General features: G+C 25.2%; 2 protein-coding genes and 1 long non-coding RNA gene across 6 annotated transcripts; 2 read left to right on the forward strand and 1 right to left on the reverse strand.

Moving 5' to 3' along the window:
- Positions 1-32,404: 32,404 nt before the first annotated feature.
- LOC145849891 (uncharacterized) lies at positions 32,405-49,510 on the reverse strand. 2 transcript variants are annotated; one of them, XM_082954989.1, is made up of 10 exons: positions 49,312-49,510; positions 48,119-48,299; positions 47,471-47,560; positions 44,880-45,137; positions 42,976-43,038; positions 40,352-40,414; positions 37,554-37,682; positions 36,888-36,968; positions 36,366-36,635; positions 32,405-34,432 (listed from the first exon to the last, which is right to left on the reverse strand). In XM_082954989.1, the coding sequence occupies exons 1-10, from the start codon at positions 49,480-49,482 to the stop codon at positions 34,095-34,097; spliced, it is 1,644 nt and encodes a 547-aa protein (XP_082811115.1). In that variant the 5' UTR covers positions 49,483-49,510; the 3' UTR covers positions 32,405-34,094. The 2 variants fall into 2 exon arrangements, with proteins under 2 accessions (XP_082811115.1, XP_082811116.1); XM_082954990.1 differs by lacking the exon at positions 40,352-40,414.
- A 9,002-nt stretch (positions 49,511-58,512) lies between these two features.
- On the forward strand, positions 58,513-63,132 carry LOC145829751 (uncharacterized). Of its 3 annotated transcripts, none has more exons than XR_014369577.1 (4): positions 58,513-58,762; positions 60,271-60,356; positions 62,125-62,188; positions 62,514-63,132. It is a non-coding gene; the product is annotated as an uncharacterized LOC145829751 (long non-coding RNA). The 3 variants fall into 3 exon arrangements; XR_014369576.1 differs by lacking the exon at positions 58,513-58,762 and adding an exon at positions 59,020-59,099; XR_014369575.1 differs by lacking the exon at positions 58,513-58,762 and having other exon boundaries at positions 60,236-60,356.
- Positions 63,133-76,362: 13,230 nt separating this feature from the next.
- On the forward strand, positions 76,363-98,049 carry LOC145828592 (uncharacterized). The gene is made up of 9 exons (XM_082936347.1): positions 76,363-76,563; positions 87,223-87,364; positions 90,175-90,219; positions 93,769-93,908; positions 94,132-94,215; positions 96,616-96,652; positions 96,713-96,787; positions 97,506-97,569; positions 97,994-98,049. Exons 1-8 carry the CDS (start codon positions 76,363-76,365, stop codon positions 97,508-97,510), a joined length of 729 nt encoding a protein of 242 aa, XP_082792473.1. The 3' UTR covers positions 97,511-97,569; positions 97,994-98,049.
- Positions 98,050-130,912: the final 32,863 nt, after the last annotated feature.

Here is a 130,912-nt window from a genome sequence, read left to right on the forward strand (position 1 = left end):
TCCCTCAAATTTAACTCTTTAATTTGTAAATTTGCATTTTCAGTATCCAATTCAAGTTGAGTAAGATTTTTATTGTAGTTCTCTATTTCAACTTGTATTTCTAAAATTTTGTAATGTTAATGTACAAAATGTAAATGTACAATTTGTAGTAGTTTTCTTAAAAAAATATAATTGCAAACTACATAACTGTTTAACTCAACAGTTGGGTTATGCAGGGTTGCCAAATACATTTGGCAAATTTTCTCTGGGTTTTCAAAATTTCATCCAGGTTTTTAAAATTACACGTTTTAGGGTCTATTTTTAATTTAAAATTAAGTTTAAGGTATAAAAATGTGTTCAATAACATAACAACATTGAAAAGATATCTTAAAGCTTCTTTAAATGTGATCACCACAAAAATTTTTTATCTATGTTATAAATTTTTTGTGTTTAATCAAAATTTTACTACTAAACATGTAAAAATTATTCAAAATTCCAGGTTTTTTATAGACTTTTGTTCAAAATTCCAGGTTTTTTCAGTCTAAATTGTCAAATTTCAGGTTTTTTGGCAACCCTTCTATGGAACCTTTTTTTTTTATTTCAATATTTATAATGACTGTTTTAATTACAAATAGGTTTCAATGGACATTTAACTAAAAAATATATTACAAACAATTATTTTTAAGGTCTATAAGGAATTAAATTTTAAACATATAAGTATGCTAAGCATAAGCTTTGACAATTCAATTAGATAAAAATATTATGACAAGGTTGCTTTTTTTAATAAAACTGTCTAAGTATACATAAGCTAGCTTAAGTTGCTTTGATATAATCAGTATTTCAATAATTGTTATGCTTATTGCAAAAAATTTATTTGTCTTTAGATATTACATTATAAATCTTTTTCATAATAAGTTATAATAGGATTAATACCTTAATATTTTATTTGGCAAGAAACTTACAAAAAAAATCTTATAAATCAAAAACCTTAGTGGCAGTCGTTAGTTAAACACTAACAAGGCCAAGTTTTCAAAATTAAAACCAAAAAAGTGTGGGAAAATTCTAAAGCTCAAAAACTCAAGCAAGTATTCACCAACTCTACAACTGTATAAAGTACTTCAACAATCAACTTGTGCTTTCACTATTGTAATTTAAATTTTTAAAACTAGCTCAGGTAGTCTAATAGAGATTAGTGTCTCTTTGAGCTTCATTTTCTAACTCGCCAAAATATAAGTTAACTATAAGCTAGTATCATTTTACATCTAATAAAATCAATTCTATATACAATCAATTAAAACTTTGTATACATGTTTTTCGATGTAAAATCATAATGTTTCTTTACTTTAGAATTATATTTTTTGTACTTAAAAATTTATAAATGTTTAAATTTTATTATAAAATAACAAATATAATTTTCTTGAACATTACCTACTACATTTGACATCTAATAACAAAAATGTTTTATATAAACAACTAAAATTTTGCATATACGATGTTAAATGCACAATCAAAATAAGAATATTTTAATATGTTTTTGTCATAAGTATTAAAAAAACATTATGATTCAAACTGCACCTTAAAATTACATTTATAGTGGTATTTCAAAATAAAAGCTACTATTATTTGACTTCAAAGCATTAGCCACTGGATTTTTAGAATTTTTTCTAGGTTTTTGAAAGAAAAAGTTTTTTAGATTTTTTATTATAGAATCAAGTTTTAAGTTAAAAACTGTAGTTAACTATGTATAACTACTGAAAAGATACTGTATTCCAAATATAAATGTGTTTTAAATTAATTTTAATTCTAAATCTTTTTTTGTGTTTATTAGTTATTTCTTATCTAATCACAATTTCATAAATTTTCATTATAAAAATTTAAATTCCATGTTTTTCCAAGTTATATCTGACTAAATTCTAAAACTCCAGTTCATTTCAGGTATTTCTAGAATGATAAGTTAAAAGGCCAGTCTGTTCTAAAAAAAGTTCTTGATAGTCAACTAAAACCTTGCAGACAATTCGATCAACTTATAATTATAATGGTACTACTTTATTTTGATTTTACTTAATGTAATTTTTTATTGAAAAACATTTAAACTTTACCTTACAAAAGCTGGTTGTATTTTACATTATTTTAAAGCTTAGAAAAATAGAGCCAAAGAGACATTAATTTTACTGAGATGCAATTCTACTACTGCTATTATATTTTCTTAGATCTTTAATAAGTAGTTAAGAAGCTAGTGACAGTAAATAGTCCTGGACAAGACATTAAATGGTATCCGTGGATCATGACTTGATAAAAAAGACTGTTTGTAATTCAGGTCCTTAATCCAAACTTTTTGAAGGTTTTTTTTTTATTTAAATTAATAATTTTTAAAGATAATATTTTTTAATGGAAAAATAAAGTATTAAATATTAAACTTTAATACTACTATTTAATAAGTACAAAAATATATCACTAATATCTTACTCTTGATGTAATCTTTTTTTCTGATTATTTCTTTATGAACTTTGTTACTGTGGGTTTGAAGATTTATTAGAGACTTATTGAGGTTTTCTGATAAAACAGTAGGGTCCATTTACAAAAGCTAAACTTATTTAGTGTTTAAAAAGATATTTTTCCACAAGATATGATATGTGTAAGGATATGCTGCTTTTGTTTTAATTAGAAAACATGTTGTTTTAACAAAGGGGAAGATAGTGTTTTCTACAATAAATTTTAAATTTAAGTATTTATAGCTGGCAAAAACCTCGTAATTACTTTGATGTTTAAAACAGTGAAGTTAAATAGGTATTTACTTCATAACAAAATGCGCCAATCGTTTCTTTCATGTTTTAAAAATTATTAAATATTTAATTTTTTTTATATACGGTTTTTTTTATATACGAAAAAATTAATACTTAATTTGTATAAATTAAAAAGATTAAAAGATATTTTTTCCTTTAGTACAAGTATCTCTCAATTAAAGATTATCATACACTTAAATTGTTAACTAGTTATCAAAAAAAGCTGAAGCAACGTTACCAAAAGCTAAATTTTAGTAATTAAAAAAACAAAAATGTAAAGTACTTTAGTTACATAGTATAATACTATGTACGATATACCAGGGTTATCAGATATTTTTAATTCTCACATATATAACAGTCATATTAAAGGCTCAAACAGTGTTTCAACTTATATTTTATACTTGAGTATTTGTGTGGTTAACTGCTCAAAGTCAAACGCTGTACAAAACAAACTACACGTTTAAAGATTATGTTAATTGTATTAAAATTGTATTATAAAGATATCTAAGATGCAACCAAAATATTGAATTTTATTAATTACAAAGGCATTTTCTTATAATTAATTAAATATGTGTACTTTACAACTTTTAAATTTGACCTATATCATGTTTAAAATTTATTCATTTTTATATTAAATTACTGTATTATGTAAATACACAATTGAAGAATTCTTATGTTCAATACTCAACAAAATTTTTAAGCACATTAAAGTTTTGAGCACTACCGAGAATTTAATTGTCGCTTTAAATAAACTTGGATAAGCGACAAACCAAATTTCTAAAACTAAAGCATATTTTTGCAAGACTACTTTATTAAAAGAAAACATAAAAATTGACGAAGTAATTCAAAATTTAAATAACTAACTAACTATACATGTAGAAATTTGTTAGTTTTGTTTCTTAAACGACAAAAAAAACGCTCAAAAAGTTAGGTCCAAGGATCTGGTGTACGAGAAAACCTTTTAGTTATCGAGTCGTATACCAGAACAGTTTAATTTTATACCCAGGACAGTTATTGAAAGTAAATGATAGTTTTTTACTTAAAAAGTGATCTAAACAAATAATAAATTAAGAAATTTATTTTTCCAAAACAAACTTAAAAATAAACGCTACCTTAGTAACAAAATAGTTTCATAAAAACGTTTGGTCTTGACTTTAATGGTCACTATTATCGATAAAAAATTATTCTAATTTTTTTTTAATACATATGTAATAACCTGTACTAATAAGTAACTATTTGTTGAAATCTTTTCATCTTTAAGTTGTAATATTATCGATAAAACAGAGATAAAAACTTTTTTGAAGCGTAAACTAAAGTAAAAAACATCTCAACTAAAAATTATCTGTTGTAAACTATTAGTCACAAAAAATTAATACTATCTAATAAAAATGTAACGTTAAAAGGCGTTAAATCCTGGAGATCCTGATAAGCTAAGCTTATCGGAATATATACCACAGATTTTCTTGTGTTAAAAACTTTATTTCAACTAACGGCGTTTCACTGCTCTCAAATAAATTTAAGAACAGATCTAAGGAGTCTCAAAAAGCTCTAAGAATACCTATTCTTAATATATATATATAGGTTAAAAACCAGAACTATCTAATAAAAACTATTCATTTTGAATTTTGTATTACAGTTATAATATTATCTATAATATTGTAACTTGTTTCAAATTAAACAATTTAAAGTTCTCGAGTCTCGACTTAAGTGTCTTTAAGGAGATTTTTATCTAATATTTATTTTAATAGTTTATTACTAACAAAACAATGTTTCACTTCTGTATTTGCATATAGGAGATCCTCAGTTGTTGTAAACAAATCTGAAAAAATATATAAACTTTTTCCAAAAAAAAATTCAAATCATCACAATAAAAGTTGTTTGTTGTTAAAATTTGCTTTTAAGTAAAGTTATCATCAATAAAAAAGTAGTGTTGTTTTAATTAAGTTTGCTTGTAATAATAAATTATATTTTTATCTTTGTAATCCAAGTCCGTATAATTTTTTTTTATATCTTTAAATATAATTAAGTATGCTGTTTTTAAGTTATTGATCGTAGTTAGTTTGTTGGGACAATGTAGTTAAAGTGCAGCAAGATCGTTTGTTTCGCTAGTGTGGTCATATTTTTTTCTTATCTGTTATGCCTGTGAGTACTTGATCTTTGTTTAAAAATGTCTGTCCAATATAGCGCTTATCACGTTCATTACACTTTAAGGCGTAAACTAAAAAGTTTTTGACATTGTTTTTTATATAAAGTTTTTTTTTTGAATATTCGACCAGGGGCGTGTTTTGACTGGTTTCCTGTTTCCTGTGAACCCACTGAAAAAAAAGAAAAAAAAAAGTTCTTAGAATATTACTAAAAACGTTGTTTATTGACTTTGTTTTGGTTATTTGATAAACTTTGAATAATGAATGTTGAATTTATTGCACTGAAAGATTAAAAAGTTTCCTTAACAAAAAATGCTCGGTTTTTCCCAGCTGAAATAGATTTTAAATAAAATTTTAATTGTGACGTCATAATAGGTAAAAGTTTTATAGTAGCATTTTTTTCTAGGAAACTTTTTACTAAGATGCTCTTAGTTCCCACTATAAATTGTTACTTAGTGTAAATAACTTTTGATACAGTATTGTTTTTGAACTAGTAAGTACAATTATATTTAAAAAATGTCCAATATAATCACTAAAGTTTTATTTTACCAAGTTAGTTGTATATAATAATGTTGTGTAAAGCTTTTGTACTTTAAAATTTATATTTTTTGTTTATGTGTCAACCAACTGGGTTTAAACCTCGAAAAGTTTAGTTTAGAGAGTTTTCAAAATTATCTTTAGATCACTACACCACTTGGCAATTTGTTCTTTTATCATTTAATGGTATTTTGATATTTTTTTATTTAAGTTGTTTTATTTTTGTATATCTGTTAGCCACAAAGTTGATTTTTTCAAATTTTTGAGAGATTTCAAAATCATTATTAGAATTCCTGCACCATCAGACAAACATTTATTTATAATTTAAAGATATTTTAATTTTGTTGTAAAAGTCTAAACATTTTTTGGTAATTACCTAGGATGATGTCGACCAATATCAAGCTGAAACTATATTGTGTTTAATATCTTTTTGAACCATAACTTTAGATATGATTGATCTAAAATTATTCTTCATTTTAAACAAGCTATATAAATACATAGTTAGAATTAAATTCATTTGTTATAAACTAAAATACTTAATTTATTTTATTTTACAGTATAGGAATGTATATAAGTTATTGTATCATTTGCTTTATTTTGAAAATAAAAGCAATTAAATATATAAGTTTTATTGGTTTATGATAAGTAAGTTTTATTTTTGTATTTATAAAATATATTTTTAAAGCCTATATTTATGGTAAAAAACAACAATGAATCTAATATAATTTCAGCTTGATATTGGTGCGACATCATCCTAGATAATTACCCATTTTTGAGTGAAATTTAAATTTTTATCGATTAAATTAGTTGAAAAAATGTTTTTATTATAAATATAACTTTTTTCGGCTCTTTTAGTTTTAATTTATCAAAATTTAATACAGTATAATAAATAAAAATATATAATATTTTTCCATTACTACTTATATGTTTTTTTTTATTTCTAAGTAGAAAAAAGCATTTTAAACACAAAGTTTTTCGGCTAAATATTGCGTACTTAACTGGCAGTGCATACCTAAGAAATGCGTACTTAAGCGGGTAATTAAGAACAAAAAAAATTGTGAACCCCCTTTGAAAAAAGTCTAGACACGCCCCTGTATTCGACCTTCTTCTACTCAGCTGCATACTGCATAATACGCATTTGCTACAACATTTTGTAACAATTAAATGTGAATAACTTTTTAATACGCTATGTTTATGGGCTATGATCTTATAAATGGTTAATAACGTTGTGGATGTTTATATACTACTACCACTTTTAGGCTTAGATGTCTTTGTTTGTTAGCTCTTTTTTTTTTTGAAAAGTTTGTCGTCCAAACACTAGTATTCTCGTCAACTTCTCTTGATTTTTTTTATCTGGTGGTTCGTACCAATATTTCAATTCTGTTCTATGCTGTAACTTTAATTTTAAGAGTTTCAGTTAATCAAACTGTTTAAAACCATAAAATAATTTTAATTATTGAATAAATAAAAGGAGATACTTAAACCCATAAAAATAGCATGTTTTTGCTTGTATAACTTTCTAATTAGTGTTTTTTTTTTACTTTTTTGCCTTAATAGCTTATTTTAAAGTTACCAAACCTAAAATACGTACTTTTACTTTTTTATATTACTTGTGATTTTCATCACTTTTGTATTTATAACATTTTCTAAATACGACGGCTTCATATTTTATTCGAAGAAAAGTATTAGTTAATTAAACATTTTTTCAAAATTTTATGCAATTTTATATTTAAAAAGTTTTGTTCTCCTTTTTCAATTTATTGATTCTCATTTTAGTTTGAACAAACTGATAACAGTAAAAAGATTCAGTAAAAAGCAACAAATATATACATATTAAAAAAGAACACAAATATTAAAAGATATGCAAAACTATAAGTTATGTTCATTTTTATTCAGTACAAACTAAACAAAACAGAAAAAAAAATTTTAACAGATTAATTAGCATTTTTTTCTGTGTTTATGTAGCCTTTAAAGTATAGTTTGTCGTAAATGATTTAAATGGTTTACAACATATCTCGATCATGACGAACTCAAGTTTAGAAAGTCATACAAAGTTTATATAACCAAAAACAATGAACAGTGTAATTGAAATTAAAGTGAATTGAGTTTCAAGTAGCCACAATGAACACATTTAAACAAAATAAGTAAACTTATAATATTAATAAAACTGTTAAACTCTCTTTCTTCAGTCCTTTACTACGGGTGCACGACTACTCAAATTCGGACAATTCAAATTCCGACAATTCAAATTCTTACTAAAACATTGGAACGACTAAAAATAAAAAAGTAATGTGTATTTGACTTAAATAAAAAATGCATATGTGAATCATATTAATATCTACAGGCAATTTTTTTCTTTTTTTAAAACATTAAACATTTTTTGAGATATAGCTTATATAAAGTAAAAAAACATAGTTATCGTTAGTAATTTTAAAATATCTTGAAAAGTATTTTAGATTTTGAAAAAAAGAAAAAAGTGGCTTTAGATATTACTAATATCTACATATGTATTTTTTATTTTTTTCAAATTTATATTACTTATTGAGATATAGTCCTTTTAAATTTTTTTTTAAGAATTTGAATTGTCGGAATTTGAGTTGTCCGAATTTGAATAGTCATGTAACCCTTTACTACTAACAATGACTATGAAAATCACAGTTTACTATGAACACCACAAAGAGCACTACATCTTTATATGCTTAACTGTTGTGTTTTCTACCAAGACACCAGTGTAAAAATTGCTAAACATAATAAGTAAGCAAAATAAAAAAATTATAACCCTAAACTTGCTGTTTTGAATAAACAAAATTAAATAAAAGCATGATAGATGTTTTAGTAAATCTTTACTTAATTAAAATTAGTAATTCATTGTACTTACTATGTAAATTTTAAAGGTACAGGAAAATACAAGATAGACAAAAAAGCTTTGTGGGTTGATTATAAAAGTACTTCCATAATAAAATACAACTGAATACATATCTTAGACAAGTATTCATAACTTCTTATATACTTTCAAAAAATATACTTTGTGTTTATGATAAAAGTTTTGTTTTTGGGGATTATGGTTTAAGAATCATTTGTAAACTTTAAAGGCTTTTAACATGTCTGTTTTAGGCTTAATGAAGATATTAAAGAAAAAAATTCCTATGTACGCACTGCAGGTTGGGTACTTACTTTTGCGCTGTGCTCAAAGTGCGTAGCTAGTTGGCAGGTTACTGTATGTTTTTTTAAGGCTAGAACCTCTTGGGTGTGCAGTGGAGTATGTAACTTTTGGGCTATGTTCAAAGTACATAATTAAGCAGGTGGTTACTGTATTTACTTATATATAAAAGACGTTAGTCATATATAAGAAATTAGTTGATATCAAAAGGTTTTTACTACACTTGTGATTGTAAAAAAAAATAAAAAATATTTTGCAAACTAACTTTATTTCGTGAACTGAAGAGCTCTTTAAGCGAAATTTTTAGTTTGCAAAGTGTATTTTTGAAATAATAAAAGTATATTAAAAGGTTTATATATAGATAATACTTTTTATAGATGCTTCGTAACTTCAAATTCAGTAACATAAATAATACTTTAAATGTATTTTAATTTAATCAAAAATTTTACTGTTTAAAAATTATATTTACTTTCAAATATCTAATAATTTATTACTTTACTTTGATTGTATGTAAAAAACAAAGCTCATAATTTTAAACAATGTAATTTCGTTAACTGTTTTAAACATAAATACTGTTTAACTTCCAAGTTTTCTTTACTAAGAATCAAAGCAAAATGTTTATTAAACACAATAATAATATTGTGTTTAATAAAGGTTAGGGTTAGGGTTAATTTTAAACACAATAATAAAGCTCAAATATTTTGGTCAAAGTACTTGGTGTAAAGAAAGACCTTTTGGTCATCGAGCTACATACCAACTAATCACTTTATCTATTTTGTGTCATAAAAGAAACAGAAAAAAAGTATCATATAACATTAGGAATTGGTAATTTTACAAAAATAAAATACATATCAAGAATAAAAAGGACAGTAAAAGAAAGACAAAAAACACAATATAATATTTTACTTAGAATAACTTACAATGAAAATCATAATTACAGTATATAAATGGTAATTAAGCTATACAATAACTTAAGCCTATTGACTTGTTTTAAGTTTTCTATAATTGTAAATATATACTTTTACCTATACATTTATCTATAACAGGATAAACCAGGTAAAAAAACAGCAAAAGTAATCTTATATTATAATATATCTTATTTTTACAAGAAAAAAAAAAGTGATGAAATTTTCTAACTTTTATTTTAAGTCGGCTAGTAAATTAACTTTTTTACATTTTTAAGGCAGTTGTATCAAAGACTATGTAAACGTAATTATGTATAAAAAACATAAACTAATTAAAAAAAACTTTAGTAGAAGTCCAAGTATAGTTGAAATATAACAGTACATTAGAACTAAATTTACATACTTAGTAGGGACTATCTCCAAGTGTAGTATTTATCAGTATAATCCTAATACATATGTATATAATATACAATAAAAAACTGATATTAATTATTTAACTGGCTATAAATATATATATTTTTTGATAACAATATAATTTAGACAATAACCAAAATTGTTCTAGTTTTTAAATCTTGGGTAACTTAAATTATAACTGCTAACGTTCTAAAGATGAAAGTTGTGTTTAAGAAATGTATACGCATTAGTAAGAATACATATAAAACTTCCAATTGTTTGCAAGTTAAATATTAACTTTCTATTCAAAATAAAACTTTTTTTCATTGTTATGTTTTGAACTTTGATAAAACTTTTGTTAAACTCTTGTAGGTCATGTATAACTTCAACAAAAGTCTTTAAATAGATTAGAATTAAAAACAAATTAACCGTTATATAAAGGTAGTTTCAAGAACAAAATATGAAAACTTAGTTTTATGATCTGTTTTAAAAGATGTTCTATATTGTTTTGCTTTAACTTTTGTTTGCTCCTCGTGATAGTTAAATCAGATAAATTATGTTAGTTTTAATTTTAACTAGTTTTATTTTCAAACTCGTTTAAAAAAACTATTTAATGTTGTTAAGACTATAACAACTTAAAAACAAAACACTTGTAGTTTTTACTAAAACAATAGATTATAGAATACATTAACTTTTTTTTAATACTATTTAAAAACAGCTACAAAAACTACAAAAATTAATAGAGAGAAAACAATAAGCTTTTTAACATAAGTTTGATTAGATTTAAAAAAATCAGTATTTATTGAAAAGTACTATTAATTGAATTTTATTTTTGGTATTTACAAAATGTTGTATTAGAATTAGAAGAATTGTAAAACTGCTTAGTGTTAGAAAAATAATTTAACGCTTAATTATAAATTTAAACTTTATTTAAACACCAAAATATTTAATTTTACATAAATATTCAATTGATACCTTTGATTTTTTAAAGTTTTTGTATAGGTTCATATTTTGTTTAGTTTTTATTGTATTTTTGAAAAGTACATTAAAGTAATTTAAAGTAATACTAATTACATGAAAATTAAGTAAATATTTTTGTAACAATTTGTGAATAACTAAAAACTATATACCTTGTTTTATAATGTAAATACTTAATCTAAGCATCTAAAACTACATTCAGGTCCACCAAAATCAATTAGCTGGAAAATAACAGATTTGAAAATTACAATAGAAATAGAAAGTAGTAGCAATTGGACCACAGTGCCTGATGAGTATGAAGTTTTTACAAAGTAAAAAAAAAAAAGATTATTTTAACTGTGTAGTTTTAAACTGAGCACGTATAGTCACTAAAACCAAGAAAAAATCTAAATTTTTTAAGATTTATATATTCATCAAAAAAACGTTAATTTAATACTTACATGAAGTCCTTAAAAAATTGCAGCAACATCAAAACAAAGGATAATTTTGAACAGTTTTTTTATTTTTGATATCAAGTATAAAAGCAAATGAGACTTATAAAAGTATAAGCTAAAGAAAAATAGTTTGATGAGATTTGCAAATTATTTTTTTAAGTGAACTCTTTATTTTTTTAATTTAAGGTATAAATATAATGCCTCAACAAAAAAAAAACAATAAAAAAGATATATTTTTGTACAGCATAGTACAAATGCTACAATTATAATGGTTTTTAAATTAAAACAAATATTTAAGTAAATTTTAAAGATCCTGTTTTATGTAAAAAAAAATAAATTTATTGTACTTTTTACCTAAAAAAAATATCGATCAATGTATGGCAGTTGAATTACGCTTAGTGAGTAACTTAAAATAAATAAGTAGATATAGACTTAACAAACTACAAATTACTTAATAAAGAGTTAACAAGCAAAGGTTAAAAAAACCGTAATAAAAATTTGTGTGAATTTATATCATAAACACGTTTTTTACAAATTTTACGATTGCTCTACTAAAATCCGGTATGCGTTTCTGAATTACATATTTACACTGAATGTCATTATAATTTTCGGAACAAATATATTTATTAGTTTATTGTTTGGTATACTTATTATTTTTAGGTATTGGCTAGACATAAAAACATACAATTTCAGTATTTTCATTACATGTTGTGCACGTCTAGTTTGAAACTATTAAGTTATTCTATCTTAAAAAAACTTAATTGCAGTGAGAAGTTTTGTGTAATTAAAATTACATAGTTGTTGTGGATGTACTTTTGATTATTTTACTTGTTAGTATTCTTTTACTGTACACAATTAGTGATAAGAGACCATTACATGTTTGTGGCTTGTGATGGCCTGTGATGTCTGCTTAACTATCACTGTAGAGTTTTTACTTTAACAAGAACGCAAAAATATACCGACAATGGCCTGAATCAAATAAAGTTCAGCTATTTGATTTTTTTAAAGTTGTTTTCATAGAATTTTATTCTGGTATACTTGAACAATCAAAAAACTTAAAATCTCAATTAAGTTTAAAAAAAGCTTTTTGTTATACTATTTCAGAAATTTTTTACTTGTTTTAGGTTATTTAAAGTTTTTAACTTTTAGCAAGTTTGTAGATAGTCTATAAAATCTAAAATAGACCACTTAAAAAAATATATACTTAAAATTTGTCTAAAAAACTCAAAAATAAGTCCTGTATGTTGAAATCTGATCTAAGAATGGCCGTAATAACAAATCTAAAACGTAAACAGATTGGACCATGATAAACTAGTAATAACCAAAACACTTCGTAATAAAATAGTATCCTTTTTTTGTCTTTAATAGTCTATACAACTTAAAATGCTGAAAACACATACGTCAAATTTTCTATTAACTTATTGTGATGTATTACCTTTACTTTGAATGCTGCATTTAATTAGTGTGATCGCATTTATTGTTTTCTACTAGTATTAAAACTTTTGTTTGTCACTAACAACTACTGTCAATGTATATCATTATAATCAAACTTATTGTAAAAAAATATTACTTTGTATATAAGCTTTACATAATATTAATTATTGATTGTTTTTCAAAAGTTTTGAAGTTTCATTGTAGTACTTTTCACGCATTAGTCTGACCAAGCTGTTTACTTCAAAGGGAAAAAATCAATTAGCTTAATGTTACAAAGTTCAAGTATAATTTTTTATGATTGATATGTGTCGTTGTGATTGACTTCAATAAACTTTAAACAGAGAAGTGTTAGTTTAAGTTTGCACTTATTAACCCTTTACTCTTCTCAGTAGAATTGATAAATCATCGTGACGTTAAAAACTTTAAAATTCTCGCTATAGAAGATGGGCTAAATTTCTGCCTCGATTCCTCAACTCGATATGGGATAAAAAAAAAGCTTAACAAATCTGACTGTCTAAACGGAAGTTTTAAATGTTTCCTGTGACTTTTGATAGTCTTCATATAAAATTTGATGAGTAGTAAAAGTAATTTCTAAAAAAAAAAAAATGTTTCTTAGCTTATTTTCAAAAGTTAATGTCATCAACATACTTCGCGTAAAAATCAGGTTTTTGATCTGAAATTGATATTAATAGTGAGTTTTCTTTTAATGCAACAAACCAATTTGCTATTATTAGGACCAATTAACTACCAATTGCAACGCCTTTTTATTAGTTTATAGATTTTTCAGTTATAGAGAAAGATAATTCGTTAGCAGATATTTGAGACATTACAATAAAATTCATTTGTGGCATCAGAAAAAAACTCACTGTTACATTACTCAAAGTTATCTCACTGCTTTTTTATACTGATCTACAGAGATCTAAAAATATGTTTAGGTAATTTAGAAAAACCTTATGGCTTTTAAATGTGACCAACAAGTTTTAGTTCTAAAAAAATCATTACAGTCATATATAGTTACGATACATAAATAATTTTATCTTATATAAAAGATATTAATTAAAATTTAAAATAAAATAAATAGCTATGATTTTTTCTAATTTTGTTTTTTATATAATTTAAACACATAAACTCTTTCAATAACACAAGGTCTTTTGATCAAAGTTTTAGAATATTGGTTGTTTTTATAGAGTTCGTTAAACTGTTGTTAAACTTATATCTTAATGCTTTAGATTGGACAAAAAACAATGGAAGCTGCACAAGTCTTATAAAGTTATTAAAAACTATCAGACAAAATTTTTTGGAAGACTTGAATTACTTTTAATAAAAAAACCAAGTAAGATACTTTGAAAGTATTTGTTATACGTAAGACAAGTATGTTAAATTGATTTTTGCTTATTTTTAGCTAAAACAAAAGTTTTTCTGTTAAGAAATTGTAAGCTACACCTAAAAAACGTTTGAAAATTTTACTAAAACTATTATAAGCTATATTAACGTTAACATTTTTATCAATTCCAAGAATTGTATCTATTTTTATTTATTTACTTCAATAAATTTTGAGAAGTACTAGTTTAATGATAAAACGTTTAACCAAACTACGTATTAAATTTTAGTAATAGAATAAACAGTCCAATAAATAATAGTAAGTACTTTTGCATACAAAAAAATCTACTTTATCTTATTATTAATTTCATTAAACTGTAATACTTGTCCTAATGAGGCTTTTGTAACTTTTTACAATTTTTCCTTGCGCATTGAATTTTAACTTCAAATAAGATACTTAGCTTGTTATGTTTCAGAAATCAGAACTTAGAAGACGCGCTTTTTAAAAATTTTTAAGCGTAAAAAGATTCTGGCTTTATTAGTTTTAATATGCTTTTCTCCTTAGTTTATAACTAAGACTAAAAGAAAATTTTTAAATGTAAATATGTTTACTTTACTACGTAGAACTATAAATGTACTTAGGTTATAACAAATAAATTTCTTTAGAAAAATATGATATAAAATCTATGTGCCTAATAATTTAGATAAATTTTAAACATGTTAATTAAAAAAGTTTAATACAGTCTAAAAATATTATAAAACAAAAGAATAAGAGTTTTAAAAAAACAGGAAAATTGTTTTATTGTTTACTATCTTATTCATTGACCAGAAGTTTTAAAAACTGTATTTTTATTATTTTGTTTATGGTTTGTTAACTGCTATGAAAAAAATTAAACAAAAAATAGGATACAAGACGTTAATTGTTAATTATGAAAGTTCACACAAAGTTGTTGATCATACGAGACGTTTTAAATGTTTTGAAAATTGTTTTATTTAAAATGTTTTAAAAAACATTTAGCCAAACAAAGTTTTGAAAAAATAAATAGTTTACATATAAGAATACTTAAACTGTTAAGATTTTGTTCTCGTTTTCAAACAAAGTATATTGCATTTTAAACTAATTGATTAGCTAAAGTTAAGTTTTTTAAGTTGGTAAAAATGGAATCAACTGCCTAAAAATTAAGTGTCTATTTTTTATTATACTTAAAATGTTTAGTCTTTGGACTTGGTGTACGAAGAACCTTACGATTATCGAGCCGCACACCACGGATACCTTTTAATGTCTTGTCCAGGACAGATTATAAACTCATTGTTTACCAACAGTTTTTTGAATAATTATAGCTTAGATATAGAAGGAACTTTTTAATATTTACAGTAGTCTAAGTAAGATGAAAAAAAATAAATACTTTTAGATTTCAAATTAATTACTTATTTTTAGCTCGTCAACTTCCCACAATACCTATAAATAACAAATTATTTTTCAGTTCGCATCAAAGCGAGAGGAAAATGGTTCAGAGTTCATAAAAATAACTTTACTGAAGTCATTTATTCAGAGTTTGTCAATAATCACATAAAGTTAAACAGTAAAACAAAAAGTCAGTAAGTATAATAATAAGTTTGTTGAAAACATACGAAAAAAACACATTAAGCATTGAATATTGAATTGTACTAACTAAAAACTTATCAAAGAGTCTAGTTATAGTAGTATTAAGATAACTTATCAATACATATTTTAATAATATTTCTGTTAAATGGTAGTTAACATAATTGGTTTGAAATGAAAACTAAAAGTAATATTTAGATATTTTAAATTTTAAGCTATTTTGAAAGAGTTTTTATAGAAAAGTTAGTTTCTTAAACGATTTTTTTCAATGTAAACTGTTTAAAATATATATTGATTATTACTTATTTTTAATTTTTACTTTTTCATTAAATAAACTTTAGTTCAAGGTTACATAATTTTAGGTGATCTCACTTTTCTTTCTATTGTTGTTCATGAAGTAAAAGAATCTTTCATGCAGTTCACTTTTATCATTCCGTCAGAAATTATTTGTCTGTATAACAAATATCCATTCGACTTTTTCTACTACATAGTTAAACAAAAAAGTAAACTAATAAACACTTTTTAAGTTAAATTGAATAATGTTATTTTAATAATAGTTATAAAACAGTAACGTTTTTAGCAAAATATTATTTTTTTTAAATCTGATGTATTTATGAATTTTTTAAATATAATTAATTCTTGTTAAAATTTATGTTAGTTAAATTTGAGTTTCTCAAGCTTAAAGTTTAAAACAAACTTGTATGTATGACTAAAAAAAGAAATTTGATTTATAACAACAGTTTTAAGTTTTTAGTATTTCTTTTAACTCAATAGTTTTAAATTTTATAAAGGCAAAAAAATAATTAATTTTTTACTAAAAGTATTTTTATCGTATTAAATCTAGTATAGTACATTTTATTATAAATGTTTGAATTAAATGAGATATATTGATTTACCTTTGAAATTTTTGAAACTTCCGTATACGTAAAATTAAATATATAAAATAAAAGAAATAGATAAATAAAATAAACAAATAAAAAATATTTGATAGCTTTGGAATAATGATCAACTTATTTTATAAGTGGTTTTATTTTTTTAATATACTAGTTTTATCTAATTTATAAATTTACAAGTAAATTCATTATCCAAAGAAAAATATGATTTTTTTTATCTACTTATAGTTTTTGTAGAGAAATGACTACACCGTGGACTCAATCTTATTTTAACTGGAATTAAGGCATAAAATTTCGTAGAAAATACTACTTGTAAATGTTTTCAAATATTAAACTTTAATGTAGTTTAAGATTATATCTACTGTTTTTTTAAACTAAACAAATAAATTTCTATTAGAGCATAACAAAAAATCAACCAAAGAATTCTTGTTTTTAAAAATCTAAAAACTTGTTAAGCAACTTTTTGCTAAATAAAATTGCAAATTCTATTAAATAAAAAACTTTCGGTTTATCTTATGAAAGTTTGAAAAAAAATAACAAGCATTTTGACTGTTTTCTGGACATATTTAAAAATAATTATATTTAATTTAAAAGCTTGTCTAAAAACATTAAAGTAGCCAGAATTTAAGTAGTAGTGTAACTAAATTTATATATTTTGTAGTTATTTAAATTACCGCCAGAAAATATAGATGATTTTTTATCAAATCACTTTATAAAAACTAAACAATGTATGTTTTTGTGCTCAGTTTAACCACCAGTGTGCAAAAAGCACATAGCATTTTACGAATATGCTTCTATGATTTTAAAAGAACTGTATTACTATCAACATTTATTAAAACATCTAAGAATCTGTTTAATTCAACCAATAAGAGTCTTAAGAAATTTTTATAAGAACCGCGTTTTGTAAAGTTTTGTGTTATTAGTTGTGTTTTTTTTTCGAATTTTTATTCACTGATAGATTGCTTTTCACTTGAATAAGTTCATTTCAAATAATTAAAAATTTTAAGTTAATTATTAAGTTTATTAAGTATATAGTTATCTTTATTAGTAAAAAAAGTAAAAAGGTAACAAAATTCCTTATTTAGTCATACATCAGGCTTAAAGGGGTCCCGGCGCTTAACCGAAAAGAAAGAGACTGTTAGGTCTAGCTCACTACCTGGGAGCTTTAACACATTGCCAAGTAGCTCTCATATAATACCTACTAACTCACTACTCACTAACACAGACGCGCAAACCCTTATAGATACTAACAGTAGCTCCTACACCAGGCCCTTTAGGACTACTCTCTTAACTGTTTTTGTTTTATGCTTTTATTATTTTAAATAGAACGTTTATTTCAAAATTATAGCTAAGCAAGTTACAATCAAGTTTTGATAATTTTTAATTTGTAAAAGCATTCAAATTTTTAGTAGTATTAGTATTGTTTATTGAACGACAAAAAATACGCTCAAAAATTTTGGTCCAAGGATCTGGTGTTCAAAAAAACCTTTTGTTATCGAGTCGTACTCAAGAAGAAATTTTATTTTAACAACTCTTTACTATACCAAACTGAACACCCTCTCCTTGTGTAAATGACCTTAAGAACTTATTAGGGTTGTTTTTAATAATATAATTGTGTTGAACAAATATGACAATGTCCTTATCGTCACGATGGACAAAACTATAACCCTTACAAAATTTAACCACACCACTCGGCCAGTTACTCCGTATGCTATTATTTTTCTGGCGACTGGAGCTTTAGGTTAAACTGTTTGTGACGTTGTCTTCTAGTACTTTGGAAGTATTTTAGTTTTGATGATGATCAATAACATTATGCTTGTTGTCTTTGATGTTGTATTTATAGTGGTCTCTACCATTACTTGTGCAGTGATTGTTTTCCAGCTTATAGTACTCTTGATTGGGCTGGTTACAACTATTGTTATTATATAACACATTTTGGTTTTTTTGCCAACCTACATTATTGTGTCTTTTACCTTTATATCTACTATAGTATGATTTGTGAGATTCATATGAAAAATTTTGGCTTGCTCAATAACACTCTGTTCTTCTACCTCACATATTGACTCTGCGAGCCTTAAAATTTCTTCATACCTTAGCACAAAATTTTTCTTAATTTTCCTTATCAATTTATCAGGGGCATGCACATACATAATATACTTAATTCTATCTTCCTCTTTTTTTCCCCATATTTTTACTGACAAGTACAAATTCTGAAACTTTACTGGCCCCTTTCATAATAGTGGGCTCCTAAGAGTTTTGGAAATTTACTTCCTTTACTTTCTAAAAATTTATAAATATTGTAGTGAGTTCTCTCCTCTTCATGTGCTTCAACAGAGTCTAATATCTGTTCGCGGCCAGATTCTCTGGAAAACTTCAAACTTTTTATTATCATTGGTAATGCCGTACGCACTACACCTTTCCTCGAAAAATCTTAGTTCTGTAATAAGGTCCCGTACAGTATCAGTCTGAGAAAAGAGTTGACAGTTTTTTAATGTCTTTTACTTCTAACTACTACTATATAAGACACCATTACAGCTATATGTATATTTAAGACAGTGTGAGAAATATTACCTAAATGACTAGCTTCAGCTACCAATTTTTTAAATTCCAAAATCTCAAAGTCTTCTTCCAATAATGTACTCTTATAATCTAAAGACTGATACTATTTGTAGCTCTCTTGTACAAATTTATGTTATTTTGATTAAGCGGTACCCCTTAGATATTTTGTCTAATATTACCTTCTGCAACCTGTTAGTATACAAAAGAAGTGTCTGGAATATTTTTACTGTGAAAGGTGTGCAGCTTATTAAACATTTGAATGGTATGTAGCTTGTTTTCATGGATGGTGTATAGCTTATTGTTTTCTATATTGTACTATTTAACTGCTTCTTGAAAAATTGGTTGTCCTCACCTTTAAAGGACGTCATGTAAGATATGGATGTTGTTACACTTAACTTATTGGTACTAGTCATCAGTACTAGTGTATGTTATGTAAAAAGTTTTGATAATAAAACAGGGTTTTTAAATCGCCTCGTGCCAACTGGAATAATTTTTATTGCGAACGGAGTTTTCTAGTTTATTTTGAAGCTCTAATTTCGCTAAAATCTTGACCTTCTAGTCACAAAATCTGGAATTTGGAACAAAAATCACTTAAATTCCTGGAATTCTAAACAAATTTTACATTTTAAGTAGTAGAATTTCGATTTGACACAAAGTGTCTATCATATAAATAAAAAAATTTTGTCATCATCAAAAATTTTTTTATCAAAAAACACATTTAAAGTAGCTTTACTGTATCTTTTCAATGTTGTAATACTACTTAAGACAGTTTTTTTTTCCTTAAACTTAAATTTGAACTGTAAGTAGATCTAAAAACGTGTACTTTTAAAAGCCCGGAAGAAATTTTAAAAGCCTGGAGAAAATTTGCCAAAAACCAGTGGCAGCTCTGGTAGCAGGTCCACTGTGAACTTAAAAGTTTTAAAGCACTTAAAGTTTAACAAAGTAAGTAACGAGCCAGATAATATTTTTTGTTTAATCTTTAAAAAACAATGTTTATACTAAAAACGTAGGTATTTAATGCAATAAAAAAATTTAAAATAAATTTTTACAGATGACAGTGTGAAATGTCTACAAGGGAATACGATAAATGGAGAAAAATTAGAAATAAGTAAATTTGTCAAAATTTATTACACTAAGCAAAATGTGAGTTGTTTTTATCGTTTTAGTTTAATAAGAAGTTTCATAGAGAACAAATCCGGCCTTTAAAAACTATACATTAATTGATTATTTGTTAAAGCTGAAAAGAATAAATAAAGTATCACGATATAATTTAAAATTAACAAACGTTTGTATAAACAAATTATATAAAAATCAGCGCAATTGTAAATTTTGTTTCTGACTCAAATATTTATTTTACAATACTTCATTAACAATTGTCGTACTTTGTGTCAATTTTAAATGTATATTGTAAGTTTATATTATAGATATCTTAATAATTTCATTAAAAAATATTGTAGAACTATTGTAACAACGAAGTTAAATATGAACGTATTGATGTAAAAAATCTTACGGAAGACACAGTGTACAATCTTTTTACTTTTTACAAAATAAATAAAGGAAAACCTCAACAAAGCTTAGTGTCCTGCACGTACTTTAAAACTAATACGAGTGAGTTTTTATATAGATACGTAAAAGTTATAGTCGTCAAACGCACTAGAATGCACTACAAAACCACCAGTAACTATTCCCGACACAATCTGCGTCTGGTTATGTCCTACTTAGGGCTCAACAGATAGACGAATTTGTGGAAAATCGCTATTTTAGAATAGTCAAGCCGGGTAGTATACATTAGTACTGAGTAATATACATTAGTACTGTGACTAAAGTCAAAAAAAAAAAGACATAAATATATCGTTTACAACTCAATGTCTAAAACATCAAAAGTTTCAATGTAAGATTGTAGTTTACACTCATTTGATCAATTAACTAGTAATAATATTCTGGCAATCTCCAGTAAAGCTTAGATGTTTTAGCTTTCATAAAGTAAGCATTAGACAACACTGCAAGATCACCGCTTGTTTAAACTTAAACAGTGGTTTTCTATCACCAGAATTAGGAAACACCCGGTTAACTTAGTCTAAGAAACTTTTGTTGATGGTCATGCAGCGCAGTTTAGTGCTTATTGTATGTTGGAAAAAAATTCTTAGCTTTGCTAAAGATAGACGAAATATTGCTACAAGCAATATTTTTTTATCAAGTAATTAATCATTTGTACTTATGAATTGTAAACAAAGTTTTTTTATTGGTTTAGTGTAGTTTTTTCTAATTAAATGTGTAATACTTGATTAAAACAAATTTAAAGATAAAAGCATCTTAAAAAGGTAGGTTATTATATTTTAATTAATCACATTACTTTTTTTATTTGACTACGAGTAAATATTTATTCGTAACTTTTTTTTACAGAAAGCTCAAAAAAACAAATTATTGTTATTTTAGTCTCATCATGTACATTTCTAGTTTGTCTAGTTGTATCATTAAAATGCTTTTTGAAAAATTCATATGGAATTCTTCATAAAAAATGTAAAGCTAAGGTTAGTTTTTGTCAAAAATATGTAAAGTTATTTGAAAAATTTTCAAACATAGAACATTAATTGTTATACTTAAATTTTTTTACCTCAAGTTTATTACTATAAATCTAATCTTATCTACAATAAGTAACTTATATAATTAAGAATAAAACATGTTTTTATTTATTGAAAAATATATCATTAGTTATACCTAACAAAACTTTAAAAAAAAAAAATTACAGGAAAATGTATACAGCAAATATAGTGAGATGCTTTTAAAGTGAGTTTTAAAATTAGTTTACTAGTAAAAATAAAGTATGTTATCAGTTTAAAATTGAAGGCTGAAAAACTTACTAAACTAAGTACAAAAATAGTGCATTATTCATTTGATAATATATTACTTAATAAAAAACAAAAAATCTAATTTGTTCACAAATTTTTTTTAGATTAGCAATTATAAAAGTAAAACAAAGTAAAATTTTTGATAAGTAAACGTTATTTTTAATTAAAAAAAATCTGATAACTTCAGACCAGAAAAGTACTTAAACTATTGGACACTTAGTGCAGAGAAGTTTTCAAAAATACATCTTTCAAGCTCATATCCAGGTTTGAAAAGAAAATCTAGAAATATAAAATAAGTATTTTAAACATAACCAGTTAATTAAACGTAAATTAAAAATTATTAGATATAAAGTGTAATTTTTTACAGGAAATATTTAAAAAAAAAGTTGTTTTAGTTAAATTTTAGTTTTATGTTTTAGTAGTTACTATAAAAAAGTTGTCTGTATTTTATCATTTCCTAAATTGTTTTGAATAATAATTAATGAACTTTACAACAAGATCAAAAACAATATGTTATTTCAATGTTAAAAGCTATGCTAAGATAATATTTTCTATACAACTTAAATATAAATAAAAGATAAGTTAATAAAAGCTTCTAATTAAGTTTTAGACAGAAAAATTCAACAAGTTACACAAAATTAACTAAAAAATAGTAAATAACTTAAAATAAGTTTAGACTTTAGATAAGACAGTAGTCAACTTATAAGAGATATTTGTTAATGTGTACGCATTGAAAAGTGGAATTTTATTTTCCATTATTACAGTTTAAAAAATGCATATTTACAAATATGACAATACTTATTTAGATTTGTAGTCACTACTCCTAATATGAACAAAGTTATTTAAACTACAAATAAAACTAGTTTAGTTAAAAACATAAATTAGGTTTTATAAAACAAACTTGAAATACAATGTATATTTTGATTAAGCAGCAAAGTACTTTTAATTAAATATACTGTATTCTTGTATATTAAGTAAGTTTTTTTTTCTATATATTTTCATCTGCATCGTATTACACAAAGAAAATTGTCAAAAATATATATTTTTTTAAATCTATGTTCTGTTTGTTTTGAACAAGGATTGATAAATTTTGTAACAGAAATACATATTGATAGTCATTTTATAATAGATGTTGTTTAAAAAGATTCACACAAAGTAATCTGTGTGCACCTAAAGTTTAGTGATAATGTAGTAAGTTTATTTTGTGTAAGCTTTGTTTTATAGCTTGAAACCAATCGTCTTAGACTTTATGTGTAAATTATTTATATTTAAAAGGATAAAATGGGACACGTTCAAAATCCACCTGCGTTCAAAATCCATCCGATCAAAATCCACCCAGTCAAGTTCGAGAACCGCTTACCGATCGAGGGTAAGGGTTAGGGGTAACAGAGATAGTGAAAAATAAATAAGAAATGCAAAAACTATATAAAATTAACTGATAAATAAATTGAAAAAATAACTTGGGTGGATTTTGATCGAGTGGATTTGAACGAGGGTGGATTTTGATAGTATACCGGATAAAATACAGGCTAATTTTTATGCAGATAGTTGCTAGAAACTTTGTTATTGATTTTTTTCAATAATAATTTTTATTAGTTCCTTGTGCTTTTACTAGTCCTAGACAAGACATTAAAAAGTATCCGTGGTGTGCAACTAACAACCGAAATTATGATAACCAAAAGGTTCTTTGTGCACTAGGTCCTGAGACTAAATATTTTGAGCGCTTTCTTTGTCGTTCAATAAACAATGAATAATTGTTTCTATAATGTATAGTCGTTCAATAAACAATGTATAGAAGAGTAGTTTCTTGATTTTCATAGCTTTGTGAAGTGTGTTAAACCATCAACTTACAGAAACATTTGTTAGTTTAATAAAGAAAGAATACTGTTTAATTTGTTGTTATTATATATCCTTTTAGATTTAACTGGAAGGTAATTAAATTTGATCATAGTATATACTTAACCAAGCCTTACACTTTTCACAAAACTAAAAATGACAAAAGGTATAAATTGCTAACTAATAATAGGTTTGTTTGATAAAAGACAAAAAGTGCTTTAAGCAATGAAGATTCCTTGCAAATATTATATATAAGTATTTATACTTATTGATAAAAGCTAAATTAATATAATAATATATATATTGTTTATTGAAAGACAAATAAAAGGGCTCAAAACGTTTGGTCTTAAGACCTGGTGCACGAAAAAACATTTTGATTGTCGAGTCGCACGCTTTGTCTAGGACAAAAACATTTTAAAGAATATTAATTAAATGTTATAAAATAGTTTTGTATACATAATTTCTTAATAGTCCTTGTTTAAACAATTAGTCTGTAGAGAAAGTGATTTTATAATTGACAATAACATTTTAATTGTAGATCAAAACAAAATGATGATTCTACTAAAAAAAAAGAGAAACATTTCTACTCAAAAATTTGAACCCTCATTTAGCGAAAGTGTCCAATCAACTAAAATATTTGGCGAAGCTAATAACTTACTTGACTATTCAGAAAAATTTAAGTCAAGCGATAGTTTAATGGAAATAAGTAATAATCTAAATGAAGATTTTACGTTAAAAAGCTATGAAACAAACGATACGAAAAAGCTTAAACTGAGTCAAAATTATATATCCAAAACATCGTTTAAAATCGATTTTGAAAGTTAATAAAAGTAGTAAGCTAATTTACACTGTAAAATATAAAGACTTTTCAAAATTTATTTCATTTTATTGACTTGAAAATTCGAACGCAAACTTTTTACTGTAGACACATACATATAATTAGTTTTATAAATATTTTTGAAAAAAATAATTTTTTTATAAGCATTACCTAAGTTTTACAGTTATTTTACATTTTTAAAAACAACAAAAATATTATTATTTTGGAAAGGCAATTCCTTTTTTCCTCGTATGGTAATAATTTTTAATAATTCCTAACTATCCATATTTGCTTTCAATTTTGTTTAGAGATCCAAATTACTTTGAAAAAGCTTCGGTCAACTATTTTTTTACACAACCTTTGACTATACCTTTTTTTGTGCAGATGATAAATGAATAAAATAACTAAAAAAATACAGTTTGCAATTTTAAATTATAAAATAGACTAGGGAAAATCTTAAAAATCATGACAAAAATAACTGTAAATTAAACAAATAACTTCAAAATAAGTAATTAAAGTTAGTGTTTGATATTGGAAACCAAAAGTAAAATGCAGTATTCTATTTTCATCAGTGATATTTTTTTTTTATCTAATTTCTTTATCCTCTGTTTAAAGTCAGTATTATAGCTTTTTTTTCTTGATTATGTGCAATTTATTTATTTATTCGTTTTTATTTGTACAACAACTATAACCTTTTTGAAATTCAAATATGCTCAATTTTGTTACTTATACAAAAAGATATTGATCACAATAGCTTTTTACTGGATATTTTTAGCCTGATGTAATATGTAGCTTTTTATTCAGAATTAGCCTTTTTTATAGATACTGGTTTAGTCGCTAACATAAACATGCTAGTGTTATATAATGTATATAAAGATACAAAGGTGAAGTTAAAAAGCTTAAATTTAAAGTAGTAATCCACCAGACTAAACAAGTTTGGATTTGGTCGAACCTGAGTCTTTTTTCAAATTAATATCCAGATAGTCTATTTTTTATTTACTTAACGATGATTATTTACACTTTAATTTTTTTTTGTTTGTCTGTTACTTAAAAAATGGAAGAATTAATTTTTAGCCGACGTAAAAGATTTAGCAGAAACGCCTTTCGTGGGTCCGATACATAAAAAAAATAGGGAACGGGTCAAATATGCACGAGAGGTCAAATATGCACGATAGGACACCTTTGCACGAAGGGACATTTTGCACGAAGACGCTTTTACACGGAGGGTCACTTTTGCACGGAGGGTCATTTTTGCACGAGAATAAAAAAAAAATATAAATAAAGTAAAAAAAGACGGACCGAGGGCAAGGGTTAGGGTTAACATTGATAGAATTTTTTTTTAAATACCTAATAAAAACTAATAATAAGATAAAAAACAAGAAAATTAAAAAACTTAATAAAAATAACTACAAAAAAACTAATATATATATATATGTATATAATATACGGATTGGGTGTAACGGTTAAGGTGTTAGTGATAGTAAAAAACTAACTATAAAAAATTAAGTTAAAAAAAATGTTTTTCAACCCGTGCAAATTTGACCCTTCGTGCAAAAGTGTATTTGTATAAAATTGACCCTCGTGCAAAATTGACGCCGTGCAAAAGCGTCTTCGTGCATAACAAACTACTATCCAAAAAAGTAATATCAGCGTGTTTTTGACAAACCATACTGTAAATTTATACTTAAAATCTTTAAACACAAAGTCATATTGAAAAATTCACGACTGTACACGGAAAGTAACAATTTTAACTCATTTGAAAGAATCGTGATAAAACATCTCTAACTTAGTTTTTTTGCACAATTAATTTCAAGTTATAGTTACATATATTACACAAGATACTTCTGATGGGCAGACCATACATTGGCAACCTCTAACCTACGATTGTGTTCTATCTAGATAATACTTAACCAAACAAGATTAAAAAACAGGTTTATCAATTTTGAATTAAATATTTTTCGTTTGACAAGGGTGGACAACATATTGCCTACTGGTAGGATCTAGCCGCAACTATTTTTCTAACTAAGATAATTTTGTAGTAAACAAAGAAATTTAAAAAGTGTTTAGATAACAATTTATAAATAGAATATAAACAAAATTAGGAATAAGCTGTAGTGCTAGTTTTATTGTTATCGGTTAGTTCAAAAAAACTTTGTTTGAATCACAAGTTAAGTATTTACAAAAGTAAAGAGACCTACGAATATTTATACTAAAACACCTGGCTACTAAATACTAGTTTGTGTTACTATTTAAATAAACTTGAAAACACTTTAATTCTCAAATGAAAAGCTTAGGTTTATTTTTTAATCCAAGTTTTTTGTTCTGTCGAGCAGAAAATTATGAAACTTCGTAAAAAATTACATAAAAAATTATTTTATAAACATTAATTTTATATTGATTAAAAGTTTACTATTTTCTAGCAATGAATTTTTATTTTCAGTGTTAAAATGGGTGAATTATAAGGTTCTTCGTGCACAAGTTCTTAAAACAAAAAAATGAGCGTAAGTTTTTTGTCGTTCATTAAACTCTATATTTGAAAATAGCTTCTTTTAGTGTTAAATAATAATGTCAGATCAGTTGTTTCATTATTAAAAATATAATATTGATTAATTATGTAAGATAAAAAGACGATAACATTTTTAAACGAAATTCTACGAGTAACCAACACTTTTCCAAGTAACCAAGATAAATAGCATCTAGTACTTCTAAACTTATACAAAAATTTAGGACTTTCTGTTTACTGTAATTAGTTTGCCTTGTGTATGTAAGATATATTAGATAATGTAAAACTGTTCGTTGGTAAACTTTATTGATATATTTTTAACAAAAATATAACATTAGTTGATCAACTAGTAGTGTTTTTTTATTAAAATAATGTTATGGTTATCAAGTTTTTATCTTACTAAAGTGGTGTAAGGTAAAAATCTTAAACAAAAGTATTTGTAATTGGTAATGTTACAGAGACCCAAGTATAGTAAGTATTTCTGAATTCTTAAATTTCAATATATTCATATAAGTGTTATAAATATCAACGCATGTAAAAGACTATTTGAAATCATTTAAACTTAAACAATCGAGTGCATATTTAACTGAAAAAACTATAACCCATGCTTGTTTAATTGTTCAACTTTTTTATTTAGTCGTGTAAAGCGATTAAGCTTTAAAAATTAAATTACGATTTATAACATCATAATAACAAATTTAAACAGTACTCTTTCTTTTTTACACTAACACCTGTTTCTATGTGTTTCTTCAACGGAGCTCTGTATAAAATTAATACTGTAAGGAAAGAATAGAAGCTAAAGTAGGTATATGTGTGTGTTTATTAATAATAAAAACTATAGATTAGTTAATAGTAGATACAAAATATAATGTTAAATCCGACTGTTATAAAACTATATAACATTTGTAATTAGTAAGTGTAAATTATAATTAAGTATAGTAAAATACAATAAAATAAGAAATCATGACAGGGTTGCCACTCTTTGAGCCAAAAATTCTTCCCTGAGTAACCAAAAATTTCCCTGAGTAACCTTAAATTTCCCTGAGTATTTTTCAAATCTTAAAAAAAAAAAATTCTCTTCTAACACAAATTATTAATACCTCATTCTCATTTTTCTTCTTTAATAATAAAAGGAAGGTTGTATGTGTATGCTTCTGTATTACATTTATGAAAAAAACTGTTTTCAAAAACTGAATCTTAAAAGGTTTAAACCAATTAAAAATTGAAAACTAAATTTTTGCACAACTTTGTGTAAACTTGTTAGTTAACTTTCTACATAAAAGAATAAAGTTTAATTTGTTTGACATTTTAATTGACAAAATTTAATTATACTATAATAATAATTAAATTACTCACTTAAATGCATACATAATAACTTCATTATGACTTGTATGTCTTTCCTAGCAACTGTTCTGAATGCAGTAAATAAAACTTAAAATTAAAATAGAACTTGAATTTCGGTCAATAGGGCTTTTTTTAAATTATCTGCAGTACAGTGACCTAAAAATGCTGAAGTAAAATATTGACAGTGTACTTTTTTTTTCTTCATGCATCTCACCACCAAATCTAGTTGAGTTTTTTGCAAGACTTTATTGAAACACTCATCAAATGAAATGGAATAAAAAGACAAGCACAAAACTGTTTTTTTTAAGACATCTTATCTTTAAAAAAAGGGGCTATACCAAAGTCTGTTATATATGAATATTTGGTTCTATTCATGCAGAACTTTTTTGCAATTTCACTATCAGGAAACATGGTAGTGAATAAAGTCTCATTATTATCGCAAGAGTTTCCTGGCCAGTTTTCTTTGGTACACTTGAGAGCCCAATAAATTTCAGCAGCTGTTGAAGAAGTTGCAGCTGATATACTAGTAGAACTATTAGCGCCACCAAAATAAGAAGTAATTGCATTATTTTTACTCTTAGAGGCTTTCAATTTAAGATGTTTTTTCGACATACTGTGCGATTTCAATGCCCTTATACCCATGTTGGATAAGGCCATTGGTGTATCATCACCACACCACTTACATTTAAACTTCTCTTTGTCTACATCCTCAAGTAACCAATCTTTGAAGTCTTCATGGTTAAGCCAACTTTTTTTAAACAAGGTTTTAAACTGTACTTTACTCATAATACTTAAAAAAGCTTTTAAATTAAATCTGCAAAAAAGTTGTAAAGTATATTAAAACATTCACACTAAAAAATTAATTACCATTACTGCTACTACTTTTGAAATTATTATTTATAAACAAAAATTTAACCTCTATTTTTTTAACAAAAGTAATACAACACTAATCTGTATTCATTTTAATTTTTTTTCTGAAAAGAAGTAGTTGTAAACAAATAAGAAATAACTTTATTATTTAAAAAATAAGAACTAATAGTACAACATAGTGTTTTTTAAACTACATAAGTAACTAAAAATAATAAGTTTATTAGAACTTTTCAATGAATAGTTAACAACAACTTTTATTTCTCTAAACTGTTTGATTTTACTTAAGTAAATATAAATTTAAAACTTAAAAAACTACAATGTTAATATTAAGAATATTGAAGAACTAGCCGCAAGGCTAAAAAAATTCTAAATAACCACTTAAATAATAAAAATTACTACTTTTGAACAAAATATTGAAACTGGATTAACTAAACCTCATTCTAGATCTAGAAAAAAATTTCCCTGAGATTTTTAAAAACTTCCCTGAAATTTAGAGAAAAAATCAAAACTTCCCTGAGTCAAAAGAAAAATGCCAAAATTCCCTGAGTTTCCCTGAGATTTTCTACAGTTTGAAAATTCCCTGAGATTCCCTGAGTGTGTGGCAACCCTGTCATGATACAAAGCACTCACATAAAACTTCAAGAAACTACTTACTCATAAGATTAAATCGTTGTTAACCAATCAAAAAAATATAATAATTACGTCACGATATTACATCCTAATAATGTTAACATCAAAACAAGTTATTTACCTTGCATTACAAACTAGATATTTTATTCTTAATGTTTGAAAAAAGCAATGAGGTACTTGAATTAAAATAAAGAAATACATTTATTCTACTTACATAATAAGTAATCTATTGTAAATAAAAAAAAGTAAAAAAACAAATATTAATTACTGAATTAATAATTTAATTAGTAGTTTAAAGTAATTAAAGCTATTGAAACTTAGGGTAATATATGTTTATAAATTGTTTATAGTGGTTAAATCTGAATTATATCATAACATAAATAAAGTTAGATACATGTTAAAATAAGAAATTACAATTTAAACCACTTACAAGCAAACCCGAAAGACACCAGGCCCCAAAACTAAAATTGATATTAAGTATCTAAAGCCCTGACCAATAACTAAATTACAGCACCGTACATAAAAACACCACAACTTAAAGTGCATATACATTAAATTTTAATTAAGATAATTATTTGTCATTTTAGAAAAAAAACAGTCGGGTTTTTAAATTAAACAGATCTTATACAGATGTTTTAAATATATAATAAATTATGACCTCGTGTATAATTAGAATGTAAAATAACAAGGTGGTTATGTGCTAAGTATTAACCTGCAGTAAAAAATCCTCTTGCCAATCTATTGGGCGTAGTAGGTTAAAAAGCACGGTTTACCTGTGATTTAAATACAGGCTTGCAATTGAACTTGAAATAATTTAACACATAAAGGAAAACGAAAAATGTATAGTAGAGTAAGAGGCAAAAACTATGCTGGAAAATGAAAAGTGACATGTAAAAATAATAAAAATTATGTATTAACTTAAGATACACAAATTTATTAATATATATGAAATGAGTGTTGTGTATTTTTATGTAAAAATAATTAAAAAGGTGAGAAAACATCAAAATGTTATTTAAAGAAGAACCGTCGGTTTAATTTATAACATCGTGATGTTAAAATACATATATGGTAAATTTACATTATAATAGTTTTTTTTTTTCTGCAACAAATATTAAAAAAATACATGTTTAATAGTTGATGATAAGCTTACTGATTGTGAAACAGTATACACGAAGTATTTCTAACAATACGTTAATAAATAATAAGTGATAAAACCTGGGTGTATCTACTTATTTGGTACGTGAAAGAAAAGGAATATTTTAAAAGTTTAATGTATAAAAAATATTTTTCATGTACGCATCAATAGTTATATTATATTTTCAACCTTGAAAATGTAATTTGTACTTATATATAAGTATTCTGACGCTAACATAGACTTAGTAACTAAATAAATATTTTTGTTTCGCTGAAGTTCCTAAAAAGCAGACTGGTCAGTTATGAAAACAATAAATAGTAGAAAATAACTTACCGAAACGGTAACTAAGGGCGTCGCGTGGAAAAAATGCTTATTAAAATTTTACAAAACTGCTACAAAATTATTTTCTAATAAATTTTTGTTTACAAATTTGAAATAACTTTGAAATTTAATATAAAAAAACTAGTTTTAAAAAAAGTTAAGCGGTTTTTTAAACACTTTTTAAGTTTTTGCACCCCTTTACAAAAATACCACACGTCGCAACTAGCGGTAATTGTTTTTAAGTATGAAGAAAAAGTTAGGTACGAAATAGCAAGCAAAAATTGTCAATTTTCAAATAAACTAAAATTTAAAATACATCGTTAAACTTAAATCTATGTGATATATAGAAAAGTATTAATTAGGAGTAAAACCTTCAGCTCTAAATACTAACATTGTGTATGTTTGATATGTTAGTCGGATCAGGGTTACTTGTTAGTATGTGCTTGCTAGCATCCAAAATTTTTTCAGCGGTAACTAACCTCGATCGGTCATAGGCTAACAAAGGTATGAATTTCTTGCTGCTAGCACTCATACTCATATATCAGTGATTAGCGCTACCAATCGTGTAAAGGAAAGTATGTTACTAATAAACCTACTCTATAAGAGGCCTAATATAATCTAGCCTATAAATAGGTGCTATAAATATGACTTATCAGAACAACTAGGTTAAATTCTAGTTAGTAAACAAATGCGAATGAGTCCTGGACAAGACGTTAAAAGGTATCCGTGTTGTGCGACTCGATAACTGAAAGGTTCTTTGTGCACCAGGTCCTTAGACCAAATATTTTGAGCGTCTTTTTTATCGTTCAATAAACTATAATTAACATTCAATATTTATTTTACAATACAACAATCTACGATCTTAGAAAAGAAACTCACTAATAAAAATCAGTGATGTTGTCAAGAATATAAACCAATGCCAAATAACAAATAATTCTTAACAAGCGACTCAAAAATACGTCTCAAACATAATCAAAAACAGTGCAGGAAAACTAAGCATATATGTCAACACACGCTTGACCTTACGAATACACACTTCTCTCGCGGTGTTCGGCTTTTTATATCATTTCCGCGTTTTTGCGTGTTTTAAAACTCATTTCATAACGAAACATCAGATATGCTTACAGGAGTAAATTTAGAAAATCTCTTCATAAGAAAAAATCGAATTCTACCATTTTGACAAAATGTGATTTCTTTGTAAATGTTAAGAACAATGAGTTATTTAAATGTTTAATTTTATAGTCTTGTTTTAAATAGTTTAGTTTATATTTCTACTTGTTTTTATGAAAATGTTCAAACTAATAAAACACTAGTTCAAAGTTCCCTTTATAAAATAAACTATTTATTACCCTTATCACTTAATAAATTCTTTTGCACCTAAACAAGAAATATACGTAATTTAAAACTATAGAATAACATTCAAAAAAATATCACTCGTCATTTAGATTGTTGTAACGCTATTTTACAAAAACTAACTTGACGAGTAAGGAATTTTAGTTATAACTATAAAATTTTTCTAGAAAACGTGAGTTTTTATTTAATTAAAAGTGTGTAATATGATGGGAACGGTTCAAGTATGCACGAAGGGACACCTTTGCCCGAAGACACTTTTGCAAGTAGTATGAAAAAAATATATATATTTAAAATAATTGTCGCTATCCAGTGCTTCCACTTATACACTATTATTGGCCTTATTTATTAATTATAATTATACTTATACATTAAACGTAGTTCAAATCTATAATAATGATTATATTTACAATGGAATAGCGAAACGAAAAGATGATAAAATACTGCACAACATAATACTAATAAATCGAAATATCAATTCTTTTAAAACACGAAAATACTTGAATTAAAGAAGCTAAAAAACTAAACGTTTAAACCAAACTCAAAAAGTGTTCTAAAATCGAAATAAACTCGACAAACAAGATTGAAACCATTAAAACTTAAGTGCAGCGAAAAGCTGCATTGACTTCAGTTTGCTGCAACGCAGTAGAAACTAAAAGCCAAAATTACGCGCGATTTTTGAATTTATACTGCGCTTAAAGGAAAAAGAAGAAAGTAAATTAGAGACAATTACCACGAGAGTGGCACACAATAGAAAACAAAAAAGAAGAAGAAATAAGTTACCGACCAAGGGTAAGGGGTTACAATAATGGTAAAAATAAAATTAACTAATAAAAATTATTAACAAAAAAATTATAAATAAAGTTTAAATTGGTAAAAAAACAAAAAAGAAGAAAAATAGTTACCGACCGAGGGTGAGGGGCAACAGTGATAGTAAAGTATAAAAACAACTAATAAATATTACTAATAAAAAAAAACAAGAAAATAAAACCATATACTAAAAAAATTACTAAAAAAACAAAAAAACAATATACCGACCGAGGGTAAGGGGTAACAGTGATAGTAGAAATAATATTAATTAAAAAAATTAACAACCTGTGTATTCGTGCAAAACTGACGCGTGCAAAAATATCTTTCTGCAAAAGTGTCCCTTCGTGCATATTTGACATCTAACCAATAGGAATAGTAAAAGTCATATTAAAAATAATCATATTAATAGTTGATCAAAAAAGTGCATATCGATATATAGGTATTTGAGTTAAATTTAATACATAATTAAGTGCTGATCTAACTAAACAAGTATGCGAAGCAATAAAATCAACAAAGCCTCAATTTCTGAATTTCCTTATCAATGGTGTTAGGACAATCAATATTAATTGAGGGAGTTTCAGAAGCAGAACTTCTCGCTTGAGACTGAATCAACCATGTCGCCACTTTAGGCCTTATTTTTAGTCTCAGAGGCTTGCTGTGATGCGGCTTCGTTCCAAGAACAAGTTCGCTGTACAAATGCGAGCTTCTCTTCCGATCTCTCCAGTTTTGCACAGCAGCTGCGTAGTCAAATATGACACATGGCTTGCCTCGTTGTAGATCGATTGGCCGGTCGGAGCTGCAGTAGTAGACACCACTCATGCATTTACGAGTGCAAATGACTACACCTATAATTTTGTATGAAAAACGTTACGCTTAAAGTTTAAATTAAGAAGAGCCTGAAAATATATTTTTATTATGATATGGTTTAGCGAACTTTAACAAAAATTTTAACTATGAACAATATATATTTTTCTTTTTTGAATATGCTTAGAAAGAAAATCAACAGTAACCAATGTTTTAAGGTTTAAAAGAAAAGACTAACATAGTTTTAACAATGTTGCTGTGAGAAATATTTAGCTTTTTCGTCTTTCAAATATAATCAGACTTGTAATATATTTTTTAATTTTATCACAATAAATTTTAAACATGATTTTTTTTTATATAACCGCTTTTTAAGTTAAAAAGTAAACGATTAATAACTGTAATAAGTGTTAAAAAAACCAAAGGGAAGTATTTTGTATAAAAAAATCATAGAGTCAAAAATTTATCGTACAAAACGTAGAATTTAATTGGTGCAGTACTATATTAAAAGAATTACTATTCAAAACTTTAAGTTTAACGTTTGCTAATAGAGTTTCTAGCGAAGCAAGTTCACTGGAATATATAAGAACAAATTTACACATTACTCTTTTTTTACTAAACTAACACATGTTTCTTTGTCTTAAAAAGTAAACACACTTCAACGGAGCTCTGTAAAAAAAAAAGAAATACTGTAAGGAAAGAATAGAAGCTAAAGTACGCGTATATATGTCTTTATTAAAATAAGAACAATTACTATAGATTAATTGTTAATAGTAGATAAAATATAAAATGTTAAATCCGACTGTTGTAAAACTGTATAACATTTGTAATTATTAAGTCTAAATTATAATAAAGTGAAGTAAAATAAAAATAAAACAAGTTAAAATACAAACTACTTACATAAAAGTTGAAGAGATACTAATTCATCAGACTAAATGGTTGTTAAGTATACAAAAAAAAAATTAAGTAATAATTAATATTATGTTCTAAAACATTATCATTTTAAAATGTCTTTACCTTGCATTGTAGGATAGATAATACATTCTTTATGTCTGGAAAAAAACAGCCGGGCACTTTAATTAAACATATTTTTTCACACTTATTTTGAATACAAAATAAGTTAAGAAGAAATATTATTAAATCTATATTTCTAAATAAAAAGAAGTAAAACAACGAACATTAATTACTGAATTAATAAATTATGATAAATCTTACAATGCAAGGTAAAGGCATTCTTAAATGTTAATGTTTCAGAACATAATATTGGACGTAATTATTAGTTTATTCTTTTTGTATACTTAACAGCCATTTAGTCTTATGAATTAGTATTTCTTAAACTTTTATGTAAGAAGTTTGTATTTTAATTTTTTTTTTGTATTTTACTATACTTTATTATAATTTAGATTTATATTTACAAATATTATATAGTTTTACAATACTCGGATTTGACATTATATATTGTATCTATTATTAACCATTTATCAATAGTAATTATTCTTATTTTTAGCAAACAAATATATACTTGTAATTTAGCTTCTATTCTTTCCTGTGTAAATGTGTTAGTCTAATAAAAATATATATAGTATATAAAAAACACTCCTTTAAGCCTAAATTTTCATAAGCAAATACTTGTTATATTAATATATTAAAAAATTTCAATATAAAGGTTAAACTAAAATAAAAAAAGTTGGTTGTAAAACAGTTAATATACAATAGAATCCAAATTAAAAACACACTTGCTAAGTTTTTATTATGTTGTCAAGACGATTTTGAGTAAAGTTTTTTTTTGTTAACTTTTATCATTTTTTTATTATTTTTATAATATTTTTGCTGTGACCAAGTTTACTTTAGTTGTTATTTTGATGGAAAGCGTACGTTATGAAATTCTATAAAAACATTTATTCGACAATTTTTACACCATATTGGCATCTTAATTAAATTTCTATTACTGTAGGAGTTCTAATTAAGTTCACTTACCTTTGTATTTGTTGTACTCAAACATTAAGCCCTGTTGGACATTATCAAGAATTTTATTGACCGTATCACTGGTGGGGTGTTTTGGTAGGGCAACTGGAGTGTATTGAAGCATGTCCAGTTTGTTGCGTTGTCGAAAGACTTCTGCTTGCTGCTTTATGTCGCCATACATTAAACGAAATCCTTTTGCATGTTGATGGAAATTTAAAAAGATTTCCTTACGAGGGGCGTTTTCATATATTATTTCCAAAACAAACTCGCTGAAGTTTGAGTCTAAAAAAAGTATATAAGTTAATTGGTACAATTTAAAATTAAACTGTGGCTTTGAAAATTAGATATAAGTTATTTAGAAAAATTTAAAACTTATAGTAAACTAAACTTCATTTACGACACAATGAAAAATCGTTTAACAAAACAAACTATTTGTATCATTTAGAAGTCTAAAACTTTCAGAACACACTGCAAGAGTTTATTTAACAAGCATTTCGCATAAAACAGGTATATTTAGTTACGATTAAAACAAACCAAGTTCAATTTTAGGGTTTCTCATGAGAATGTAATTGATAAGGCTGTGAGTTTCATATGATGCCATGCGTGAATGTGAACCTTCACAATAAGTAATAGCTTTGTTTGGTGTACAATATAATAAATTGTGCTGACAAAACTTAAGTTTTCAGATTTTTAATTTGAATTTTACTGTACTAAGAAATGTTAAAAGTTTATTCTTTCTTAAATTACATTGATTTAAGCTACCTTAATTTCAGATTTTGCTATTAAAAAAAAATTTAACACTGATTTTGAGTTAAAAAACATACAATGGGACTTTAAATGACAAATAATCTTAACTAGTTTACAAATACAAATATAAAAACAGGTAACTTCAAAAACTTTTAGAACATATAATCAAAACTGTGTTATATTCTTAAATGTTAACATGCATAACGAAAAACAACTTAAATTTTAATTCCCTTTAATTATCAGCTATGATTTTGTTCGAAATACAGTTATTTCACTATAAGTGTAGATTTATTTAAAAAAAATTATTAAAACACAACATCTTATTAAAAAAAAATTCCATAATTATATAACGTATTTTAAAATTATCAGTTAGAAACTTTAGACATAAGTTTATACTCTTTAGTTTATAATATTTGTCAAAATAAGGTCAACAGTGTTATTAGAACTATTAACTTGTATTGTAGTTAGAGTTAAGTAGTGATGTGTATGACGATGAGCAAGCTAAACTGTACAAATGATCTTCATCCGTAACCATCTCATAACATGGTGATAGTTGTGTTGAAGGTGAGTATTTTGAACTTTCTAGAAAATTAAACTTTAATTAAACTCATACAGCAATTTTCCGCTGGAACACGCATTTTGGGCACAGAGCAAAGGGAACGGGTCAGAAAAGTACAGCGTCACTTTAGCATGGAGTGACACTTTAGCACGAAGTAAAAATTTAGCACGGAAAGACATTTAAGCACGGAGTGACACTTTAGCACAGAAGTTAATTTGCACGATTCTTTTTTTATACTTATTTTTTTTAATGTACTAGAAGGGTATATAAACTTAATTGTACATTTTTATCCATCTGTTTAGCTTTTTTATTATTTTTTATGTTCTTAAACTTTAAGAAACAGCTTAATTTAAAGTCCTATTAGATAAAATTGTAATTAGAATTTTTAAGACGACACATTTAAAAGTGCTCGAACTAATTTTTGCATTTCTTAGTTTTTAGCTTAATAATTATCAAATAAATGAACATCGTTAAAATGTACATTATAAAAGACATAATATTTTAAAATTAACGATCGTTCAAAAAAAAATTCTAGACACAAAAAGAAAAACAAACACACTTTCATATTAACAGTTTATATCACATTATTTATTTGTTATAGTTTTAAACATAAATAATTTTGGTAAGTATTCTTCCCCTTGAGTCAACACTTTAAAGTGCCTAAAGGGCGTACTTAACAAGGTGCTAACTGTTTTTAGTTCGATTTTAAACATTTAATTCAATATAACCTTAATCATTATTTTATTTTTTAACTAAAAAGTATCAGTCGTGCATAAGTGAAGTTACATGTAGAAATTACTTTCTGTACTAAAGTGTCACCCTGTGCTAAAGTGTCACTCCATGCTAAAGTGACGATCCGTGCTAAAGTGAAGCTGTGCTTTTCTGACACCTACCCCAGAGCAAAATAGCCTACTCAATCGGAAGTTCTACTAAAAAAAAATGCTACATTGCAAAGAATTACTGCAGTTTTTCAGCAACTTCAAACTTTTTAAAGCAGGTGTATTAATCTTTACAAAAACATTATAGTTTTTTAAAATTTGGTGTTTTTATACGTTATACCACATTTATAGTAGTATATATTATTATTATGGCTGTGTGAAGCTGATTATTTTATAAAAAATTGAACTATGTTTAAAAAAAATGCACTGCAAGTTTATATTTGAGAGGTTTAAAATCAAATACCAGTTTATAAAATTAAAAAGATAATAATGTTTATTTAGCTAAAAAAAAAGTATTAAATTCCTGTTTTTTCGTTAACTTGTTACAGAAATAAGTAAAAACATCTCTTTCAATACTGAATTTAATGTTTTTTTCTTAAACCTAATGACATAGAGGGGTGTACACTGTACACCTTGTTTTCAACAAACAGATCTTATTTTGTAGTTATTGTCTAAAACAGGCGAGACTTCTACACCCAAATATTAATACTTTTTTCCCCGCTCGGGCTCCCAAAGCGCGGATCAAAGGCAGTGAGAAAAGCAGTAACTTTAAGATACAACCATCCAATTTGGTGACTTGAATATTGGTTTCTTACAGAAGGTACAAACTAAAATGGCGATAAAGACTACTTGACTAAAACTTTTAGTTCTTTTTATAACTGCTAGTACGAAACTAATGTTCAATATTTTTTTTTTGAAAAACAGCTAGCTTTTTTTTTTAAACAATTCTTTTGTGTTTTTATATAAAACTTAAATTTTCTTTATTTTATAAATTTCCAGTGGTCATTTCTTTTATACCAGGATTTCCCAAACTCATTTTAATAAACGCCCCCCATGTATTAGATAACGCACCTTTACTAATTAATTACCCATTTATTTTTGCGCCGTCTTACTAATTAACGCCCCCTAATAGCTAATGTCGACGCTAAAGGGAAATATTGCCATCTTTTGGAAACGTTGTTTTAAACTATTGATCGACTGCTTTCTAATTTTTTTTAAATCTACAGCAGAAAAAAAAAGTTTGTAATGATTTATTAAGTATCCAAGAAAACTGACAATAAAAAAATTGCAAATCATACATTTTTATTGGGATATTTTTAGAAAAATTACTATATCTCAAGTTTTAATTAGATTTTTTATACTTTAAGAAAATAAGTTATAGTTTATACTTTAAGCTTTCATATAAGAGCAACTTTTAATTAAAAAAAAAAGTTTCAAGTCCTTACCCCCTATGCCCTTAATATTCCAAAATGTAATTCGTTTTAAAACTTTACTCTAAAGTATGAATAGATATTGAACAATTATTCCCTTTTGTAAAACTACAATAAAAAACTAAACAACTAATTTTATTTTTTCCTAAGTAGTAAGTATAACTTTACGAATTTTGTATGCTTTCACAGAAAATGTAGCAAACATAATGTAATAAAGTAATATATGGAAAATTTATATGATAATAAAGCGGTCAAATGTCAATGAAAGCAGACAAAAGAATAATATTGCTAAAATATAAGTTATGCAACTTGTTTGTAGTTCTAAATAATCGTAAAAAGGGAAGAATCGAGTTTTGCTAATGTGAAAATATTTGATATACGATATTTTTCCAAAATTAAAGATTTTTTTTTCTCGTTTTAATGTTTTAGCTTGTTTTTAAGTTGTCGCGATATTTAAACAATTTTCAGGTTGAAAAATTTAAAGTACATCTAACATGTTTGCTGGAGTAAGTTTTAATTTCTGAAAAACAAATTTTTTCTAACCATTTTTCATGTCAAAATCATCTGCTTCCTGAACAAATGCTTTCTTTAAATGTTCTAAAGACTCTGTTATAATACAAAAAATAATTAACATTTGCACAAGTAGTTTATTGATTTAGTATTTAAAAAACATAGTGAATTAAAAAAAAAAGTATGGTGATGTTTAAATGAATTTTTTTAAGAGAGTATTTCTTTTTAATACTTATAATTAACGCCTTTTTGTGTACACTTGAATAAAATTTTAATGTTTTGTCATTTTGAAGCTATTTAAAGTTTTATTCTACTAACTTATTAAACTTAGTACAATTTTAATTACCTAGTCAACTGGGAATATATATGTAAAAGTTATCAAAATAGAATTTAAGGGAGTTAGTGAATTAATTCTAAATACTATTCAGGAAAAAGTTTTAATCTAAAAACAGACATTTTGTTGAAACAGTGATTATATAAATAATTCTACTGAAGAAAAGGTCACTTAATTTTGAATAAAATAAAAGATTGCTTTTGAAACTATCCAAAAGTTTATATACTTCAGAAAGAAATAACTTTTTACCAAAAAAATCTAATAAAATAAAACTGTCGATCGCACTGCTAGCATTTTACACATTTCAATACCTCAATAGTATACTTAATCGCTACTTTACAAGTTATCAATGTACTATTGCAAAAAAAATATTTTTACAACGGGTAGCTAGCTACTAACGAGGTAAAAGTTTATAGTAGCATTTGAAATACTATTTGTAAACTTATCATTGTATAAGTTTAAGTCAACTGAAAATACCACACACCAGGATTACAAAAATGTAAACTTAGAAAAGGGATGATCTGATTTTAAAATAAAAAATTTATTTTTAAGAAAAATAAATTAGCTTTTACATAAAAGCTACAAGTATAAACTATATAACACTTATTATATAGTATAAAAAACATTTTATTTTTAAGAAACGGTCGATTTTGCGAAAAGTTTTAAGCAGAAACGTATAGATCACAGTTTTTTCATTGTCAATTTTCTTAGAAATTTAAAAATGTATGAACATATGCCCTTTTTTCTTGAGCTTTACCAAATTTTTAGCAAACAATCGTTATATATTTTTAAAGCTTTCGTCTATAAGAGTTTTAAAACAGAATTTAGAAAGTAAAAATTTAAGTAAAAAAAAAGGTTTAATAAGAAATAGTTTTATAACTAAAAATTGACTTGCAGGTGAATGATTTAGTATTAGTAATGAATTTACTGTAAAACTTTGAAAAATAGCAGTTGATAATTGAACAAGATAGATTTTAAATAGAGTATTTTTGTCGTCTTTTTAGCTTACTAGCTTAAAAGGAACCTAGTAAACTCATCAATAATATTGATAGCGTATATTTCAAAAAATAAATTAAATTTTGCAAAGAGGAAAAAATTATTGACAACTAAGATAAAAGTCTACATAACTAGATTAAAACAACGTGTACCCCTCCTATTATTGTTATCAGGGTTCGTACGCAAAATTTGAAATTTTAGACTGACGTTCTTCGATTTAGACCGAATTTCATGACACTTTCCCCACCTTTGTTGGTTAGTGCCCATTTTATCTAACCAGATGAAACAAATTAACTTATTAGAAAAGTTGTAACTGTGTAGCCTACTAATAAAATTACTTTTTAATTCATATTTTATTTATAAACTTCTTATTCGGCCCCTAGAAAATATCATAAAAATTTTAGTTTTTTGAACTTAAATTGTTATTTGACTGCTATATACATAATTAGAGTTCTACTGACAGGGTGTTAGCTCACTTTTTTTTAATTTCTAAAATAACCTTGATTACATCAACACTGATACACTCACATTATGATATTCTCTCTTACTAATAAAAATACTAACCTTTTTGCAAATAATCCTTGGAGGCACCAATTGGAAAGAACGTTACTAGTAAGAAAATTAATAATAATTACTCATAACAATAAACTCTCAATTTCAATTTTATATTTAGAAGTTTTCAAACATTCATGCTTTACATTTTGCCTAAAAAACCAAACGCTTATTGAAAAAATTTATAATCCACTCAAAAAAAAAAAACTATCAAATTTGTTTTTTAAAATTTTCAAGCATTTCAACTGAAAAAAACTAACACTTTCCAATATTAAGGAAAACTAGTCTATACTTACCGAATGCTTATTAAGAAACAAATTTGCAACTTAGTAATCTCTTCAAAACTAATATAATTTCTCAAACATTTTTTAAAATTTTAAAGCATTTAAACTGACAAAAAATGACACATTGGCAATTTTTTTCAATAAAATGATTTTGCCTGATTTGGCCAGAAACGTATGAACTCTGTTATTTACTTTTATTTCTAAGGCAATTTAAAAAATACTTGATCAAATTCAGTTAAAAAATTCAGTCTTTTTAAACTTTAAATGCTGATCTACATTTTTTAAGTAAATTTTAAAATAAATAAGAATATATAGAAAATGTATTAATTTATAAGTTTTAAAGCGAATAAAGATTAGTCATGAATTTTAAAAACAGTTGGTAATTTTTATTGTGTGTAAGTGTCATTGTTTAAATAGATGATTTTTCTATTCTTCTTTGGTTAGGTTGACGTAATTAATTTTAAATAAATTTTTTGTTAAGTGACATTTACCTGGGTCTTTCTGTAACAAATGGTTGTCATCTATGCCAAATCTGTGTGAAACTGAGAAAGAACCTGTTGTAATAATTCAGTTAAAATATACTTTATTTAAAATCACTATTTTTATTTAAATATTAGATAACATAAATTATAACTGATGTTATAATAAAAACCACTAAATAAGTTATTGTATAAGAAGAAAAAAAAGTTATCTAACAATATAAAAGAAAAAATTTATATATCGAATATAACGCTCAAATCTGTCCAGGACACAGTCAATGCTGCTTTGTGATTTTTTTACGGCATCAAGTTGTAACCGTCCTCAATAGTACGTTTGATTGGTTGGGTTTTGTTAGGTTAAAGCTGCTCTTAAATAAGATTACAAGAAACGGTTATTTAAAGTATTACAGACGTTCAGATGGAACGCCGGCTTGATTTTATAGACTATACATACTATAAAATGATGCTACAAATCTATTATTAGTGCACGCACTTTATATACAACATTAATAAACACATTGTGAAATCAATGATATAAAAAAATACAATTAAATAATATACTAGTGACTTCTAAAGAGCCCAGTAGGCACATATACTAACTACTAGAAATTTTCGTGATATGGACAGAAAACAGACTCGACCTATCTTAATAAGAAACTGTTTATTGAAAAAAAAAATTCAATTCATCGATTCATCTATTCAAGTATTATCGATGAATTAAAAATAACTTTTTTGAAACACAGCTTAAATTTAATTAAAGTAAAGCCTTCAAGTAAACTATTGGTCATTAAGTAATATTATTATTAAACAAATTAACAATTAAAAACTTTTTTTTTTAATTCTGTTACAGAAAAGTTTTTAATCATTTGGTTATTTGATAATAATAAAACTTAATAGAAATAGTTTACGAAATAATCAAACGATTAAAAACTTTTCTGTAACAAAATTATTAAAAAAAATATCTTAATTAAAAATAGTTTTTTTACTGTTAATTTTTTGATAATAATATTATTTTATAATCAATAGTTTACAAAAAATGGTTTTTTGTTGAAACAATTTAAGTATTTTTTTTTTAAGCTTTGTTTCGAAGAATTTTTTTTCTTATTAATTAATTAAAATTGAAGGCCATGAAAATTGTACTAAGATTTTTTAAATGTTTTAAAATCAAAAATGCCTTAAAACCAATCTTAAGGAAGAACTACGGTCAGAGTTGTAAAAGGTAATAAATTTGTCTTTAAATAGTATAATAACATTGAAAATATACTGTAAAGCTACTATAGTGTATTTAAAAAAAATAATGATGCATTTTGTTTTATCTTTATAACGGATTTTTTGCATCAAGTCGAAATTTAGTTACTTCACATGTAGAAACAGTTCAAAATTCCATGTTTTTAATGAATTTGGTTCAAAATTTCAGGTTTTTTCAAAATTTCACAAAATCTAAGTTTTTCCAGTTATTTTTTACCTCAATTGTCAAATTCCATGTTTTTCAAAAATTCCACGATACAGGTTTTGGCAACCCTGTATTGTGTTCTAAAATTATAACTAAAATATAATTCATAGCTATAATTCAAATGAAAATCTCTATAAAAAATGCTTTCTTGCATAAGTCATTTTCAAGCTACATAATATGTCATGAGCTAGATGTTATTGTTGGATGCGCCTAATCTAACCCGCAGGTTGTATGTTGCCCTCCTCTAGAATAAATTCTACAATAGTATAGTAAATTTTCATACTACAACATCAATAAAACTTAATAAAATTGAAACAATAATAATTTTTTTAAGTACTATAGTGTATTATAGTGAAGAAAAATATTTAAAACTTTTAGAGTAAGTTAGTTTTCAAAATTAATAAAGTAAAAAATCTAATAACTTTTTTGTAATAAGAATATTAACAAGTAAAAAACAAACTACCTTTATTTGAAACTGTTGTGGAGGTGTTGCTTGCATCTATTAACATAGGACTACTGACACCCTGTGGTTGATTAAACGGACTGTTAACTAGCATTGATTGGTTAAACGGACTATTAGCCTGCCTGGTGTGATTAAATGGATTGTTCATAGGCGCCTGACTGAAGGAAGGCCAAATTAAATTGCCTTGCAGGTCAGGAGGGCAGACTGATATTGGTGTTTGTGGGTTTGTGAAACAAGAGCGAGGTGTAGAAACAGACTCTGTTACATGAACAAAACATTTATAAGTTATTAAATTAGGGGTCAGAACAAAAGCTAATTTATTACTATTTCAGACAGTAAAGCAGTTTTAAATTCAATCAGAAAGGGTATATAGCTTATAATTAACTGTCAAATGATTTATAAACCAAACTATTTATTTATAAAGCTTTAATCATTAATTTGAAATTATCAGTGTAATAAACGGCTATTAAAAACAGAAACAAAAATAAAAATAGAAATTTTAAAAACATAGGCAAAACTACAAAATATACAAAAATTTTATAAATTAAGCTTTACTTATCAACACAAATTAAAAAAAAATTCTTTACTAAACAACAAAACATTTCACTTAATTTGATACTTAAAATAAATTTAAATACAACTTCAAGAAAATCAAAAATTTAAGCTTATAAATATTAATAAAAGTACTAATGTACATACAATAAAATTTATATACATGAAAAACTTAAAAAAATGCATCATCTCACTAAGATGTACTTTTATTATTATTCCCTTCTATAAAACACTGTGTTGAGTTTTAGCTAAGTTCTATAATCTAGATTCTTAAAACTTGGTTGTTCCAAAAAAGCAACTTCATATGCGTCACTAATGTTAAGGCTCTCTAGATTTTTCTTATGATTAAAATGATAGTGTCTGTATAATAATTCACATTCATCTGATATATCATATGGATTAAATTTTTATTTTGATCTATTCCAATTAAATCTATGGGCTGTCCATCTATTACTAAAGCTATTTTTTGTTTGTCCTGCGTAATTACTATCACATATTGTGCATACAGCTACGTAAATACCAAAACTCTTTCAGTTCAGATTTGGTCTCAGTTATACTGTTTTAACCTGAATGGTTAAAAACTCTTTATCCAACACCATGTTTTTATGTTAGCCATGATTTCCACAAAGTGCACATTTTTTACTCTTTATGCTGGAAACAGTCTTTGTTTGTTTTTGTTTGGCAATTTGACTATAATTGTTCAGAAGTTTTCTTAGATTTGCTGGTTTTGTAAATCTTTTAACTAAATATTAATATAAATAGCACTATTTTCATATAAATTAAATTTTTTATTTTTTAATGTGTTTTTACACCACGCTGTGTTGCTGTTTTGGCTTTCAAATTTCAATAACCAAGAAAATAAATGTAATTTACAGGGATTTCCACATATTTTTCAATTATTTCTAAGAATTTCTAGGGATTTTTCAGAATATTCTAAATTATAGGGATTTATAGGGAAGTGGGAACCCTGTATACAAAAACTCTAAAAAGAATAGATAAATAACAGTCATGTAAAAAAGTATTTAAACAATTATAAAAAAACAAACAAATGTTTACTTTAAAAACAAAACAAATTTAATTTTAATTATGAGTTGAGTTTATGGTAAAGTCTAAACTTTAGTTAAGTTTCAAAATAAAAATAATAATAATAATAATAATAATAAATAATAATAATAATAAGCACCGAGATGAAGGCTTCTTTTTCTCTTCTAGTTAGTTTTCATTGTTAAAATAAAAATATAGTTATTAGTAGTAAACGAGCTTTAAGTGATATACATTCTAATGTATCTAATTTCAATTGTGACGTAGCTATCGAAAACTAAAAGAAATATATGCTTGTAATAACTATGAAAATTTTAAATTTTGCTTGACCTTTTTATAAAAACTTTGTTTCCAGAAAATAGTAGCTACATAAAAAAAATTTAAGAGCATGCATAAAACCAGTATTACGGACAACTTAAGACTTAAGTATACAAGTGTAGTTTTTCGAAGCAGGGGTAGGAATAAAAGAGTTCGTATCATTTTTGTTACCCAAACATTAAAAAATATATTGAAAAAGCAAGCTTTAATAATTAAAATTTTAAATAACATGATCAATATTTTGTTATTCTTAGTCTTGTTTCAATATATGCAATTTAGTTGCATGTTTTTCAATGCACCCTTTTAAACTAACTTTTATTATATTTTTTCTTTGTTCTATTAAACATTTTAAAAAGTTCAAGTCATTTTTTGAATAACTTTTTCTAATTGATAAAAATAGTACCCATTTGATTTGTTTAAAAATTATGCAAATTTCAAAAAGTTTTGAAGTAAAAAGTTTCAATCTATTAGTTGTGAAGTATAAAGTAATTATGATTAAAAACGAAATGACTTTATACTAATAGTCCATTTAGAAAAAAAACATTAGTATGTATACACTTAAGAAAAAATCAAAAAAAATAAAACTTATTTTTTTTATTTTTGTATAGTTTCTCGACTAAGTGGCAACCATGTCTAATACTTTTTGTTTTAAAAAATTTTCTAATAAAATAAAAACATACCAAAAGAGGCTGATAATTGTCGTTTAGCTGGTGCCTTTAATGAGGTATCTTCACTAGATCTTTTAGGTTTTTTTTCTTTGTTTTGTTTTCCTAGAATTATATTCTCTAATGTGTTAATAGTTTTATTTCATTTGCTTTAACTTTACAAGAGATCTTTAAAAATATATTTCAGAATTACTATTCTTTGAAGCAAAAAAAGGCAGCATGAAAGTATTTAAACTAGCCTGAGTAACATTAAACTAGATTTAATCAGTTTTATTTTATGAGATAGTTTAAAAACCAGATAAAAGGAAAAAACTGAAAATGTTTTCTAAAATTCAAGTTTTAAAACTTAAAGATTCTGATCTTAACAATGTAACTCACATTTAGAATAAAATACATTATTAAAAAACGATCTTAAAGTTTTACAATTTAGCCTGAGAAGTACAAAAAAATCCAAACTACAATTGCAAGGTTGAATCAGCCAGCTTTTTAAAACCTGTTTTTTTAAACCATTCTGAGTTAGTCTAATTGCCCAATTGTGTGGCAATCCTGAAATTTCATTACACATATTGTTCTTTAAAAGTAAAGAGTAATCAAAAATAAAAATTATTATTCACTTACTAATTTTAATTGTTATTTTTTTTATATATTTTATTTTAAACTCACTTTTTTCCACTTCTTCTTTTGTCAACAATCTATACAATTTAAAATTCCCTCTCTGTAAAGTTTTTTCATTTTCTACTTCTTCAAAGTCATTTGATTTTCTCATTGCACAACGAAAATTTCCTTTTAACTTTTTATAGTTAGGTGGATTTTCAATTTCATGATCCTTATGCTTTGCCCATGCCTTGTAAATTATTATTATACTAAGAAAATTATACATAAAAACCGTCAAAACAAGGAAGTTATCAAATAAAATCATATACACAGTTACAAACTAAAAGAATTTGAAAGTTTTATGAAGAATAAAAAATTCTCCTAAAAATATAAACAAATTTTATATAAATTGTATTATAAATAAATTTATATGTACTTTTAAGTATGTCTAGCACTTTGCAAAATACTATGCATATTGAATTCCAAGAAAATAAACAAAAATTTTCAGTGTCTTCCATGAAAATCAAGTGGTTTTTGTTGTAAAATTGCAACATTCAGGAAAAAAAAGATGAAAATAAGAGAACATGTTAACTTATATGTAATTAGAACTTGGTCAAGCACTTAAAAAGAAAATAATGTCTAGGAACATTCAGTGGTTTTATGATTTTTTTAATTAAAAAAATAATCAGTGTTTCAAGTAATACAGGATTGTCACTCTTTGAGTTGAAAAAAATTGTTTTTAGTCATCAAAAACTGTCTTGAGTCAAACTGATTTTGTTATGATCCTTAAGATTTTTTTTTGAAATCAATAAAAACCAACTTCTTCAACAAAACTGGTTATAAAATAACAAAGTATTGCAACTAAATCAAATAAATTTCATTCAAAATCAACAAAAAATTATCCTGTGATTAAAAAAAAATATTCTGAGTCAGTCTGAGTTTAAAAAGTACCAAAACGTCCTGAGCTGTTCTGATTCATCCTGAGATTTTCATAAGATTCAAAAAATCTTTAGTTATCTTGAGTATCCTAAAAGTGTGGCAACCTTGTTGATAAAAAAATAAACCTATTAGTTGTAATAGATTTTTATTTTTTAACATTCCAGTATAACTTAGATTATGATTAAAAGTAAATTATAAAACTTTTTTAGCTAAAATTGTTTACTTAAATTTTGACAAAAAAAAAGTTCTTTAAAACAATTTTTGTAACATTATTACAGTATAAAAATACTAAATAAGTTTTTTTGATACTAGAAAAAACTTACAACAAAAAGTTCATAACTCCTTTGCCAATCAGGGTGGTGCTGCTGGATCCATGGAATCTTAATACATTGTTGACCTTTAGTGTTCATAGCCCACTCAAGTCCATGAAACCTTTTTGCATCTGTTTGTTTAACCAGCCAATGTCTTAATGGAAGCTTGTATTCCTCAACCATAATTTATAAAAACAAATAACCTCAAATAACAACATACATCTTATAAAAGATAGTGAGTTGTTTTAACAACTTGATAGATCTCAACAAGTAGGATACTAATAATAAAAACTACTTAAAGTTTATTTTGCAACACTGTTTTAACCAGTGAACGTATTACAAAGCAATAAACTTTTACAAAAGACTCTCATTGTACTACAGAAAGAGTTTATTGTTTGATAATACCTTTATTGGTTAAAACAGGTTTACAAAATAAACTTTTATATTATAAATTGTGATGATTTAAATCTATTTGTATTATTCAGATTAAGTACCAAAAATTAAAATACTTTTATGAAATAATTTAGTTTAAATTCAATTAGTTGATTAAAACTCTTAAAAGGAATAAATAATTAGGGCTTATATTTTTCGTCTGTTGTTAGGGAATTTTTTGTTATTCAGGTTCCTTTATTTAAATGATGTACTAGTTGAGTCTATGTAACTCTTTGATGTGTTGTCTTTTTTGTTAAGTTTTTATAAATAATTTTGTTTACCAAGCAATGTATTTAAATATAGCTTTATGTAGTTCTGCATTAAGTATTGTATATTTGCTTGGAGCAGTACTGCTGACTGTAATTTAAACATAACTGTCTGTATGCAAAAAGATTTGTTAGATAAAATATCTTGGGCCTACTCTGATTTTAAGTTTTAGAAAAGTTATAGTTTTTATCTTATCTACATGGGACTTATTTATAAATTTTATTTATTTTTGTGTATGGTTATTTCTTTAGTATACTTTTAGGTTTAGTAGTAAGTTAATAGCCTTAACATTTTTTCGTTTCTGTCTATTTTAAGTGTAAGATTTTGTTTAATCTTAATTATTTAGATATTGGTCAAAGAGCTAACCAATAAGAGTTTTAGTATTTAATTAATTATAGACATATTAGTCAACAGTTGTAGGCTTAATTGAATAAAACACTTCACTTTAAAAAAATTAGACTTCTACTAAACATCTTGTTTACAGATTAATAACTAATTATCTCTCTCTTATTAGTAACAAAAAATATGCTTTATTTTTTTATGACTTTTGTTGTAGAAAGGGCAACAGAAAACTGTGAAAATAAATGACCACAAAGGACTAAAACATAAGTGGGAAATGGTGTGGTGCCTATGGTAGACAATAGCAATATATTCAACAGTAATGGTCTAATAAAGAAAAGGGTTATGCTTACGAATCGGGGCACACGCTTTTCAACATTATTTGAAGGAACTTTTTCCTAATTTTAAAGATATTCAACATACTTTTGCTAACAGGTCCAAATTTCAAAAAGTAAAGACGTCGTAAGGTAAGAACTTTGAGAGGTACGCACCCGCGTAAGGTACGCACCCGCGTAAGGTACGCAAATTAGAAATTATCTTTTTATAGTTGGTTTTTAAAACTAAACATTTAAAAATTTTTTACAGGTATTATCAGAGACGAAGACAAGCTCTTTAAAGCAAAGTTAGAAAACTGTAACAGTAACTACCAGTGACATTTCAACTACGTTTGACAATTTTACTATTTCAAAACTTTATCGTCAAATAAATGAAAATTTTATTTTTGTGAAACTTGTATTTGACTAAAACGAAATAAAATTAAAAAAAAAGTTTAGTAATATATTTAGTTAAACCAAAGTTTAGTCAAACTTGTACTAGAACTGTTTTAAAAAGAAAATTAATTATTATTATCAGTAGATAGAAATAAGAATGCAACTCTTCAAAAGAAATTAAACTCTAAAATTTATCAATATTTTTAAGTTTTAACTAACTAAGTTTAAATAACTTTTTAAGTTTAAACCACAGACCATTTTTTAAATAAATATAAAAACAACTTAAACATTGTTTTCAAAACTAATTAAGTATAACAAATATACTGTATTTTTAAAGTAAAGATACTACTCAAAGATTTTGTTTAACTTCGTTTCTTTTTTCGTTTGCTTTGTTTGCTGAAAATTAAATTAAAAAAATATTAGATCGTTTTTATACAGCATGATCTGAACATCATCTAAGTTGACAGCACAGCAGAAGTATTAAAATAGTTTCAAGTCAAATTAGTTCTAAAATATTTGAACAATTGTCAAAAGCTGAACCTGGAAATTTCGAAATTATTTTCTTATATATGATTATTTAACTAAAATAATTCTATAAAAATAAGTTTCATGGCAATTAAGAGGCGACTGCTACGCTCTTTTTATTTTTTTTTAATATAAGAAACAAAAGTAAAACATTGATGTTAACAATATTAAAAACGTATGTTAAAAAAACCACTAAAGACATTGCTATTTTTTGCTAAATATAAGAATAAAATTAGATTAACTTGTTTTATTTTCGCTAAAAGTGTATGCACGCGTAAATTTTCTTGTTTATTTAAACTAAAACTTCGTTAAATAGCTTAATTATATTAAAAAACTATTGCACACACTATGTATGTGCTTGATAAAACGATAAAACTTTCAATACTTTTTTATTTTTTTAATAAGTATCTGCACAATATGTAAATTTTTCTTTATTCAACAATAAAAATTTGTTATAATAGTATTATTTAAACTATAGACTGTTGCACGCATAACTATAACAATGCAAAGTTGTAAAAAATATTTAATGAAAGCGTTTAAGATATCATTAACTTACTAATCAGGTAAGCATTTTAAAAGAAAACAAAGTTTGAAGTTATTTAGTTAAAATATACTTTATTTAATTGAATTTTTTTCTTATTTTCGTTAAATTTTAATTTTTAGATTTTAGAATTCAGTCTTAAATTTGATAAACATGACCAAAATAATGTTTTAAAGTCATGCCAATACTAATTAATTTTGTTAAAAATCATAAAACTACTACTTATTAAAAAATAATTACAATTAGTACTTTATAAAACTCGCCTCAACAAGCTGTTTTAAATCTATTTTTAATAACTTGTTTGAAACACGTTAAAGTTGTGACAATGGTAACATAAAAACTAGTAATAAACAAACATTGCAAATCATATTGTCATAAAATTACCAAAATGTCTATCATCTACGGAGCTGATGTAGAATTTAAAGAATGTGGAGTCTGTCCCTTGGAAAAGGACTTGATAAAAATTTCGCTAATTCTAGAGGTACTGACTTTTATAAAAACTTAATATGTCCTTTATTAATTTATCACTTTTAGTTAATTTTAGTTAATATTTATCATGTTTAAAGTTAATAAACGTTTTGTATATAATAAAGTAAAAGTATTTAATCATTTCAATAATTTTTATAAAAATTTAATACAGAGCGCTCAAATTGGACGAGAAAGCTACTATCGCGACTTGTTAATTAGGCACAACATCCTTCCAAAAGGCAGAAGATGCAAAAAATGCAACAACCCTTGCAGGTTTGTATGTATAGTTAATTAAATGTGATAAAAACATCTATGTTTCTTAACTATGTTTAATTATTTTCTAGAAAACATAAACATGTTCAAAAATTGATCAAGTAAAATGTTGGTTGATAACCTTGAGCAAAAAAAAAAGTACAAACTATATTTTTCATTATTACTTGAAAGTTCAAATTTGAACTAAACAAAATTCTAAACAAAAATTAAAGGGCCACTCCATAAGTAATATATAACTAAAAAATTTAATGAAAAACGCTTGTACGTCTAATTAACAACATTATTATAAAAAAATATTGAAATAAATTTCTATTGCAAGATAGATAATTTCTATTGCAAGTTTCAATATTCTTCTTTTTTATTTTGTATACAGTTCTTTTTTATTAGTGATAAACATACAGATAACTAATGTATATAACATATATGATCTAATATTTATAATATAAAAAGTAAAAAATGTTATGAAAAATATAAAATTTATTTATTTGTCGGCTAAAATGTGCGTACCATACCGACAGTTCGTTAGGTAATTGTATTCAATAATTAAGCTCATATACTAACTTTATTGGCTATTTACATGACTATACAAATTAAGGCCATAGGGGGGGATCCAACATTTTTTTTTACAAAAATTAACTTAGGCTTTTATATGAAAGCTTTAAGTACAAACTACAAACCAGTTTTTATAGAATTCAAAAATATTATTTAACTTTTGAGATATTTAATTTTTTGTAAAAATTTTTCAATATAAACGTATGGACCACAAATTTTTCGGGGTCAATTTTCTCGGAAATTTTAAAACGCACTAAAAACCTATCTCCTCCTTCATTTTTTGACCTAGAGACTTCAAATTTTCAGGAAATGTTCCTTTTAATATTTTGAAGAATCTGAATGTTGGAATTTTTGAAATTTTGAAAAATAAAAATTTTATCCACAAAAAACTAAAAAAAAAGGGTAGTTTTTTGACAATAATTTTTTTTTTACTCAAAATGAAAAAAATTCCTACAATAGATCCTTTTAAAGTTTAATGATACACATTCTGTAAAAATTTGAGAAAGATTACTCAAAAAATGAAGGAGGAGATAGATTTTTAGTGAAATAGTCTTTTTTCGCATTTTTAGTTTTCGCCTTCCATAAGGAACCTATTGAATGCCCTTTCTTTGATCGCTTATATCTCAAAAGTTACTTTGAGTTTTTTTAAGCGGTTAAAAGTGTCTGATAGCTTAGATTAAATTCTACAAAATAAGATCAAGTTGTAAAAAACAAAGTGGACCCCCCCCCCTATGGCCTTAAAAGATATTAAATTATTAATGTTATTTAACCAAATATAAAAATATATTTTGTATTAAAAAAAGACCTCACGTAGGTGTAATTAACATGAACACAATCAATAGAAAAATATTATATATGAAAATTTCAACATTAATTCATAAATTTTAGTTTTGTCAATTTTCCTCTACTACTACAATGTATTGCAATACTAACACTAAAAAATTAAATATGGTTCATAATTTTAAGGTCTGCAAGGAAGCAATCGAAGACCAACAAACAATAGGAGGGGTAGGTGTGGTCGTCGAAATTGACGAAACCCACCTTACCTCTAAAGCTAAGTACCATGTTGGCAGAGATGTAGTGAGGGAGCACATGTGGGCGTTCGGGGGAATCGAGAGACACACGGGCCGAAGGTTTTGTGTGCCTCTCGGGCTTGGCGGTAGCCGAAACATGCCAAACCTCGAGCCCCTCATAAAAAAACATATAAGGAGAGGGTCAATTATAATGAGTGACAGCTGGCCCGCCTACAACAACATAGGTAATCTTGTCGACGCCAACGGGGCGTCGATGGATTACTGTCACTATAAAGTGAATCACAGCGTAAGTTTCGTCAACCCGTCCAACCGTTGGGTTCATACCCAAACGGTTGAACGGTTTTGGGGCGATCTGAAGGACCACATAAGTGGTCGTGGCAAGGGGTTAAAAATTGAACAAAATGTATATAGATACTTGTTTTTGAAACAGAACAAAATCAACAAGTTTCATTATTTGTTACTCGAGTGCGGGAAGTCATTCCCGTACGAAGTAGAGGAAGACTAATTTTTGTAATATGTTTGTAGTACTTAAAAGGTTTTCGTTTATTATTCGTGTTTTAGTTACATTGGTAGTTGAGTGCAGGAGGTCACTCCTGTACGAACAGAATCATCGTTTTAGTAGTTAATTAAAAGTAAATAGTTAAAAGTATTAAAGATTTTCGTTATTATTCATTTAAAGAAATTTCTTTATAGTTAAGCTGTTAGTATTATTGAAATAGTTTTTGTAAATAATAAAAAGCGTTGATACAACAGCAGCATAATTAGTTTTATGTTTATATATGTTTAATCAATAAAAAAGTAGATTTCTGTATAAGAGTTTATGCAATAATTTAAGTTTTATAGCTACTTTTAGTTTTTTAACTACTTTAGAATAAATATTATGTTTTACTAAGGTCAAGTCAGTCAAAAAGATATTTAAAAGATATTCTTAAGTTTATAAAACAAGTATTTATGGGTAGAAGTTGTTTTTAAACAAAACAGGTTGAAGTTAAAGTATTTTTGAGGCTAAGTTTCCGATACAAATAATAGTTATTTTTGAAATAAATAAAGATTTATATTTAATATTGTTTGTTAGTTTTTTATTTAGCTTAGAAATTCGGCTAAAGCTTATACTTTTGATATTGTTTACCTAACGATATAAAACGCTTAAAAAAATTGGTCTAAATACCTGGTGTAAGATCAAACTTTTTGGTTATCGAGTCGTACACAACATGCTTACGTTTTTCAATCAACGTGCCGGATCCGAAAAAAAAACAGCTTTTTGCGGACCGGAGCATTTCAAACTAGTGGTTTACCGGATCCAGTATCCGTATCCAGCCGAATAATGGCCCGGGTTGTAATTTAAATAAAAGTTTTGAAACCGGCCGAAATCTAATTTTATGGAAACAGTTGATCGCTTTTTTAAATCCTTCAACTTCACAAAATTTATCAAGTCTGAGAATTTTAGATGTAGATTGAGACATGTCAGATGTTTAAATAGTGTCTACAAAATAGAACTGACATTATAATTGACAAAGGTACGTATGTAAAAAATTGTCCTAAAAAAAAACTTTGCTTGGGGTAGTTTAACAAAAAGATATTCAAACTAAGTTTAAACAACAAAATACATTAGACTTAGTGGTGTAACTATTAGTACACATTAATTTATAAAGTAATTTTTTAGCATGTTTTTAATATCAGATTCTTATAGTTTTGTTTTGTAAAAATATGATACATATTTTTATAAAAAAAAATGTTGTATTGTCCCTTTTCGGGCCTGTCACTTTGCTCGTAAGTCGTATACTTATACTGATACTGTTATAGTCCCTAATATAGTAGGTGTAAAAACAAATAACAACTACTAAACTCATTTTATGTTAATTTTTAAAATACTTATGTTAAATAAACTTGTGTTTATATATTAGATTAGTTGTTGTATTATAGTTAATTAGTTAAACTTGAACCGCTTTAATCAAGGTTTTTTCTGACAAAAATTTTGAATCAAATTTGAAAATTAAATTCAAGTTGATTATTTAATAAAATGGTCTGTAGTTTAAACTTAAAAAGTTATTAGATTTTATTATTTATATAAACGATGTAGCCTTAGAGGTTATATCGCTAGGTTATATCCTTAGTTGATTCTAAAAGCAACATTAAGCTTTTTGCAGACGACACAAAAATATTTAGCCAATCTAACTTAGTTTTACAATAATCTTTAAATAAAATCTACCATTGATTAAAAGAAAGGAGATTAAACCTAAATCCCAGCAATGTCATGTTTTGAATATTCAGAAAAGTACACCTATTCCAACGTTTGATTTTAAAATAAACAATGCAATCTTACATAAAACTGAAGTATTTAAAGACCTTGGAATTTTTATTTCAGATAATTTAAAATGAACCCATCACATTAACTATATTTACCGTACTGCATCAATTTTATCTCTTAAGCACTAAAAAGCTTTATATCTACGGATTTGGTAATTCTTAAAAAACTGTACCTAGTTTACATCCGTCCTAAGATGGAATACAACACACCTTTATGGTCTCCATATTCTATAAAAGACATCAACCAAATAGAATCTATACAAAGAAAATTTACGAGATTAATCTTTAATCGGTGCAACATTTCATATACGTCATACATAGACAGACTAAAAAAGCTTAATATAAAAACTTTAGAGTACAGAAGACTTGAATTTGATCTCATTACTTTTTTTAAACTGATTAACAATGAAACTACTATTGATTCTCAAACTTTCTTTAAACCTTATGAAAATAATTACTCACTCAGAGGTAATAGTAGAAAATATACATGCAAATATCATTTCTACTATGTTGGTTGGCACAAATCTTTTTTCTATCGTTCGGTAAAAATGTAGATCAAACTTCTAAATGAACTAGTATCGTGCAAAAATCTTAAACATTTTCGATTAAACTTAAAAAAATTTGATTTAAATAAAATATTTACCAGTAAAATTTATAAGTGATTAGTTTTGTTCATCTCTTTAGCCATTGATTTGGTGTGTGGTATGTAGTTTATTGGTAGTTTAATCTGTAAGCTACACCTTCCCCTTATAGATTTTAGGTACTTTTTCAACTTTGATATTTTGGAAGGGCTATTGTTAGTGTGCTTTAGGCTTTAGATTTTAAAATTATTGGATACTCAGTTGATTCCTAAGCTAAATTTGTGAACTGTTGCTGCCACATTTTTGAAGTGATTTTTGACTGAATTTGACGTGGTGAAACTTTAAAACATAACGAGTGGCAAATAGTAGCTGAGATCAATGTTCTGCAAGATGAAGACAGGTTCTGAAGAATTTTGACAGGAGTTGCTTGTTACAGGGATTTGTTGCTTTGGAACGTATAATTGGAGATTGGTGACTTTGGAATCGTTGAATATTTGTTTGTTAAAGTTTTAGTTTATTCAGTGTGTGCCTTGTATAAGTTTTATGTTTATTTAATCACTGTAATTTGTTTTCTTTTTCTTTTTATTTTAGTGTCTTTCAGTTTAAGTGGCTTAAGTTTTAATGCCTAGGTCCTTCGTTGGACAATAAACTTAATAATAATTTAATTTTTAATTATTTCTAATTTAATTTTTATCTACTGATAAATATAATAAATATCTTATCTTAAACTAATATGAACTAATTATTAATTTTTTTTTGAACTTATTTGGTTTTAATAAAATAAATGTGTCACAAAATTAAAATTTTCATTTATTTGACGATAAAGTTTTGATATAGTAAAAATGTCAAACGTAGTTGAAATGTCACTGGTAGTTACTGTTACAGTTTTCTAACTTTGCTTTAAAGAGCTTGTCTTCGTCTCTGATAATACCTGTAAAAAATTTTTAAATGTTTAGTTTTAAATAAGTATCTCAAACCAACTATAAAAAGATAATTTCTAATTTGCGTACCTTACGCGGGTGCGTACCTCTCAAAGTTCTTACCTTACGACGTCTTTACTTTTTGAAATTTGGACTTGTTAGCAAAAGTATGTTGAATATCTTTAAAATTAGGAAAAAGTTCCTTCAAATAATGTTGAAAAGCGTGTGCCCCGATTCGTAAGCATAACCAAGAAAAGTATAACAATTCATTTAAGCTTAAATTAAATTACTGTTTTTAACTATAAAAAATAAAACACATTAAAACAGTGTTTAAAAACTTAACAGTGTGTGTTTTTATTTTTGCTTTGTAGCTAGTATTGTTTAGCTTGATGACCAAAAGGTCCTTCTCTACATTGAAAAGCTGTGACTGTGAACACTCACACTTTTCTTTCTATCAAAGTATTATACGCATTGGAAATAGAGGCTTACACTGCTAGCAAACTATATAGACTGAGTAAGTATGATTTGCTACATTTATTCTAATGGTTTGCATAGTTTTCAAGCTACCCACATACAAAAGGCATAACTGTACTTCACATCTAGGGAAGCTCCCTTAGATAAGAGTAATTTACAAAATTTGTTACTTTAGTCAGGATCAGACATGGTAACAAGCGCCGCCTTTTAATTATATCTAAAACAAATTTTTGGAAATCCCCGGTAGTAGGATTTAAATTTATTATGAAAGAAAATGTTTTATATAATAAGTCATGAAGAAAACACAATTTTTGTAAACATAATTTAGATTAAGAATAAAAAAACAAATTATTTTTAAAAGTATGAATGCCTCTAATGTTAGTTTATGTTTTTTTTTTCTAATAAGGTTAATTTTTAGACATCTAATGACTAGATTAATCATAACTAAATTGTTAACTGTTAGTTGTAAGTAATGATGGAATAGTAAATTTGAGAAAAAAGTATCTTCCACTATTAGATAGTAAACTTGACTAAAAACTTAATAGTATTGAATATAAATAATGTTAAGGATTGTTTAAGTTTTTTGATTTTTACATCTTTAAGATTTTATTTTTCTCAACTTTGATGAAATAGACAAAACTGATGATTTTTAGCTAAACATCTTTTTTCAAATCTACTTTTATTTTCACTAATATATCAAGTAATTTTCATTTCTAAACGTAAATATAAAATTAGAATTTTTCACTTGGTGTACGTTTTTCAAAAATTATTTCTTTAAGAAATACAATCACTATATATTCATTTTTTTACAACTTTATAATTTTATTTACAACCTTTAAACTATCCTTTATTTAGATGAATTATAACTTTTTTTTTTTAATTTTTAAGGTGGTAAATCAATTGGATCTATTTTATTTTATAAAAACCTTGTACATTACTGTATGATCTACATTGTGTTATTAAAAATTATAGTACACAATTTAAGTTTTTTATAACTAGTTTAGTAAATTAAGAGTGGCTAACAGGTATAATAAAGTGCTTTTTATTCTTAAACTCAATATGTTTTGCTTATTTTTTTATTAATTCAATCCCTTAAAACCTTTTTTTTTGTCTTATGAGTTGTACACACGCAGGAAAACTCATGTTTGTTAAAAAATTATGAGAGTCTCATGCTAACTTAAGTTATTTTTGACACTTGTTGAGTCTTATGCTAGTCATTAGAACTTTTTCTTGAATTAAAATTATTTAATTGCCTTAATTTTATAAACTTGCTGTTTTAATGTATATATTGTCAGTTGGTAGTAGTTGTATCTTTGACTTATATGAAATATATGTAAATGCTTATATAAGTTGAGGGTATCCCTGTTATCAAAGTTTAATAACCATGTATCTTGTTTGCAGTAAATACTTGAGAAATTTTTTAATTTTTTAAGCTCTTTAAGTTTCAGTTAATAGTTTAGGAAAGTATCTAATGACTTAACTATTTTTTTTAATGTACTAATAATATTTAAGTTACAGACTAAATACAATATTTTTAAAACTCACCAGACTCAGAAGATAAACCACCTTTAGATGTTTAACCACTGAAAAATAGAGATATCTGAAATCTTGGAAATCAGTTGATGACTTTAAAGGTTTTTTTTATAGGTAACAATTAAAAGTAATTTAAAACACAAACTTTAGTATTTATACTTTGAAATCAACTACACAATTTTTTTTTATGGAAAAACTTAGCTTTTTTTACTGAATTTTTTAAAGCAAAGGTTTTTAAAGCAGATTTAAGATTTTCATTTCTGTTTTTTATAAAAAATGTTTTTTTAGTTACTTTTTAAAGTACAATTTGTAATTTGAGTTTAATATTGCACAAATAATCATTTATCATGTAAAGTCTAAAATCCTATTTCACTTATTATTTGAAAATTGATATTTTTTTAACAATTTTGTAAGTATTGTTATTCAACAGTTAGCAATGCAATTTTCAATATTTTCCATAAACTTAGACTATAAATTTAAAATGGTTATAAACAGATTTTGCAAATATTTAAATAACATCTTTGAGTTCAAAACAAAATTTGCTTTTTATTATTAAATAAATTAAATGGTTTAATGGAGTCATAGGGATGAAGGGAGGCAAATAACTTGTTAATAAGATTTAGTTTTATTTTTACTCAATTAACTACGATATCGGTTGTTTTTTTATGAAGTATAAAATAAACAAATAGCTTTACTTAAAACTTTGGTCATAACATGCTTTGTACTGTAGTATTATAATTTTCTTACTTTTATTTTAAACTTTGATTTTTCAAGCAAAAAATTATAAATGAATTTTAATGTTGTGAAATCAATTATTTATATGCAATGTCAAAATACCTTTTTATTTTATTACTTTAAAATTCATTAATATTTTTCAATTATTGTTTCCATAAATTATTAAATACTGTTATCAAGCACTATTTAATAGTTTAGTTAAAAATTTATTTTATGTTATTACTATACTTAGACTTAAATCTTTTGATGTTTTTTTTTTGTTTTTGCAAAACTTGGTTTTGTAATTCTATTAATTAGATCATTTGGTTAATTGAGGCCATAGGGAGGGGGGAAATCTGTTTACAGCATTTAGTTTTAATTTTTCCTTATTAATTTGACATAAAAATTTTTCAAAAAAAAAAGGAACTTAATTTTTTATATAGTTCATAACATATTATAATTTAAATTTTAATAAATCTTTTTATGACAAGTGGTTTGTAATAATATCAAGATCTCTTTCTGAGAGTTTGAAGTAAATTGTTTTAAAGTTGAAAGAGGTGGTAGACTTTTAGTTTTTTCTATTAATGCCAAAAAAATTGACTTAGGCAGATTTTCATACTTTACAGTTGACTGGATTTAATAAAAAAAAGTTTATATAACAAAAAATAATTAATTTTTTCTAAAGAAAGTATGTTCTAGCAAATTATTTTTAAATATAGCCAATGTTTTTTTTTTTATAATTTCGATCCCTTATGGCATTAACAAGTTGTACACACCTTGTATATAACATGTTACAAGCTTCTTAAGTTGTTTTATTCATAGAAGCCTTATGCTTTTTACCATTTTTTAATGGTTAATTGTTATGTTTTTTGGTATAAACAATAAATTTTTTATATGTTACAATGTTGTCATAATTATATACCTACATTTTTAAATTATATTTTAACCAAAGGTGTTACTAATAGAGTGAAAAAAATTTTCTAACAAAAGTCGTGACTAAATAATCTTAAAATTATAAAAAAGTATTTAAAGCATGGCTAAACTTAAATATAAATCATGACTAAATTTTTACTGTTTATTTATTAATTCATTTTATTTGACAAATAGAATATGTTAATATTCTTCTTCAAAAAAATAACGATCGAACCTTTTCAGGTTAGATCTGCAATAAACATACTTAAACAGAATCTGAAAGACTTCATTTACACGCCAAATTCAAGTAAGCTAAGTTTTGATAACAAAGAAAATATAACTTGTTTTTTAATTTAAGCTTTTATTAAATAAATATGGTATAACATTAGTTTTTAATTATTTTCTCAAAAATAAACATCTTTATTTATTTATAAACGCCTAAAAATGTACTACTACTTTCTTACAACCGAAAATTACTAACATTAAATTAAAGATTTAGTCTAATCATTTTTTGGTTAAATTTAACAACAGTGAAATTAATAAATGTTATTTATTTTCTAATGATTTAAATAGTTTTTATTTTTCCATATAAATGAATTTTTTAAATATAAAATTTTTCAATTTTTTTATAGGTCCTTTTGTGGAAGAACCTAACTTTCATTTTGAAGTCAACGAGATGTATTAAAATATCACATTTAGTTAAAAGGCACAGGTAAAACCACTCAAAATCCATGTTGTATAGTGATAGTCAATTGTGTTTATTAACAACTAAACTAAATAGCTTAAATTTTGTTTTAAAGAGAATGTATCTAACAAGAATTAATAAATTTCTGATTTTGTTTTTACTTTACTATTAAAAAATTTCAGTCAAAACACAAGTTACTAAAATATTTATGTTTCATTTAAAATAATTATTTTTACTTCCTACTTAGTAAGTTGTCATACTTTCTGTAATTGCATTTCAATCAAAAGTATAAATTATTATAAATGCTTTATTTTAAACGCCAATTAAAATACGTAAAGAATGTTTTAAAACTTTCTTATATTTTACTAAATTTTTTCTTCGTATTTTTTTTGTAAAAGTAATTATATTTCTGCTTTTCTTATTTACTTTCACAACATAAATATGTGTGTTATTAAAAAATTGTTCTTAATATTGAGTGTTAGACGAAAATAAATTCTTTTATGGACAGAGTACATTTCTAACCTAATTTTAATATTCCTATAATTTCAAACGTTTTATAATTATTTGTTTAATACAGGTCAAAAATATTTTTACAAGTTTTGTGCAAGCGCTTATAATACTTATGCTCATTGAAAATGACAATCACAAATTTTAACAAAGTCATGCTTTTCTTAAAAAGACAAAATACTTCTCATATAAACCTATGAAAAAATTGAGAAACTTCACTTAAGTTTAAAGTATTTTTACTTGAGTTATTGTCTAGGCTTTCTACTGTTTTCAGTTATGCTGATCATGTTTTTATTCGAAATTCTTTAATATATTTATTTACAAAATTTTATATGTAAAATGCACAAATTTCTTAAAACAAGAGTTTATTTTTGCATTTTTGTAGTAACTATAATAAGTGCAATGATGACTGAACTGTTAATTTTTTTGTAAAATAAAAGTTTTGACTTAAAGTTTTTTTTGTCTATTAAACTTTGAAAATTCTTATTTTTGTAGTTTTTATCATGTATTTTTTAAAATTTGTATTATATCTAAAATATCATATAAATCCTATGTGTTCCTTAAAGAAAATTTTACCAAACTAGTTTTAGCTCAAATCCTTTTTTTTTTGAATTTTCAACAGCTTTTTTGTTTTATTTCTGAAATTTAAACTTAAACAAGAAATTAAACTATAAAAATTAAATGTTTTTGTAAAATTGCGACAACTCCCAATTATAACAATAAAAAAAGTTTAAATTATAGTTTTGTAAAATTTTTTTATGTCGTGCACTTGTTCATTAATAAACATATTTAATAAGCTCGTTATCTATACATCAGAAAAATATTTATATTATTTAGCTGTTAATAATAAAACTTACTGTTGTGTTGAAGGTTTATATAATGTTTTTATTTACAATATCTCCCAGTTTGCCTTTTTTCACAAACTTTGAAGCTTCAATTGAATAAATAAATCTTAAAGCACATCAGTAATTAAAAATAATGTTACATAAATAAAATAACGTACAAAACACCATAAAATTTTTTTTTAAACTTAAAGCTAAGTAAAGTAAGTTATAGATAGTTATCTCTAAAATTAAATTTTCTATTCAAGTTTTACTCATTAAACACATTAAAGTTGTTTGAAATAAAGTAAAGTTCCTTTAAAATTTGAATCTTTGCTTTATATTATAGCCACTAATATTCAAAGAAAGAGATACTAACTAATTTAAAACTTTTAGATGCGAATTCTTTTAATATCATAAACTTTAGTAACATAAGTTTGTAATAAATTGTATAAGCAGAATATTTTTTTAAATTTAGTGTTAAATAATGTTTGTTAATATAAGCATGATAATTAAAATTATCATTAGTTGATATTTTAATAAAGTTGTTACAACAACAAAAATAATTAAGAAACTATAAAATTTAAGAAACTGTAAAACAAGAGGTGAAAGTTAGCTATAAATTGAAAAATTTACAAGCTATTATGAAGAAATATGAGAATAGTTTAAGCGTACCATTTGTTTTACTCACTAGTTTCTTTTTTTAGTTCTCTCTCTCTCTTGCGCTTTAAGCGTGTGTAATTTTGAAAAGTTTTAAAATAAAGAGAATAACTCGAGCGCGCTCACGCGTACCACTTATTTTTCACTTTAGTTTCTTTTATTTCTCTAGGTTTCTCTCAATTTACTATAAAACTTTAAACACGTGTAAACAGATAAAACAGCTATAATTAGTGACTTTAAAATTTTACCATGTCTGGTCAGGATCTAAACTAACCCGAAAACAGTACGATTTTAGTTTTAGTAGGTTAATCAAAAACACAATAAAATTAGCTATCTTACATGACAATTCAAAATCGGACAGTATAGGTTTCAACAATTCAAATTCTTAAAAGAAAAATTCTTATGAGAACATATTTCAAAAATCAACAAAAATTTTAAGTTGAAAAAATGGTTGTAAATTTAACTAACAAGATTATGGTAACAAAAAATAAACCAAAAAACAATTATTGAAAGACAATTTTCAAAATTACTCAAAGTTATTATATTTCTAAACTAATTTCAACCATATCTCAAATAAAACTTGAAGTATTTTAAAAAAATGGTCAGTAGGTATTAATTATATCTACAATATATACTTTTTTTTTCTAATAAATTTTAGTTTTTGGTTTTTTCGTTTATGTTTTTTTTTAATTTGAATTTTCCGAATTTTAATTGTCGTGAAACTGCTGAAATCGACTGTCCTTTGTAAGCTCAAAAATATTTAAAATTTACACAATGGTGTACTACTCGATAAGCGAAAGGTTTTTTAGTACATTATGTCCTTAGACCAAAGTTTTTGAACGCTTTTCTTCTGTTGTTAAATAAACAAAAAATGATACTAGAAAACACTTAAAATAACTTAAAAATACTGATACAAAAAACTAATGAACAAAGTTAATAAATCATAATCCATTTTGTTTTTTATTTCTTCGTCTGCTTTGGTTTTTCAAAGTGTTGTTTTATCTCGCTTTTTTTTTCTATATAGAAAATCGATCATTATAAAGGTCCTTCTACTCATCAATGTTGACAATAAAGCTCTTTAGATCGCGTTTGCGAACGTCCTTAAAATGTAGTATTGGACGACTGCGGTTGTGTCTGCAACGACTATTTCGCTGTATTAGTATTAGTATTAGACTATATTTGCTCGCCACCAATCCTCAAAGCAAAACTAAGCTAGCATAAATTTCGCTGGTTAAGAGTCCAGTACGTCTTAACACTTCTTCGTAGGTTATCTTTTGTTACCACACAATTCTAAGAATGCCACGAAGCCATTTTAGGTTGAAGGTGTTGATTTTATTTTCTTGCATTCTAGACAACGCCCACGTTAACACTTTAATGTTCTTGATTAAAAGCACAACAAACTTTCTTTGGCATAGAACTGAAGTTTTTTTTAAGGTTATTGGTAAGGCCGAAATCTAAGCATGATTACGAAAACTGATTTAGCAATTTTAGATAAACTTAGGGAGAAGGTGTTAGGTTCGCAGATCCATCAGCAAAGAGAAGGTAACAATGTGTTATTTTTTTTTTAGCTTTTGCTTACATTTCAGACGAGCAGAGTCTGAAATGTAACCTTCAGTTCATCTATGGAACTTTAGTTTTAAAGCCAATAATCCCAAAAGCTAGCTTTAACTACATTGAAAATAAAATTCAAAAATGTGTTGGAGCAAGTACCCAACTTGCTTAAACACATTTTTTTTAAGTTTTAGATGAATCTGAACCACTACCATCTTGTTTGGTGGTTGCCTTTTTGTTTTTAAGAAATAAGAATTAAGACATATATTGGTATATTTTGATTAAAACTAAAATATTTTTTTTAATTTATGTCAAAGCTTTTTTTTCTATATTGCATTGTTTTTTAATAATTTTAATACTTTTACTTTTAAGTTTTTGAAATAAAACTATTTAATAAAGCTAGCAATAAATACAAGCTCTAAGATTATTAAAACATTTTTCAAATGCTGTAACTAATTCTAATAAGACTAAATTTCAAGCGTAAGTTATAAATAAAAAGTTAGAAATACAAAAACTAAAAACTTTCTTATTTCATTTTAAGCCTATAGTAAAATATTTTTTCATACTTTTTTTAAGAGGATATTTTTAAAGTGTTAGAACTAATTTTCACAATTATTTGTTTGTTAAGTTAATTATTTTAGATAGTTAAACATTATTTAAATAAAAAATTTAATTTTTTTCAAATTATTACGTGCAAAAATATCACTCCGTGCTAAAGTGACGCCGTGCTAAAGTGTCACTCTGTGCTAAAGTGAAGCCGTGCTAAAGTGTCACTCCGTGCTAAAGTGTCACCCCGTGCTAAAGTGACGCCGTGCTAAAGTGACACTCCGTGCTAAAGTGTCACTCTATGCTAAAGTGACGCCGTGCTAAAGTGACGCTGTACTTTTTTGACTTAAACCCCAACAGTGAGTACTAAAGAAGACCTGAAATTTATTATATTGAATTTAAATACAATCCTGAAAAACAAATTCAATTAAACTTTACTGATGATTATTAGATAAAACCCCGAAAAACTTAATCAAACATTACAGTATAATTACAATTTAGTTTATATAAACCTTGCAATCTTTTTACCTAAAGTTTAATCTTTTTTTTTAAAGCAACAATTGTGGTGAACGACTCGACAACCGAAAGATTCCTTCGTACACCAGATCCTTAGACCAAGTTTTTTACCGTTTTTCTTTAACCGTTCAATAAACAATACTATCAAAAACATTTTTCAAAAGAAAATCAACGTTTGAAAATTATTTAGTTAAAATCATAAAACAACAAATGTTGTTTAAATAACATCATTTATTTGTTAACTATAACATAGTTATAGATGGCAACGTAGACCTGCAAACAGGAAACTTCTGACTCGCGACTTATTTTTAGTTTGAAAACAACTGTGAGAAACAACTAAAGTTGAGTTTTTAAAAATCTTTTATAAATTTTACTTTCAGTACACAATACAATAATGTGTATTAAATGTTTATCTTACTTTAATTTTACTTTAAAAGATTAGGGAAAAATAATAGTTTTCTTATTAACGTGGCTGGCAAAAATCTATATTTTGATATATTCGGCCTGTAACTTATTTATTTTTGTGAATCAATTTTGCGAACGACAAAAATTTAAATTTTGTTAAAAAACGAATATTTATTATGTTCCAAATGTTATTTAGCAAAAAACGATTTTTAAATTTTAAACTTTTTTGATCCGGGTCTTGGCTTTAAAAAATAACCGGACCTGATCGGATCTCGGTTTAAAAAATAATTTAGATCAAATTGAGCACAAGTCTAGATTGGTACCCCCATATGTTAGAACTCGTTTACTTAAAATTTCTATCTTTAGTGCAGATTAGAACCTTTCTACTACTTTCTTTGTTGTAGACACTACTCCAGAAAACTTTAAGGCACTTCACAGGAAAATTGCTGTTAGGCAAAAACGGGCTGAAGTAGCATTGAACTGCAAATTTGAAATACGTATTAATAATTTAACTAACAATTTCTTATAAAATTAATGTTTTTTTTTTTAACATAATTTTTTTATTGTAATTAAATGATATGTCAACTGATTTTTTTTAAACCAAATGAAGAACAAAAGTCATTTGTCTTAAAGTAATAGGTTTCTCAAAGTTATTGCTTTATACTTTTTTAATATCAAAAATTATATTTTTGAAACTTTTAAATAAAGCAAGTTAAACTTATTCTTTTGTATTTTAAAAGCTTGTAAATGTTAAAAATGTATTATTTATAAAATTTTTATAGAAAAAAGATCACTTCCTACTAGATTTTTCAATAAAAATTAAAAAAATAAGTTGTTAAGGCTATTTTTCAAGATATGTCGGCTGTAACTGTCTAATAAAAATTCCATGTGTTTTTATAATTTGCATATCTTAGCGTTGTTCTTTTAAAAAAATTTTTAATTAAAAGTTATTTTAATATACACATATAAACTATTGAGAATGCGTAACTCATCTAAATTGTTTAACGTCTACCAGCTTAACGACAAAAGTTGCAAAACATAACTAAAAAAAGTAAATATATTATATGGAATAAGTTACCACAGGATGTAGTATTGTGTGAGAGGGTGGAACATTTTCGCTTAAAACTAAAAAGATTTAATTTACATACTATAAAGATCAGTAAAATTCTATAACATTCCATTATAAACAAAATATAAAAATAAATAATAAAATTTATATAATGTTTATCTAATCAAAATTAATAACTAACTATTCATTTGTCTATTTGTAATATTAGTTATTCTTATTTCCATACGCCTCCCCCTATGAGACTAACAACTTACTTTTTTAATTTTATACAAATGTATTATGTGCTATGAACAATGCTTCAGGTCATTTATTTGATTGTACTTTCTTATGGAGGTGCATTTACTATTTCTTTTTTGTATGTACGAAGTTATCGCCTTTTATATTAAACAAACAAGTTCAAACTTTATTAAAATATGGTTTTTAAGTGTTTTTTTTACTTTAAAAGACTAATTTATGTATTAAAGAAAATCTATATGCACTATCAAAATTTGATATAAGCTAAAATTCTTGCATTAACTGGCAAAACCTTTGTTGTAGACCCTTTGTTTAAGCTAGGTTTTAAAGTCTAAGTGTACTAGAATTTTTACTTTCTTTCCATAAATTTTGAAATAAAAGTTGAAAACTGTGGGTTAATTTTATTAATTCTTATGTGGAGCATAAACAAAACAAGCGATCTCGGAGTTATTGCAGCTGTTAAAAAAGATAATTTTGTTTTTGAAAAACATACTGTCATTACATGAGCTAGACGATAAAATTTGCCAATTACTAAAATAAAAAGGTTCAAATCAAAAAAGGATTTGTTAATGTTAGCTATGGAAGGTCTGCAACTTTGCTAGAATAAGAGAAAGAGGCAGTGGACAAAGCTAAATGAAATACACTAAAATACGAAACACAAAACGAGGATAACACTCAGTAAACTTATGCTTTTAAATAAAATAATTAAGTTTGTTTTGTTTAAATGTAATTGCATTTTCAAACTTAGTTTATTTTCTTAATAAAAAGTTTAAATGATATCCATTCATGCTGAATTATTTATTGATAACATTTGAATGTTATTTTAAGCTTCTACTTTTAAATGTAAATTACTCCAGTCTTTATATTACTTAGAGATTAGCAATTAAAATACTAAATTATTTTATACTTGATAAAGCTTGGAGTTGTGGGAACTTTATAATATTTTGATACTTTATTGTTTATTTTATTCAAACGTAACCTAACATTTTTTGATTTATTAAAATAACTTTTTATGTATGCAGAAAGAGCTAAATAAAATGTGCACATCCTCTATAAATTAAATTAGATCGAATAAATTGGTTGCTACGTTTTATATTAAAAATAAGCGGATAGTATAGTATTTTGAAATATTTTGTTTTGTTTTGTTATTTTGTAAATATAGTATTGTTTAAAGTTTTGCGAAGTTTTCTAAAAACGAAAATGTTATTTATAATTATAAAATAAATTAGTTTGAAAGACAGTTTGTATAGAAAAAAATTACAAACATATTAAGTGCTTTTGTTCAAAATTAGTATTTTAATTCAAGTTTCAAATGCTTTCTACAGAAAATAAGTTATTTGATCTTTAATTTTCGTTTATTTTTGTTAAAATTTTATAGCCTGTGTTAAATATAGTAATCTTTGGTTAGTTCTTCTTGAGTTCTAAAAGCTGACTACAGTAAATAAACAAATTTTGTACACTTTAAGTCGGTGGTCGGTAAACTGTGACCCGCGGGCCAAATGCCGCCCATGACTGGTAAAAGTGCGGCCCACGAGCATGTTTTTAATTTCAATATGATTCAGCTTATGAAAGATATAACCTGCGGCCCGTGACATGTAAATGTTGTCTACGACTATATAACCGAAAGGTGTTTTGTACACCATGTTCATAGACGAAACTTTTTGAACGCTTTTTATTGTCGTACAGAAAAACAAAGTAGCCCACTAATTGCTTTTTTTTATCTACACAAGATATTTAGGTTTGAAGTTAAACGCAAAAAAAAATCTTTAGGTAAAGTTTATGAGAAATTCGAAACTTACACAAGGTATTTTTTGTCTGTTATAAATAGTTACGACTACGGCTTATTTCTAGATTTAATTTCAACAACTAAGTGTCTGCTGACTTCGCTTTAGATAAATACGTAAAAACTTTAATACAAAAACTACTAACAATGGTTTTTAATTTTTATACAGTAATCTAGAACTGCTTCTATCGTTAATAGCTATAAGTAAATATATTTTTCTGTGGCTGTAACTTTGAAAATCTTTATAAGGTTATAAACTTCATGGAAGCAAAATTTTTCACAGAGTGTGCCATTTCAAGAATTAAGATGGCCTAAAGCTGCAAAGGAGCCAAAGGGGGGACGTGAGTAGTAAAGGAGCCATGAGAGCATAATTTGAAACTAACACTAGATATTCAGTAGTTAATGGTTAAGAGCGAAAATGGTCTTAAACGTATTCAAGAAAGTTTTGAAACTTATACTAGATATTAGGGAAATTTTTAGAATTTTAGGGGCCTGTAAGCTGTAAAAAGGGAGGGGGCACGAGTCCATAATTAAACTTACACTAGGTCTTCTAGAGTTTAATATGAAGAGTAAAAAAAGGTCTTAAAAGTACATAAGAGTAGGTTTTTTGAGAAATTTTGTCGGAGGAGGCCATAGCCTTTTTAGTTTCTTCGAAAGGGTCTTTATAAAAAATAAGTTTGGGAGGCTGTTTTCTTAAAGAACTTATTTAGACTAATTCTCTATTCTGCTCATATGAAATAATTTTTGATAGTATCATATACCAAACTCTATTAATCAAAGTTAATGTTGTTTTTTTTTAAGTTCTACCTATAACCTAACTTTTTGAAAAAATTACTTTTTGTTTTTTTAGAAGTTCATTAAGTATTCTTGAGAAATGCTAAATGTTGTTAGACCTCTTACAATATAAGAAAAATTTAATATCTTTTCAAATTTACATTAGCATACTCTTTTTTTAATATTAGATTAAGTTTTAAATTTATAACATTAAAGGTTAACAGATTGTTTAGTTTATTTTACCATTTCAAATATTTTTCTGTTTTTTTATACAGTAGTATATGTGTTATAAAGCATAGCAAACATTTTTAACTTTATCCTATAAGACCAGATTAATTTAAACTATGTGCATTTTTTTCTTATTAAATTTTAGTTGATTAGTTTACATATAAGTTATGTTTGTAAAATTCCTTAACATATATTTTTATGCACAATAGAATCTTAACAATATAACAACTTATAGACCATTTTACATAAACAATAAAAAAAATTGTACAAAACTAAATCTAAGATGGTTTTAGGATTTTATCTAATTAAATACTTTTATAACATTAACTTTAATAAATTTGTGTAGCTAAAATAAATACGATATTTCTATTTATTAATTTTTATTTTCAGAAAATGATTATGTATTTATAATTGATACTAAAATATATCGTTAGTTTGTACTTTTGTATTTAAAATATAATTAGTAACGAAATAAAATTGTATTTAGTGTACAAGTAATTTTTTCCCTAATTAAATGAATTTTAAAACTATGGTAAACAAATAGTTAGATTTAAAAAAATTATAAATAAGTATAAATTTTTATAAGTGACTAAAAATATTAGTCGTTATTGTTACTTCTTGTTTCTTAAAGTTTAAATATAACACGTTTTTTTACTATACATCCACAACAACTTGTTAGCGTTATATTAAAATTAAATGTCTAGTTCATGGCAAACAAAATTATACTATGACTTTTATGAAAACATTACATTTGACCACTGAAAAAAAAAGCTTTAAAATAAAAGCGGATAAACTTTTAAATTGTTCTTTTGATTAAAAATGTCATAGTTTCTAAATGTAAACTAGTTACGGTTAAACTTAATAGTTAATTTATAAAAATAAAAGTAGCTTCAAAATAGTAAACTTTAAAAGTATTAGTTATTTTACTATGATAATAAATATCAAATTTTTTAGTTTTAAAGAATAAAAAATTCATTGTCAAAGTCAACCGCTGAAAAATAGACTATTTTTTTTTTTTTTATTTACCAAGTTTATATAGTTTTTAATACTTTTATAATTTTAGAAAAGTGCACTTTACTAAAGTTTTTTACAAAACTTAGCAATGTTTTAAATTTAAATGAGGAGCAAAGTAGATGCAGAAATTTAGATCATAAAAAAATATAATGCATATATTTTTTTAAAACTGTTCGGTATCAACTTGAGATTTTGTCATTCTATTGAAAAAATATATATTTATAACAATTGAGAATCTCAATAATGTTAGTAATTAATTGCGTGAACTATTAATTTATAATCCGGTTTACAAAGCAATAAACCTGTCTTTATCATTCTTGAATTTTCTAATTTGTACAGTTAATGCTTTTACATAAAAGTTTCATTGGTGGGAAAGTAAGTTTCCCACCAAAAATTATTTTAAATCAAATAAAACTGTTAAAAAGAGGCAGCTTCAAAATAAATTAAGTGTAGCAAATCACTTGCATATTTGATGAGTCAAGAAATTTAAAAAAAAATTGTTTTATATTTTTTATTCATTTATACCCTTATCCTTAACCCATCTTACCAAAACATAATATAAATAAATCAAAAAGTAAGGTGATCACATGATTGAATTGTTGGTGTGATTTTTTGTTGTAGGCCAGTGAACACTTACTTGGGGATTTGAGCTTCATAATTTTCCTAGACTTTGTGGTTTTTAGTGTTGAGATTTTAGCCTTGTGAGTGTTGTCCAAATGGCGTGTCACCAAGGGTTTTTTTATTTGTGTAAAACATAGTTTATTTTATTTTTGGATAGTTAAAGTTAAGTATTAATTGGGCATGTAAAATTACACATGATGTAACACACTCACTCTTCCCCAGAAAGCGTTTATTGTTGCAAGGGGTAGTGTTTGAGACTGATGTTTTTTTACCATAAAATTTTTTTTAATAATTAAAATTTAAAATTATATGAAAATAAGCTTAAATTTATTTTTATGACTTAAAAATATGCCAATGATTTACCACATTATACTGATTATATGCACAATTCTTAAGCTACCAGTTAATAAGAGGATAGATAGATCTGGAGGGAATACTTAATATTATAACTGTAGGCAGCATTTATTAAGAAAATTGTGACAATATTTTTATTGCAGATTGCTAAGTATTCTTAGTTGTATAACAATTTAAATTTCCACATTTGAAATTCTTTATTTTACAGAGCACGACTCAAATTTTCTGATCAACTGAATCTTGTTACTGACTTTCATGAGTGTTTGCACTACTTTCCAATTTAAATGTAGAATAGAACAACAAAAAATTTCTTGGAACATCATTTGTAGGTATCTAAGCTTTAGGTTTATTAGGTGGTACTAGTGGAACTTGATCACTTTGACCAGTATCACAACAACTATGATTTTTTACTTGTGATTTCAGTAGCCTTACAACCTTCTGTTTAAGATTTGCAGGAAAAAGTCCAGTCAATACCGTAGATCAACAGCTGTTGTGAGTAAAAACAAGTTGTTATCATGAAGGTTTATTTTTGTGCTGTTATTAGTAGTATAAAACCTTCTTTCAAAACTCTCTTCTTTATTTTCTGAAAGGTGCCAAGTTTGTAGAACTACTATGATCTAGACCTGGTGGACTATTAGCTTTGTGATCAGGAAATCTTCTTAGTACCGCTGCATGCTGCACTTGACACCAATGCATTGTTTTTACTACTATTGCATTGTTTGGATAGAATAAAGACAATAGGACTGGAAAAATGTGTAGTTACTTTAAAAATTCCATTTATTAATAAAAGCTCAGAGAATTTAGAAAAGATAATTAGACAATTAGTTAGAAATACTTATTATGTAGCAAACTCTAGAATTGTTTTTACCTCTAAGCCACTAATAACACCAGGTGGTAAGGATCTAGTATCAAAATTAAATAAAATTATGGTAATCTACCAGTACAGTTGCTGTTGTACACCAAGTTATATTGGATTAACAACCAGACATATAAAGAAGAGAATAAAAGAACTCATACCAAAATGTGTAGAGAATTTTTGCCTGTCAGATAAGAAAGATGATATACTGGTAAAGGTTTTAAACGCATCTAAACGTTCATCTATTTCAGAACATTTAGTTAATAATCCAACTTGTGCGGACAATTATAATATAGATAGATTTAAAATTATTAAAAGTTGTAGTAATGATTTCGATTTGATTAAATTAGAAGCCATTTGTATTTTGTTAAGGAAACCTGTTTTATGTAAGCAAAAAGATTTTGACTATACTGTTTATTTATTTTTGTAACATTTTGTAAGTTTTTTTTTCATTTTATTTATGTTTAGTTTTACTGTAGATCAATTATAACATAAACGGAATTACTTAATTTTAACTGTTACTAATTGCTTTTGTCTTTTATTAATCTCTTGATTACTTTATGATTACTTGGTTACTATATAAGTGTGTAAAATACTATTATTTGTTAGCATTGTACTCTACTGAAGAGAATTGATCTAAATATATTTAGTGTTTTTGAAATTGTGTGTCTTGTGTAACTTATTGTATAAGTTTGGATACAAAGTGTATTTGAAATTTAAGCTTCTAAATACAGAGTTAAAACATCAAAACAAACTAATTTTAATAAAAGCTTACAGTTAGGATCTTAGTTAGAAAATTACTTACTACTAATGCTCTACCACTGCTTATTTTGTCACATTTTTAGTTTGAAATAGTATTTTTATGTTGATTTCTACAAATGTTCTCACATAAATGTTGCCAACATAAGATGTTTCCTAGGAAAATTGGCCCGCAACTTATAAAAGGCTGCCAACCCATAATGTAGAAAAAGTAATGGTATTAATGTAATGAATTGAAGTGCATTGAATTTTGAACAATTTTATACTTAAAATAAAAAAATTTAGACTAGGTCTGAAATAATCATTATATGAAATTTTTTTATACTTTTAAAGTTCTGTTTATTATAAAACATATTCAAAATAGTAATACAGTATCTTTTAAAGTAATTTGATACTCCTGTTAACATTTTTTACCTCACAATAATTACAAAATGAAACATGAAAATAAGAAATTCTTGAAGAAATTTTAAAAACAACAGTTGCTACCTACACAATTCATTCTATTAAATTATTCTATCACGTTTGTTGAATAATGCAAAAGTATGAATTGATAGTTTAAAAATTTAATAAGGCTAGCTTTTAGAATTCTATAGAACTAAAATCAGTTCTTTATTAATATTAGTTTACAATGAGTTTTAACTTATTAAGGGGTGAAAAAAATTGTTTTACAATTTTTTTTACAATAAAAAAACTAATGCAAATTATAAGCAACAAACCATGTATTTTTAGAAAATATATAAAATTTTGTTAGAAGAAAACAAAAAAAAAGTAAGTTAAGTATAATCTAATAATTTTAAATTAAAGTTATAGTAGCTAATGAAAGTCTATAAGTTGATACGTCGCCAGTAATATTTTTTAAGTATTTTGGTAGTTTAAAATAAGTTGTAAGAAAAGTTGTAGATTAAAAAATAGTTGTTTAAGAATTGTTTTATTTTTAAGTTTATTTATAAATATTGAACAACCTCTAAATATGATACAGTGAGTAACAACACTCTAAATATATTGTATTTTCAAATATGTTTAGATAAAGTTCTTACAATAAATAGGTTTGTAATACTGATCTTTGCATAAAAACTATAAACTTTAATTCTTCTTTAAATGTCTTCTTCTGATGATAGAATGGATAAAAAATGTATAGAGTGGAGTGATAAACAATCTACTGATCCTCATTCAAAAGAGTTTAATGCTCTCCTTGCAATTTATAAAGATGAGGAAAGTGAAAGCAATCGTAATGTTGAATCATTTGATAATTTTGCCAGTCTTGAAAGTTATCTAGTTGGAAAAAAGAATACAAATAATGTAAGTTTATTTTTGTTATTATTATTATTGAAGTTTATTGTCAAACGAAGACAATTTTTTAAGACATGTTATTTCTTAAAATATATATATTTAGAAATTAAAAAAAATACAAAACTTGACCGTTTATTTTGCTGCCTGTAGAAGACTTCCTTTTTTTTTGATTTAAAGCTTATCAATGTATATGAGAAACAGCACTAGTACAGCATTACAGTAATAATATTAAAACTCTTATCTTTATCTAATTTTATTCATAACAAAAAATACTCTTATTCCTAACCTACCTTACCCAAGCACATAAAAAAAAGCAATATAATTAATTGAAATTAATTAGAGACTAAATTAACATGAGGAAATATTGGGTAAGTTATTTTTTTATTCTTATGTTTCGCCTAAGTTTTAAGCTACCAATTGCTTTTAATGTATGTTAAAACATAAAATAGCTTTTGAGGTATATATAAAACTAACAGGGCTGCCACGAGGTCAGGAAAAGTCAAAAAAATATAGACTTCTTTTAAATAGTCAGAAAGTTTGACAAAATTTGAAATAACATCAGAAATTGTCAGTTAAAGTTAACAAAATTCCTTATTTTCCAAAGTCTTCAAATGGTAAAATATTAAGTCAGACTAAAATTGCAAAATTTTCCAAGAAATTTCCATAATTACTTCATTTCAATGCCTTAATTTGGTAAAATTTAATAAAATATCCTTTATAAAACTGCAAAATTTTTCTATTAACATATTGAATAACTACCCTACTTGAACGAGCAGTTTTTGTATGCTTTTTGCTATTGATGATCTGTGGCAAGGACAATTCCATAGTGAAACTGTGATATATACACAAAAGTTTATCTTGCAGAATTTTAAAATCAAAATGTTTGTTAAGTAAATAATTTAGTTCTATATAATTAAGCAGTAAATTATTATTTTATGTTAAAGTTTATAAGTATCTTTACCTCTTAATAATTTATTCAAAGTTCTTTAAATTTGAAAAATAAGTTATAAGAGAGTTATATGCCATGGTTAAGTTTACTTATTTCAAATTTTTTGTTGAATAACTTCAGTTTTTAAAATAGATAAGAGTAAATTTATTTGTTACAAATTTTATACTAAATGATAAGAGGAGATATTTTATGTAACAGATATATAAAGTACTTTTTTATGTATTTTTTAACACTTACAAAGATATTATTTTCTAATTGATTTTTAATTTAAGGATTTTATGTTAATTGGTTCAAGTTGTATTATATTAAACTAAGTGAACAATTCAAAGAATTATTACATTTTTTAGATAGATATTTTTATTTAGATATTATTATGTTCTAGGTTGTTTTACAACTTATTTATGCTAAGTCTGACTATATTTTCAGGGTTGCCACTTGGTCAGGAAAAGTCAGGAAAAATTTAAAAAAATGACAAAAGTCAGGAAAAGTTAGGAAAAAATGGGGGGTTCTGAAAAAAAGTCAGGAAAAGTCAGGAAATTTGATAAAATTTAAAAAAAAGTCAGATTTTGTCAATTTAAATTTACAAAATTTCTTGTTTTGCAAAGCCTTCAAATGGTAAAAATTAATTAAAAGTCCTTTAAAGTCAGAAAAAAATTCTAAAATTTTCCTAGAAATATTAAATTTTATTTCCAATGCCATCATCTGGTATAAATTAGTTAAATATCCTTTACAAAACTTCAAGAAATTTCTATTAACATATTGAACAAGTACCCTACTTGAACAAGCAGATTTTGTAAGCTTTTTAGTATTGATGATCTGTAGCAACGACACTTCCAAAGTGAAACTGATATATACACAAAAATTTATCTAGCATAGTTTTAGAATCAAAGTGTTTTTGTTTAAGTAAATAATCGAGTTCTTTATAACTAAGAAGTTAGTTAAGTATTTTATGTAACAACTTAATGTCTATACTTTACCTCTTTATAATTTGTTCAAAGTTGTTTAAATTGATAAAATAAGTTATAAGAGAGGTATATGCCAAGATTAGTTTTTAAAGTAAATATGAATATATTTATTTGTTACAAATTTTATACTAAATGATAAGAGGAAATATTTTATAAATAAAAGTAAAAATAAATGAGTGCCAAAAGAAATGAAGCCCACAAGTTGTGGCTTGATTTAGAGAAAAGATTCTCTTCAACAAGTGTAGGGGCAGCAAATGAGAGCGATTTAAATAAAATGAGGCATATGATTTTAACTGCCAAGAAAATGAAGCGGAATGCAGTTCAGATGAAGGAAACCATATCTTCATTAGATGAAGAGGTTAAAGTGCTAATAAAAAAAAAAAAGAAAATAAATTTTAGTACATAAATTTAAAAAAAACAGTATTTGATTAAGTTTTTTATTTTTTTAATGTTTTAATTGTAAAAGTTTGTTATTGTTTTAAGGTTTGAGTTGTGAAAGCTCCTTATTGATTTAAGGTTTTAATTGTAAAAGTTCCTTATATGTCATTTCGTTTATTTAGATACATTTATGCTAGGAAATTCTAAAAAATTGTGTTCTTTATTGTTTTAAGGTTTCAATTGTAAATTTTTTTTATTGTTTTAAGATTTTAATTGTAAAAGTTCGTTATTAGTTCAAGGTTTTAATTGTAAGAGTTCCTTATATGTCGTTTGTTTATCTAGATAACTTATGCTAGGAAATGCTAAAAAATTGTATCTTTCTTCAGACAAGCTGTGTTTATAAGGTAATAATACAAGTATTTTGCTGATAGAGCTGTTAAATACAAACATCAATCATACACAGATGTTTTAAGTGACGTACTGGAAGTTTTAGTATAGAAATCAGCAATAAACTGTTGTTTTTAACCTGTATTAAAACTAGATTGAAAGCTTTATATAGTTTCAAGTGCTAGAGTATGTATTTTAAAACAAGTTTATTTTAAGATTTTGATTTTGAAAAGTCAGGAAAATTTTGGTAAAAAGTCAGGAAAAGTCAGGAAATTTTTCTCAGCTTGATCAGTGGCAACCAAATAATTTTGCTAATAGAGCTGTTTATTGCAAAAACATCAATCATACACAGATGGTTCAAGTGATGTATTTGGAAATAAGATAATTGAATTCTGAAAAAAAATGTTTTTTTAACATGTATTAAAATTAGATTTAAAGCTTTATATAGTTTCAAGTGTTTGATTATGTATTTTAAAATAAGTTTAATTTAAGAGTTAGATTTAGAAAATATTCAGAAATGTTTTTCTCAGCTTGATCCAGGGTTGCCACTCGGTCAGGAAAAGTCAGGAAATCAGGAAAAGTCAGGAAAAATTTGAAAAAATTGCAAAAGTCAGGAAAAGTCAGGAAAAAATGGGGGGTTTTGAAAAAAAGTCAGGAAAAGTCAGGAAATTTGATAAAATTAAAATCAAAAGTCATATTTTGTCAGTTTAAATTTACAAAATTCCTTGTTTTCCAAAGCATTCAGGTGGTAAAAATTAATTAAAAGTCCTTTAAAGTCAGAAAAAATTCCAAAATTTTCCTAGAATTTTACAAAAAAATTTAATTTTATTTCCAATGCCTTCAAGCTGGTATAAATTAGTAAAATATCCTTTATTAAACTGCAAAAATTTTTTATTAACATACTGAACAAGTACCCTACTTGAACAAGCAGATTTTTAAAGCTTTTTAGTTTTGATGATCTGTAGCAAGGACACTTCCATAGTGAAACTGTGATAAATACACAAAAGTTTATCTAGCATAACTTTAGAATCAAAGAGTTTTTTGTTTAAGTAAACAATTGAGTTCTTTATAACTAGCAGTTAGTTTAGTATTTTATGTAACAAGTTAATGTGTATACTTTACCTCTATAATTTTTCCAAATTTGTTTAAATTTATAAAATAAGTTATAAGAGAGGTATATGCAAATATTAAGTTTACTTATTATTTGTATTTTTTGTAGAGTAACTCAAGTTTTTTAAGTAAATAAGAGTATATCTATTTGTTACAAATTTTATACTAATTTAGTATTAGATGAAGAGGTTGAAGTGCTAATAAAAAAACTAAGAAAATAAATTTTAGTATAAACATATAAAAAAAGAGTATTTGATTAAGTTCTTAATTGTTTTAATGTTTTAACTGTAAAAGTTCATTATTGTTTTAAGGTTTGAGTTGTGAAAGTTCCTTATTGATCTAAGATTTTAATTGTAAAAGTTCCTTATATGTCGTTTCATTTATTAACATACATTTATACTAGGAACTGGTAAAAAATTGTGTTCTTTATTGTTTTAAGGTTTCAACTGTAAAAATTTGTTATTGTTTTACGATTTTAATTATGAAAGTTCGTTATTAATTCAAGGTTTTAACTGTAAAAGTTCCTTATATGTCGTTTGTTTATCTAGATACATTTATGCTAGGGTTTGCTAAAAAAATGTTTCTTTTTTCAGACAAGCTGTGTCTATAAGGTAATAATACAAGTATTTTGCTGATAGAGCTGTTTATTACAAACATCAATCATACACAGATGTTTTAAGTGATGTACTGGAAGTTTGATGATAGAATTCAGCAAAAAACTATTGTTTTTAACCTGTATTAAAATTAGATTGAAAGCTTTATATAGTTTAAAGTGTTAGATTATGTATTTTAGAATAAGTTTAATATAAGAGTTTGATTTAGAAAAGTCAGGAAAATTTTGGTAAAAAGTCAGGAAAAGTCAGGAATTTTTTCTCAGCTTGATGAGTGGCAACCATGTTGATCTGTGGCAACCCTGAACATAGCAATTTTGATAATTGAAAATACTTAAACAGGGTTGCCACTCGGTCAGGAAATCAGGAAAAATTTAAAAAAATGACAAAAGTCAGGAAAAGTCAGGAAAAAATGGGGGGTTTTGAAAAAAAGTCAGGAAAAGTCAGGAAATTTGATAAAATTTAAAAAAAAAGTCAGATTTTGTCTGTTTAAATTTACAAAATTCCTTGTTTTCCAAAGCCTTCAAATGGTAAAAATTAATTAAAAGTCCTTTAAAGTCAGACTAAAATTTCAAAATTTTCCTAGAAATTTACAAAAATGTTTAATTTTGTTTCCAATGCCTTCATCTGGTATAAATTAGTAAAATATCTTTTATAAAACTGCAAATATTTTCAATTAACATATTGAACAAGTACCCTACTTAAACAAGCAGATTTTGTAAGATTTTTAGTATTGATGATCTGTAGCAAGGACACTTCCATAGTGAAACTGTGATATATACACAAACGTTTATCTAGCGTAACTTAATAATCAAAGTCTTTTTTGTTTAAGTAAATAATTGAGTTCTCTATAACTAAGCAGTTAGTTTAGTATTTTATGTAACAAGTTAATGTGTACACTGAAGCGGAATGCAGACCATATGAAGGAAACCATATCTTCATTAGATGAAGAGGTTGAAGTGCTAATAAAAAAACAGAGAAAATAAATTTTATTTCATACATTTAAAAAAACAGTATTTGATTAAGTTCTTTATTGTTTTAATGTTTAACTGTAAAAGTTCGTTATTGTTTTAAGGTTTGTGTTTTAAAATTTCCTTATTATTTCAAGGTTTTAATTGTAAAAGTTCCTTACATGTCGTTTGTATATCTAGATACATTTATGCTAGGAAATGCTAAAAAATTGTGTCTTTTATCAGACTAGCTGTGTTTATAAGGTAATAATACAAGTATTTTGCTGGTAGAGCTTTTTATTACAAACATCAATCATACACAGATGTTTTAAGTGACGTACTGGAAGTTAGATGATAGAATTCAGCAAATAAACTGTTGTTTTTAACCTGTATTAAAATTAGAATGAAAGCTTTATATAGTTTTAAGTGTTAGATTATGTATTTTAGAATAAGTTTAATTTAAGAGTTGATTTAGAAAAGTCAGGAAAATTTTGGTAAAAAGTCAGGAAAAGTCAGGAAATTTTTCTCAGCTTGATCAGTGGCAACCATGCATAAAGACTAATTAAATTTGAGGGCATAGGGAATAAACAACTTTTTTAGTTTTAATTTTTTACATAAGTTTTAAGCTACCAATTGCTTGTACTGTTTGTTAAAACCTAAAGTAGCTTTAAAAAAACCTTTTTTTTTCAAGGAAGAAATTAGTTTTCAATCAAAGTATGAGATTTCATAGAATTTTAGGAAAGGTGAAAACTAAAAAAAAAGAAAACTGTTAATTTTCACTAAAAATGTGTATTTTTATTTAACTTGAAGCATTATTTTAAGAAAAATCCAGTTTAATTTTCTTTAAAATTCTGCCAAAAAATAAAAGTAAATTTTGATCAATTTTTTAGTCTAAAGTAAACAAAAAATAAGCTATTGGAAGCTATTTAATGGTTAACATCCTAGGTTTTCAGGAATTCATTTGTTGTTTTAGACTTAAATTTGTGCCAACTTTCACTTAATATTTCCTCAGATACTCAAAAAATGGTAATTGAATATATTCTAAAGAGAGTAAAAAATTATAACTAACTTAATACTTTATATAACTCCACAACAACAACAACAGCAAGAATCTTTTAAATCATAAAAGAGTGAAGTATATTATAAAAAAGAAATCAATGAGAAAACACTTAATCTATTATCAACTGACTTTGAAACAGGGTTGACACTTTACCTGGAAACCTGGAAAAACCTGGAATTTGAGAAAATTTGAAAAAAAAAACCTGGAAATTTGATCAAAAAACCTGGAATTTTTAATAACTTTAACATTTTCAGTTCTAGAATTTTGATTTGACACAAAAGATCTATCATATAATTAAGATCTTTTGTCATTATCAAAAATTTTTTCATATTAAAAAACACTTTTAAAGTAACTTTACAGTATCTTTTCAATGCTTTTATTCTATTTAACACAGTTTCTTTAATAGAAATTAACTTAAAACTAAAAATAGACCCAAAAATGTGTACTTTTAAAAACCTGGAAGAAATTTGGAAAACCTGGAAAAAAGTTTGAAAAAATGAGTGGCAACCCTATTTGAAAACTAATAACAAACAAAACAAAATTTATTAAGTTCAATGCTACTGACTTTCATCCCTGTATTTCTAGCAAAATACTGCTTTTTTGTTAGAAGAGTAAAATAGCTTGTTACAGCTCTGCTTTAAACATACCTATTAAAACTTTCTAATAAGGGGGACTGTTGATATAATCTCAAATTATCACTTGCATATCGGCTTGTTTACTTGCTATGGATAAAGTTAATGATCTCAAATAATGACCTACATAAGATACCCTCAGTTTTAAGGACTTATTTCCGATTTAATGGCTTTTACACTTTCAAGAATTAGATCTTTTATGCTACTTCATGTAGCTTGTCACATTCTGCTGTTTACTATGATATAATTGTAAGTTTTTTCTCAATTTTATTCTGAGTTATTAAGCATTCTGTAATGTTTATCATGGTATGGTGCATGCTCATAACAGGTTTGCTACACACTCAGGTTACTCTGGGAAACTCAGGATCTTTTAAAGTTCTAGAAAATTTCAGGGAGACTCGATATTTTCTTTTTTAGTTATAAACACAGGATAAATCAGGCAATTTTTAATTTTTGTAAAATATCCAGATAGTTTTGGAATTTTTTTATCTCTCAGGGTAGATTTTTTTCTAGATATAGAGTGTGATTTAGTTAATCCAGTTTCAATTTTTTTATTTATATATCCAATTTTGTTTAAGAACAGGAGTTTTATTGATTTCAAAATGGTTATTAAGCTTTTTTTCAGCCTTGCGGCTAGACTTAACTGTTCTTAGAAATAATATTGTATTTTTCGTTTTAAATCTGAAACTTATGTTTATCATGAATAGTAATCATAAACAGTTTACAGATATAAAAGTTTAACTATGCAACAAAAAGTTTCAATATACTTTATTGTTTAAATTACTTATATAGTCTAGCAAAATTGTAGTGTTTCATACGTCCTTAATTCATAAATAAAGTTGTTTGTTATAACTTATAAATACTTGTTTTCAGTAAAAAAGAAAACTATAGACTAATGCTGACAAATTTTCGAAAACAATATTTCTCATAAGTTTAGTGAACATCAAATGCAGAAGCATACACATACAACCTTCCTTTTTCATTCCTTAGAAGAGAAATGAACCTGAGGTATCAGTAGTTTGTGCCAGAGGCAAAGTTTTTTTTTAAGGACTTAAAAAACTCAGGATGACTCAGGGCAGTTTTTTATCACTGAGAACAGGTTTTGACTAAAGAGTGGCAACCCTGTTATAAACTTTTCTAGACTAATTAAAACTATAATTACAACAACTAACTCCAATAATTTTATTACTTTGTTCTTAAACTTTAGCATTAGTTGCGGATCATTACCAATTTTGTGATTAATTCGCTAGTACTGTTCACAATTTCATACATTTATAATGTTAGTAAAACATCCCATCTTATAATAAATGTTAGTCACACCTCTTAATTGAATCTTTTTCAAACTTAAGTCAAACTAGCTGAAGGGCGTTTTTAACATATGCGTATTTAACTACAAAATATTTGGATAAAATAATTTGATTTATCCAACGATACTTACAATCTTGAATTGAACACTAAATGACAAATAACCATGTTACCTTTAAAGATTGTGTTTAAAGAATAGCTTCTTGTTACAATAACTCTGTGTTATTGATAAAAAATAAACAGTCCATTCAAAGCATAATTGTTTTTTTAATAATAAATACTTAATATAACTCTATAAATTCCTCAGTTTTTTTTAAAACATTAAGTAGTTACTTTTCATACTACTACTACTACTTGAGTTCAATACATTTTTATTATTAACTTAAAATAGTTGACTATTTGTACAGCATATATTTCATTTTTGCCCTACCTTTGTGGCCAAATAAAACTTGTTTACAAAGAAGAGCCATTATAAACGAAGCTTCCATAAGTTTTGTTCTAATTTTTTTACTATTTTGATTTAGATTCTTAATAATACATGCATACAGTTTAAGTTTAGAAAACCTTTAGTATATATAATACAAAGCTAAATTAACAAAAAACTCAAATCGTTGCAGTTCTGCTGAACTGTCACCTATTATTTTTTATTACTGTGAAAATTAGTAGATTTTCTAAAGAAACCTTCTCATAACAAATAAACACATCTCCTTTTTTACTGTTTTACAAGCGGATACTTTAAGGCTTAAATACTAGCCATTTGCTGAGACTGATACAGTAGTCTATTTTGACCATGCTTTCCTGATAATTTCTAAGTTACACAAAGTTAGGAATATTGTGACATAGTAATAATTAAGGTTTTTGTTAAGAATCTACCGGATACTCTATTAAAGATCCGCCTAATTCCGGATCTTTTATCTAATTTAAGATCCGGCGGTTCCGAGTCTTTTTTTTTTAGTTTAAGATCCGGTTGGATCCGGTTTTGGATCTATTTTTTGAACTTAAGATCTGGCTAATTCCGGTTCCAGAACCAGATCCTAAATGTTTTAAGTTTTATGTAGTTTCAATTGAGATCAAATCTATAAAATTTAATTATTGAAATACCATTAGCAAAATATTTTGTTAAAAAACAACAATGTTGTTGTCTAAATGTTTTATTTGAAACTAAGAAAATGAATACTGTAAAAAAACAAAAAAATTACCTATACAAAGTCTCAGTTTAAATGTTAAATTTCAAGCTACTTATATGAATAATTTTTATTTTTTTCTTGTATGACGCAAAAAAAAATAAAATAATAATTTATAATGCTATGTATAAATAATAAAGAACTTTTTTTTATGATAGGCTTTTATGAAAGCAACTGTTTACAAATACATAAGTAAGTCATTAGTAAATAACATTTACTTATATCAACGCCATTAAGCTACAAAGAACCTATTCTTGTTTTTCTAAGTTGTGATGAAGAAATAAGTTTTTTGCCGATTTTTGGAAGCAATCGATTTGCTTTTGTTCGTACAAATTATCAGCTTCAGAAAATAATAACCGTTCAGAATAAACAGAAGATGGTAGTGCCGAAAAATACCTTCTTGCAAACCTTGCAAGATGTGTGCATTTTTTCTCGTTTAAGTTCCACCAAGACAAGACTTCAGCTACTTCAACTTCTTCAGCAGATAAATTTTCTTGCACTTCCTTCCGATTTAAAAATAGAATAGAACAACAAAAAATTTCTTGGAACATCATTTTTACCTAGTTGAGCTTAAGGTTTATTAGGCGGTACTAGAGGAACTTGACTACTTTGACCAGTCTCACAACAACTATGATTTTTTACTTGTGATTTCAGTAGCCTTACAACCTTCTGTTTAAGATTTGCAGGAAAAAGTCCAGTCAATACCGTAGATCAACAGCTGTTGTGAGTAAAAACAAGTTGTTATCATGAAGGTTTATTTGTGTGCTTTTATTAGTTTAGATTGATATTTTTTGTTTGACTAATTTTATATATATTAAATATTCAAAATACAAAAAATAATAATAATCTGAGTATATAAAACTGAAAGAAGCTGATTGCGGAAAACAAAGTTTTTCCAAACCAACTGGATCCGGTAGATCACTATTTATAGTAGTAGTAACTTAAAACATAAATCAAATTGTACATGAAATCCTATAATTCGTTGTGGAGAGCCTCTCTATTATAGCATTTACATAACAATAGAAGAATACATATATTTTAAGTTTTTTTTCTATTGTTTAGCAATCAAAAATTAAAATTACCTCATTTTAAAACGCAAGTTTAGGTTACAAACTAAATATAAAACAAAATGTTTAGGAATCAGGAAGATCTAATAAACATAAAAGTTTTAATAAAAACAAAGCTAAAGAAAGAACTTTGTTAAATCGAGACACAAGTAGGTTAAAAAATGAATTGAGAAAAAAGTACAACAGTGACCAAGAAGCTGGCCTTAAAAGATGTTAGTTTTGTCGTTCTGTAAATAGCAAAAAATCTTAATTCTTAAAGTCTTTTAAGGTCAACGTTTTTAGGTTATTTTAGATACTCAAAAATACTCAAGCCATCTTACACCAAGTTAAAAATTTTAAAAACTCAGGTTCATCCAGCCTGATAAATATTTTGACAAGTACTAGCTTGATAGTATTTTTAAAACATGATCATTTTCTTTTGTATAAGTTTAAATGAAGGGCAATCAGTTTTGTTAATTTTCTAAATATTTTATATTAATTTATATTTATTGTTGTATTAGAAATATGTATATATGTTTAAGATTTCTGCAAGTAACACCACTATTTATTTTTATAGTTTATAATAACTAATAGATAATTAATTATTAAATTGTTAAACCAGTTGACTGAAGTAAATATAAGCTACAGTTAGTGACTCTTAGCTAATAAAGAGATTGTATCAAATTTAGAAAAAGTGTGATATAAACTTATCAAAAATCTGTTATTAAATTGTAGTTGTGCTATATAAAGGTGAAACATACTCTGTTTAAGGTCATAGGGGCGGTCCAACACTTTTTTTTACAAAAAATTAACTTTGATTTTTATATGAAATATTTAAGTACAAACTACAAGCCAGTTTTTATAGTATTCACAAACCTTATTTAACTTTTGAGATATTTTATTTTTTGTCAACAGTTTCCGATACAAGCGTATGGACAGCAAATTTTTCAGAGTCAATTTTCTCGGAAATTTTAAAAATTACTAAAAATCTATCACCTCCTTCATTTTTAGAGCAATCTTCTTCAAATTTTCAGGACATGTTCCTTATATAAAAAAAGCTATACTTATGAATTTTTATATCTTAATAAAATAAAAATTTTATGACAAAATTTAAAAAAAAAGTATTTTTTTCAAAAAAATAGATAAATAGCTTTAAATAATATAGCTGTTCAAACATATAGGTTTAATCGTTTAACAAAAGATCCTAGTGAAGTAACTTCACTGGAATATAAATAAAAACAAATTGTACAGTAATCTTCCTTTATTGTACCAACATATGTTTCTGTGTGTTAACGAATCAACACACTTCAACTGGGTTCTGTAAAAAAATAATTACTGTAATGAAAGAATGGAAGCATAGAATAAAGTAGGTGTATACATGTTTCATTAAAATAAAATATTTTCTACAGATAATAGTTAATAATAGGTAAAATACTTAATATTAAATCCGACTGTTATAAAACTATATAGTATTTGTGATTATTAAGTCTAAAATAAGTAAAGTAAACTAAAATACACAACAAACAAATCATAATATAAACAAACAACTCACGTTAATGGAAAGAAAAACTGATTCAAATTTTACTGTTGTTAATGAATGAACAAAATACATTCATTACATCTAACAATTACGTCACAATATAAATGAGGTTATTTCAACTATTTAATTAGTATTGCAAAGTATGTTAATTTAGTTTTTATGTTTGTAATTTATTTTGAACAAAATAAAACATTAACCATTAGTTAGTGTATCAATAAAATTTAATAAAACTTAACAACGGTGAAGACAATAAAAGTCACAGAAACTCGATGTAACATTTATATTATATATTAAATGGTTGTAATGATTAAATCAAAGTTATATAGAATTAGGAAGCAGATTTAGTTCAAATGTAAAAATCAAAAATGATAAAATTTAAAATTTAAGAAAACAAAACACAAAAAAAATTAAACTTGTAATTGAGCTTATTGACCGATAATTAAGTTACAGCGACATACATAAAATCACAATGACTTAAATTTAATATATATTGTATTTAATAATTATTAAAATAATTGATTGATAAAGTAGCAGTCAGGTGTTTAAATTAAAAATCCTATACATATATGTTAAATATTTAATAAGTAAACTGTGTTATATATGAAAGTTAAAATGTAAAACAACGAGGTGGTCATATGTTAAGTATAAACCTGCAGTAGAAAACCTACTAGCTCTCTTGGGCGTAGTAGGTACAAAAGCACGGTTTATCTGTGATTTGAATACAGGCTTCCAATTAAACTTGGAACTTAACACATAAAGGTGTGAAGAATTATAGTCCGAGGGTAGAGTGAATATGAAATTTCGGAGAATAGAAAGTGACTTGTGTGAAATCATATATCTATTATGATTATTACTATTTAATGAAACATGTATACACCTACTTCATTCTATGCTTCCATTCTTTCATTACAGTAATTATTTTTTTACAGAACCCAGTTGAAGTGTGTTGATTTGTTAATACACAGAAACATATGTTGGTACAATAAAGGAAGATTACTGTACAATTTGTTTTTATTTAAATAATATAGTCTTTTTTTACTGTTTTAGTTTTCCCTTCCCATACAGAACCTTTTATGCGGCCCGACTGTAACTCGTCATATGTCAAAAAGTATTTCGAATTTTTTTAAACGGTAAAAATAATTTTGAAGCTTAGAAAAAAATCTATAAAATAAGATCATCTTGTAAAAAATATGGCTTACCCCCTCCCTATGGCCATCATTAATGGTAAAACGCAAAATAAGTAGTGAGGTACTTCATAGAAAAAATTATAAGAAATACAAATTCGTTATAAAAATTTGGTTGATATTTACCCATCAATATTTAGATCAGTAATACTTGAAAAAAAATTATTAATAATAACAACTTTTTAAGGAAAAGTATCTATTCTTTTTAAAGTTCAAATTGCAATCCAAGTTAAGTAATCTAGGATAATTTCAAATTATATAAGCATTTTTTTATCTGTGTTTTTTTATTGTGTTACTACAATACAACTAAAATTTCCAGCATCTCCAGCTAGACGATTTCAAAATGTCTTCTCGAGTATGATAGGTAAATTTTTACTATTATTGATTATTTGTTAAGTTTCTATTTATAGTTATAAACACAGCACATTAGTTTTATTAAAAACTTTTGCAAAGTATGTGTTTTACTTATTTATTAATAGTTCGTTTTTACTAATTAAATTAATGTTTTTTATGTTTGCAGAATGATTTTTACATACACAGCTATTTTAGCTTAAGTAATAAAGTAATATGTTAATTAGTTAAAGTCAAAGATTATAATTGTTTTTTGTTTTAGAAACTACTACTATTATATTATTGGTACCAAAATGACTCACTTAATTATTAAACAGATTTTTTGTCTTGTGTATATAAATTTCAAATAAAAAAAGCCTTAAAGAATTTAAAACTCATTAGTTTGCATTATATCACTACTTAAAATGATTAAATCAATTTAATTTTTTGGTAAGTATTAAAATGCACTTATAAGCTCTTATGATCTTAAAATACTATTACTTCAAAGTATGTAATATATTTGCTAGAATAACTTTTTTCTACTCTGAAGCTTGAGCTTTCCTTATAAAATAAGATCTCTGGAGAGAAAAAACAAGGGTTATGATTGCCAACAGAAATCTCTGGCCTCCAGCGTTTTTTATCCTAAAAATAACTTTTGCAAAACAAAAAAGTTAAGTTTTTTCTAACAAACATTTTGAAATGTGCTCCTGATTTTATTTTCATTGCAACTTGATGGTTATTCAATGATTGCTTTATGGTTATTTTTCAAAAGTGTTTTTAAGGTTTAGAGGTGTTTAAAGGTTTTTAAGTTTTTAAAAGGAGAACCAACAGTCTGTTTTAATGGCTATATAACGAATTAGTTTGATTAGGCCGAGGATTTACGGTCTTCCAAAACTGCCAAAACAACAAATTCCTTTTAGACCTATTCTGTCGATGATGTCACTACAACACAAACTAGCCAGATTTCTGAATTTTTTAGTAGAGCCGGTTTTAACTTGATACTCACAATTTGCTGTAAAAGACTCTTTTGAGCTAATTGAAAAGATCAGAAACACTAAATAAACTATCAGAGTTTTAACATCATTTGATGTAAAGCAGCTTTTTACCAATGTACCATTAGAAGAATCAACTAAGGTAAGTGTTGATAAATTATATAAAATAAGAAAACCAAACTTAGAGAAAAATAATTTCATAAAACTGATAGAAATAACAACTAGTTATGTACAGTTTCATCACCGTTGGGCCCGACACTTGCTAACATTTTTATTGGATATTTAGAATCCAAAATTGCTGAAGATCTGTTGTCACAGGTTGTCTACATTACATACGTTCACGATAGTTTAGTTTTATCCAAAACAGAAAATGGAAAAGAAGCTATATTTTGAAAATAAAATTCTATACATAAAAATTTCTTTTACCAGAGAAGTGGAAGAGAACAACCAACTGCTATTTTTAGATATATTGATAACATAAGATAAATCAAGTTTCCTAACGAATGTCTATAGGAAAACAACTTTCACAGTGCAGTACTTACACTACCAATCTTTTTGTAGTAAGAAACGAAAAATAAACTTAATAAAAACACTATACCATAGAGCCTACAAGATTTGTTCTAAAGAACTCCTTCATTCTGAGGTGGAGAGAATAAAATAAATTTTAATAAAAATGGTCACCCACTAGATTTGATTAAGAGGTATACAAATCCTATGACAATAGCTTAATAAACCTGAGGTAAGCGGATTAGAGAACTTCCCAGCAGTTTTGAAACTACCATATATTGGAGAAACATCACGTGTATCTGAGAATAAAATAAAAGATTAAACAAAAACAACTTACAATCAAATTAGTCAAAGAATTATTTTTCTCTCAAAACCTTTATTAAATGTTCAGTTGAAGGATCCGATACCAGAACTAAACAAAAGTTGTGTAGTATACAAATTTAATTGAATTACAACAAATTTAATAATTAATTGCTTCTGCAAAAAAAGCTATATCGGTCAAACTTCGAGGCATTTTAAAATCAGGATAAAGGAACATATTCCTGCTTACGTTTTGAAATTTATTGAAAAATAACCTGAAATTAAAACAACGGCAACCAAAATCGCAACTATAAGATCTTCAGTTGTAGAACATTTAATAAATAATAGAGATTGTGCTAGGAAATTTGAGATATCTAGATTTGAAATAATTCATTATTGTAATAGTGTATTTCAGGCACGTGGCTTGGTACGTTTCTGCAAATCTACAGAAACGTATACTTATGTGCGAAAAAACTTGCTTTTATTTCAGCTTGAAAATACTCTGCTGTCTTAGCTTTTAGTATTCATTTATGCTTAGTTATGCACTCCTGAGAGATAATTTTGACATATATGTTTTATAATGTTGAAGTACGAGTGATAACTGTATACAAGGCAATTTATTTTGCTCCACACCCCATATGTACTCTTTAGCACTTTTAGAGTCGTAAAAAAATTTAACGAATTAAATACATCCAAATTGTAACATTTAGGGCGTTAAAGCTTTATTTTGTCAAAAAGCTGCAATGCAAAATTGATTCTAAAGGAAGCTGAAGCTTCAAAAATCAAAATCATACAATTTTGTGTTACAAAAATTTGCATAACTTGTTGTTACTATTGACTACGTTAAATGTTTGATTTTATACGTTTAAATGTTTGAATGATTACAATATTAATGTTTTTGAGTTAAATTGGGATTTTTTTTAATGAATGTTTTCTGGGTTTACACAAGTGGCATGACATAAAGAGTCATATGGGGTGTGGAGCAAAATAAATTGCCTTGTATACAGTTTTCACTCGTACTTCAACATTCAATTTTTGATGTATTAACATAACTGCATATTTTCAGATTAAATTCAATAATATTAGAGGTAGTTTAAATTGCTGTGTTCCCGCTAGGAAGTGTTATTTCAGATATTTTAGTTTTTGCAGATTCGTAACTTTTTTGAGCTAGCTACGTCCCTGGTGTATTTGATCTCGTTACGTTAGAGACTATCTCTATATTTTTAGAGAAACCTGAATTGTTTAAACAAAAAGAATTTGATTACAAATTGTCTTTGTTTAGTTAAATTATCCATTTTGTTTCCGTTAATAGTATTTTAGTTAAATTAATGATTGCTTTACACTAATTATTTATTGTGCTAATTACTTTGTTAGTTTTAACTTTTTTTGTTTTTAGAAATAAAATAACTACTGATAGTTTTTTGTTCTGTTCTACTGTAAGTTTCTGATGAAAAGTATAGAAATGCGTATTAAGCTATCACAAAAAAAAACTTTAGACAGTGTTTTACTCTTGTTATGTATTTAGTTAAAAACTAATAATGTTTGAAGTTTTAAGTGTTTATTTTTGATTTTATAGTTAAACTTTTCAAAATTATGATGATTGCTGGTATATTTGTTTCATGTCTTGCAAGCAAAATACCTTTTTGGTATGCTTTGCCCGCAAATTAGAAACATTTCCCAGCCCTAGTTTAAAGTATATTGCAACCCTGTTGTTTTAAAAATGTAGAATATTTTAAGAAGCATTAGTATTTGTATTAAAAACTATATTTTGTTTTTGTCATAAGACTTGTGCAACGGACCAATGGAAGTGCTTCAAAAAGCTAGAAGTAAAAATCAACTGTGTTGTATATATACCCGACATATATGTGGTTTGAAGTCTATAATTGTTGGAAATGTACAAATGTTTGATAGATATATGAATATTGTGAGTTTTGAAAATTTTGTAAAAGTATTGATTTAAAATGCACATTTAGATATTCTGTGTATTGTTAATCTATGCTTTTTTATTAAAGTTTCTATCCTGGTTTTATCTTTTTGAAGAGAAAAAAACTTAACAGTAATAATTAGATTTTTTACAATAATTTTTATTTTAAAAGATCGTTACGAGTCTAATTTTTTTTTTTGCTATAACATATTTTTTCTATAAGGTTTTGAAAAATGCTCATGAAGTATTCAGTCAAACTCCATTAGGAGAAGTGAAAAATCATCAAAAAAGACTTTGTGTTTCTTCAGTTAGTAGTTTTAATTTTACAGAAATCTGTTTTTGAAATGATTTGGAATATTTTTGTAATTTTTATACAGTCTAATTTTTTAGTAATTAATTCTTATGACTAATAACGTTTAGTAGGGTTAGTTTTAACGAATGTTAAGTTTTAAAAATCTAACTAATATAAATATCTGCAGCTTTACAATTTACATAAACACACAAACACTTGAGTTAATTATATCTTATTTATATTTTATAACATGCTTTTTAGCCTAAATAAGATTGGTTTTATTTCTTTAATCAGGACTACCAGACACTCAGACCAGCTCACGCTAGTTTTTGAAAATTTATGTTGGTTTATTTGAAAAATTCACGCTTGGTTGAAGTTTAAGCAAAACTCATGGTATTTAAGTTTTTATCTAAATCTCAGATTAGTTTTTATGAACTACAATCAACCTTTTTTCCTACAAGCTATATTTTTCTTCTAGATACTAAGCTTTTATTCAGTTATTGTGTTTTATAAGTATCCAAGCTTGGTCATTGATTTTTTGATTAATTGAGGCTAGTTTTTTGTCACTCAGACTGGCTTTTTTTTGCTTCAAAACGTGGCAACCTTGGTAAGTATTGATTATATTTACCAATAAGTACATGTTTTAATGCCATAGGGAGTAATGCACTTTTTGAAATGCTGATCTTGTTTATAGATCATTAACCTAGCTAGCAGTTGCTTTTTACTGTTTTGTAAAATTAAAAATCGTTTTTGAGATATGATGTCCCAAAGTTGGGGAGCTCAATAGGTTCCTTATAGATTGACCAAAGTATAAAGTCCGAAAAAAACTATTTAATAAAATATATTTTCTACAGTGTTTAAGCAATCGCTCTAAAAGTTTACTAGTTTAATCTTTTACATATAATAAACTTTTATATTAAAGGATTTATATTTATTCTGTATAAATATATTTAAAAATAAAACTATGTTTTTTTTTTAATTTTGATCATTAAGTTCTTTTTTTTTGATTATTAAAATAGTACTTTTTCTATTAATGCAAGTTAAATTATCTGAACTTGAGGTTAATTGACCGAAAAGTTAAGGAAAAGATATATTTTTAAAAGATTTTTCAGAGTTTTTGAGAAAATTGGTAATAATAAATTTTTCCTCCATACGCTTGTATCTGAAACTTTTTACACAACTGACGATATCTCAAAACTATATTTTTATTTTGTACAAAGTTCTTAATTTTGATCATTAAGTTCTTTTTTTTTGATTATTAAAATAGTACTTTTTCTATTAATGCAAGTTAAATTATCTGAACTTGAGGTTAATTTTTTTTTAATTTTGATCATTAAGTTCTTTTTTTTTGATTATTAAAATAGTACTTTTTCTATTAATGCAAGTTAAATTATCTGAACTTGAGGTTAATTGACCGAAAAGTTAAGGAAAAGATATATTTTTAAAAGATTTTTCAGAGTTTTTGAGAAAATTGGTAATAATAAATTTTTCCTCCATACGCTTGTATCTGAAACTTTTTACACAACTGACGATATCTCAAAACTATATTTTTATTTTGTACAAAGTTCTTATAGTATACAATTATAGCTTTCATACATGATCTTATTTTAATATCTGTAAATAAGATGTTGGATCCTCTACAGTCTTAAAATTTAAACAAGTATGTTAAAAACTATCTTAAAATGACTTCATCTTTACTATGTTTTTTAAAATTGTTATAAGCTTATTATAGAACTATTATAGAAAAATTAATTTTTTTACAAATTAGAAAATAACTATATGTTTTTTAAGATGTTACAATTTTTAAATCAACTAAATGTACAATTTGAATTTTTTTCTTTTAAATTTCAGAATTTAATTACGTTGTATAGCACAAGTTATTTATGCAATATAATTTTTGTAAATACTGATAGTTATTTTCTTATTTATTGTTTTATTAATATTGTTCATACAATTTTTCTATGTACCAATTAATATCTTGTATACTTAAACACTACTTTTTCTTATATACATTTATACACTTAAAAGGTGATCTTTCGTTTATAGAGATGTTTTTAACCCATATTCAAATAAAATTCAATTAGAATAAAAATTAAAAATATTTTAATTACGAAAGATCACTTTCTATGTGTTTTGTTACAAGAATTGGGACAATTTTTTTAAATGGTTTTGTAACCAAAACTGTATGATCTTATAAGTACAGTTATTAAAAATTCATATTAAAAACCATTACTGTACAAATGTATAGTTGCAACTATACATAAGGGCTTCGAAGGTAAAAAAATCTGATAGTTTAACTTAATGCAAAATATTCAACTTAAAAAATCAAGCTCTAAGATTTTGTGTTGTTTTAAAGATGAGACAATATTTTTAATGGTTTTATAACTAAAGTTATATTATTAAAACTATCACAAGCTCTCTGATTCTTCTCTAAAAGAAGGCAGACTACCAGGTTATTCTTCATCTTTATATTTATGAGTATAATGTTGTAACACTTAATAGTGTTTTGCAGACGAAAGTGGCTTTCTTTCTTTCGTTTCTCTCAAATTATTCAAGCCACTTAAGTTTAATCAGAGCGCTGGTTTTGGTGAGTTAGTCGCCGAGCTTTTTTGTCGCTTACGTTTTGAGTTGTTGTAGCTTGGCACTAACGACATTTTGTTATAAAGAGTGATGTTTTTCACTTTTGCTTTTGAGCCAAAGTAATTTTTTTTTGGTGTCATTTTTTAGCAGTTTGTTGTATTTTGTTTGTCGTATTTTTATTAAATTGTAAATACACATTTCGTTTCTTAGCCTCGATTTCTTTATACTATTAGTTTAAGCATTCCAATAATTTTACTACTTAATTAGGTAAAGTTTAAATGGTAGTATAAGTTTAAGTTGCGTTCGATTAATCGACTTAGCTAAGTTATTTAGCTAAGTTAATCATAAACAATAGCTTAAGTAACCGTCAACGATGTTGTTATAACGCGTTAAGTCAGTTAATTGCCAGGCCCGCGTAAACTTAAGTAACAACATCCGCTGAACGGTTCAATGTGTTATAAATCTTCAAAAAATATATTTTAATAAGTTTTAATTAAAAATCCTTAAGTTTTACGTTATTTTAAGTTAATACTACAAGAACAAAAAAGTTTATTAACATTATAGACTATCATTTTAGTCTGAGTATATAGAAATTTACTATTGAAGTTATAAAACATTAATAATGGTATTGTCTTTTTAGTCAAATAAGCTTATTTTTTAATCGTTATAAATTAGATGAATTTTTTAAATGCCTTCAAAATTCTGACTTAAAAAAAAATTTTTAGCTTGATGAAGCATTTCGAAAAACAAAGGCTTACGAAGAATTAAAGAAAAATTCAAAGAAAAAAAGTAGTTTTTCTTTTTAAGTATTTTGAGTTAGAAATATTCATGCATCAAATTTTATAAGCTCTTTTTATTTTTTAATGTTGAAATTACTAAACTCGTGATGTAGAATATTTTCACTCATGTTATAAAACTTACAATCAGACTGTTTAACTATCACATAAGAATGAAAGTCTTAATTTAAAGTTTGTCTTTTTTTTTGAGTTTTTTATTTATAATTGAAAATAAGTAATTGCTTCCAAAATTATGTAATAATTACTTTATAATTTTCAAACTAATTTACCTAACAATAATCTGAGAATCGTTCATTACTACAGTTTTACAAATTATTTTTTTTCTTTGCTGTTTTTTATAAATCAGAATTTCTATAAAAAATTAACAGTAAAATTTATCCACAAATCTATTTTTTAAATTCTATCTTATTTGATAGGTACAAATTCTTTGTCTGAAGAAAATTTGTCGGAAAACCAAGTAGAAAATTTGTTTAGTATCAAGAAACCTAAAGACTGTGGAAATTTAAAATTCCCTCAGTTAGTGAAGTTTAAAGGAGGTTTTCCTAGACTATTTTATCGTCGGTTAGACTGTGTGTACGTAAGAGGCGATACAGTTTGTATTGTTCGTTTGTTTGACCATTTATAACACTATTTAGTTTTTCATCCATTTTCTTTAGTATCGACTTGAAATTTTATTATTTTTTATATATTTTACTTACTACTTTTTACAGTTTTTCTAATTTTGCTGCAAAATGTTAAAATTAACTTGTTTTTTTTATTATTAAAATAATTAAAACTTTGCTTTGTTTTTTACGGTTAGAATTTTGCATATACTTATTCTTTTAGCTATAAATTTAAGATGTTTCCTAAATGAATACTTACAGTTTTAAAAATATATATCTATTATCTATTAAACACTAACAAAAGTAAGTTTTGTACATTACGAATTGTTTTACATTCAAGGTACAACCCTAAGCACAATATAACATAAATTTGAAATTCAACAACGTTTGAGCTGTATAAAGAAAAATACTTTTATGGGCTATAACTTTTTCTAAATTCCAATTCAAAAATTTTAAAGATTATTAAAACTGTCCTAATAAGTCAGACGCTTAACTTAAAGAATTATATTTAAATCAGGGTTGCCACTTTACCTGGAATCCTGGAAAAACCTGGAATTTGACAATTTAGACGAAAAACTTGGAATTTAGGAAATAAAAAAAAAAACTAGAAAAACCTAGAGCTTTGAACAAAAATCATTAAAAAAACCTGGAATTTTAACATTTTTCACATTTTCAGTAGTGAAATTTCAATTTAACTACTAAAATCTATCATATAAATAAAAAAAAATTATCATTATCAAAATTGTTTTTATTAAAAAAAATATTTAAAGTAGCTTTACAGTATCTTTTCAATATTTATATACTATATAAAACAGTTTCTTACCTAAATTTAACTTTAAACTAAAAATAGACCCAAAAATGTGTACTTTTAAAAACCTGGATAAAATTTTGAAAAAAACAAGTGGCAATCCTGTTAAATTGAAAATCTTACAATTTTTGTTTAAATCTTTCTTTAAATATAATTTAATAGTGTGTTTAGGTTTTTCAAAATCAGTACTGACACTGTTCTTAAAGACATTTTAAAACTATTATAAAATTTTTTTTTTTTTTTATTACGACTTCGAAATTGAACTTGAGTTAAATGGGCATTAATGCTTCCTTTAGAGTCAAACAAAAATATAAGTTAATAAATAAAACAATTACAAAGCCATTCTTAAATTTATACCAAGTATTAGCTTAAAATTTCAGTAACCTTTTAAAACAGAGGTCGGCATTTTTTGTTATAATTTAATAGAAAGTATTGCTCGCTGGCCACACTGTTTAGAAAAAATCTTCCTTGGGACGTAGCTATATCGAACAATGGTATGTCAATAAAAAATACTAATTTATGCCAAAATTTATGATAAAATATGTAAAAGTAATTAATTCGGTTAGAGTTGATAGAATACTAATGATCGCGCTATGTTACAACTTCAGCATTCCTATACTGGCAAAAGTATTTAGTTTTATTTTATTTCAGCTAATTATATGTATCAAAAAATTAAGTTAATAAAAATATATTTACAAACATTTATTTAAGTTTGAAATAAACTTTATATTTAGAGTTTTTGTTTGTGTAACGTTTTATTTTTATAACTAATGGTTTAAAATATAATTTGCATTGTTTTTCCAGAATAATTATACTCTTTTTTCCATTCTTTTAATTGAATTTATTGTGTCTTGTAGTACTTCTGCTATTTGATCTGTTTCAAATATTTTTCAAGTACGTGTAAAATGTATAGTGTCGAAGTATTTTGTGTATCTTATATTTTTAGTGCCTTTGTTTTTTTTAATAAGTTATGAATTTTAAAAGATATCAAAAGTCAGTAAGTAAATTCTTAATATTTAAGTAATAAGTGTTTAGTTTTTAATTTATTAATTGTAATTTAGTATAAACACCTAGTGATTTTTTTGTAGCTGAATTCAGAGTTGTCACTTTATTTAAATAACTCTGTCGAAGTTTCTATTAATTTCATAAGCAAAAATAAAGCTCAATCAGGCTAGTTTTTGTTTTAAATACTATTTATTTACTTCTTAGTATAAAGTAACTTGATTTTTTAGAATAATTATAGTTATATCATTAGTTTTTGAACATTTTAAGTATTGAATCGTTGTAAATTGTTAAAAAATAAGGCTACCGCTACTTAGTAAATAAGTTAAATAAAAATATTGTAAAATAAAAGTGCTGAAAGTAAACAATATGGTTAGCTAAACTAACCTCAGCTTTGATAAGCTGCATTCATTGGTCTTTAAATTAGCTCAGTAAATTCATTAAGTTTAAGCATTAAAACAGTTAATTTTATAAATGTGATAAATAACATATCTAACAACACACTGTATATCATAATAATTTTTGTTTATTTATTGTATAAACAAAAAAAAGAGTTTACCACCATTTGTATAATAAAAGACAATATTGCTTTTAACAACTGTATTTTATTTGGTTTTAAAAACAGATTATTTGATTAATTCTTTTTTAAATAGCTGAATAAAAGTAATTTATTTAAGATCTTGCAAAATTCGTTTTAGGTTTTGATACAAATTCAGATTTTTGTATCAAAAAAAGTGGTAGTCCTATTGTTTAAGTATATATTTTTAAATCTATTTTTTTACTAATTAACCTTGGAGAAGCTTACTACTGTTGCATATTACAGCTTCTTTAAATTCTTTTTTTGCAGCACTGACGTAGCAGTTTCTGTTAAAATAATCAATTATAATAATACTATTTCTACTACATAAAATAGAAAATTGTTTTATATTTATTAAAACTCACTTCAGACTAGATTGCTGCAAAAGTTGTTTTAGTTAGTTTTTAATATATATTTAGTAGTAGAATGCCCAACAAAAAACTATAAATTTTATACATTAAACTTAGACTTGTATTATTTTTCTTTGTTATATAAAGCTAATTTAAACAAACTACCTCTAAGTTTAACTTTTTGTTTTCTCGTTTAAGATTTTCAATCAATATGTTTTTTCTTTTTAACTTCTCATTGTAAGCATCAAAAATAATTGGGTTTAAACGATAAGTTGTCTGAAAATAATAATCGTAATAACAATGTTTTTGTCATTATATGTACATCTTTAAATTTTGGTCTTGTAAAATAACTATATAAAAAATTAATAATAATAAGTTAAACAGTACTCTTTATTACACTGACACATGTTTCTGTGTGTTAACGGGTTAACACACTTCCACGGAGCTGTGTAAAAAAAAAAGTATTTGTAAGGAAAGAATAGAAGCTAAAGTAGGTATATATATATGTGTTTATTAAAAACAAATAAATACTACAGATTAATAATAGATACAATACATATTGTTAAATCTGACTGTTATAAAACTGTAATAATTGTAATTATTAAGTTTAACTAAAGTAAAATAACAAATCATAATATAAAGCGACTTACATGAAAATCAAGAAACTTCATTTACGATAGATTACTTATTATTTCAAAATAACTGCATTTTTTTTCAATTAAAATACCTTACTACATTTCCAAACATAAAGAATAAAATATCCAGTTTGCAGTGTAAGTTAACCGGCTTGTTGTTAGTATATAAAAGTGTAATATTGTGACGTATTGTATGTTTTTTTCAATGATTAATAAAGTTTAAATACTTTGAATCAGTAGTTTATTGATTTTCATGTAAGTGGTTTCATATTATAGATTGTTATTTTGTATTTTACTTTACCTTATTTAGACTTAATAATTACAAATATTGTATATTTTTATAACAGCCGGATTTAACATTATGTATTGTATCTGTTATTAACTATTAATCTACAATAATCTATAGTATTTATTTTTAATAAAAACATATATTTATATATATAAAACGTTTATTTCAAGATGTAAAACTCAAAGGACTCGAGTTTATTATTAATAAAGCCCTTAAGGTGGGCTCAGTGTGAAAGATTTGATTTATCAAGTTAAATAACTTGATTATATATATATAGAACTAAAATACACAAAATAAACTTTTGCTTGGGACAGCTGTTTCTGCGTTTAAAACGCGTCTTCAGCCAAGTTTTTTCAATGAAAAGCAAACTTGTAAGTACAGCAATAAAATTATACAAAATTAGGTATTACGTAATTATGGAATAGTTAGTTGATTTTACACAAAATTATCAACAGAGTTTTTAGATAAATTGTTTTCGATAATGTATGCAGCCAGTTTGTAATTCGTTTCTTTTGTTTAGAGATTCAGATTTTTTTACTTTTAAAATTAATTTTTTCCGCATTCCACAATTTACATCCGTTTTTTAAACTATATTTATTTTTCGTTCTTGTTGATATTCCCCACTGAATTTTTAAATTAACTTTGTTATTTTTTAGTTTCCAAATGTACTGCGATAAAGTTGTCGTATTTCTTTATTTTTGTGTTTGAAGCTGTACTTGTGCTTTGTGTAGCGATATATATATGTATAAAATTTATTGAAATGACGATTTTAAAAATACTGGAACATATGTTTCAAAAAGACAAAAAAGATTGTCTCTTATCTTCAGCCAGTTCAAATTTAAAATAAAAAGCACTTTGGTAAACAACGATGCAAAAGTTTACAAAAAAACAAAAACAATATGACGTAAGAATTGAACATTGTACATTACAAATATTCGGTACAAAAATCGATCTACCATCTAACTAATCAAACAACTAAAATTAACGAAAATAACAGTTAATTGACTATAAAATACTTCTAAATTTGTTGTATTTTAAGAGGAGATTTTTCATATGTCGACAAGACGATATGAATTCACTCCTCTTATTTATTTAACCTTCCTTTTTTAACGCATACATAACGGCTGTTGATTCTTTTAAGCACAGCCTACAAACAGGGTTATTACCATCTGTTATTGGCTGTGCTCTTTTTATTACCTCCCAAGTTAATTTAAAATCAATGTTTTTGCGCTTTAGGCCGCAAACATACTTTGAAAGCTCAGTCTCATTTTCGTATACCCCACCTTAAAAATATTTTTTATGGTTAGCATACCGAAATCTGAACTGAGTTGAGCATAAGCCGATGTAAAACTTCTTTTCAAGGGAAGAGTTAGTGTTGCCTTGTAAATAATGTTCTCTGAACGGCATTATTGTTTTATGTTGCTCAGTATAAAGGCAGAATACTTGTTTTTCATAACATATATAACAGTTTTTAAAACCTAAAAAGCAGTTTGTGTTAATTTTTTAAATATACACATGGACTTTCTTACTGTGCACAGAAATATTGTTTCAAATTAAGAAACAATTAACTACAGTTTCCATATTAGTATTCAATGTTAGTTCAACGCCTCTACTTTGTTGTTTGGTTAAAGTAAGTTAAAACAATTTTTTTATATAAAATTATTACCAAACTTCTTTTATTATTCTTTAACGATCTACTGTGCATAGTTTTTAATAGTTAGAAAATAATATAGTTTTTACAGTTATTTGTCATCTTAAACAATAAAGCTTTTGGTATATTCAATATGAAGCTGAGTGCCTTAATTTAAAAGTAAGCAGATCAGTATAGTAGTATGTTACTTATAACTGTTATAGCGATAATATAATACTTATCAATATTTTTTTATTACTTGTAGTTTTTTTTTTTTGCCTAGTTTGCACATAACTTTCAGTTTCAAATAAATTTGTAGCAGTTACTAATAATTGTAAAAAATATGAATGAATATTTTTTTATTAATGTTTAAATAAGATATAAAGCACATGTTTAAACAACAGTTCCTATTTATAATATGTCAGTCTTGGACATGACATTAAACTGTTCAGGTGTACGAATCGATAACTAAAAGGTTTTTTTGTACACCCAGGTCCTTGGACCAAACTTTTTGAGCGTATTTTTTGTCGTTCAATAAACAATACTAATATGCATCTTTTGGTTTCAATCTTATTGCTAATGAGTTTTTAAACCTCTGTGAAGTACTTTTAGTAAAATGAAAGTTACTAACTGGTAGATCCAATTCAATTTCAAAGTAGTCTCGCATGTTATTGACTTTTTTAATTATTTCCTCATCTATTCCATATTTGATATGATACAACTTTAATTCGAAAGTAGTCTTTTCGAGTTCTTTTATTAAATTTTTCAACTTTTGATCAACTATATCATGATTGCTTTCAACTTCAGCTTTATTAAAAATCTTTCTATCTCGAGTATGTTTAGTATCTTCTACTAAAGCTTTTATAGTTATTTGCCTTAACTAAAAAAGAATGCTCAATTTACTGAGATGTAAAGAGCTTATTTAAATAGATCTATGCAAATTGTATATTTTATTCGCGACCGGTTTCGGTGGCAAGAGATTGCGACCTTTTTAAGCAAAAAATAAAATATGAAACTGCATATAACAATGATAGTTATTTATACTGTTATTTAAAAACTTATTCATGCGTGAAGAATATAAACAAAAATGTTGTGTATTCGAAAATTTAAGCATATCAGAGTATATTTAAGTAAAATTGGTATTGCAAATACCCCACATTGAAAATCAGTAAAAACAAACATAGGTAAAAAGTTTCTAAAAATAATAAACAAGCACTTTGGAGAAAATAGTAAGTTAAAAAATTTTTTAAACAAAAACAACATAAAATTAAGCTACAGCTGCATGTCAAACATTGAAACATTAATAAAAAACCACAACAAAAAAGTAATAAACAACAATAAAGTAAACAAAGATGAATCATGCAACTGCAGAAAGAAAGAAACTTGCCCCCTTGAAGGAGGAGAATGTAGGGCAGAAAATGTAATCTACCAGGCAACAATAGAAACAGATAATTTAACCAAAATATACATTGGACTAAGTGCTAATCAACTAAAAAAAATGTTTATCTACACACAACACAACAATTAAAAGCAATCCAAATGACAAAAACTACCTCCAGTATAAACAAGCAACTGAACTCTCAAAATTAGCCCATAAATTAAAAAATGAAAATAAAAAATACAAAATAAGTTGGAAAATATTACAAAGGGAGAAAAAATCTAAACCAGGAATTGTGACATGCGTATTGTGCTTAAAAGAAACTTTATTAATACTCGAATCTGGTACAAATTGCATCAACAAAAGAACGGAATTAATGAACTCATGCAGACACAGAAACAATTTTTTATTAATAAACTGGAAAGCAGACAAAACTTAAACCAAATCATAATTAAAGTACAAAATAGGTTATTTTCTTGGTTTTTTTCATTGAGTTTCTTGGTTATTTTCTTGATTTTTTCATTGAGTTTTTGTTGACATTTGGCTTAAAAGAAAAAAAATCTTAATTTAACTTAGATAAATTTTTAGAATTTTTATTTTAGATAGTCCTTAAATCCGTTTAAATTTTGACTATTATGTTAACTTAACACAAATAAGATTTTGAAACCTTCAGCGACTTTGAGTTTTATTAATGTTTTGTCGACTCTTGGCTTAAAATCACAATTTTAGACAATTCTTAATTTCATTTAGATAAATTTCAAGGTATAAACATTTTATTATTATTTTTTTTTAAAGCTCTGAATTCAGTTTTTTTCTTTGACTCTTTATATTAATATTAATTCAATTCGTTTTTTTTAAACTAGTACCAATTTTACCTAAATATACTCTGATATGCTTAAATTTTCGAATACACAACATTTTTATTTATATTTTTCACGCATGAATAAGTTTTAAAATAACAGTATAAATAACTATCATTGTTATAACTGTTCAAAATATAGTTTTAATCGTTTGTTAACAAAAGATCCTAGTGAGGTAACTTCACTGGAATATAAATAAAAACAAATTATACAGTAATCTTCCTTTATTCTACCAACACATGTTTCTGTGTGTTAACAAATCAACACACTTCAACTTGTTTCTGTAAAAAAAATAATTACTGTAATGAGAGAATAGAAGCATAGAATAGAATATGTGTATACATGTTTTCATTAAAATAAGATATTTTCTACAGATAATAGTTATTAATAGGTAAAGTACTTAATATTAAATCCGACTGTTATAAAACTTTATAATATTTATGATTAATAAGTCTAAAATAAGTAAAGTAAGCTAAATTAAACAACAAAACAACAAATTATAATATAAACAAACAACTCACGTTAATGGGAAAGATAACTGATTCAAAATTTATTGTCGTTAACTAATGAAAAATATATTCATTGCAACTAATAATTACGTCACAATGTAAACGAGGTTATTTAAACTATTTAATTTGTATTGCAAAGATCATTAATTTAGTTTTTATGTAATCATTTTAAACAAAAATAAAACATTAACCATTAGATAGTTGATCAATAAAATTTAGATAGTTGATCAATAAAATTTAGATAGTTGATCAATAAAATTTAATAAAACTTAACGACGGTAAAGGCAATAAGACTCACAGAAACTCGATGTAACATGTATATTATATATTGAATGTTTGTAATGATTGAATCAAAGTTATATAGAATTAGGAAGCAGATTTAGTTCAAATGTAAAAATCAAAATGAAAAAATTAAGCTTTAAGAAAAAACCAAAACACAAAAAACCAAATTGTTATTAGGCTTACGATGTACTGACCGATAATTAATTTACAGCGACATACATAAAATCATAATGGACTAAATTTAATATATATTTTGTTTTATAATTAATAAAATAACTATTTGGTAAAGTAGGAGTCGGCTGTTTAATTTAAAATATCAATATTACAATAATATAGCTGTAATAATATTACAGACATTTTAAATAATTAATAAGTAAGTTGTGTTATATATGAAAGTTAAAATGTAAAACAACAAGGTAGTCATATGCTAAGTATAAACCTGCAGTAAAAAACCTACTAGCTCTCTTGGGCGTAGTAGGTAAAAAAGCACGGTTTATCTGTGATTTGAATACAGGCTTCCAATTAAACTTGGAACTTAACATATAAAGGTGTGAAGAATTATGGTCGGAGGGTAAAGTGAATATATGAAATATCGGAGAATAGAAAGTGACTTGTGTGAAATAGATATAAATTATAAATGAATAAAACTATATGTTACTTAGGATATATAATTATATTAATACATGTTAAGTGAATGTGTGTATGTTAACCACGCCAACAATAACATCAGTAGCGCAAGCAAGATCTGCCAAATATGCAACCTTGAACGAATGGCAATTTTAGCAGAAGATAGTAAACAATTACTAAATAAAAGACGTGATATTTTAAACAACTGTGCGCACAACCGACGGTTTTTCTTCAAATAACACCTGGCGCCTTCTCACCTTCCATACTTTTCATTCACCTTCCACATACACACACACATTCACTTAACATGTATTAATATAATTACATATCCTACGTAACATATAGTTTTATTCATTTATAGTTTATATCTATTTCACACAAGTCACTTTCTATTCTCCGAAATTTCATATATTCACTTTACCCTCCGACCATAATTCTTCACACCTTTATATGTTAAGTTCCAAGTTTAATTGGAAGCCTGTATTCAAATCACAGATAAACCGTGCTTTTTTACCTACTACGCCCAAGAGAGCTAGTAGGTTTTTTACTGCAGGTTTATACTTAGCATATGACTACCTTGTTGTTTTACATTTTAACTTTCATATATAACACAACTTACTTATTAATTATTTAAAATATCTGTAATATTATTACAGCTATATTATTGTAATATTGATATTTTAAATTAAACAGCCGACTCCTACTTTACCAAATAGTTATTTTATTAATTTTAAAATAAAATATATAACAAATTTAGTTCATTATGATTTTATGTATGTCGCTGTAAATTAATTATCGGTCAGTACATCGTAAGCCTAATAACAATTTGGTTTTTTGTGTTTTGGTTTTTTCTTAAAGTTTAATTTTTTCATTTTGATTTTTACATTTGAACTAAATCTGCTTCCTAATTCTATATAACTTTGATTCAATCATTACAAACATTCAATATATAATATACATGTTACATCGAGTTTCTGTGACTCTTATTGCCTTCACCGTCGTTAAGTTTTATTAAATTTTATTGATCAACTATCTAAATTTTATTGATCAACTATCTAATGGTTAATGTTTTATTTCTGTTCAAAATGATTACATAAAAACTAAATTAATGATCTTTGCAATACAAATTAAATAGTTTAAATAACCTCGTTTACATTGTGACGTAATTATTAGTTGCAATGAATATATTTTTCATTAGTTAACGACAATAAATTTTGAATCAGTTATCTTTCCCATTAACGTGAGTTGTTTGTTTATATTATAATTTGTTGTTTTGTTGTTTAATTTAGCTTACTTTACTTATTTTAGACTTATTAATAATAAATATTATATAGTTTTATAACAGTCGGATTTAATATTAAGTATTTTACCTATTAATAACTATTATCTGTAGAAAATATCTTATTTTAATGAAAACATGTATACACATATTCTATTCTATGCTTCTATTCTCTCATTACAGTAATTATTTTTTTTACAGAAACAAGTTGAAGTGTGTTGATTCGTTGACACACAGAAACATATGTTGGTAGAATAAAGGAAGATTACTGTATAATTTGTTTTTATCATTGTTATATGCAGTTTCATATTTTATTTTTTGCTTGAAAAGGTCGCAATCTCTTGCCACCGAAACCAGTCGCGAATAAAATATACAATTTGCATAGATCTACTAAAGCTTTTAAAAATAAAATGTACCAAAAATCTTAAATCATAGTAGTCAAACGTATAATTTATGTTCGACACTTCTTTAAAAAAAATTATAACTAGTGATCTACCGGCCCGGATTTTTTTAAATTAAGATCCAAGCGCATTACAATCTAGTTAATTAACATTTTTCAAAAGTTTTAATGAAATGTTAATCTTAAAACATTCTTTACTCGTAAACTACCAATAATAATAAAAATAATTTTCCAGTCGATGGACAAGATTAATCAAACAGGTTTTTGCCGACTGGGAATATTAGAAAATAAGTCTTAAGGATGTCACGTATTTTTTAAAAATGCACAATATATATTTTTTAAACGCTAAACTAAATCTAAATAGTCATTCTTATGTACTACTGTTAAGGAAAAACTAACTAATAGCAGATTTTTAACAACAAAGCTACTGTTGGTTATTTTGTACATATCGTTTTCGAGCTAAAATAAATCGAACAACATTCTTAGTGGACCAGGTCAAACGGCCCACCTACAGCCTACAATATGTTCTACGTAACATACAAAAAAGTAAAAAAACTTATGATGTAGTGGGTTTCATACGTGCGTCAATAATATTAGTGGGAACGGGTCAAAGTTGCACGAAGATAAAGTTGCACGAGGGGACTAAATTGCACAAAGATAAAATTTCACGAAGACTAAATTGCACGAAGGGTCAACTTTGCACGAAGACAAATTTGCACGAGGGGGCAAAATTGCACGAAGACTATTTTGCGCCAAGGGTCAATTTTGAACGAGTTACAATTTTGCACGGAAGGTCATTTTTGCACGAGAGTAAAAAAAACAGAAAAAAAAAAAATGTTACTGACCGAGGGTAAGGGTTAGGGCTAACAGTGATAAAAAAAAAAAATAAATTAATTAAAAATAAACAAAAAAATTCAACCCGTGCAAAAATGTCTCCATGCAAAATTTTCCCTCGTGCAAAAGTGTCTTCGTTCAATTAAATCCCTTCGTCCTATTTTGTTCGCTCGTGCAAATTTGACACCTACCCAATTTTAATAGTAATTCTGTCAAAGATTTTTTTTGAATCGGCCAGTTATCTACTAGTTTTAAGAATTGTTTGACTTTAGCGGTTTTAAGATTTTTCAGATAAAAATTTAAACATCTTACCATTTGATTAAAAACTATTTAATGTTATTATTAAAAAATAATTACGTTGTTAGTTTAAGAAAAAAAATGGGAGTACATTGGTACACTCTAAAACTGAGTTTTGTTATTAATCAATGATCATTCATACTTTCAGGTCTAAATAAACGTTTATTACTAAAATCTATGAAATAACATAATAGTTTTTAGTAGCTACATTGAAAAAAAAAAATTGTTATCAGTTATTATAGCTGTCATATATTTTTTGTTAAGCTGATCAAAATTGATAAAAACGAGCTATTTGTATGTTTTTTCCAAACAGTTTTAATTAGTACCTAACAAACTATTTCTAGCAAAAATAAAATATTTTGCAAAAATCCTATGAAAGCTTTTTTTTTATACATTAGTAACTTATTTATTAAAAGCTTATTGTACCGTTGAAAATAGTAAGTTGTTGAAAACAAGCTAACCGTTATGCAATACAACATTAAATGTATAATCTCTTTCTTTGTATTTCTGCGTAGAACGATCTCTACTATTTTTCGATGTTTTTTTATGGGATTCACAATCAAAATTAGTTTTCGGTCTTATAACAATCTCTAAAAAAAAATTTTAACTTATAGTTTCTCAAAAAAAGTCTCTTGTTAACCTTTTTTAAGTTACCTGTACTTTCCAGGTTTTTTGCAGCTGATTTTTCTTTAGGACAATTATATAATTTGCGTAAAATATCTGTTAGAGTTATTAAAATCAAGTTTACCATTTTAGTTATCTTAAATTTGTAAAACTAAATATGTTTATATATTTTTATAACCCTTCTTTATCTACGGTCTATTAGTATACTTAAAACTAAATTCCTTATTTAATTAGTTTTAGTTTGCTACATGTACTTCAAAAACAAAGTTAATACTTTTAATCGTGAAAAAATATAATATTATTGAAGTCAGTTTAATTTTTTAACTACGAGTTTTACTCTTTTTGCAGCATTAGTTAAAATTCTGACCAATTAATACTCTCTTATATATTGATAACAATTTTTTTAATATAACTTTAGCTCATTGAGTTGAATGTTATTTTCTTAGTTTTACTATGAAACATACTTTGTACGTCTAAGTTGTATAAAGTTAATTAAATGTCTTTGGCTTGTTGTATTTGAAACAGCTTAAGTATGGTCATTTAATATTAACTTATATTAAGTTTTTTAAGCCCAACATGGTATTTTATTTATGTTTTAAGTTTCTTACTTTTTTCATTTACTTTAATTTCTTCCAATTGTTTTAAAACCTGTGAAACAAATATTCAACTAATTTTTATAACTTTAGAATACATGTGTAAAACATTTTGTATAGAAAAAAAATTGTATAAATTTCTTTAATACTAGTAACACTAATAAAAAGATAAATCATAAATTACATTTTTAGTATCGAAATTTATAATAGAGTGAAAAGAAATTAATAGCTTACATTTTAGGTTTTGATAAGTGTTTCAAAGTTTTTTCAAATAACTTGAACTTACAATAACTACTATGTTTCTAACATACCTCTTTCAAATCATTTATTGATGCTTTTTGTTTTTCTGTTTTTTCAGAGATTTTAAGATCGTTAACAATCTCGACTGGCACAGTAATTGATTTTGGTTGCGAACTAACTAAACTGTCTGATTTATCATTGATAAACTTTATGCTTTTCTCAGATTCTGAAAGTTTTAAATATAATAATGTGATAAGTACTAAAAAACCATCAAAAATGTATTACTGTGCAGAGTTTTTAATAAATACTTAAATAAAGAACTTTACTAACTTTATAAACTGTAAAAGATTGGTGTTATACAACAAGTCACATAAAAAAACAATAAATAATGTCTTGAAGTGTTTTTATAAAATTTTTAGTTTGTACGAAGTTAGAAAATGTAAAATAAACATTGTTGTTTTAAACTTATGAAAAACAATGTTTAACGCAAGTTCTTATTAAATATGACATTCAAAATAAATATAAAATAGAAGAGTAAGTAAAATTTTTTGAACAAAACAAAAAACGAAGATGCTCAAAAAGTTAGGTCGAGCGACCTGGGTGTAAGAAAAACTTTTCAGTTATCAAGTCATACACCACGGAATCAGTTTAATGTCTTGTCCAGGAAGTATTAAAGTATCAGTTTTCTAGGAAAGTAACAAAAGAAAATACTTAAATATTCTACAAGTAAATTATGCTTTACTCACTTTGAAAAGCCGAGAAATACCCCTGACATTTAATAGATCAGAAATTTTTACTTTTTTTCACGACTAATTTAAGGCTTATTTTCAACTTAAGATTAATTTACTCTCTACGATTTTTTTTAACCATGACTATATTTAAAATTTTCGTCGTTCTGGAATACAAAACTTAGATATATTGTAATAATAAAACACATAGACAACAATGTGTTTTATTTCTAAGTTTTGTTAAAAGACGAACATTTTCACTAAAACGGTTAAAACATATTTTTTCTATAAAAGATTAATTTTGATTTTCTTAAAAATTAAAAAAAAATTGTTTTGTTTATGTAAGCCAGCCATAGTATTACTTAGCCATCTTAGTAAAAATAACTCAATCAATGTTACTTATTACATTTAAAGATTTTATACAATTAAAACATTTTTAGTTAGTATTAAATTTCTATATTTCTCAAAAATTAAATAATTTACTAGATTAAAATGGTAAGGTATGGCAATAAACTATGAGTTCTTAGATTGTTTTTCTAGTAAGATAGTTATATTATTTTTTCTCAGTTTTATCAGTAAAAAATTAATATCGTTCATAAACTTTTAATTCTATAATTTTATACCCAGTCTACTTTTTAAATCATAGTAAAATTAGAAGTTTTACAAAGCATAGTATTCGAAATAATTATTTTGTATTCAATTAGTTTAAAACAAATGTTATCTTTAAAAAAAATAATTTTTTCTATAAAAAACTTACTACAGTTTTGACCTATTCAAAAACATAAACTTATAAATACTAATGTTCTGCTTTTCATCACTTATAAATACTTAATTAATACATATTCGTAATTTTGTAAAACAACAATTTTTGATTAATTAAGTAAAATTATAACATACTGTTAATATAATCAAATAGATTATTTTTACCTGTTTCACCTGTTTCTGTAATTTTTGTTGGGTCTAAAGTATCCAAAATCTAAAAAAAAACTTTTCAAAAACATTTTTTTTTCGTATAGTTACAGTTTTTTTTTTTTAAGTTATTATATTTCTAAAAGAAATTATACCATAACTTTTTTATTTACTTAAAAAACTTTCTTATTTTAAATATTCATAGAATTTTTTCAACTTTAAAGCTGTAAATTCTGAGTTTTGATTTTTCAAAGTTTTCAAAGATTTGTAATGAATTTTTTTTAATTTGTACAATAAAAAATTTGTATATAATGATTGGAACATGCTATATAACTTTAGTAACCTTTAAAGACTTTACTGAATTATCAAATATAAAATGAAAGCTAATCAAACCAAAATAAAATTTTTGTTTTTTCAATTTTTAAACACAAAATACTTATGTTTTACAATCTCGAAATTAAACGTTCTACACAAAAATACAACACTATGCTCACAATTAGATGACTTTATGAAACAGTAAATACAGAAGTTTTACATAAGTAAAATAGCACAATGTGGTATTATATATGAAAGTAAAAACAATATAAATTTTTTACAGTTTTAGTTATAAAAAATTATCAATTAAAAATTTTAAGTTTTATTAACAAAACAATGTTTCACTCGTTGAAACTAAATCAAACGAGATCATCAATTAAATAAAACCTGTAAATTTTTTTACCTAAACATGCAAGAAGACATTAGGCTAAACTTGAAATAAAACTGGCATTTTGTGTAAAAAATCAAAAGAAAAAAAAAACAGTATAAAATTTATATTTTAAAGCTATTTAAAATATAAATTTAAGTGTTTGTTAACAAAAGATCCTAGTTAAACAAGCTCACTGGAATATAAATAAAAACAAATTATACAGTATCCTTCTTTTATTGTTATATGTTTCTGTATGTTAACGGATTAACACACTTCAACTGGGTTCTGTAAAAAAATTAATACTGTAAAGAAAAAAAACAGAAGCTACGGTAGGTGTATACATGTGTTCATTAAAATAAAAATAATTTCTACAGACTTTTAGAGGTTAATGGTTAATAATAGGTGAAATACTTAATGTTAATTCCGACTGTTTTAAAACTATATAATATTTGTAACTATTAAGTCTAAATTAAGTAAAGTAGACTAAAATACACAATAAAATAACAAATCATAATGTAAACTACTTACATGAATGGAAGGAAAAACTAATTCAAATTTTGTTTACAGGTTGCTAATGATTGAACAAAATATATCTAATAATAAAATCACAGTGTATATGAACATTAGGGCTAGCTAGTTAATTTGTATTATAAAGTTAGATAATTTATTCTTTATGTTTTGAAAAGCAGTAAAGCGCTTTAATATGAAAATTAATATGTAATCTACTGTGAATAAAAAGTAAAACAACAACCATTAATTATTGAATCAATATTTACCATTGTTAAATTTATTGATTCAATAATTGATGATTTTTGTTTTACTTTTTATTCACAGTAGATTACAAATTACTTTTCATGTTAAAGCGCTTTACTACTTTTCCAAACATAAAGAATAAATTATCTAACTTTATAATACAAATTAAATAGCTAGTCTAATGTTCATATATATTGGGACGTAATTATTAGCATTCCTAATTATTATTATTCTTATTAGTGTTATTATTAGTGTTCAATCATTAGCAACCGGTAAATAAAATTTGAATTAGTTTTTCCTTCCATCCATGTAAGTAGTTTATATTATAGTTTGTTATTTTATTGTGTACTTTAGTTTACTTTACTTAATTTAGACTTAATAAATACAACTTTTATATAGTTTTATAACAGTCGGAATTAACATTAAGTATTTTACCTATTATTAACCATTAACCATTAACCTTTAAAAATCTGAAGAAATTATTTTTATTTTAATGAACACATGTATACACCTACCTTAGATTCTATTCTTTTTCTTTACAGTGTTTATTTTTTTACAGAACTCAGTAGAAGTGTGTTAATCTGTTAACATACAAAAAAATATGTCGGTACAATAAAAGAAGGAAACTGTATAATTTGTATTTATTATTTTAAAGCTATCAATTTAGGAAAACTATAATGTTACCAGGTTAGTTTATTTTAAGGTTTGAAAAATGTAAGCTACTCCTTATCACTAAGTCGAGAACTTTTATTGTTATCTATAAAGTAAAATGTACACAATAAAAAATCTTCCGCAATAATACATTAGTCTTTATATGTAGAATTCCTTAAATTCTCATATGAATTACGTGAACTTTTTTTGACCAAAGCATTAAATTTTTTCGATTAATTTATATATTTTTTGAATTTACAACGAATAATAATATCTAAAAATCAATAAAACTATTCTAATAGGTCAATAAATCTAACTGCTTTTAGTACGGATAATTTTTATTTGACTTACATTACTACTGTGTCTATTAAAAACACGAACAGCTTTACGGAGTCAGTAAAAACTATAACATACCTTACAATAAGGTTCTAAAAAATAATTGCCCTTTAAGTATAGATATTAAGCAAAGTTGCCAGAATTTTAAAATTTGCACATATACATGGTAAAATCAAAATCAACTTTGGACAATTAAAATTCCGACTATTCAAATTGTAAACAAAATTTTTAAAGGGCTACAACTAATAACAATACAAGAAATAGTTAAGAACTAAGAAAACTCCCCATGTGAAAACAAAATTTAACAAAACAGATGATGACTTTAAAAAACAACAGCTTTATAAAAACAATGTGCCCAGTAAAATAGATTGAGTCGAGTACTTAGTTTCAAGATAAGCTGTTTTGCTAAATTTTTAGTTTCAATATTTTGTAAGCAATTTTACTAATTTACAGTACAACGTTTTTGTTTTATACTTTAAATAAGAATGTGAAACAAAAAAATATCTTTAAAAAAATGGTTATAATTAAAATAATGACCTACTAGGTCTTAACTTAAAAATCCGGATTTTAGCAAAGAAGTAGTTAATTATATTTTTGATAGTTAAATATTGAGTTAACCAGTTTAAAACAATAATAATTTTTAAAGTTAAATAAAAAGCTCAGATAATAGATTTTAGCTGACTAACAGAAACTTTTTTTATAATGCTAGTGATCCATCAGATCAACAAACTAGGATCCGGTGAAATACTATTTAAAGTAATTTTTCATACAGAAAATAATTATTTAAACAAACTACTTCAGCTAAAACTTTTTTTGCGAAACTATCATCTAAGGATTCATTATCGGAACTTGTAGAGCTGGAGCTTGCCATAGTTATATTAAAACATAACAAAGTCTTTAAAATAAAACAAAACAGTTAAGCAGATTTTGTTGAACACTGACACAAATTGACAGATTATAATCGTAGTGTATAATAATGGTACAAAAAAAATAATCACCGATATTTTTAATTATTCATGATTATAAAAAAATGATAAAAATTCCTTAGTAACATTTTTATAATGACGTCAGTTAACGATAAATAGCTAATTATCTTGTCGTGTTTTGTATTGTTCGTATCAGGTGTTAGTTAAGTTTAGTTTACTAAGTAGAATTCCACATTATCAAGTTCTGTTCAAAAATCATGGAGCAAATAATTGGAATTTTAACAACTTATAGGACAGTAGAAATGAACATTCAAAAGTTTTCCAAATTTTTTTAGCATTAGATAGTTGGTCTCTTGATGAAAACTTGTGGAATACCAAAGTATTGCTTCTAATTGTTTTTTGGGACCTGTGACCAAAAAACACGTGCCCCGAACTTTCAATTTAAGGGTGTAGTTGTTGTTTTCTACGGACACATCCGTTGGGCTAACGCTGTCAATGTACACAAACTGGACGCGTTCGGTTCGCTGAGAAAAAAAAAACGATCTTAGGTTTATAGTGACGGGTCACGTTGACAGTTTGACACTCAACCCACGATCAATTTCAATGATCCACATCGTTTTTTAAAGTTGGCCACTAATAATTTTGTGCAACTGTTATAGTGGATTTGTCTACTTTCATTAAAAGTTCATTCACAAATTGATATTTAATTTAAATTCTCTGTACAAAACCGGAAAGTACAACATAAAGGCAACCAGAAACAAAGACCCTTGATAAATTAACAGATAAGTGTCAAAGTCGTTATTAGGGCTAGGATACTAATTATGATATAGCAGGGTTTTCCAAACTTATTTTCACAATCGCCGACTTGGCTGAAATTCATCCCTTTATTAAACTTCACCTTTTTATTAGTTAACTAACCTTTTACTTTTTCTCTCCCTGATAGTCAAATCATAACCGCACCAAAGGATGTGATATCGCCCACTTTGAGAACTATTCGTCTAAATAAACCTGTTTAAACGAAAAATCCTGACATGCAAAGTATTATACCTTAAGCTTTTTTTAATTTAAGTTTATGCAATAAACAATGTAAAATGACTAAGAAAACTTCCATAGTAAGAATTTATGATATTGCCCATCTCTCTAACTTTAGTGTACTTAGGAAAAAAAAAATCAAATGTAAAACTTCAAAAAAATACTCATAAAACACTTAAATATATTACTATAAAATAAGTAAATACGATGAAATGTAAAAGTTGTGAATTTTAGGGTAAAACAACATTACAACAAAATATATATTACTAACCCGTAAACTTAATTTTTTTTTCCCTAAATTCTGTTCATGAGAAAGTTTTTAATGCATATATTTATTTTTAACGTAATAAATATTGTAAATTGTTTTCCTCTTCAAAATATTAAAATTTATTTATTGTCATTTATTATTTTCTGGTTTAATGAAGTAAATAATTCTTAAGTTTAAAGTTAAACTATTTTTATATTAATTTGTAAATATATTAATGCATATAATAGATACTAGGTATATAGATGTTTTTGCTTATAACTAGCCTTTTTTGTAGTAGTTTAAACCTATGTTTCATTCAATAAATTTTCCACTTGAGTTGTTTAACTGAAGTTTATTTGTCGGTTAAAAAGCTTATCTTATAATAGTATTATAACAAATTAAACGTAAGTTTTGCATGAGTCTGTATTGCTTTTTCTTTTAGCTTTTAACATCAATATCGTCAAAAAAAAACGAAGGTTTCATAAGTTTTGTTTAAACTAAACTGAAATTACATTAGGAAAAAATACCTGCTTTAAAAAACTGTAGTCTGAATAATGGTCACGACTCAATACCTACTGCTAACAAATCTATTGTGTTTTGCGAGTCGATAAGATGAAGAAGGTTGTGTGGACATGTTGCAAATATTTGGAACCTCTAAAGCTATTGAAATATAAGTGCATAATGTCATACTTTTGCAAGAATTTAATTGTAGATATGCTGGAAAAAAGCGAAAATGGAAAGATTGGTACAGACCAACAACCAAAAGAAAGAAGGTAAGAAATGAAAACATAAGCGTTTGGGCGACAATCTTTCCAAACTTGCTGAGATTAACAGAGAGAGAAAAACAGCTGAATCCTAAAGTAATTGTAGCATACAAACGACTTCAGACTATTGCAATTTTACTGAATAATTACAAGATATTGGCTCATAAAGTTAACGTTGGAGAAGGAAGATCATACCCTTGTGGTAAATATTTGTTATGTAACCGATGCGGAGAAGACGGAATAATCGAAAAAACAAACTTAATAAAATTGAAAAACGGAAAAACTATCAAATTAAAAAAATACTTAAATTGTAAAAACTTTGGAATCTATGAGGCAAAGTATAGTGAATGTGAAGAGTTCTATTTCGGTCAGACAATCTCGTCCTTTTAAGATGGTGCTCTCATAGACACAACTAGAAAAGGACGATCAAAGATGATGTCAATGATAGCCCAAGCACTTAAACTACACTACGCCAAAAAACACACAACATCGAAAAAAGATTTCAAAGAAGCATTTTCAATTATTTTTATAAACACAACTAAAAATTATTCAAACTTAGACTTTTTAGAAAGCAAGTGGATCAATGTACTGCAAGCAACAATAAATATAAAGAAAACTAAGGTGGTAATATTGTTCAAAACTCAAAGTGTTACATTTTATAATACTTTTTTAAGATGTTTAGAAATGTATAATCAAAACTTAAAAAATCATTGAAAAATTTTATATAAATTTACTTTAATTAATTTTCTGTAAGGTGGTAATAATCAGAAAATTAATTAAAGTAAATTTATATAACATTTTTCAATGATTTTTTAAGTTTTGATTATACATTTCTAAACATCTTAAAAAAGTATTATAAAATGTAATACTTTTAGTTTTTTAGTTCCTTACCTCTGTTTTTATTCATTAATTTATTTACTTACATTTTTTTTCAATTTTAAACTATAACCCACAATATGCTCTAATATTTATTGACTTTTAGAGGTTTTAATCATATATTTTAAAATATTTTAAGACGTTTAAGTCTAAATTTAACAACTTAAGCTTTGTTTTAATACCTTGTCTTTGGTTTTACTTCTGTTTCACCTTTTCGGTTTTAAACTATAGTCAACAATAAGCTTTATTATTTCCAATACTTTACAAATAATTAATTAAAATAAACTTATATTTTCTTTTCTTAAATGATTTTTAAAGTTTTTGGATGTACATTTCAAAATATTAATAAGTTAAAGTCAAAATGTTGCAATTAGAGTTTTTATAGTTCATTCTTTTTTTTATAACTTTTATATAGTTTAAACAGTATACGACAATAAGCTCTTTTATTTCTATTTATTTTTAAAGATTTTGATTATATAAATGTTTTTTTTAATATCCTAACATATTAAAGTCAAAGTCTAAAAGTTTAAGTTTTGTTTAGTCCCTTGCCTTTGATTTTTCTTTTAATTTAACTTTAGTTTTCGGGTTTAAGCTAAAGACAACATAATGTTTTATAATTTCTAATAGTTTTTAAAGTTTCGATATCAATGTAAACCAATTATTCAAATGTAAGTTTCAATTTTTAAATTTTATAGTTACGTAATTCTATGTTTTTTAAAACTTTTCTATATGCATGAAAATTTTTGTTCATTCAGTTTAATTCAACTTATTTGATAAAGAAGAATCTGAAAATACTCCAAACAATATGAGTATAAAATAAAAACTTTGTAGATTTTTTTGAAATATAATTGTTTTTATATATAGTATTAAGATAAGAACAAAAAAAATCACAAAAAATAATTACAAACCTAAGGATAATTTGAGAACTTTAAACGTTATAATATTGTTACTGTAGATAAATTTTTCAAATAATTGAAAATAAAAAACTCTTTTTTATTTTAAATTCATGCAAAACTTGTTAGTTTTAATGTACGCATAAAATTGAACGATTTCGTTTTCTTTTGGTTGAATAGTTTCTAATCAATAAGCAATATGTAAACGTTATCATCACTACAAAATAAAGTTTGGAAGAAGATTAATTTTTCAAACCTCATATATTATCGAAAGTAACAACTATGAAGAAAAGAGTTCTGTTCATAGCCCTTACTACATTACATGCTATTATCCACTTTACAGCGTGTATAAAATCCCCGCATCAGACCTAGTTGATGTTCATTCAAAGTACTGAAGATATCAAAGTGTGAAATCAAGAATCACTCGTTATATCGAAAACGTAAGAGGCTTCAAACTGGAATCGTAGACATTCAGCCAAAAAAAATGTTGAAATGACGTATACATAAATTTTGTTTGCCATAAACCCCTGGAAAGAACCGAAACCAATAATTGTATGCGATGACAGGATTTTTTGCTTTAAAGTTTACTCTTGCAACAAAAATACAACTTCATTAGTTCTTATATTCGTGACTTTGCTGCGACTTACGGGTATAAATTTGACAAGTATCATGTTTTTTTAATTTGGCTGTCTGCCCTTTGGGCAACTAAAATTCTCTTAACCTTAGTTTCGACAGTTTGTTTAAAGATAACTATTTCAATGATCTAACTTAGATAAAATGTACTTGTTGTATTTAGAATTTATTTTATATTTTCGAAGACTTTTAAATGATGTAATAGTATAAAACTTTAAGTTGTTCGATGCAAAAATATATTTCAAGTAACAATTAAGAAATAATAAATAGAAATTAAGTAGTTAAATAGCTTTATCTTTCAACTTAAAACTTGATAAAAAAAATCAGTTGCATCTTTTATTTGACATATGCAGTCACTCGAAGAATGGTTAACAGACTGTACTTAAGGTTAACTGCTTAGGTTAACTATAACTTAGGTTTATAAAAATAAGTTTTAAAATGCTGATTGAGGTCATAGATACCCAGATTAACAAAGTTTGCAGCAGCTCGAAACAACTGATGGAAACATTTTTCCAATTTAAAAAAAGCTACTTTTAAAAATTTGTTCAACAATGCTTTTATTGCTTTAAATTTCATAACAACATCTTTTACTTTGATTTTCATGGGAAATATTAGGTCTGCGTTTGTAAAACCTCCAAGACGCCAGATTAGATTAATGAAAAATTATCTCAATTTTGTTAAAAGGTAAAATCATATCATGTATACAACTCTATAAATAACTAGAAATGTTATAAATTTATGTATGTTCTTTTTTCCTATGAAATTTAAAAAGTTATTAGTAGTATTTAAAACTTTTGAACAAAATAAAATTACAGTAAATTACTTTTGCTTAGATAAAAAACTACTTCTAAGCAAAATTACTTGATTCAATAAAATAAAACAGTCCAAATCCAGTTCAAAAAATCCAATGACTCAGGGATAGATAATGCCGTGAGAATCGAAACAACCCATGATGGAAACGAAACCAAATCTGCTGAAGCAATAGATCTATTAAGTTCAAGGAAATCCTTCAATGAAGATGAAAATACCGAAGTTTTGAATTCATGAACACCTCAATATGATAGTTTTGCCATAGCTGACCGCCCAAAAAGCAATTGTGATGTTAACTGGCTAAAGTTGACCAAAGTGAAAAAGACCTAAAATTTCCGCATGAGTAACTACAATAACAATAGCTTGGCTAATGTTGGCTAAAGTTAGCTAAAGTAGAAATTGTAATAAAATTTAATGTGTTTATAATAAACAAACGTTAATAATTAATAAACAAAATGAATAAGAAAATTACAAACAACAAATCAACTTGTACAAACTTATATAATAGCTTGTCAACAAAAATATAAACGTTATCGGATAAAAAATACAAACAAACTTTAAAAGCATAAAAAGTTTAGCAACTTATATAAACTTAAATAATAACTTATCAACAAATCATAAACGTTATCGAAAACAAAATTACAAGCAAATTTTATAAGCTTAGCACTGAAATGCTGTTTGACTCTCACATAAACTATAAAAATATTCAACTATCATTCGATGTTAAATTTGTACATTATATAGACAGATACATCGCCTAATAAGAACTAAACAGAACCTAATAAATAAGTAAGTCTAAATATTATTTATAAAAAGTTTTCACCAATCTAACTTTTAAATTAATCTATATCTATCTAAAATATAAATAAAGCTACAGTGGTTTCAAATGTCACTTAGCTGACATAAAAAAAAACTTAGTTTGAAACATAGTTTTCTTAATTTTTACAGTTTTAGAAGTAAACGTTTTCTCGTTTTTTACATATCTTCTATAATTTTGCTTCAGTAACTCTGAAACTTTGCAAACATAATTTTATGTAGTTTATGAATAATCGTAATTTATTTTATATGTATACCTTAAAAAATAAAAAAGTTACAGTCTATCATAATTTTACGAAACTTCTTCAAAATTTTTGCTATAAAAAGTAAGTATTGTCTTTAATTTTCACTTATCTTCTACAATTATGCCTAAAAACTTATAAAACTTTGCAAAAATAATCATAGTTAGTTTATAAATAATAATAAATTTAGAATTTAGTAAAATGTTTCTCTTTGTTTATTAAACAAACAAGTTGATAATAAATTGAAAAAAAGTTTTGTCTATATCTCGAAAACCAAACAAGTTACAGTCTATCATAACTTAACGATAACCCTTCAAAAATGTTTGCCTTGAAATATAAATGCTATTCTTGTAAAATATTTACAAAAAAATTCAAAGCACAAAACAAAAACTTCAGTAAATATGTTTTTTCTTCACTAAACAAACAAGCTGATAATAAATTGAAAAAATAAACTTAGAATTTACTATGCAACGATTTTTTTTTCTTTAAAAAGTATGTACTTTTTAACTCAAAATTTATCTGCACATTGGACAAATCCACTTATTAGTCTTTGTTAACTCCTTAAGTTTAAGTAGTCGATGTGAAACCCACATCTGCATTCTTTTCTTCCGCAGAAGATCTTAAAGTAAAGTTATTAAACAAAAAATTCTTTAATATACTAAACACTTAATATTTAACAAATCATTTACCCAAACATCGTTTCTTGATTTTGTCTTTTTTTTCCTCGTCATCAGTTTTATTTTTCGCATTAAAAACAAACATCACTGTCTTTTTAACGAATATCACTATCCGACCATAGTCATTTTATTAGTGTTTCTCATTTGTATATTGCTTACATTAACTATCGTGTTGTATACATCTTCGTCAATACTGAAATTAAAGTCTGTTGTTCCTTCTACGTTCTTAATAAAGTTTAAACTGTTGTTTTCTTCTAAGTGCTTTTTATTATTTTGATTAGGCTCAGCTTCTTTCGTCTAAAGTCTTTTTAGTCATAAAGTAGTTAAAACTCTTTTTATGTAGTATATTTTAAATAAAAATATGAATCAAAGACTAACTGTTATGTTGCTTTTTATAGTTTTCTCGTGTTGAAACAGCATAAAATCATCTATAATAATGTTGTCTTCTTATAACTGTCTTTTTTTAATGCTACTTTCACCATACATTCATTCATCTGAAGTTCTTCCTAAAAAATAATAGTTTAATTAAAACTCCCTTAATATTTTAGATTTATAATTTAATTAACCACTAACTGTTATGCTTGTTGTAGTTTTCTTGTATTGAAGTAGCATAAAATCATCTTCACTGTTGTACTCCTCAATCCCATCTGCTTTAGCTGTTCCTAAATCTCTTGTCCAATCTTGTTGTAAGCAATCTTGTTGTTCTTAATCTTTACTATAAGCTTGTCGTCTTGAAGAACAAGGACTGTTGATGTTTACATCTAATAAGCTGTTTTTATACCTATAGGCAACTTTAATAAACTCTTCTTTTATTGATGTAAACGTCTTGTACATTTTTTTTAAACCTTCATCATGAAGCTTTTAATTGTAAAAAAAAAAATATTCTAAATTTTCACAATTTTTTAATAAACCTTCTTTTCCTTTAAATTTTCTCTTTAAAAATTGTTGGTCTTATAAAAGCTTGTTCGATTTGCTCAATTTGATACTTTCAGCTGCTTTTTCTTATTCCACTCATACTTCTATTATATACTTCTGTAGAAGGCGTTGTATTACATAACACAGCACATTTAAAATTAAAAATATTATACAAATTAATACATAGGGATAATTTTAATCAAAATAAAAACACAAGATACAAATACTTAAAACTGTTTTTAGACTGTTTAACTTTTAAAAATCGATTAAAGTTAGATTCATAAAATTTGGGACACTTTTACTACAGCTTCAATTTTAGTAGACTTAAGTAGTTATATACAAAGGCATACTTAGTGAACATTACTAACACGAAAAGTCGTTTAGCATAGGTATAATATGGTTTTAGGAAATGATTTTATAACCATAATAAAATGTTTTGTTTGATTTTGAACTTTCTTTCATGTTTTTTTTAGTTTCAAGTTTTTTAGTAGGTGTAATACAAACTACTGATGTATTATTGAATAACTAAACTTATTGTGTAACTTGTATTACACTAAATTTACTGTATATGTTATTTCATTCTAAGTTTAACTAAATAAGTTAAGTTTGATAAATTTAGAAAATTATGTTTTAGTTTAAGTTTTTTTATGTAAGCTAACCGACATTTGAAAACGCTGTAACTTTATTTATATTTGAGATAGAGACCCAATATTAATTAAGATTTTTTATATTCAATTCAAGAATATGTTTTCAAAGTTACAAAGGTCTTTAAGCATAATTGTAGAAGATAATTGAAAATTAAGGACAACACTTACTTTTTATAGCAAACATTTTGAAGAAGTTTCCTAAAATTATTATAGACTGTAACTTTTGTAGTTTTCAAGATTAAGATATGAAATTAATTATGATTGTTTATAAAGTATTTAAGATTATGTTTGCAAAGCCTCAGAGTTATTTAAGCAAAATTGTAAAAGATATGTAAAAAACGAGAACAACATTTACTTCTAAAAAAGTAAAAATTAAGAAAACTATGTTCCAAACTAAGTTTTTTTATGTTAGCTAAGTGACATTTGAAACCACTGTAACTTTATTTATATTTGAGACTGAGACATGATATTATTTATGATTTGTTATATACAATTCAAGATTATGTTTGCAAAGTTTTTAAGATTTTTAAGCATAATTGTAGAAGATGAGTAAAAAGTAGAGACAACATTTACTTTTTATAGCAAAATTTTGAAGAAACGTAAACTTAAAACGTAAAAGATAGATAAACTATAATTTACTTTATTTCTAGTTTTTTGAAATAAAATTTATTTTCATTATGTTTCTACTAATTAAGACTATGTTCACAAAGTTTTAAAGCCGAATTGTAGAACTGATGTCAAAATCAAAGACATTTATTTTTTTAAACAAATATTTTGAAGAATTTCCGTCAAGTATGACAAACTGTAACTTATTTAACTTTTTTGATTTAGACGCAATAGCAATTGTGATATTTTATGTATTACTTAAGGTTAGCGCAACAAATGTTTTTATTTAATTACAGTAAATATTTTTAAATACTTTTCAATACAAAGCTTATAAAATTTGTTTGTAATTTTTTTTCCGATACAGTTTATATTTTATTCAATTATTATATATTTTTAATTGACGTTTATTTATTGTTAACGTTTATTTATTTGTTATTGACATTTATTTGTTATTAACAAATTACATTTTTATTACAATTTCTATTCTACTTTAGCCAATATTAGTCAAGCTATAGTTATTGTAGTTACTCATGCAAAAGTTTTAGGACGTTTTTTACTTTAGCCAACTTTATCCTTCGCTCTACTGAGCACAAAAATTGCTTTTTTTTAAAGAAGTGTTCAACGTTTTAAAAAAGCTAACTGTTATCTAATATGAAAGTTAATTATCGTAAATAGTTAAATAACGATGAAACCAATGCGAGTTAAATAAGTTAAATTTAAATATCAGTATTAAACGGGCATATTTTAAAGTGTTTTTTACTGTAGTCTTACACTATACTTTATCTAACTTTCACTATTTATACAAATTATTAAATTGTTTTATTACAAAATTACATGTAAAAATCAACGTAATCTGTTCAAAATTTAATTTATATATAAATAAGATACCACAGATGTTCTTGTGCTAAATTTAATGGGAATTTAATTATAACATTTTTCCCAACAGCCTAAAATTTTTTTCTAATATCTTAAAACATTTTTCCAAAATAACCTTTTTAAACTTTCCTAAAAAGCATAGAATAACATTCACAGCGTATTTCAAATTCAACTAATCGTACAATAAACTGTGCCATTAATACGTCATAATTATTATAAAAAATTCTAAAATCGAAATTTCTGTTCACTATTATAATAAACTGTAACTTACTGACGATCACATGAAATTTTACATTTTAATGTGTGAAACAGCTGTTTAAATTATAGTTTTTATATAATTAAATAAATATCTACGTTATTACTAACTTTATTACTAGAATTATTATTTGTATTAGCTTTGATATGTCTATTTTTAAAGTTTGAAATTACTGTTTTGTTGTGCGATTGTATTAAAGTTTTAACATTAATCATGCAACTATAAGAAATTTTAACTGTCTTTCTATTAAAAATATTGTTATAAAAGTGGCTTTCGGGGAAGTGTTTATCGACTAGCTTTAAAAATTTAGGTAAAGAATTTTTAAAGCTAGTCGATAAACACCTCCCCGAAAGCACACTATACATAATTATACATGCTTTTCCTGCTTTTTTTCTAATGTGTGTTAATATTTTATAGACTCCGTAGATCTGTTCTTAAATTTGTTTGAGAGCAGTGAAACGCCGTTAGTTGAAATAAATTTTTAGCACAAGAACATCTGTGGTATTTATTCCGATAAGCTTAGCTTATCAGGATCTCCAGGATTTAACGCCTTTTAAGGTTACATCTTATAAATAAAATATTAAGATAAAATAAATGTGGTAAAATTAAACTTATAATAATAATTAAAAATTTTAAACAAGAAACTTTTGTAATTTTTGTACATTTAACGTAAAATAAGATAACACGATTTTAAAATATATTTTGATAAATGCATAATTTAAAATATTATATAAAAAAAAAAATTACACAAAGGGATGTTTTTAGCATAAATTAATTTATTAATTGTATCTATTTCAAACATTAACTAATAAAAATTAGTATTTACTTACTTATAGTATGATAATAAATTGTTTATAGAAAGAATTTAGACTTTAAGGTATAAATTTGATTAAAACTGGAAGACGAATATACTTTTTCTCTTAAAACTAAAAAGAAACTGTTGAAAAATAATAAAACAAACTTATAGATTAAAATGTCGGATTTTATCAGTTTTAACTAAAAAATAATATTAATAAAGTTTATATTAAAAAAAACAATAAACATTTTCAAACGTAATAACTAGAACTCATTTTTAGAATTCATAAGTAACAATTTTAAAAGTTTTAGTTAAATATTTTCAATACTTATTCTTTCAGTTAAAATAAACACGAAAGACCGTTTAAACGTCTTTAGTAGAACCCTTTTGTACATAATTAACATTAGTAATTGGTCGAGGCGTAGCTTTAAAGTCAATTTAAATAGAAAGTATGGGAATAAATTTACTTTTAAGGTTTAATAGACACGAAAACAAAGTTATAGCATCCAAAATGTTGTTTTTGTACATAAATTAGACAGACAGTTTTAATGGTAAGTTAACAGTTTTAATAAAAAGCTAAATAAATTTAATTTTTAGTAACAAAAACATAAAAACCCTTATAAAACCTTTTATGTAGAGGTTTTTAGCACAAAAGTTACCTAAAATAATAAAAATGTAGTTTAAGCAGGTATAGTATATAAACTTACAAAAAATAAACTTTTTAACAGAAACAAAAACACAATTAAACCGTCTTTAAAATTCTTTTAAACAAGGTTTAAAAAAAATCAGTTGCTGTATTTAATAAAGTAAATAAACTTTCATTAAAATTTCTATATATGTACAATCCTTATTGACAACATATATAACAATTCAGATAGTTTCATAATCCGTTCGGCAGTTAAATTTCGTAACAGTTTGTATAGGTAATATAATTTCCTATGACAATAAACAATTTAAAGTGGTAAGCAGTTAAAAAAAAAGATAGTCTTACAAAGTACAAACTTTATTGTAAAAAAAATACAAAAATTTTTTAAAACAGTAAGTAGAGGTTTTTATCACGTAAATTAGAAAAATAGTTAAAAAATGTAAGTTGAGCCTGTTTAATAAAAAAAATTTACAATAAATGAACTTTTAGGTTTAAACAACCACAAAAGAATGTTTAAAACGACTTTAAAGTTGTTTCAACAATTTATTTTAAAAATAGATAAGTTTGTACTGTATCTTATGTTTTTTTGATGAATTCATTTTCTTTTTTTTTCTTTTTTGTAATTTTAGCAAAATAGATATAAGTTAATTGTTTTATCATATGTTTTTTAAACTTACATTTAAGAATATAACTGCAGTGCAGAATTAAAAAAAAAAAATTTAAGTTATGAAATTTATACAAGCTAAATATGAAAATTATAGCAAGGTCCAATGGCCAAGCGGTTGAGGTGCTAGGCTTATAATTGTCATAGACTCTCATGTTTTGATTCAAAACCCATCAAGACTAAATTTTTCATTATTAATTGGTGATCTGCTGGACCCACTTTTTAGGATCTGACCCGATACGGATCCTAAACATTTTATGTTTTATGTAAATTTAATAGAGAAAAAAAAACTTATAATAAAAATTATAAAAATTCTTTTATATATATATTATCTTATAGTATATACTCTAATTTTTCAAAGAAGATTCAATGTTAAATTTTGTAAAAAAAAAATTCAACTCTCTATGGCCTTTAAAAATGAATAGTTTGGTCATAAGCTTCTTATTTTTTTTATCAAACTGTCGAAATAGGATTTTCTTTACTAATGCATTAATCACTTCCTGAAAATATGAGGTCAATTTATTTAAAAACTAAGAAGATAGAATTTTAGTAGTTTTCTTTTTTATTTTAGTTTTAGAGGAAATCACCAATGAAAAACTGTTCTTCTATATTTCTATAAAGCTTTTTATACAAAAGACTTTATCACAAAAATTAATTAGCAATTTTTTATTCTGTAAAAAATATTTCATGGTAATTAATTATCTTATGGTATATAATTGAAGCTTTCATATATATATATTTAAATCTAATAAAAAATGGATAAAGAGTTCAAAAGGCATAAGAGCGGTTTTGGATTCATAAAAAAACTTAGTACTCACCTTTTGACTCAAAAAGTTTTGAGTCTAAATTTTTTGTTTCTTTAAAAGTTGTTTCTTAAAAAAGTCAGCATAGGAACTAGTCAGCATACATAAAACAGGGCTAATTGAAGTTACCTTACTGGAATTTTAAGATACTAATTATAATGTATAAGTTCTTCCTATTAAATTTTTTTATGATTTTTGTGATAACTCAGAATGTAAGCGTTTACAACAGTATTTTAAAAGAAAACAAAGTTATAAAAACTACAATCCTGAGTTTCCATGAATTCAAAAAAAAAAAAACTTTTCAAAAAAAAAAAAGGACTTAAAATACTATGATATTCACATTATTATCACATACTTAGATTAGGCTAATATCAATTTTATTAATCTATGTGTTGTTAACTGTGTCACCATTACTACTGTTTAAAACTTGAAATATTATAAGATTTTATTGATTCACTCAAAATTTTTTTTATTGTGTGCTACTGTTTAGCTCTTAGTATCAATTTATACGGTTGAATGATTTTATTTCATTGAAAAAAGCTATCTTTTGTGCTTAGTAGAGCAAAGGATTTAATGGCTAAACGCGAAGCCACCCATTTAGCCAGTTAAGAACACAATTTTTTAATCAGTAGCTTACTAGTTAAAGTCTTGAACACCAAAACTTTTTTACTCTCTCTTTTAAAAATAGAGATCTGTTATCCTTTAGTTTAGTAGGGCATATTTTACTTATTAAATCTATTTTTTCAGAGTAGATTTTTCACATATTAAATTTTTTATACTGGCAGGGCTAGTATAAATTTATAAAAGATAAATATAAAAAATTATTATAAAAAAAAAATAAATAAACTAAATAAAAATTAATAATTTAAACAAAAAGAAAAAAAGCTACCAACCAAGGGTAAAGATTATAGGTAACAGTGATAATAAAAATATAAATATATGTTTAATTACCAAAACAACAAATAAAAAAACTAATACTAACCTTGATAATCATTGTAAATAATAGCAGGGCTATCTGAAAAATTGAATATAATGTGAAAAAGGTTCTCTAAAAATAATAAATTTAATAAGTAAAGTAAGAGCTCCTGACCTTGAGATCTTTGTATATTATTTTCAATAAATCAAAACATATATTGGTTATGGTCAACTTTAGGTGAGCACCAGTATCAAGCTGAAATTATAATACATGTGATGTCTTATTTAATCATAATTTAGGCTAAAAATTTATATTTTATTTATACATGAATAAAATTAAACTTATATTTCATAAACTAACAAACTTAAATATTTAATTGCTTTTATTTTACAATATTAAGTAATTAAATAAATACA

The sequence above is a fragment of the Thalia democratica genome, chromosome 2, assembly GCF_965202585.1.
Source record: "Thalia democratica chromosome 2, ktThaDemo2.hap1.1, whole genome shotgun sequence".
In the NCBI taxonomy this organism is placed as follows: domain Eukaryota; kingdom Metazoa; phylum Chordata; class Thaliacea; order Salpida; family Salpidae; genus Thalia; species Thalia democratica.

Coding starts and splice junctions, on each gene's coding strand:
- LOC145849891 (XM_082954989.1), bottom strand. CDS start 49,482: ATGGTTGAGGAATACAAGCTTCCATTAAGACATTGGCTGGTTAAACAA. Junction 45,138..47,470: donor ACAATTATCAGCCTCTTTTG/GTATGTTTTTAT, acceptor TTCATGTAACAG/AGTCTGTTTCTACACCTCGC. Junction 43,039..44,879: donor CACAACAGTTTCAAATAAAG/GTAGTTTGTTTT, acceptor TTATTACAACAG/GTTCTTTCTCAGTTTCACAC.
- LOC145828592 (XM_082936347.1), top strand. CDS start 76,363: ATGTCTTCTTCTGATGATAGAATGGATAAAAAATGTATAGAGTGGAGT. Junction 76,564..87,222: donor GAAAAAAGAATACAAATAAT/GTAAGTTTATTT, acceptor CAAAATGTTTAG/GAATCAGGAAGATCTAATAA. Junction 94,216..96,615: donor AAAGACTTTGTGTTTCTTCA/GTTAGTAGTTTT, acceptor AACTATCACAAG/CTCTCTGATTCTTCTCTAAA.